The sequence below is a fragment of the Lontra canadensis genome, unplaced genomic scaffold, assembly GCF_010015895.1.
Source record: "Lontra canadensis isolate GAN:19392208 unplaced genomic scaffold, GSC_riverotter_1.0 scaffold82, whole genome shotgun sequence".
Lineage (NCBI taxonomy): Eukaryota > Metazoa > Chordata > Mammalia > Carnivora > Mustelidae > Lontra > Lontra canadensis.
In genome coordinates this window covers 768528-912706 of record NW_022631076.1, presented here as the reverse complement: position 1 = coordinate 912706, position 144179 = coordinate 768528, and the positions used below count along the sequence as shown (strand labels likewise).

Here is a 144179-nt window from a genome sequence, read left to right as displayed (position 1 = left end):
AGAGGAGAACCAGTCCCCCCCGCACCCCCGAAATAATTAGCCCACGGACGTCCTTCTGTGTGGTTTTCTGGAGAGAGAGCGCCAACTGAAGGAGCAGTGACAGAGGGCTCTGTGTAGTGCAGGTGACCCCCATGCATGCTATTGCCTCCGACCAATGCAACGCAGGGCAAAGATGACAGGTTTGGGGGTCCTTCCGCGGATGACAAAGGGAGACTGGGTATGGTCCTGGAGTTGTCTGGAAATGCAAGCACAGCTCACCGCGGTCCCCTAAAGCTGAAGGTCTGTCCTCTGCCTGTGACCTTCCTTGGCCTGGTTATTCCTCAGAACCTCCTACGTCACAGCTGTGGCTAGAGGCAAGTTGGTCCCCCCTCTCCTTTGTCAAGGGACTCTGAGGGAGGGCCTCTTCCCTTCCTTATGACGATCTTTCCTTGTGAGTGCCCATAATGCCGAGAAAGTCAAACAGTGAAACACCATTGCCATGAAGTAGAAGTGAAGGGACATCTCAACGGTCGTGTTCGGGTTAGGAAGGGGATGGCCAGACTGTCTGCAGTGACCCAGCCCCTACGGTGGCGCTCTTGGACTCAGAGCCTCAGGCTGCAAACTGTTCCCAGGCTCAGGGACAATCCCAGGATGGCCTCAGGCATTCCTCTTCCTCATTCCCACTTGCCCCGAGATTTTGTTCAGACAGAATCAGACAGGAAGCCAAAGGAAGTTTTGCTTCCATCTCTCCTGCTGCCCCTGGCATGATTCCTGCCCACGTTCTCTAATAAAGCCTTCCTGGGGAGCCCTGCAGACTCCAAATACAGGCTATAGGATGGACAGGTCCACGTGGAAGTGCAGTCAAGATCACACTGAAGGGCCCCTGGGTGGCTCAGTGGGTGAAGCCTCGGCCTTTGGCTCGGGTCATGATCTCAGGGTCCTGGGATCGAGCCCCGCATCGGGCTCTCTGCTCAGCTGGGAGCCTGCTTCCTCCTCTCTCCCTCTCTGCCTGCCTCTCTGCCTACTTGTGATCTCTGTCTGTCAAATAAATAAATAAAATATTTAAAAAAAAAAAAAGATCACACTCGAGCTGGGAGGCAGCAGAGCACCCAGGTGGCCGCCTTGAGAGGTTTTCCTCCCCAGGATACAGGCCTTATGCTGCTTTGTGAGCCATGACTGCGAGGCCCTCAGCATCCTTTCATCTCAGTACAATGTGTACCTCGAATGTGACAGCTGCCGCTTAGGGCCTGTCCAGCGTCCCAGCCATCCCCAGATGAGGTTTTGTGACATAGCATGGCAGCTGACCAGATGCAGATGGCTCTTCCACACGTTTTTTCCTGAACTTTTCTTAAATCTGTATTTTCCACTGGGGGTGTGTGTGTGTTTTTAATCTGAAGCTACTAGAATGTTAGAATTGTATGCCAGTGTAGGCTTTATTCCAACACAGAAACTGAAGCCCAGAAAAGCTAAGGGACATGCCCAAGGCCGTTCAACTGGCCTGTGGCCAAGCCGGACCCAGGCTTTGCCCCTTCTTCCCCCGAGGTCACTGCTTGCCAAGAGTAGGCACAGAGGTCAAGTAGCTCTTGCTGAATGAGGGACTGGATGCCTTGTCAGAGTCCCCTTTCCTTTTATTCCTCTGAGAACTGTCTCGTTCAGGTTTAAAGGAATGCTCCCGAAGGCGGTATTCTAGAATTTGGTGGATGGGTCCATGTGGAGGCTCCCTGTTCCTTGCATCAGGTGGCGTTCACTGGAAAGACATGGTAGTCTGGTTACTTTGTGCCTCGTATTGTACTGAGCTCTGGGGACACAAAGGAGAAGGAGGCTGGGTCCCTTCTCTGAGCTGCTCTCAGTCCAGGACATGGACAGAGGTCTAAACAAAGACACTTAGGCCTCAGGGTCCTAGATGCCCCCACAGAGCCATGGACAAGGTATTCAAAGGCTTTCATTATGGCCTTCCTCTCTTTTCAGATGAAGAAACACTGAATCTTTGACATTATCATCTTTTTTGTTACTATGGGAAAATAATCGCTTGTCTTTATTTTGATGGTCCGGCTGCCCACAGGCTCGAGGTCAAGGGCATTTTGTTGCATTGGGTAGCAATGCTGTCCATGAAGATCTAGCTGCGTTTCCTTTGCCATCTGGCAGCATAATGGGCAGCGTACGATATACCGAGGGGCCTCAGCAGGGGCTGGGGGATGGACTAGAGTACTTTTCAGTCGTGTGTGTGTGTGAAGAATTTGCAATTTCTCAGAGGACTTGGGGAAGATGCGAGCTGGCATCACAATGCCACAATGCATTCTGTAGTCTGCGTTTGTGCTCACGCCAGTGGGCCACTAGGCCCATTCCTCCCCTGCTCCCCCCTTCCCTGTCACAGGAAGCCTCATCCCAGGTGAGTGTGGAATGCCTCAGTGCCTCTTAGCTGCCCCTCCCTTGGGACAGGCTCCAGGAAGCTGCTGGGTACGAACCCATGCACCCAACATGCACCATTTCTTCTATTTGAAATCCAAGTTCCCGTCCAAGCTTTGGAAGGAAAAGGAAAGGTTCCAAAACATCCAGGTTTACCAAAAAAAGTAGATGGCCTCTGCAGATTCCCAAGGGTTTGATCATAAGATAGTCTGCTTTAGACAGCCCGGTCACCCTCTGTCTCCTGATGAAAAGATTGGTGTGACGCAAAATTATAGTGTACTTAGAATACTTAAACACTGCACGGGATACAAAGATGACTCAGTCATTCATTCAACCAACATTCAGCCGTGTGTTCCTACTATGGGTCAGGTGTTAAGCTAGAATTTAACCTCAGATTTAACAGTAAGATGCTCCCTCCAACATCTAGTGTTGGCAACCTAGTGAGGGCTCAGACAGGCAAATGAGTCACGGCAGTGCGGAGGCTCAGAGCCTCTGAAGTAGATATGGGGTGTCATGGGGACCTTTAAGAAGGAAGTGCCATCGGTGGCAGGTGAGATAGGCAGGTGCGAGAGGGAGACACGCTCTCCAGGACAGAAGCACTCTGGTGCTCCAGAACAGCTGTACAGTTAAAGAGAAATTTGTGACCTTGGCAAGTGAAGGATAGGAGTGCTCACCATGTCAAGTTTCCACCTTGAGCTACCCACAGGTTTCTAGATCATTCCCCAGGAAGCTCCTCCAGACAGCATTTGAACTATGAACCTGGAAGTCATTTGGTGGGGATTTTCCCCTCTCACAAAGGCAGCCAAACATCCACAGAAAACAATCACCCTTTTCTTTTCTTTTTTTTTTTTAAAGATTTATTTATTTATTTATTTATTTATCTGACAGACAGAGATTGCAAGTAGGCAGAGAAGCAGGTAGAGAGAGAGGGGGAAGCAGGTTCCCTGCTGAGCAGAGAGCCCGATGTGGGACTCGAAACCAGGACCCTGAGATCATGACCTGAGCCGAGGGCAGAGGCTTAACCCACTGAGCCACCCAGGTGCCCCAACAATCACCTTTTAAATAAAAGAAGCACATTGTACTATTGGGCAGGTGACTGGGGCATGTGCATGTGTGCGTAGGTATGTTTGTCGGACACATGTTTGTGAAGAATTTCAGTTTCTCAAAGGAGCCGGTAAAATGGCATTAAAGTCTCATTCAACTGGAATTTTACTTTATTTTATTTTTGTTAAATCAGGGAAAAGCCAGGGCTCTGATCTCAAACTTGGGCTGAGGTGGACATCCCCCTGTTTGCCCGCCCTCTGAGCCCGGGGCCACACTCTACTGGGGATACTGCCCCCTCGTGGTCGGATGCACCCCTGCACGTCCTTGACCAGGCTTTCGCGTTTGCTCGCTCAGTATTCCAAACCCATTGTGTTCAAGAGCTTCCCTGGTGGCACCGTTCAGCTTTAATTTTGATAAAGCACGTTTTCAAAGGCTTGAAGGGGTGGGAGAGAGCAGTGGAACTCATTGTTCTATTGTCTGTTGACCTGTTAAATACATCAGACAAGAACTAATCTTGCTAATCTTGTTCTACCTAGAGAATAAGTCCAAGTCCCTTCCTTTTCACTTTTCTGGCACACTTAGCCCAGACAAGAGCTAATTAAAGCCCTCCCCATTTCTTAAGGCTTCCTGTCTTCTGTGCGGCATGCCTTGTCTTGCTTTTCCACTTGACTTCCAAATGGCTCTGGATACAAAGAAGTCAGAGAATCGCCCACTATTTGGACAGGACAGATGCTGTGTTTATAGTCTCTCTCGATGAGCACTAACACCCTATGCCAGAGATTTTCCCGTTTTCTCCTTTATCTCTGCATGAGCTTGGGTGATCCCAGTAGGATCGCTGGCTCAGCAAATAGAGAATGCGATATGCTGACTTGGGTAAAACACGACCAGGGTCACTCTGTGTGAACCAAAGCAGGTAGCCACAGATAACCACCCTAAAATGTAGGTGGTGTATTAGGAAATTCTGACTGCAAGAAGCAATTTTTATTAAGATTATCTCAAGTAATTCATCCTACAACAATGTTTTCTTTAGCATCTGCTATGTCTAAGGCAGTGAGCTGAGGAAAGGTGTTTGGAAGGGGCCACATGGCAGTGAAGGGACAGGAATCACACAGAAGCTTCCAATCACCAGGGAAGACTCTGTGGTAACTGGCAAATTGTCTGGACTGAGGCATGAGTGCTCCAGAGACTGGGCTATCTGGTCACCCCCAAGGCTACAGACATAAATTAAGCTGCTGTCATTATGGTGATGCATTTGTTCCCTTTTTCTGCTCTTGCTGCTATCCTATCTGTGTCCATACTCACAGTTTCTGCTTCCCTATAACTATTTTCTCATGTCTTCTGCTAATTCTGGGGTCTCAGTGGCTCCCGCTACTTACTGGCCTCCCCTGCCTGCCACCTTTGGGTGTCTTTTCAGTTTCTCCGCGTGCTACCGCGTAACTTCTCCTTCCCTGTCTCTCCAGTTTGGATCCCGGGGCCACAGAACTGATTGTCTCAGTGAAGCCGTAAGTTCCCGCTGGGGCAGAGCTTTCCCTCCAAGCCATGACACAGGCTGCTGGTTGACCGTTGTGCCAGGAAAGGACAACGAGGGTATGGATGAGAAAGTCGAGTGCAGGAATTAGCATGTAGGCTTTACTCTGAGCAGGAGCTGTCAGTTCCCCAGATGAAAAGGCAGGGGATGTATTCTCAGGGAAGAGAGTTGGCATGAGTTTAAGCCCAAGCAAGACAGAGTTTGGAAGAGTCAAAAAACTTTAAGCTGACTGGTGTGGTAGGAGCGTGATGAGCAAGCAAAAGATGAGGCTGGAGGGGCGGGGGCGGGGGGGGGGTTGGCATCCTCGGCCGCAGGATGGAAGAGGGACCTATGAGGAGGGCAGGCATGATGGCCACCATTATTTTGTGGTCATGAATTTTGCTGATGGGTCATCAAGACCAGGGGTTGACAACCTATAGCCTGTGGGCCAAATTCAGATGACTACCTGCTTTTTTTTTTTAAGATTATATTTATTTATTTCACAGAGAGAGAAAGCATGAGCAGGGAGGAGGGGCAAAAGGAGAGGGAGACAGAGAATGAAGCAGACTCCCCACTGAGCGTGGAGCCAGACGCAGGGCGTGGTCATGACCTCAGCCTAAGTCAGACCCCTAACTGGCTGAACCACACAGGTGCCCCGGACTGCATGTTTTTATAGGAACTAAGCTTGGCTTTTATATTTTTAAATTACTGGGGGAAAAAAGTCAAAAGAAAAATACTAATTCACGATATGTGTAATTTATATGCAAGTCAAGTTTCAGTGTCCGTAAATAAAGTTTTATTGGAACCTACAATCATTCCCCTTCGCCCAGACTAACCCAGTTTGGCACTGAACATCTTTGATCCCTGAAACCCCCTCTGTTCCAGGCAAGTTGGGTTGGTTGTCACCTGGCACGCAGCCAGGCTCACTTCATTTGCATATTGTCTATGGCTGTTTCACACTCCCATGACAAAGTTGAGTAGTCAATGCAGAGGACATACGGCTCCAAAAGCTTAGAATCTGGCCATTTATAGAAAAAGCTTGCTGACCTCTGACCAAGACCAATGAAAAGTAATAACTTCTCTGATAAGACAAGGAAATAAAACCAATTGTTACCTTAATGAGAGTGTTAACTATGCCTATTTATTTTCTCCATCAGAAGCTTGATTCCTTTTTAAAACCTAAATTAGAGCATGTCACTCTCCTGCTCGAGATCCTTCAGTGGCTTCCCATCCTACTGGCAAGAAGATCCAAGGATCCCTTACGTCCATCTCCGACAGACCTCATCTTTTTCCTTTTCTTCCTCTTGCTCGCTCCACACCATTCCCACCCCTTGCTGTTCCTCAAACATGCCAAATGTAATCCTGCCTCAGGACCTTTGTACTTCCTGCTGTCTCTCAAGACCCTGTCTCCCAGATCTATGCACACTTCACTCCTTCGCCTCATTCTTGTTTCGATTCAAAGTTACCTTTTCAGTGAAGCCTTTCCCTCCAGCACAGCCCTCATCACCTCCTGACATGACTTATTTATTTATGTTCTGTGTCTGTACTAGAAGGTCAGGCATGTGGGGACAGGGACCTTGCTGTATCCTTGCTCCCAGAACAGTGCTGATCACATGGTGGGTGTGTGATGAATATTTGTTGGATAACTAAGTGGTTGGTGGAGTTAAGAATCTTATGCTTGTCTCCAGGGTCATGTACCCACTCACTGGGCCATATTACTACTAATCAATATTTTCTTTTAGCCAATATTGGTCCTGTTACAATTATGTAGCTGCCTGTCTCTGGCATCCACTGGCCTCTTTTCCTGCCAGACACCTTGTATTTAATCATCTGAACATCTGCTCTGTGGATATCTCATGCCAGATGCGAACCTGGGAGGCTGCCATTTCTCTTGTCCTAAGGATGGATCCAGTAATCCTAGGGCCCAGGGGTGGAATCGGGGTGATTCTTCAACCCCTGAAGCTGACAATGACATTTTATGCATAGATGCACTTTTCCAGGATGAGGGTCCAGAGCTGTTATCCAATCATCAGGAAGAAAGGTGAAGAGCTATGATTTTAAGAAACAGCAGTCCATTTGCTTAAACGTGTGCCAAGCTCTCTAGTCTGTTACTGGCCCTCCCGTGGGGTGCCCGCCACCCTCTCGTATCCTGTGTTCTTGGCGCTCAAGCTGCTTCCGCTGGGATGCTGTCTGCCTCTAGAAGGTTCCTCCCTTCTGCCACATTCTGAAACATGGTGAGCACATTACCAGGCTTCTGTGCAGCTCAAAGGCCCCCCCAAGGGACTGATCTGCAGCAGCTCTTTTCTTCAGGGCCACAGAAAGTGCTGGACCAGGCCTCCTGAGTGGCCTCAAACAGCAAAAGTCTCCCAGGAAGGGCCCCTGCCAGGTTGGCTTAAGATGCGCTTCTTGGAGTGTGAGGCCTCGTTCACATCTTCTGTCAAGTCTCTGTGCTGTGGGATCATTTCCTGCCAAGGCTCCCTGCTCATTTCCCCGAGGAATCGGGAGCCCAGCCGCAGGGTTCCTGACGGGAGGCACGACAGGAAAGCACAGTCCTTTCTGAGAGCAGCTGGCAGGAGGACACTCGGTCTCTGCCCTTTCCCCAGCTTTCAGAGGCTTTCCCTTTCCAGGAGGAGGAGGAACTTTCCAAGAAGCTCTCCTGCAACGGCGGCAGCTGTCTGTCTCTTTCTGAGGCAAGGAGGGAGGTCCCCGCTCGGCTCAGCTCTCCTCGTGTCCTTCTGGCCTGCACTCGGGTGGCCATTTGTGACTCTCACCACCAGCAGCATGTGGGGAGTTCTCAGACTTCCTGGGCCCAGCCCAGTTACAGACTGCCTAAGGCCATCGGATGCGAGCTGGCTAGCCCATCCGTGTTGGGCAAACAGCAGGGGCCCCTGCACTGTCAGCGAGGCCTTGGAAGGGAAGCGTGCCCTCGTGTTCTCTTAAACCCAATGCTCCTGACCTTGGGGCTGGAGAATTCTTTGTTGTGGGCAGCTGTCCCCAGCCCTGTAGGATGTTCTTCGACAACCCTCGCCTCTACCTGCCAGATGCTACGAGGATCTTCCCTGTTGTGACAACCCAAGACAGCCCCAGACGTTGACGAATATCCCACGGGGATTAAAGGGCACAAAAGGAAGCAGCTACCCCTTGGCTGGGAACCTCAGAACAAGAGGTAGGAATGACAGGAGGGTATATGGAAATAAAACACGTTTCCATCTTCAGGAGAACAGAGAGTTAACGAAGCAACTGCACCCAAGTACAAGGAGATAGAAGTGCCCGGGGCTCTGAGGGCATAGACTTGGGGGCTCAAAGGAAGACTTCCTGGAGGAAGTGACATCTAAGTGGAAACGTGGAAGATAAGTAGAAGTTTTTCAGACAAATGAGGGGAGGGAAGAGTATTGGCGTAAGCTTCTAGAGCGCTGTTACCACCTAAAAAAATGTTCACCTTTTAAAAGAGAACAAGCGGGATGCCTGGGTGTCAGTGGGATAAAGCCTTTGCCCTCGGCTCAGGTCATGATCCCAGGGTCCTGGGATCGAGTCCCGCATGGGAGGGGTGTCTCTGCTCAGCAGGGAACCTGCTTCCCCCTCTCTCTCTGCTTGCCTCTCTGCCTACTTGTGTTCTCTGTCAAATAAATAAGTAAAATTTAAAAAATAAAAAAAGTAAAAGAGAAAAAGTTTTTGTTCTGCTTTCAATAGAACAGGAAGAGTAAAGCAAACCAGAGAGCCCTTGGGGCCTGGTGGGGTGGCAGAACCAGAAAAGGTCACAAAAGGAAGAGGCTTTAGGGACAAAAGAAATCACACCTCACCTGTGACCCCTGACCTGTGGCATCGGCCTCACCTGGGAGTTTGCTAGAAATGCAAATTCTCTGGGCTGCTCCAGACCCCTTAAAGCAGAAACTCGGCAGGCAGGACCAACTGCCTGTGATTTAACAAACCCGCCTCCCCCCCCACACACACACTGGGATGAGTCCCTGAGCTCTGGGCAGCCAGCAGTGGTGCTTATTAGTGTTTAATGAGAGAGCAATGGAGAGAATCAACCAACCAATTACTCTTGCCTTGAAAAAGAGAACAGAGATGTTCTCAACCGGAGCTGCACATCAGAATCACCCTGAGGGTTTTAAAAACCCCCTTCCCAGAACAATTACTCAGGAGTCTCTAAGGGGGACCCAGCCATGGACGTTTTTAAATCACACTAAGGGACTCGAATGTGCTGCCCAAAGTGAGCATCATTGTTGTAAGAGAAGGTATCAACGAGATCCTCTACTTCGAATGACTTGAGAATTTATCTTTAAACAGGAACAACTTATATAACAGTATGTATCAAATAACAAGTGATTTAGACAAACTGGAACTTTATTTTTCTCTCCTTTAATAAAAAAAAAAAAAGTCAGGAAGCAAAGAGCCTAAGACTGGGACAGTGGCTCTACAATGTCTCAGCAATTTGGGTCCTCTGTCCTAGATGGCCACTCTGTCCTGTCCTCATGGTCACAGTGTGATTGCGAGAGCACCAGCTATCAACTTCATCCTCCAGGAAGGGAAACTTAAAGGCTGAAGGGCAAAAAGGGTAGTTGCTTGCTAGATCAATCCCCTATTTATTTTATTTTTAATTTTAATTCCAGTATAGTTAACAGACAGCATTATATTAGTTTCAGGTGAGCAATATATATATAGATATAGAATTCAATAACTCTATATATTACTCAGTGCTCATCATAAGTGTACTCTTAATCTTCTTCACCTACTTCATCCATCCTCCCACCGACTTCCCCTCCAGTACCCATCAGTATGTTCTCTAGAGTCAAGAGTCTGTTTCTTGGCTTGTCTCCTTTTTTCTTTGCTTTCTTTCTTAAATTCCACATATACGGTGCCTGGGTAGCTGAGTCAGTTAAGCATCTGGCTTTGGCTCAGGTCATGATCCCAGGGTCCTGGGATTGAGTCCTGTGCTGGGCTCCCTGCTCAACAGGGAGTCTGCTTCTCCTGCTCCCTCTACCCCACCCCCTGTTGGAGCTCTTTCTCACATTCTCTCTCTCTCAAATAAATAAATAAATAAAATTCTAAAAAAAAATTCCATATATAAGTAAAATCACATGGTATTCGTCGTTCTCTGACTTATTTCACTTAGCAGTATACTCTAGCTCCATCCATGTGGTTGCAAATGACAAGATTTCATTCTTTTTTTTATGCAGTAATCTTCCATTGTGTATGTATACCATATCTTCTTTAGCCATTCATCTACCACTGGATATTTGAGCTGCTTCCATGATTTGGCTATTGTAGATAATGCTGCAATAAACATAGGGGTGAGTGTGTCTGTTCAAATTAGTGTTTCATATTCTTTGGGTAAATATCCAGTAGTGGAATTACTGGATCATAGGATAGCTCCATTTTGAACTTTTTGAGGAATCTCCATACGGTCTTCCACAGTGGCTAGATGAGTTAGCCTTCCTGCCAATGGTGCACAAGGGTTCTTTTTTCCTCTACATCCTCACCAATATTTGTTGTTTCTTGTATTTTTTCTGTTGTAGCCATTTTGACAGGTGTGAAGTGTTTTCTCTCTACACCTCCTTTGTTGAGGGTTTTTATCACGATTGACAGTTGTATATTTCCTCAAATGCTTTTTCAGCATTGAAATGATTCTATGGATTTTATCCTTTCCCTTGTTGATGGGATGTCTCATGTTGACTGATTTGCAAATACTGAACCACCCTTTCATCTCAGGAATAAATCGCACTTGATCTTAGTAAATGATTTTTTTTTTAAGTATTGTTGAAGATTTTTGCATCTATGTTCATTAGAGATATTAGCTTGTAGTTGTCTTTTTTTGGTAGGGTTTTTATCTGGTTTTGTCATCAAGGTAATGCTGGCCTCGTGGAATAAAATTTGGAAGCTTTCCTTACTCTTTTATTTTTTGGAATGGTTTGAAAAGAATAGGTATATAATTCTTCTTTAAATGTTTGGTAGAATTCACCTGTGAAGCCATCTGGTCCTAGATTTTTGTTTGTTGGGAGTTTTTTGATTACTGGTTCAGTTTCATTGTTGATACTAAGCCTGTTCAAATTTTCTAATTCTTCTTGGCTCAGTTTTGGGAGGTTGTATGTTTCTAGGAATTTATCCATTTCTTTTAGTTATTCAATTTGTTGACATTACGAGTTTTCATAATATTCTCTTACAATCCTCTGTATGTCTGTGGTGTCAGTTGTTATTTCTACTCTTTCATTTCTGATTTTGAGTCTTCTCTCTCTCTCGCTCTCTCATGAGTCTGATTAAAGGTTTATCAATTTTATTGATCTTTTCAAATATCCAGCTCTTGGTTTCATTAATCTATTATATTGGGTTTTTTTTAGTTTCTCTTTTGTTTATTTCTCCTCTAATCTTTATTATTTCCTTCCTTCTACCGGTTTCAGGCTTTGCTTGTTCTTCTTTCTCTAGCTCCTTTAGTTGTAAGGTTAGGTTTGAGATTTTTCTTGCTTCTTGAGGCAAGCCTGTATTGTTATAATCTTTCCTCTTAGAACAGCTTTTGCTGCATCCCAAAGATTTTGAATTGTTGTACTTTCAATTTCATTTGTCTCCATGTGTTTTTTTATTTCCTCTGATTTCTTGGTTGACCCTTTCATTGTTTAGTAGCAGGTTATTTAACCTCCATGTATTTGTGGTCTTTCCGCGTTTTTTTTCTTGTGGTTGATTTTTCTTTTTTCTTTTTTTTTTTAATATTTTATTTATTTAGAGAGAGAGTGAGAGAAAGGGAATACAAGCAGGGGAAACAGGAGAGGGAGAAGCAGTTTTCCCACCAAGCAGGGAGCCTAATGTAGGGCTTGGTCCCAGGACCCTGGGATCCATGACCTCAGTTTAATGACTGAGCCACCCAGGTGCCATTGTGGTTAATTTCTAGTTCAGTAGTGTGGAGATCAGAAAAAAATAAATGTTATGCCTTCGATCTTTTTGAATTTGTTGAGACTTGTTTTGTGGCCTAATATGTGTTCTATTCTGGAGAATGTCCCATGTGCACTTGAAAAGAATGTTTGTTCTGCTGTTTTAGGATGGAATGTTCTGAATATATCTATTCAGTCCATCTGGGCCAATGTGTCATTCAAAGCCACTGTTACCTTGTTGATTTTCTCTTTGGATGATCTGTCCATTGTGGTAAGTGGGTGTGTTAAAGCCCCTACTATTATTGTATTATTATTATTGATTGGTTCTTTATGTTTGTTATTAGGTGCTTTATGTATTTCAGTGCTCCCATGTTTGGTGCATAAATATTTACAGTTGTTATATCTTCTTGTTGGATTATTCCCTTTATCATTTGTGTCTTTCTTTATCTCTTGTTACAGTCTTTGTCCAATGTAAGTATTGCTACCCCAGCTCTCTTTTCACTTCCATTTGCATGATAAATGCTTTTCCATTCCTTCACTTTCTTTTTTTTCTCTCTCTTTTTTAAAAAAAGATCTTATTTATTTATTTGACAGACAGAGATCACAAGAAGGCAGAGAGGCAGGCAGAGAGAGAGGGGAAAGCAGGCTCCCTGCTGAATAGAGAGCCGGATGCGGGGCTCCATCCCAGGATCCTGAGATCATGACCTGAGCTGAAGACAGAGGTTTAACCTGCTGAGCCACCCAGGCGCCCCTCATTCCTTCACTTTCAATCTGCATGTGTCTTTAGGTCCAAAATGAGTCTCCTATTGGCAGCATATAGATGGATCTTGGCTTTTTATCCATTCTGTTACCCTAGTCTTTTGACTGGAGCATGTAGTCCATTTACATTCAAAGTAATTATTAATAGGTATGTACCTACTGCCATTTTGTTACTTGTTTTGTGGTTGGTTTTTATAGTTCTTCTCTGTTCCTTTCTCCTCTTGCTCTCTCCTCTCATGGTTTGCTGGCTTTCTTTAGTGATATACTTGGATTTCTTTCTTTTTATTTTTTGCATATCCGTTACTGGTTTTTGACTTGCAGCTGCCATTAGGTTTACATATAATATCTTCTGCATGTAACAGTCTATATTAAGTTGATGGTTGCTTAAGTTTGAACCCATTTTTTACTCCTCTCACCCCACATTTTAGGTATGTGGTGTCCCACTTTACATCTTTTTCTTTTGTGAATCCCTAGACTGATTTTTATAGAAAAACGTCATCTTACTGCTTTTATGCTTCCTGCTTTTCTTACTTCTGCTTATGGTCTTTCCTTTCCACTCGAAGAGTCCCCTTTAACATTTCTTGTAGGGCTGATCTAATGGTCATGAATTCCTTTAACTTTTGTTTGTCTGGGAAACTCTTTATCTCTCCTTCTATTCTGAATGATAGCCTTGCTGGACAGAGTATTCTTGGCGGCAGGTTGTTTTCTTTCAGCACTTTGACTATGTCATGCCGCTCTCTTCCGGCCTGCAAAGTTTCTGCTGAAAAGTCAGCTGAATGCCTTACGGGGTTTCCTTTGTATGCGAGTGTTTCCTTTCCTCTTGCTGCTTTTGAAATTCTCTCTTCACTGCTTTTTGCCATTTTAATTACTATGTGTCTTGGTGTGGAACTCCTTGGGTTGATTTTATTGGAGGTCTTTTGTTCCCCTTGGATCTGGATTTCTAGTCCTTCTCCAGATTTGGGACGTTTTCAGCTATTATTGATTCAAATAAATTTTCTGACCTTTTTTTCTCTCTCCTCCTTCTGAGATGCCTATAATGTGAATGTTATTACACTTGATGGTGTCACTGAGTTCCTTCAGTCTATTTTCAATAATTATTCTTTTTTCTCTCCCTCCTGTTCAGCTTGATTGCTTTCCATTACTCTGTCCTCCAGGTTGCTGATCCATTCTGCTTCCTCTGGTCTACTATTTATTCCCTCTAGTATATATTTAATTTCAGTTATTGAGTTCTTCATCTCTGATTTTTTTTTATGTTGTCTGTCTCTTTGTTGAGGGTCTTACTGAGGACCTCCACTATTTTCTGAAGTCCAGTAAGTATTTTTATGACCATTACTTTATATTCTCTATCAGGAATATTACTTGTTTCTATTTCACTTAGGTCACTTCTGTGATTTTGGCTTGTTCTTTCATTTAGGACATATTCCTCTGTCTCATTTTTTCTGTAACTTTCTCTTTCTATGTATTAGGAAAGTCAGCTATGTCTCCTGCGCTTGAGAGTAGTGGCCTTGTGAGGAAGAAGTCCTGTAGCGCCCTGCAGTACAATATCCCCTGTTCCCAGAACCTGGCGCTTCAGGAGTGTCTCCTGTATGTGTTGTATGTGCCCTCCTGTTGTGATTGAGCCCCATGTCCTTCATTCCGGTCATTGGCAATGGCTCTCTTTGCCTGTTGTGGGGGGTGTTTAGTCCCTGTTAGAGGGCCAGTCTGGAGCTGCCTTCAGTTTGAGTTGAGTCAGATCAGGTGTTTGCCCAAGATGCAGTAGCACCAAAGTGCTGTCCCTGTGCTGTCCCCTAAGAAGCTTGCACTGGTGGGCAGGGGCTGCTGTCTGACCCAATGTCTGCCCCCAGCTCTCGCTGTGGCCTCAGTTGGACTGGTATGTGTGGTCATCTTCCCCTCTCCCCGGGGAAAGAGTCATCTCAGAGTGGAGCTGGCCCCTGTCTGGGCTGCTTGCACACTGCAAGGCTTGTGACACTGCTTTGGATGGGCTCTGGCCAAGGGTGTATTGGAGGGGATGAGTCCACAGGAGAACTTGGGGGTGGGGGACACGTCATAAGGTCTGCACTGGTCTGCTGTGGAACGGGGCCTGCAGCCACCTGGAAAAACTCCTGCCCAGGCAGGAATGGAGGCAGCGGGTCTGCAGGAGAACTCAGAGGCAGGGCACACGCTGTTAGCAAGTGAGTTGGAGTATGTTCCTGCTGATCTGGTTCCTCTGTGTGTCTGTGTGTCTGGGCTGGGGGGCAGGGAAGGGCAATGGCACCACCAGCTCTTTTGTTCTTGGAGAAGTCTCCCGAAGGGTCCCTGCATCTCCAGCACATGCTCAGAAATTAGTAAATAAATCTCCTTAGTAAGCCAGTCTCCTCCTGTATACCCAGTTTTTCAAACTGCTGCTTCTATGCTCCATCTCCATGGGGCTGTTGTGTTGTCTCTTTAAGGGCTAGGATTATTTCCTGTCACCCCCCAGCTCTCCTGGAGCTGCTGATTCTTAAAATTCTGGGTATTGGGCCCCACTGCTTATCAGGCCCCTCTGGTTTTCCCAAAGCCAAATGTTATGGGGATTTGCTTTCCCCTTGTGGGTTCCTGGGGTGCCTAGCATGGGAGTTTGCTCCTCTCCCCTCTCTGTGCCCACCACATCCCTCCCTCCTGCAGATAACTCTCTGCCCTTCCCACCCTCTTTGATGTGGCCTCTTCTCTACACTTATCTGGGGAGAGTTTGTTCTGCCAGGCCTTGGGTCATTTTCTGGGTGACTTATACTGGTACGGGTGTTGTCTAGGACAGCTTAGGGTCCTCCTACTCCATCTTCCCCAGAAGTCTAGTTCAATGCTCTTTAAAGAACATTCCTGGAAGGCCCACCTAGAGACTACTGATTAGATCTCCTTGGTCAGAACTATAGGTGGGGGTGGACCCCCAGAGCCGGAGGTAGGATATGAAAGGCAAAGCTCCCCCCCGCAACCTAGACCCCAACACAGGCTAAGTATGAGGACTGTCGGGTAGTCAGAGCCAGCACGCAGCTTTATACAAAAGGAGGGAAGTGATGACTCACCATCGTGGGAAGAAAGAAGAGTGACCTTTGAATCGCCCACTCACATACCATGCATTTAGGACCGACTGCGCATTGTGTGTGTCTCTAGTTGCTATAAATATATACATATATTTATATGTACTGTGGCAATTCTCTTGAGCTGTTATGCAATAAAGATGAAAGGATAAAAATAGAACACGAAGGTTATTTGGTGAAACATCTCATAAGCAGCCTGGAAAATGTAATGCTGACAGATGGGGTAACCCACACAGGGAGGTCTCTCTGTCTCGCCTCAGTATGAAGAGAATAAACATGTCCAAAGCCGTAAGGCCAGTGATGTCAAAGGCGAGGTAGGGACAGGGAAACCCCAGTAAAACAGAGAGGTCAACTAAGATGGTCTGGGTGCAGAGGGAGGGGCGGGTCTTTTTTGCAACCCCCCCCCCCCCAACCCTTGCTTTGATATTCTTCCTGGAAGTTCCTAGGGCTAAGATAAACTAGGGCTTCAGGCTTATCTTGGGGGTCATCACCCAAAACACCTGCTTTACCCCTTGCTTTGATATTCCTCCTGGAGGTTCTTAGGCCTAAGGTAAGCTAGGGCTTTAGGCTACATCACCAAAAACACCTACCTTGAAGGCACACTCCACACTCAGCTACCCTCTTGAGAAAGGGGGCATTCAGATGCCTAACTAATCCTCCTGAGCTGTCATCAAGCTTCTGGCATCGTCCACGTTTTCAAGAACGGACAGCTGTATAAGAATGGAGCTTGGCATTATCCCGCTTCATTACCAGGCTGCCATCTTTCCTCCAAGTGTCTGCGACCGCCAGCCTTGGGGCTGAGCTTTCTGGTAACCCACGGAAGGAGGTGACTGGAATGATCCTCTCACACGGCCTATGTGCATCATTTCTTGAGATGCAATATTTTCACCCAAAAGGTTGTCTTTCTGGGTGTGAGCCTAAAGGATGAAGAAAGTGTTTTGTGACAGGGGAGCACTTGGTCCCCTGATCTCCAGTCACACAGGCAGCGACTTACTGAGCAGGAGTCAGTAGGGCTCAAAAGCATGGAACGGGCTGCTTTCTCGATTTCTGAACATGGTGCTTAAATTTCTTGGTACCACTTGTAATTTGGTGGAACTGGAAATTTCAGAAAAATAAGCTTGAGTGTAGGCTCCTTCCTGAAAAGTTCTGCATCTAAGTGACTGTCTTCCTTTTATGGAGGAGGAGTGCCTCCTCTATGACTTGGCTGGAGATAAGTACTCAAAGGTGTCCTCTTGTGTGCCATACTGGTCACTGATGCCCCCCATCTCAGGGAAAGTCGCAGGGATGGGGACAGTACTGTTAAGCTTTGTCCATAGCTATGTGTAACTTTGCGATGCTGTGATTTATTTTTATTTTTTATGTCTTTATTTTATTTTTTATTTTATTTATTTTGTGTGTGTGACACTTTGATTTATAACAAGAAATATAGATCTGGTCTTTGTCGCCCTTTCTGGCTTAGAGCTCTCCTAAAACCCCTGGAATCTGCAAAGTGATGGGAGTAATAGAGGTGTCTTTTGTTATGTTAATGCATGATGGATAGCCCCTCCCTAATCTAAGGAAGGAGTGGTTGCCAGGGAGACCAGCCAAGTGACTAAAGGGTTGGGGTTTTTGGCTCCACCCCTTAACCTCCAGAAGGGAAAAGGGGCTGGAAGTTAAATCAGTCACTAGGGGTCAGTGATGTAATCAGTTGTGCCTATATGATGAATCCTTCAGAGAAACCAAAATGATGGGGTTCAGAGAACTTCCAGGTTGGCGAACCTGTGGAGGTGGTGGGAGAATGGCATCCTGGAGGGGTCGTGGGAGGTGCACGCCCATATCCCCCCACCTGGCTATATGCAACTCCTCCAGCTGGCTGCTCCTGAGCTATATCCTTTCATAATCAGCCGATGATCCGGCAAGTAAAATGTTTCTCTGAGTTCAGGGAGCTGCTCTAGCAAGTTAATGGAACCCTAAGGGGACTGGGATCTTTGAAATCTCTGATCTATAGCCTGTTCATGGGTCAGAAGCACAGGTGATAACCTGGACTTGTGATTGGCATCTGAAGTGGGCAGTGGGGGCGGTCTTGTGGGACCGAGCCCCGAACCTCTGGGATCTGATGCTATCTCCATGGAGATAGTGTCAGCATGTAGTGAAATTGTAGGGCACAGAGCTGGGGTTGCAGAATTGCTTGGTGGTACTGGAAGAACATGTTGGAACCTTGAATGCAAGCATGTGGGCCAATCTCCTGTGTAGGCTTGCATCAAATCCTACCCCCCAAAGTAATGAAAAGTGAGTCCCTAAATCCCACTGTGCAGGCTACACCCCAGACCAGTTCGATCAGCAGCTCTGGGGAGGGGGGGGTGCGGAACGCGTGAACCTTCCTGCTGTTGCAGTGCCCAGCCAGGACTGAGAACCGTGGTGAGCGGGTTAAGGAGGGTCCCCTGAGAAAATGCCTTTTCAGTAGAGCTCTAAAACATAAGGAGAGAGCCAAGAGAAGTTTTGGGGAAAATATCCAATGAAAGGCAAACATGGAAGGCATGTTTCCAGTAATTCAGAGAAAAATGACTTGTTTGCCTTTTAAAAAATGATTATTCTGTAGGTAACTGTGAGGGCAGGAAGAGACAAAATTCAAACCAACTAGGAGAGGGGTTTTTTTGTTTGTTTTTGTGTTTTTTAGATTTTGTTTATTTATTTACTTAGAGCATGCTGCGCATCGGGGGAGAGGCGGAGGGAGAGGGGGAGAACCTCCAACAGACTCCCCGCTGAGCATGGAGCCCAATGTGGGGCTCGATCCCACGACCCCGAGATCCCAACCTGAGCTAAAACCAAGAGTCGGACTCTCAACCTACCGAGCCACCCAGGAGCCCCAGGAGAGTTTTTATAAGGACAGAGTCCTCCACTTCCCCCAGAATCATTAAAATAGGGGACTCGATGGAAAATAATTTTGCTAGAATGAGGTTTTCAGGACTCCCCCTGCTACATACAGTAGGTGTCTGGGACCTGGCACCCCAGGAGGAGAAATGGTGAGGGGAGAGGGCCGGAGAGCAGGGGCCCTCGGGGTCCTCTCCTTCCTTCTCCAGGGTGGGTAGTTTTCCTTCCGCATCAAGCCTGTCCCAGGACGGTGGGCAGGGAGATGATTCAGAGGCACCGAACCTTGTCTGATCGGAACCCCCAGTCTGGGACAGTGAGGGGCTGGTTTGAGTTGTTGGTTTTCCACAACGCAGATGTGGAGACAATAGTGAAGTCTGTATCGACCTTCAGGACCGGATCGTGAGGCACTGTTCGCAAGACATGTAAGGACAGAATAAAGCATGACCAAACAGGACAGCCTCCTGGGAGCCAGAGCATCACGCAGGGCATCAGTTATCCGGGCTGAACTTTCCTGGGGCCTGTTGATTCCGAGAAGTAGCTGGGACTGCCTGCAAACGGTGGCCCCCGCTTCGGAAATTCGTCTGCCCAGCAGAGACTGCCAGGCGTCCCCACCTCTGCCACTTGCTACCCTTCCCGCTCTCCTTCAGGGCTCAGGGGACCCATGTGCAGGACTGGGGAAGCTGCCTGGAGAAGGAAGTTTCCAGATGCTGGAACTTAATAACCCTAGTCTGGTTTCTGCCTTGCTCTTATTTCTGAGCCCTTCTGAACACTGTGTCTTTCCGATGTCCCGGGGCCTTCTGCGTGTTGTCCCAGAGATGCTTTACGCGGTAAGGTGTCCTCCTCCCTGCTCCTCTCCTGCCTCCTTCCTGGGCAAGCTCTACAGGCTCCAAGTTCCCGCTGTTCAGGCTGTGCCCCTGGCTAAGCCTCCAGCACTTTGTGAAGCCGCAAAAACCAGCCCAGATTCCTGAGCCATCTGCGAAGACCTGGCCTCCATTCATGCCCCCAGCCTGCTCCCACTTTTTCCTTACTCAGTGCAACTCCTCCTGCCTTTCCAGGCAAGTCTGCTCATCATCACCCAAGGACGGCATTGTCCTTGCTTCTGAACCTCGGCTCTTGAGAATGTCCCCGTGGGGCCACCTTCCTTTCTCCTCTCTGCTCATCCACCACCTCCTTTCATGCCCTGCTCAAAATTCCCCTTTCCGAAAGATAAAAGATGAAAGGGAAAGTAGGAGCTGGTGCAGCTGTGAATCAAAGCTCCTCAGCTAAAAGGAGCATGAGGGTCACGCAGACGGGCTTGTCGGTGACTCCTGGCCCGTTTCCAGGGAGCCAGGGCTCCCCGACACATCAGAGTGAGTTCTAAAGAGATGTGCGGCCAAGGTATTAGAACTTCGACTGCCCAGCCCCCCTGGAGAGACGGGTGGCTAAGGTTAATGGAGGGGGCACATAGCACAGGACTGACAAAACAGTGTGAAACGACGTTTGAAGACTGAACCCTGAAAAAAATCTAGGACATAAATTCATCCTATGACAAGATTTCTTGTTTTTCCTCTTAATGTCAATAATGAGAAAAGTATACTTCCTTTCCAGTTGTAAGTCATTTTAGGTGATCTTTTGTTATACCTTTTTCCCCTAGCAAATAGCAAAATGATTTATAAAATTCATTTTCCTCTTGTGACTAAGAGATATCTATGGATTAATAGTTCTAAGCTAAAATGGATATAAAAGCTTAGTAGTTATAATAATGATTCATAGTTACTGAATGCCATTCTAGGCCAGTTATCTTTATACATAAATTAATTTTCACATCCCCAAAGGGTAGGTATCTTTATAGTCATTTATCAGATGAGGAAGTTGGGGTTCAGTGAGATGAAGTCATTCTCCAAACTCCCACGGCTGCTAAGCATTGGAACTGTGACTAGACCCCGGTCTATTTGATTCAGAGACCAGATGCTTTATGGCCCATCATGTGACCTTCTTGCTTTGGAAGGGTTTCAGCTCTGATGACCTCATGCCAAGGTAACAAAGGAAGCTAGAGTTTGGAGTCATATCAAATTGAGATAAATAAGGATTCCCAGCCTGTGTCAGAGTAGAACACCAGCGAGGATGGGTCAGAGATATTCATGCTGTGAACAAATGTTTATCACAGGGTCTTCTGTGAGCCGGCTCTCCTCTAGGTACTGGGATGCAGCAATGAATAAAAAAAATTAAAAAAAAAAAAGTGCTGCCATCTGGAAATTTGTATTCTGGTGCGAGGGAGATTGACAAGTTTAAAACAAGTACAACATATATTATGTCACATGGTAATAAAGGCTGTAGAAATACAGCCCTGGAGGGGGATAAGGGAATCAGGGAGGGGGAGCAACTTAAACTCAGGTGGTCAGGGAAGGACTCCCCGAGAAGCTGACTTTTGAGCAAAGACCTGCAGAAGGTGGTGGATATCTGGAGAGGAACATTCCAGACAGGGGACAACAAGTGCAAAGGACCGGAGGATTGCTGGACTTGCATGAACAAGTGGTGAGAGGAAGTGAGACAGGATCTGGGGGATCCTGTGGGGTCTTGTTGGCCTCTGTAACAACCTGGACCTTTCTTCTGAAGGAGATGGGAAGCCACAGGAGTGGCAGAGGGTCCTAAGACAGCATCTTAGGATATTGGTTTTAATGGGATCACTCTGCCTGCTCTCCAGGGGGGCAGCCTGAAATGGGCACAAAGACAGAATCAAGGACACAGGTTAGGAGGCCACTGCTGAAGGCCAAATGGGCAATGATGAGGCCTTGGGCCGGGGAGATAGGGATCGAGGCAGTATTGGATACAATTAAAAGGAAAGGAGGGGCATTTGGTAGTGGACGAGGTGTGGTGCACGAGGCGGGGAGGAGACAGGAATTACTGCCAGGCCCAGGGCCTGGCCAGCAGGAGGCATGGAGCTGCCATTATTCCGGCTGAAGGAGACTGGGAGCAGCAGATGCGGGAGAAAGCCAAGTGTTCAGGGCTGGAGGTCTGAGAGTTTGAGACCAGGTTTGAGACTTCAGCTGGAAATGCAGATGGAGATGTTGAATAGGCTATTGGAGAGCTGGGCCCGGAATTCGGGACTGGAATTTTGGACTAGAAAGTATAGAGTCTGCTTGCGTGTGACCGCTCTGAGGTTCACAGCCAGCCTGTGGCACAGTGCAAGGGGTCATGTTCCTGATTCTCCTGGGCGAGTAGCAGCCCCTGGGCTTGTGCACAGAGACCCCCCCACCACCCAGATTAATTCCACCTCTTCCTGCCCCAACTCCCTAGAAGTTCTGGAATCCACAGGTGAACAGGGAAATGGGATTAAGAGCGGGGTTTTGTGGGTTACTTACAGACCCACCAAAAAAGGGCAGTGGGAGAACGAGAGCTGGAAGAGGCTGTGAGCAGACCCAAGAGGGGAGGGGGTTCAGGGCGCTGCAGGGCAGAGGAGGGCGGGCAGAGGTGTTACTACACTCTTAAATGGGAGAGGGGAGAAGAGGGCTTTCACCAAGCCTCAACCTCCGATCTGCTGAAATGAACAAAAAGAATGAAGTGTTTGGAAGAATATCCGATATAGAGAGAAACCAGAGAACAGCCATAATCCAAACCACAGTCTGGAGACAGTAGCCACTACAAACACCTAGGCATTAAAGGAACGGGACGATTGCTTCACCAAGTATTTATTGAGCCTTTGCTATGTTCCGGGCACTCTGGGGTGTTAGGGATCCAGCAGTAAACGAAGGAAATGAAGATCTCTATCCTCATAGAGCTTACACTGCAGTGGGGGAGATAAACATTGAACAAAATGAATGAGTCAACCATGGAGTGTCTCAGAAGCTGGTGTGTGGGCACAGGGGCATCTAGAAGGGATGGGAATGAAAACCGCAAGGGGGGCAGTGCTTTGAAATGAGTGAGCAGCCCGGGGGCACCGAGGATGGTTTGCTCAGTCACGTCCCACCATGGGAGGGTGGGGCAAGGAGGAGGTGGCAGCTGTGGCTACTTCTCCAGCTTTTAAGAAGGGGGAAGATTTCTCTAAGACTCTAGGAGAGGAAACGGAGGAACGCAAATGAAGATCTTTCTCTGGGAATGACGAGGGCTGGAGGTGCGGGTGGTTTCCCAGTGAGCAGGGACCCTTCCTGTGGGCTGATGTCAGGGGAGGCCCTGAGGGGACACAGCAGGCACCATGTTGATATTCTCTGGCCTGGCCTCCGAGCCTGAACAAACTGCCCGCAACGTGGGTACGAAAGGCAGGGGCACTGTATGGATTGAATTGTCTCCCCCAAAACTCATACACTGAAGTCCTAACCCACAAGACCTCAGAACGTGACCTTATTTGGAGATAGGGTCTGAACCAAGTTACAATGTGGTCATCAGGGCAGGCCTTCCTCCAGTATGACTGGTGAGCTTATAAAAGGGAGAAATTCAGACACAGATGTGCACGTGGGGAGAGAGCCACGTGATGACAAGGGTCCTGCTGCCGCAGGCGAAGCCAGGAGAGAGCCTGGGGTAGAGCCTTGCTGGGCACCAGTCGGGATGGTGGCCTTGCCAACACCGTGATCTAGGACTCAGGACACAGAACTGGGAGACAATAAACTCTTGCTATTTAAGCCACCCAGTCTGTGGCCCGTGTTAGGGCAGCCCCAGGACACTGACACAGACACCAGAGAGAGCACTGTCTTCTCATTCCTCCCGGACACGGATAGAGAAAGAACAAATGATGGAATGAAGAGGAAGATGGAGGGGTCATTAGAATTGCTTCTGATATGAACGTGGAACTTCCTTCCCTAAAATAGAAGCAGACAGATGGCTTTTCTAGGTCAAATCCGATCTAGAACATGTGGTTTTGAGGGCGAAAAAAGCCTCCAAGGGCATCTGGGTGGCAAAGTCGGTTAAGCATCCAACTCTTGGTTTGGGCCCCGGTCATGATATCAGTGTCCTGAGATGGAGCCCCGTGTCGGGCTGCCCTCAGCATGGAGTTGGCTTGAGATTCTCTTTCCCTCTAAAATAAATAAATTCTAGAAAGAAAGAGCAAGAGGGAAAGGAAGGAAGGAAGGATGGAAGGAAGGAAGGAAGGAAGAAAAGAAAGGAGGGAGAGAAAACCTCTGAGCTGATTTCTCTCTGGAACCATTTGGGCTTCTGTGGAAAGCAGAACTTTAAAACATCTTGATCTGGTGCTGCGCTGAGTACTTGTTGCTGTTTGTTGAGTGTATCGCAAAGCCGAAGGCTGCCGTCCGGGGACTGCGCAGTCCCCGCAACGTTCACCGTGCCCAAGGCTTTCCCAAATCGGTTTCAGCGCCCGCAGGCCCTCAAAGGATTCCAAAGCTGCTACAGCAAAGCGTTGGAAAACATACCCTTTGCGGGGAGGCAGAGGAGGTTTGCTGTCGCTTTGATTTTCTTTTTTTTTTTTAAACTATTTAAGCCCGAGTGGCATCTGCAGATCCAAGTGGGGGAGAAATGCCAATCTGTTCGCTTTGGCACACGTGGTCCAGCGGAGCAGATCATCCCCACCACGAGCAAGCCGGTGGGGTGGGGGGGAAATGGGGGGGAGTGGCCGGCTCCTCCCACCTGCATCCAGGTGAACACGCACCCCCCACCCCCCAAACAGTTTGGATATTCAGACAGGAGAGTGCTTTACGATTAGAAAATAGTTGTTGCCTCTTTGGCATTCTTTTTAATATGAATCCATTGAAACCCCTTGCTAATACGGGGCTTCTCAAGAGCCTGGCTGGGGAGGCGCCAGTACCGTCCATGAAAATGAACTATGACCACAAGCCAGCCGTCGGCACATCCGAAATGAGACCCATGGGCAAGGAGGCATCAGCTCTCTGCCGTTGTCGTTAGTGATAAACCTGCTGTTGAAAACAGAAGCCCATTTTAATGAGACATTCATTTATTTTTGTCATCTGCCTATCACAGAGCTCCACGGTTGAGCCCTTTAAGAAACTGAGATGCTTAATGTACGCGGCTACCCCGGGGCCTCGGGTACAAAATGCCCAGCTGGACCCACAAGCCTGGCCCAGCTCAGTGCCTCGGTCTACAGACCTAACACAGCCCACTTAGGAAGATGAACAGGAAAATCAGTGGAAACAGACCAGGTTACAAACTGAGCTAAAAACAATGACAACCGGTGTGGGCATTTCCGACTGAGACCCCAGAACCGTTATCTTTGGTGTAAGGGAGCCCACTGCACACTCACTTTACTCGTGCAAGGAAAACGACTGAGCATCTCAGAATAGAAGGTCCGGTGTGGGTGGTGGACAGATGGCCACACAGCCCCCATAGGAGCCCTGGCTGGGACAAATCCCACCATGGACACCCCTTGTGGCCCCCTGGTCCTCTCAGTATTTTCAGACAAATGAAATCAGATGACAATAAACAATAAAGGCGCTTTTGGGGAAAAAAAAAATCTAAGCATCCATGAAAGGAGGCAAGAACACCTCCAACCAAGGGAACTACCCTGTGCACTGACTGTCAAATGCAAAATCTGGGAGTAGAAAAGCCTTTTCCTTCAACCGTCTCTCCAAATCAAACTTCAAAGCCAGCCAGAGGGGAAGATGGTTACAGGGTGACTTGACTTTTCACTTTGTACCTTTCTATATTTTTATTTTTAATACTTGTGTTGACATTATGTTTATAATTATAAATGATAACTAAAGAAAGTACTCTGCTCTGTTGAGAGGGCTCAACAGAACTTTCTAGAACTCTGTGGCTAAATACATTTGTAGGATCTCTGTGGGGAAGGCAGGCTGCAGGCTGCCTCATAGAAAAATGAGCATCTTATGATCTACAGCCAGGGAATCACTTCAGGAGGACGGCTGGAAGTGGCAGATTTTCTGAAAAGATGAAACGTGACTGACTGAAGGGTTTCCTCCAAATCCCTTTTCAAAGACAAAAATCCCATGTAGGTTCTTCTTCTTCTTCTTCTTTTAATCCAAAGCTGGTGCCCAAGGAGAACAATATTTTAGAGCAGAAGCCAGGCGTCTTCTGTGGAGGCACGCTGCCCCTCCAGGGAGGCCACACCAACCCATCGGGACGCTCACATGGCCTTGAGCGGGGGCCTCCTATGGTTTCACACACCCACACCGAGAAGTCACCAGGGCTTCTCTGGGGTGGGGGGGGCTGTTATGTGAATTCTACGAGGTCTAGCCACTCCCCTCAACATTTTGGGGCCCTGTGGCGTAGACACCCCGTGGTCCCTGGTCGGCATGGAGAGCCCCTGGAATGTGCTAGAAATGCACAATCTCAGGTCCCTCCCTACACGTGCTGAATGAGAACCTGCATTTTCACAGGATCCTGGGTGGCCCGTGTGCACTTCCAGTTTGAGAAAAGTGGGTCACACTGCTCAGAAGTGACCTCATGATAGGTCAGGGAGTGGTTAAAATCGTCCTCAAAACCCATCCAAGAAGGCTGTCTACTGTGGGAGTCCAGCTACTGTATAGAACATTCTGGAAAAAGCAAACCTGCAGAGACAGGCAAAGGCCAGTGGCTACCAGGAGTTGGGGGCGGGGGGACAGGAAAGATGAATTGGGGAGCATAGGGGGCCGGTAGGGTAGAGAAACCACTCTGTAGGATAGTGTCACAGAGGATTCATGTCATCACATGTGTGTCAGACCCAGGAAGGCAGAGCAGGGAGAGTGAACCCAATGTAATCTATGGATTCTGATGAGTCACGAGGTACAATATTTGCTCCTCGAGCGCGATAACCATGTCCCACGGATGCACGATGACAGTAATGGGTCAACAATGGAGCGGGGGTGAGGGAGCATATGGGGACCCTCTATACTTTCCACTCTTTTTCCCATAAGCCTTAGACTACTCTCCAAACTAGTCTGTTAATTCGACAACAACCGCAACAAACCAGTGGGGTGGGCAGATATTCTCTCCCACTTTGGGGTGTATAAAAGCATCCCCGAGCCATCTTTCTGTCATTTCTTCTTGCCTGATGTAAATGGCCACTGTCATTCTGCCCTGCAACCGGGCAGGACCCCCACTGGCTGGGAAGAAGTCCCTGCGGGCTGTGGGGAGGGCCTGGAGTCCCCAGGAGCTGGGGTGCCCCAGCCAGGCTCTGCGCCCTCTTCCTGTGGCCTCCGACGGGGTCAGCCCTGGTTTTACAAAGCGGAGCTGTGATGGGACCTTCACCAGGACGTAGGAATGAAGAGAAAACACAGATGCGTCTGTGTCGCGCTCCAGTAAGCTGAGTAGGAGGTCACCGAGTTACTAATCCGGGGGAAGGCAGAATATAGCACAGATTCTAAGCAGCAAATGTCTGTGCCAAACTTTGCATCTCACATTCTTGGTTTAAATATGAATTTAATTAAACAGAGAATTATAGTCTGATGTGTGAAGAATGAAGGAAATGGCCTTGCGTGTTTGCAACCACCTCTGGCAACAACAGCACATTCAACACTAGTGGGACAACTTGACCCAATGGAGGAATTCACGTTTTTCTGTGTATGCAGAAAGGAAGGGGGGATGGTGTGGGGATGGGCTGTGGACAGACACTCCTCAGCACCAAGTCCTTGACAACACAACCACGTGCCAACACACAAGCAGACAAATAATGTGACCTCGGTAGACATGCTAACGGTGGGCACAAGGATGGAGCGTCTTTCAGGAGGGACAGCTGATTCCGTCTCTCCGCACATCTGGTCACACGTCCTGCCCCGAAATCACTCCGGGGAGGCCAGTAGGTGGTGGGCTTGGAAGCAGGGTGGCACCGGGGCAGCCAGAAATGGGACGGTCACACCGCTGTGTGTGACGCAGGCTACACGTTCTCTCTTGAGCATCCTCAGATTTCCGCCCACGAGACTGTGTGCGGCCGCCAGGTGGCTGGCCGTTCACAGGGGACGAGAGGTTTTCTTTTCGGCTGGGGTCCCTGGTGCCACCTTCCTGACGGGGATGGAGTTGGGCTGAGTCTTGCTTCTACTGACGCTTGGCTTCTTCTGTTTCTGGCTGTTGTTGTGAAGTGACTTCAGCCCCAGCATTTTACAGTACTTGTTACACTGGTGCAACGCTTTGAACTGATCGATGAAGGTCATAGAGCAGTTGCCTTTAAATCCTTTGTACCTGTGAATTTGGGTAGAAGGACATGTATTTTTTAAAAACAGGACATCCCACCAGCTTTAACAGGGGAGACTAATGCATGTGGAAAATATACTGATTCCTGCTCTAGGCGAGCACATGCCATCGGCAGGAGAAACCAACCCTGCAGGATGGAGTAAAGGCAGAGACCCGCTGGAGTGCACAGTACAGACCCAAGGCCTGGGATTGCACAAGTGTTCTAGAAGCTTACGGTCCCACTGAAATAGCGTGCTATTGCTCCTTTTCTTTTAGTCATAGTGACGAGTGCTGGACCATCTTGCCAAAATTTAGGTGTCTTGTGGTCTAAAAGCCACCCCATCCCACCCAGAGGTTCTGAATAAAAAATTATACATGGGGCTGGAATTATATATGGGGCTGGAAGAAATTAGTTTAGACCTTTCGATTCATAGTTAAAGGAATTTAGGCCCAGAGTTTCTGGCACCAGCCAAGAAAACAAAGCAAGTTGGTACAAAAGCCAAGGTAGGGTGCCACTCTCAGTCTTCCTTCTAGAGCAGAGCTCTGTCCTGTTTCACCCCCTGCCCTGCTCCCCAGCAGGAGAAGGAAATGGACCTTTGTCACTGGTGGGTTCTAGAAGGGACTATCCTGACCTGCCTCGGAGTAGTCTCAGGGATTCCTCCTTTGGGTTGGGACATGTAATACTCAAACTATAAATGACTGTTTTTTCACACCCCAATCACAGAAGGTTAGTGTCCTCCGTGAAGGGACAAATCTCCAGGCCCCCAATCTCCCCACCCACCAAGAAAGCCGTTTGACGGGCCGTTGAGAGGATGAAATGAGAAAATCCACACAGACCACCCAGCTCAACACATGACGTGCTGTACTGATTCAGTTAATGTTGGTCGAGTTATTTGATGATCAGTATGATAACATTTCATCCTGTGGAAGGGATGTGGAAGCCAAGATTGAAGGGTGAGGGAGGTAAATGGGGGAGCAGGTATATGGTATATGGTATATGGAATGATAGACATAATTTGTAAGGCCCTATACAAAGTGAAACCATGGCACCAAGTTCAAAAATTAGGAAGACATTTGAGACAGCAGTGGAGTATGCATTCAACGAAGCCCAGGGTCCTTCCGGGCGCAGGTCCCGCCAGACCACAGAGAGCATGTCCCCAAAACCGGGCCCACTGGGTAGGAGAGAGCTCTGGCCCCACCCGATTAATAGGACAAACAAGAAATCCGCACTCTTCCATCGGCTGGTAGGAACCACAAAGGTGAGCAAACCTGGAATGAATGGGGACCAGGACGGTGCGTGTTTCCCTATGAAATCCGAGTGGGTTTGAAGCTGTTAAGGGAGTAAAGCGTTCCTTTCCTTCATCTCTGGGTCCAGAACATCAGGAAGCAGCTCTATCTTGACAAGTTTGTTACAAATCCAGCCTTCTCCCTGCCTCTCCCTGCTGCGAGGGACTGCCCTGTACCCCTCAAGCCCGCAGTCCATTTGCTTGTGAAAAAATGGCTTGGCTCCTAAAAGCCAAGCTCCCTCATTGAAGGAAAAGTCTGGAGACGGGAGTTGAATCCAGCAGGGCAGAAACAATTCCACTGCCAACCACATCATCTTTACGCCTCTATCTTCTAGAAGACCCTGCGAGAAAGGCTGAAATGTCAGCCCCTCTGCATCCCTCTGGTGCCTGAGCGCTCCCGGGCAGGACCCAGGCAGGACGTGCGTCCGCCTCTCAGCCTGTGCTTGTCAGACGTGATGGGAAGCCCAAACCTGTCCTGCTGGAGGGAGGCTTCCCTCCTCATACAAACTAGGAAGGTCATGGGCTGGGGCAGCCTCCCTAAGTGCACTTGTCACACAAGTCACGGTCATCTGTCTCAGGTGGCCTTGAGGCTTTTAAACATTCAGACATCTAGTCTCTGCGGAGAAAAATCACTAATTCACATTTGCGCCTCCCAGAAAATTTGAGAGTCACTCCTTAAGCACTGTCTGGCCGCTGAGTGTGTGATGCCGGGTAACAAGGGAGCCCCTTACATAATGGTCCCCGTGCTCTGGAATGAGAAAGGCTGAGTGTGGGCAAAGCAGCAGGACTTCCGGGCAGCCCAGCTGCCTTCGCGATCAGCCCCTAGGAGCCCAGAGCTGTTCCCGGAAATCTGGCCCCTTCTTTTGCTTTAGATCCCTCTCTCCAGTCCTCACGGAAAACCAGAGGAGCAAGGACTGAGGCTGGTTTTTACTGTAGATGGCCATGAACCTGCGGAGGTCCTAGAGAGAGAAGGCTGCTTTGCTTGGTCTAGGAGCCCCTTTCTCAGCCCCCACCTCAAGTGCATTTCAGTGGAGCCCTCCCTGACCCTATCCTCACTACGGGAAGAAACAACTCTGTCTTCCCTGTATCTTTAGGAGAATCACATCCTCTTCTCAGAAGTCAAGGAATGCCTCACATCTCTACACAGACTGTGTAGATTGGGATCTACCTGATTCCCAACATACCTGTCCGGGGGAGGCTTTTCAGTAAAGGTCAAGGAAAAAAATGGACACCCAGCCCCATCCCCAGAGCTGCCTCACCTCGGTCCAGAGGGTCTCCAGACCACATTTCTTTCTCTCTGGGTCTAATTTTGGACCTTCAACTTGGCATGTCACGCAATAATGAACTTCCATCCCTTCCCTAGCTCAGTTGTAGATCTTTTCTGGTATGTAACATCTGCAGAATTAAAAATCTTTCTCCTTTCTCAGTTTAGTTTCGGTCTCAGTAAGGATGCTGGACTTCTGCCATGACTTCCTCGTCTGTCAAACTCACAGCCATGGCCGATGCCTTAGGAAAAAACAGGGCAACATCCTTTGCGTTCCAAGATCAATTAACCCAGAGTGTTTCAAAGGACACAAAGCTCTCCTCTAGCACCAAGCAATGGGGAACACAGGTTCTCCTGCCTCTGGTCCCCCTTGCAAGCCCCACGTGCCACTCGCCACCAGCAGGAGTAGAGGAGACCCTGAATCTCAAGTAGGCTGACATCTCTCCAGCTTGACCCCCACGGCATTCACCTCTGTTCTTGTCAGATGGATGTACCAGGTTGAACTTGGTTCCTCCAAGAGGTGCATCCTTCCTGGAACCTCAGAACATGGGCTTGTTCGGAAAGAGTGTTATTACAGATGTAATCAAAATGAACTCACCCTGGAAGAGAGTCAGCCTTTAAGCCAATGTTACTGGTGTCTAAGCAAGAAGGGGACAAAAGATACAGGCACACCAGAGAAGTACCATGTGACGACAGAGGGCAGAGACTCAAGTGGGCAATATACAAGCCTGGGAAGGCTGACAATTGACAGCCAGCTTGGGAAGCCAGGAGAGAGGCGTGGGGCCCATTCTCCCTCACAAGCCCCAGAAGGAACCTACTCTGCAGACACCTGCCTGAACTTCAGACTTCTGGCTTCCAGAATGCGAGAGAATATATTTCTGTTGTTTTAAGCCACTAGTCTGTGGTCATTTGTAATGGTGTCCCCAGGAATCTAATACAATGGAATAAAGAGGATCTTGTAGAACTTTTTCACACGTTTCCACAGAAAGCTTAGCTCTGTGGAATTTTACTAACTGGATCTTTTTATCCTTAACCTCAAATTAGTATTATTTTCTAGCCCATCACTTTATGTCTATCAGTCTGTTCTCCCTCATGACCTCTGTAAATAGGACCTACATTCATTCCACCGAACATTACCCAGTGGGGACTTTGCTTAATTTATGTTTCCCCTGGGATGGGAGGGGAGCATACAAATTACCCAGGGATCTTGTTAAAATGCTGGTTTGGGTTCAGTAGGTCTGGACTGGGGTCTGGGATCTTGCATTTCTAAGGAGCTCTGGGCGGGGGCGGGGGTGGATGCTGATGCCACTGGTCCAGAAACCCCACCTGGAGGAGCCAGGAGACGAAGTGAAGTGTGATGACGTCAAGTCACCCCTACTGCACCTTGGAGACACTTTTCTATTTAGATTGGAACACAGGCATATGGTTTATTCGTGAAAGTTGTGTCCTATGACATCCTAGGAACATCCTATTTCCACAGGCCTGCCCCGACTCAGCATGGTACTCGCTACATATTGGCAGTCATGCTAGACCGATTTCTTGCTGAACAACTCTTCCTCTTTTCTCTCATCTTGCTAATCAGACTCATACGAAAATCACCAGTTGAAGGCATGGCTGGCTTCTCTCTCTCTCTCTCTCTCTCTCTCTCGGCTCATCACGACTTCCCTGTGCCATGGATGGCCTCCAAACACACCTGAAGAGGGGGAAGTGGGTGGAGACAAGTGGCAGAGACTCCCAGCTCTGGCTCTGTCGAATGAATTAAAGTTTTTGTCTGGCTTACTGAGGAGCCTGTTAAAGAAAACTTTGTGGGGCCAGAAGCAGCAATAGCGAATCCCCATACTTTGGGCAATCCTTTTAGAAGCAAGCCAGAGGCCATTTATAATGGAAGTTTTAGTTTGATATCCTTTCTGAAGAAACTTTTAATTTATAGGGAATGACTACAAGGACCCAGAATTCAGGTTGAGGATAGGGGTGAGCAATTGAAATAAACCTCTGGTTTGGGGGCATGTGTACAACAAAGCCAGGGCTGGATTTATGAGTAAATAGAACAGATCTACATGTACGAAAGGAGGGGCCCAGGCCAGCCCCTCACTCTGGGACCATCTGGTATTTCCTATAGTTCTGCCAACATCCTCTATTTCTTTGTCGGTTCCTTCATGAGGCACCAGCTAGATGGCAGACATGATGGGGGGGTTAATAAGGATTGATAAGGTGCACCGCCCTTTTCCAGAAGCTGGGCATCTTGCAGGGAAGACAAACACACAATCACATTGTATGTGATAAACAACTACAGGAACCTGGGAGACGGGGCTTTCCCTACTGCAAGGGGGGTCCTGGCAGGAGTCACACAGGAGGGACAGCTGGGGGATTATCTGGCAGAAGGAAGGGCATGGGCAAAGACTCAGAGAACGTTCTGGGCAAGCGCAGGTCTTCTGAGGAGGGATGAGGCCAGAGGACGTTCGTGGAAGGCTTCGGGACCGATGCTATGCAATTGCTCCTCAGGTCGGCATTTCCTGAAACATGTTCCAGGGAGCAACAGTCCCACAAGATGCTCTGAAGTAAAAACTCGTCCTGTGTTAAGAGCACAGCAATTAACCCTCTGTAATCTCTCTCCCTGCGCTTCTGGGCCTTGAAATCACTCACCGGCTCTTTAAACACCGTACAAAGTCTTGCACAGAAGAGACACCTACACTTATCCAACCCAGGGTTTCCCAAGATTATTTGACAACAGGAATCTTGCTTTCACGCAATCCCTTTCAGAAATGCTTCTGTAAGAGTCACCGAGCTCTTTGGGGGAGGGGATGCTGGGAGGTAACCGAATCTGTGTTTTCTACACGTTTGTTCTGAGGTTGTATGAGCTGATCTTCCTCCCTTTGGAGAGGGGACCTTTGCGCCCCACCCCACAAGCACCGTGGGAACCCTGGCCAGCACCTCACCCACACTCTGGCCGGAGCCCCCCGGGGGCTGTCCTTGCTGCCTGGCCTGTTGGGCCGTCTCCCACACCACCCCCAGGGTCAGTCAGATCACGGGCACGCAGCTGCTCAAGGGGTTCCCTGTCCCTGAGAAGCTGTCCTGGCTCCTCTGCTTGACTGACAGCCTGCCCTGCCCTCGCCTGCCCACTGTCTGCCCTGCCGCCTCCTCTCGGCTCCTCCCTCAGGCCCCAGGCTCAGTAGCAGCCTGGGAAGCCTCCATGGAAACCAGCCCTGGCGCTTTCTTCCCTGACATCCGCCCAGGCTGGGAAAAAAAAGCAGAATCGTCAAGAGAAGAGGGCAAAGGCGACCCATGAGTCTGGTTCTCTGGTCCTGCTGGCAAGGGCATCCTAGAAGCCTTGCACTCTTGCATGGTTCCTGCTCCCTTGCTGCTGGCGGACCCCCCCACCCCGCCCACCAAACCAGGAGGGGCTCTGTGCTGGGAGCCCCAGTGAGTGAGAGCAGGAGGGAGGCCCTGGGGAGGTGAAGGAGAACCAAGCATCCACCATGGTCCCCGTTCTTGTGACCACGAGTCCCGTCCCCACAGACACACCAGAAGCAGGAAGAACTCTCCTTCATATCTGAAACCCACACTCGAGTCAGGACACAGAGGGCCACGGAGGGGATCCTGGAGAGCAGACAGTTCTGATGGAGGCAGTCTGAGGGGCACCCACTGTCTTCGGCCCCAGAGCTGTGATTCCCAAAGCTCCCCTCATAACCCCAAATCTTAGCTGCAGAGGGGGAGCCCCTTTAGGGCATAGGCCCAGCAGTTGAGATGACAGGACATCAGCATTCCCACTGAGGTGTCCCCGTCAGAGAGCATCCGGGCATGGGCTGCTGGTGGAAGCCACGTTGCCTGTGTGCTCAGGGTGGGATGGCGCTGACCGCAGTCCCTTCTGTAGGTGACAAGCCCTGAAAGCCTCAGGGAGGGGTTTCAGCTCCTTTGGAACATCATTCCACAGTGAGCCCCCATTTCTTTATGGCGCACACACACACACACACACACACACACACCACTCCTTTTTCTAGCTACCTTCTAGAAATTTTCGAGTTTTCTATGGACAGACTTGAGTTGGTGGCATCTCTGCGGCACGTTCCCTCTTCCATCCCTGTAACCTGGCACTTTGCTAGGACCTTCCTGAAGGCTCTGAGAGCTTCTCTCTCCACAGTCTGATCTTCATCCAGACTCTCGTGAACCTTGACCCTTGTGGCCCTCAGTTCCTCCTCACCTGCCATTTCCCCTCTCCTGTCTTCCTGGCTGTCCTGCAGGGGACATCTCAAACCCATCCAGCTCTTCAGATGTTCTGTCTGCTCAGACTTGCCTCTGAAGCTGGGTGGCAAACGACAAGGAGCCTGGCTGTGGGTCCCTCAGTCCTGGGGATGGCCGGGCTGGGGGGTAGTGCCAACGAAGGGGGAGAACACCACAGGTCCGACTTCAGTCACTTTAACAAGCTGTCCTTTGCAAGACTTTTGGGCAAAGACCAGGAGACCGCCATGCTATCCCCACTCTGTGGAACGGTATGTCCTTGCTGACTCTTGGATCCAGGAGACCCTGAACGTACACCAACAGCATTGTTCATAGTGCCAGCCTTGCCAACATTGTGAAAAAGGTAAATGTTCTGTTCATGGGCCTCCAGGCCTCCTTGATGGCCAAGACTGGCCAAACAAACCAGCCACTGGCCAACGCGCTCTACTGGCCAAAGGCTTGATCAGATTAAAACAGGGTGCAGACAGCCCTCCAGGGTAGATGACAATGGGGGCCGTGGGGGAAAGCAGATCGTTACGGGGTAAGGTGTCTCTCTCAGGACCTGAGAGATGGTCCTCCAAAGCCTGCGTTGGCAACTCAGCTGGACTGTGTGGGTTCTGTGGGGACACAGCCCTGCTGTGAGAAGCACTTACGGGATGTCAGGAAGTTCTGTCCCCGGGTCCCTTTGTTTCCTCCCCTCCTGCAAATTCATGCATTAGTGGTCTGCCTGGAGTCACCACACACGTGTACACACACACACTCACACACACACCTCATGCACAAGCCTATCATAGAGCTGTGTCTCTCAAATACAAATCCTATTTCTTTGCACCCTCGAGCTCGTGCTGTCCTTTCTCTCCCTGGTTCTCTCCAGGGTCTCAGACTGGTGGCTGCCGGTGGGCACACGAGGCTCCACGGTGGGCTGCTCTTGGCAGTGAGGGCAGAGCCTTTTTCCTGGAGCTCAGCTGGACTAACTGTGGGAGTCTGTCTTAGTCCTTCGTCTTCTTCAGGGCTGGTAGGACGTGAGCTGGACATACCGACACCAGCAGAGTCTGCTTTCTCGGGACCATTGTCCTTATCAGGCTCCTGCCTTGACATGGGGCTCCCCATCATCTCTTGTCTGCTCTCCCGTGGGGAGCAAGCCATTTGTCATTCTGTCTGGGGTGCACTGAATTTGGTTTCTGTGGAAGGGACACTAGACATTGCCATGCATCTCATGGCTTCTTCTTTCTTTCAAGTGTAGAAATCTGAGATACTGGATGCTGGTCAGCCTGGGGACTATCCTTTGGGGCCCTTCTTATCAGACCTAAGTGGGCCAGTGCTTACTGACTGGAAAGAAATCTGCTCAGCACACTCTTCTTTGTTTTTCTTTAATCCCTCGACATAAACTCAGCTTTTTTTTTTTTTTTTTTTTTTTTGGAGACTATAAAGGGAAAACATATTGGCTCTGGTGCCCTCTGGTGGCGAATCGCCATCATGTCACCGCCCCAGAAATTCCCCCGCTCGGCGGGGGAGGGGCGCGTGTTTGCAGGACCTACTGGGACACCTCTGAGTGTGCTCCCCTGCCCGTGATTTACGCAGGTTTTGATTTGGTGAAGTTAAATGTCTCGATCTCTAGTTACAGAATTAGGCGTTTTCCCTTTTCCCCTTCCAAGAACTCTCCACCGCCAAGCAGTTTCAAATGGGGAAAATACTCAACTGTCCAGTCAGTATCTTGGGTCTGCAGAGAACATGGGTTATTAGATGTGGTGACAGTGCTGTTGGCCACGCTTTGCACTCTGAAGTTTTCACGCTCACCACTGTTGGAAGACATGGGTACTGAGGTACAGGTGACGGGTTTCCAGAAGCTTCCTCTGGCTGGCTCCCAGGAGAGACAGGACATACTTCCGCCTTAACGATCATTCTAGCAGGTAATGCGACCTCAAACAAATAAGTCATGACTGTTGCTATTCTATTTTATGAGATAGCAAATGACTGTCTTCAAAATTGTCGCATTCCCCCTGCCTTTGCTCAACAAGAGGACAAGACAGGTTGCACTTCCTGGGAGGTCAGCACCTACATACAGAGGCAGATTGAGACAGAAGGGACTATTTTCTTTAAATGACACAATGGCTTCTGTTCGTGCCAAAGATTCTAACTACTGCTGGCCAGAAAAGGGTGGGCCCTAAACTTGGGAGACCTCTTTCTTGCTCTTTTAAAAAAACCACAAGCGTATCGTTTATTATGTAAAAATTTTTTTTCCTAAGTTTATTTTTTTCAGTAATCTCTAGACCCAACCTGGGGCCCAAACTCAGGACCCCAAGATCAAAGGCCACATGCTCTTCGGACTAAGACAGCCAGATGTCCCTGTTTATTATTATGATTGTATTAATTATTAGTAAAGTAAGTTAGACTCGCCTCCCCATGCTTCTCCCATCCATGCTTTGTATCTTTCTAATGTACTTAAAAGACCGTGTGTAACGTTGCCTACAGGAACACTGCTTCTTGGGATGGCGCCCATTCCCCAGGTGCCTCCTTTTCCAGCAGGGATGAACTCAGCCCCCCAGCGTGTTTACTAAGGATCAAGAGAAAGTGCATAATGGACACTCAGCCGTCAGTCCTCTCTCCTGCTCTCCGGAGGCCGTCTGGCATCTGCAATGCCCCCCAGCTTCTTCCTGGGCTTGTGATCCTTCCCCCTGGAGTCTCCTTAGCCTGTCTTGGAGCTGCCTTTGAATGAGAACCTTCCGGGTTCTGCCCTTTGCGCTCCATGCTGCAGCTCTGGCTTTCCCTGGACAGTCTCTTCAGTCAAATCTCAGCTCCGATATTGAGGATCTGATCCTTTTCTTCAGGGTGCCTGCCAGCAGCCTGCCTTTCCCTACACCTCCTGCTCCTCAGTTGGGAAGTAAGAAGGCTGGTCCCAATTGTTGGTTCTCAGTCCAGAGCAGAGGGGTTCCCAGGGACCTCCGAAGAGATCTCCAATCGAGGGTCCCCCTTTTATCAGTTTTTTAAACTGGGCTTCTAAGAAACATTTCTTTGGGGTAAAAAAGGTTGGGACTTAGAGAAAGTTTAAGGAAAAGTTTATAAAAAACAATGGACAAGATGATCTCATATCCCTTCCAAAGCTCTCAGATGCTTCAGAACCCCCTTCTCTCCTGTCTCCTCCCTGACCACTCCTGGGGAGGAGAGGCCATAAGTAACATTTTAGAGACAACATTTTGCCCTGGGCTCCATCCATCAGCTCTTCTAATGGGTCCTGGGCACTTGTCCCAAGCCAGATAAGTCACATTAAAGCTGAGAACAAGACCAAGGGATTAGATTTCTTTTTAAATGAGGACGAAAATGTACGAGTTCCCGGAAACTGTTAAGATGCTTTTAAAAGATGTCTTAAATAATCATGCTCTTAAGCTTGTTTTAGTTTTTGAAACTTCTTGGGCAGCTTTCTGCTTTGTTTTGGTGGAAAGTTGTTCTAAAGAATGGTATGAAATTTGCCTACCCTGGCATCAGGCTGCGGCAAGAGGGAGAGAGGAGACTGATATTGATCACACTGTACTGAGCTTCTGGGCCTGGATGCAGATTAACGGGAGGGGGGGGCTCCTCGTGACAACCTTCTGTGTCCCCATTCTGTAGATCAGTGGCTTCTAGAACTTAAAGTCACATGACCAGGGACACCTGGGTGGCTCAGTCAGTTAGGCTCCCAACTCTTGGTTTCTGCTGGAGTCATGATCTCGGGTTATGGGATCAAGCCCCACGATGGGGTCTACGCTCAGTGTGAAGTTGGCTTGCCCATTTCCCTCCTCCGCCACCCCTCCCCCACCCCGCTTACACGCTTGCTCTCACAGTCTCTTTCTCAAGTAAATAAATAAATAAATAAATAAAATCTTGAAAATATTTTTTTAAAAATCACCTGACCACATAGCCAGTAAGATAAGAACCAGCATTCAAACCAGGTGTGCGTGCTGGACTGAATTTGCAGTGTCCCCCAGAGAACACGGAATCTGCTTTACTTGGGCAATGCTTCTGAGGTCCAGAGAAATCCCTTCATAAATAGGAGCACCATATGTTTTCTTCTTGAAGTGGGGGAAATTGTCCTGGACAAAGGTCTAACTTGATGGCTGTGAGGACGGCGGGCATGAGATAGCGCTGTCCCATGCACATGCAGGATGCCTGGACGCCCACACCACGGGCCAGACAGACTCCCATAACGCAAGAAGAAGCAAGATTGCCACTGGGAGAGTCACAAGTAAATGGCACGAGCACGATTTGAACCAGACTCTCTCTAAAACCTTCCTCTTCCTGACTATACTGTACCCCTCCTTCCACGCTCTCCTCACATGCACAAGGCTACGACCAAGTTTCTAGACTTGCCTGAGGTTCAGGGCTCTAGTCGGCCCTGGGAGCATGGAGAGAATCCCCACACAATGATGTCTTCTCCTGAGCCGCTCTTGGGAAGGAAATACCCAAACTGTATCTTAGTTCTAAACCCATGTCAGAAGCTCTGTGTCGTCAGTGAGAACTTAGTGAGTCAGAGTCAATGATCTGGAGGTTAAAAAAGTCTCTCTTCCACTTTTATCCCCCCATCCCTCCACTGTTCTCTGCCCTTCACTAAGGTTGAAGATGGGTTTACTCTTTGAAGCTCCACTGATGTCGATGGGCGGAAATAATCAGAAAGTTCTTCGGTTAAGTCCTTAGCAGCCTTAAGAGAGTAAGGTTTATTTGGGCCATTCTGTTTTCTCTGCTTCTGATGCTTTGACATCTGGGGTCTTGTTCACCATGGAGAGACTGCCCTTCCCAGGGCTAGCCAGTTCCTAGAGATAGTAGATAACTGGCCTTCAAGAACAACTTTCCTATGCAAACTAGCCCATCTCAAGCCCTGTTCCCACCACCTCTCTCGTGGGGTCTCACAGCTTTCTTCATGGCACCAGGGCCAGACAAGGACAGCCCCCCCATCCCAGAGCCCGCTGACATTTTTTCACCGGCCAACCCCCCATCCCAGAGCCCGCTGACATTTTTTCACCGGCCAATCCCAAGCTTACTTTCCCTGCCTCACCCATTCCTTCCCTTGGAAACCAAATCAAAGTTGTTGCTCATGCTTTCCCCACACTCCCTCTTCCTCCCAACTGAGCCTGGTGCTTTCCTGTGTGGACCCCATGGCCCAGCCCTCTTGGGGACTGTGAACAACAAACCCTCCTTGGTGGCTGTTGTCTCCTTTTCCATCCAGAAAAGGACTGGCCTCCCCATACCTGAACAGTAATAATGCAAAAGCCATCCACCTCTTCTAAAAGTCATCTGTCCCTCTATTTCGTCCTTGTAACAGACTGTCTTGGGACATGGGTCCAACTCAGAACTTCCTGTTCACTAAGAACCACAAATCATCTGCTTTCTCAATGGTGGTCCAGCAAAGCAGACAGAAGGCACAGGCGTACAAGAGATAAGCCAGTAAGATGTTACAGTGCTGTCTGGGCATAGCCCACAGGGAACCAAGCAGTACCCTACACTAAACTGGGAAACAAAGCCACGCAAACACCAGAGTAACTCATCACAGCTCTTCCCTTGCCATTTGCTCCTGAAACCGCCTCCAGGGAAGTGTGGGAGCCTCCAGAAGGACTTTTTGGGATGGGGGTGGGGAACACATTAAAAATACGCAAATTGAATTCACTGCGCTCAAATGCAAAGAAAAAATTTAAGAATTTTCTAATAGTGAAGCTATCAAAGGCAGAAAGATGGAATGTTCATGATTAAAAGAAATTCCAGTCATGTTGGCGTTGACTCCCCCCGGCCAACCCGACCCCACTCTCCTGGAAGCAATTCATCCTGCCTTGTTTTCCTAGAGTTCTTTGTTTGTTTGTTTGTTTCAAAGTTAGAAAACAAATGTGTTTCCCTGGGAGAACAAAGCCCATAAATATTTTATGTAGGTGAGAGAAGCGAATTGAATTCATCCCAGGAACATTTGTCATCCGCAGTTAGGACAAGAAATCGACTTGGCCCCGTCAGTTCCACCATGTGTGCCTGGCAGGGGTTTGCAAGCTCAGAATCGAAAGAGATGTGCTGGGGTTTTCTACTCACCCTTTAGCCAGTGTTGCTATGCCAACGTCCGTTAACTTCATTCCTACACCTACAGGAAGAGAGAGCAGAAATGGGATTTGTGTTACCCGGGGCTCCTGGGAAAGGACAGGCCATGGATTCCCGGGGAAGGGGTAGTGACAGCCCCACCTGCCTTCCTTTACTACATAAACACACGTTCCTCCTTGTTTCATCAGTAGAGGCCTCTTTCTGTCGACACTGATGGCCTTTTGGACATACATCCAGCTTGGCAGGATGATAATGGGGGACAGCAGCCCTAGGACAGCAGCTCAGGGGAGTTGTGTCTCACGGGATCCAACGGTGGGGCCTGCCACCCCCACTACCCGCTGCCCTTTGTAGCTTGGGCAGCGATGTCCCCTGTGTGCCTGGCCCATCCCTGCTGCAGGAGGAGGGAGGCCAGCAGCCCTATGCGCGGCTCTGAAGCTTGCTGCTTGCTCCGCAAGCTCTCTCCCTAGAAGAGCTCTGATGGGGGACTGGTCTGCACCACCAGGACACTGAAGTGGCAGGTGGCATGCATGTGTGCGGCGGGTGGGGGGTGAGGTCAGCCGTGAGAGAGTTCAAGATGGCACAGGTTCTGTTCTAAGCCAAACTCCAGACATGCCATTTCCCATCTCCATAAAGATGGTTTCCCAATCAAGGAGGGAAGATTCTCGGGGTTGGCTCTAGGCCCAGAGAAGCACTCCCTTGTCACCACTGGCCTGGAGATGCTGACCGCTGTGACCCATGGTCTGACCCTTTGACTCATCCTAACCTCTACCCATTAAACCATGTGGGGGCGGTTACCAACACCACAGCCATCCACACGGCTGCCAGATCATCCCACTCTGGTTCAGCAGGAAGCCACAATATCCCTGATGGGAACATAAGAACACAGAAGGCTTTTCACCTCTGCATCTCCAGCAGGAGCAGTCGAGAGAGTGGCTGAGGAACCAGGGACATAAAGAAAACAGAAAATCCTTCTGTCTTGCAGGGAGGGGAAGGGCAAGAGTCGCTGTCACCTGGGGCCACAGAGAAGAGCCAGGCTCTCACCCTGTCCCCATCTCACCCCGCATCCCTGACCTCTTCCAGATCTGGAGGAAGACAAGTCTTTCCAATGCCCAGACTGTGGATGGCCTCGGGCCTCTCCACACTCTCCTTGCCAGGCCCGGGAGCAGCTTGGCTCCTGTCTCTCTAGGGTGGTGGCCATGGGCACAGGCTCCAGCTCAGTGGGCCTCCGCCTCAAGGGCACTCCTACAATCTTGTGATAGGCCCTCCGTGGCGGAGCATGGGGTCCACGGTGCTCCCCCACCAGTCTGTCTGGCTTGCCTCCTCCTCTCTTGCCCCTACCTCTTGTCCCCCACCAGGCCTGTGGTCACTGTATTTCCCATGGCCTGCAGGTGACCCGCTCACTGAGGGGCCTGGCAGCACAGAAACCGGTCTGGGGTGTGGACCAAGGAACCAGCGTCCTCTCTCTCCCAAGTCACCCCCGAGGTCAGACGTGATGGCAGCCAAGCTCCATGAGTCTCCACTCTGGGAGCACTGCTTTCGGAGGCCCAGGAGAGGAACGCTGATGGGTTAATGCTCTGAGTCAGCAGCCTCTGCCCGGAGCACAGCAAAAACACAGGCCATGCGGCTCTTCAGGCCGGCTGGACCAATAGAAACCGCTTTGCTGTGTGCACCCGTGAGCTAAATGAGACCCGGCACTTCAGAGGGCCAGTGAGCATTTTAAAGGCCGCTTTTGCAGTGGGCGACTGATTCACCTCATTCTCCCAAAGCTAGCAACTAGAACGTATGCCGAAGTGCTTCACGTAGCCTTTATTACAGGGGCTGCGCTTTAAAAAAAAAAAAAAAAAAAAAAGGGAAAAAAAAAAAGGGCACCAAATTGTAAAAGCCCACTTCAGACATCTTGTTTTTGTGGAGGGCTGCATTTAAAAATCACAGCTCTGAGCTGCATTTTAGTCCAATTTCAAAAAGTCATTTGGCAAAAGGTCCTTGAACTTGTGGATCGCTTTTCCCACCTCTCGCAATTACCAGCTATCACTTACAGTGGAGAAAAATAGAATATAATTTTGAAAAGGAAACGTCTCAGTTCAGGGATTCGCCGGCAGTTCAATCAAAATCTCCAAAGGGTAATAATTTGAATTTTAGTGTGCAGCCATGGGGGTAGCGGGGGATAGCGGGTCGTTTCTGGTGGAAGGAAGGAAGTAGGCAGCATCAGGAATTTGTTCTCCAGAACTTGGGTTTTTGGGTCTTTGGGGTGACTGCTTCTTAGGAACCCTCGTGGTCTCAGCGACGGGCAGATCTCAGGGCCCAACCACACGCGGGGCTTTCACCCCCAAGCTTGCCGAACCCCCCTCAATCCTGTCAACAAGCTACGGCAATGAGGGAAGGGATCGCTTTTAAGAGTCTGAGAAGGTCATAGTTGAGTTTGGGTTTGTTTGTTTGTTTGTTTGTTTCATCCTAGTTCCGGCATCTCAGTCAAATTAGAAAATGTATAGGTTCTCTGGAGAGTGGATGTGCTATCTCCTCCACAACGATGATGACAGTAACAAGATTTTCCCCAGCAGCAGAGAGTAAAAACACCCCATTAGACACCGTGCCAGTGCAGTGGACCGCACACGCCGTTCACCGAGAGATGTAACATCCCATGAAACTTGTTCGCAGGTGCCTAGAAGCAAAACGAACCCTGCGCAGAGCTCCAGGGCGCTGCTTTTCAGCAGAAGAACTATACTTATTGCAAAATTAACTCTGAAGGGGAAAAGATGGAGGTGGGAATCCAGACCTACACAGCTGGAGTCTAACTAGAATAGAGAGCTGTGTATTAAGATCGTGTGCGCGCATGTGTGTACGTGTGCATAAGTGTGTGTACATGTGGCAGCGGAGTCTCCAAGGCAGCTGAGCCGGTGTGCCGCCTCCAATATGCAGATCGGCCCCACCCGCAAGGCTCTGACCTTGCAGTTCCCAGCTGGTCCTCAAGAAGGCCCTCACTGGATGCTCTAATCTCGGGAGACACTTGGAAATCTCTTGCAAATTGGTAAATTTGCGGTTTAGTGGAAAGAGTTTGGTTTTGGAGTCCGAAGCCCCAGTGTAGGGTCTCGGACTCCTCTGCTTATTAGCTGGGTGACAGCAGGCAATTAAAGCATTGTCTTTAAGCCTCTGTTTTCTCATCCGTAAAATGGGATCCTAATGTCTTCCTCTCAGACTTCTGTCTTCCGTTTGTCTTACGTCTTATGTCTTCCTTTTGTCTTATGAAGCTCAGACAGAAATCGTAGGAAAAAACGAGTACATACGCAAGGGGGGGATCTCCCTGAACCTTTTTGCAACGTCTTATGTCTGTGTTTATTTCAAAATAAAATGTTAAAAAAAATCGGGAACACTCACTCTGGCAGTGCTGTGCTACGTGACTTCCCAGCCTGTTTGAGCCCCCCAACGCCCCCCCACCTCCTCACCCCTCGGGTAAAGGACTGAGGCGCAGAGAGGGAAGTAACTTGCCCAAGGCTGACAGCTAGGAAGCCGTGGGAACAGAACCCGGAGGCCGTCTTGCTCTTTACCACCAGCTGTAACAAGAGCCGGAGATCCTCATCTGCGACAAGGTCTGACGTACAGTGGGCATACGATTATAGCTCAGATTTTTCTTCACAGTATTATTATTTGGAAAGGAAGAGGAAAAGGAAAACCTTTGTGGTAGAAACTGTTGGTGCCCCACCCACTGTCCTCACCCTAACCACTTCCGTGCGCTCTGGCTCCCCCTCCCTCCCCATGCCACCAGCATTTCTTTGCCTGAGCTCAGGGGAGCCTGCTTTGCTCAGCTTGGCTTGTCCATGAGCAGGTGGCAAGTTCAAGGGCAATAACACCCGCACCAGGAGTAGCTGCCCACTGGTAGCTAAAGACAACTGGTGTATAAATACCGCTGCTCCCTCCCTCCTTGTGTGAAGAAAATTCTGAGTGGCTGCTCTGCACAGGCTCCCAGAGTCTCCCCTGCAGGCAGGAGCTTTAGTGACCTGCAGGGAGAACTGGCTGTGTTCTAAGGTCCCCTATTGGCTGCCTTCCCACAGCCTGTCATACTCCTCTCTCCTACCAAGGTCGCCTGGGATCCCCTCCCCAATATTTGTACCTGAACTTGAGTGTGCAGGAAAGGACTAACCTTGCCCAAATAAAGGCTCAATCCCCACCTAGCTCCTGAGAGGTAACCTCCGAGCCCTGGAATGACCTGCCTGGTAAGACCGTCTTTGTCTACCTGGGGTGGTGTGTGTGACCTCTGGAGAGGCTAGAGACCAAAGTCCATCTTGGGACGAGTTATGCCTATGGCACGGATCCCCAGTGAAAACTTTGAACACCGAGGTTCAAGCAAACTTCCCCGGAAGGCAGTTAGCATGCAACGGCCACACACACCACTGCTGGGAGACGTTGGCGCTGTCTACGCGGCTCCACTGTGACAGGACACTGGAAGTTCCCCCAGGCCTCCCCCTGTCTCTGCCCCACGAGCCTCTTCCTTTTGCTAATTTGAGTCTGTATCCTTTCACTGTAAGAAATCATAACCAAGAGTGTAAAGGATTTTCTGAGTTCTGTGAGTCCTTCCAGCAAATTATTGAAACAGAAGGAGGTCTTAGGGAACCTCAAACTGCAACTTGTCTCAGGGCGTCTCTCTGGGTACCCTAATTATCATAGCCCCAGTTCATAGGAAAAATGCACTCCCATCGATTTGCATATAAATTGAAAATGTGCAAACTAGCCAGCGGGGTTTGAAAATCTAAAGCAACTGCCCTATTAAGAAAGAATGATGACGTCTTAATTTATCTTTTGTTACAGTCAGATTTTCCTCTATATTTCTGAATTGCCCCTATAGAGAACAGAATAATCAAGCCAGTCTTTGGTCACCTGTGGTAACAGGTGTTATTGGCGCGAATTATTGTAATGCACTCTATTACTCCATTTGGCTGCTCATTTCAGGCTTGTTTCTGATGAGACATTAGTAACACCTCCTGCTGGTAAAGATGCTTAAAGGCATCTGGCAGACCACTCCCTCTCCTCCCATCCACACCCCAAGAAACATTCCAGGCCCTGCGGCACCCCTGCAAGCCAGGTCAGGCTGCTTTCCTCACCCTGCATGTCCGTGACCAAGAGGCAGCCACTTGTCTTCTGGTATACCCAGTGCTGGAAGGTACAGCACTTCTGACCAGCCTCCGAGTCTCTCCTCAAGAAGTTGATCTCCTTCCCATCCCTGATGGAATACTTCACGAACTCGCCGATCAGCTCCTCCTCCACGGTTGCGTACGGGATGTTGTTGTCAGGGCGATGGATGAGGAAGATAGGAATTATCCTGGAAGGCAAGACAGCACGGCCACACATCACATTCTCACCTGGAAATGGAGACTGAGGGCATTCTGTCTTCACTTGGGGAAAGCAGGTGCAGAACAAATTCCCAGACTCCACTAGATGTAGGCAGACCCCCGACCACAATGACTGCTCAACAGGTGGGAAGATATATTTCCGTCTTTCATTTGTGCCTCGAGTTGGTCGGAAAGCCCTCCTTGGGATGGAGTTTGACTGCCCATGTAGGAATGAATGTTTGCATTGCAGTCCTATCTCAGTGACCCATCCATCAGATCTCTTTCCTTCCTTCCTTCCTTCCTTCCTTTCTTTCTTCCTTCCTTCCCTCCCTCCTTCCTTCCTTCCCTCCTTCCTCCTTCCTTCCTTCCATTCATTCAGCAAATATTCATTCAGTGGTTTCTATGTCAGATAGTCTTCTGATGCTGTTCCAGAAAACAGCAAAGAAAACAGAGGCTCTGCTCTCAAGCATCTTACATTTAAATGAGGGAGACAGGCAATAAACAAGTCAATGTATAGTGCCAGGAGCTAGGTGAAAAAATAAAGCAGTGGAAAGGTCCTACATAGCACAGGGGTCAGGGAGGGGGATGCTGTTTTACTGAGGGAGGGCAGAGGAGGCCTTGCTAAGAAAGAACATTTGAGCAAAGACCTGTAGGAAGGGAGGTAGGGAACCATGAGGGTATCTATGGGAAAAGCATTCTAAGTAGAAGGAACAACAAAGGGAAAAGGCACCAGTGCAGGAGCATTCTTGGTGGGTTCCAAGAGCAGGGAGGGGCCTATGTGGCTGGAGTAGGGTCAGCAAAGGGGAGGTGGTAGCAGGTGGGTGCGGACAGGGGGCAAATGGGAAGCCAGAACTTGTGGGGTCTGGGAGGCCATTTGAAAAACCATTCGGATGAGAAGCCACTGGAGGGTCTTGGACAGAGGAGTGCCGCAATTACACATCCTTGTGGCAGGAGGACACTGCCACTCTGCAGAGAAGGGGCCGTGCGGGAGCAAGGGCAGAACAGGGAGATCAGGAGGCACACTGCACAACAGTGACGGCGGCCCCGGGGGAGAAGGGATGCATCCCGACTGTGGTTTGCAGTACAACCCATTCGTTGTCAGCCCCTTAGATGGTATTTCACACCTGCTCCTCTCCTCCCCAGCCCCGCTCTCGCTTCCTGTTTTACTGTGAGGACTGAAACACTCAGAAGAGAGCTTCCCCCTCCCGCCCCGCACGATGGATGAAGCCTCCTCGCTCCCTCCCCCAGTGCCTCTTCTTCCACTGGTGTCTGGGTCTGGCCAACCCCTCTAATGCTCAGGGATGTTTCTCCAGCAAGTTCTCCCGCCTCCTCCACCCGCTTTTCCCTCTAAGGAGCATCCTTGCCGGGGGCCCAGCGACACGCTGGGACAGCTCTCAGCCCTCGACGACTGACTCACAGCTGACACCCAAACTCAGGTCAGTTTAGCCTCATGGTGGGCGATCCCTCCCCTCCCATTCGCCCTGGAACCCCCTCACAGAGGCGTGTCCACTAACCAAGGGCACCAGCAGCACCCGTGTGGCCGAGTCCAACGGTCTCCTCTGCACCCGTGTCTTACGGGCCCTCAGTGGCACTAGACACAGCTGAGCTCTCAAAGCACCTTCCTGCTGCTTCCAGAAACTCACTTCCTCTTGGTTCCTTCTTGCTCCACTGGCTACGTTCTTCCCGTCTCCTTCTCTGGAGCCTCATTTCTCCGCAGCCTTTAGAGAGAGCTCTTCTCTCTCTGCCCACACTGGCTAGTGACCTCCTTGCTTGAAGGACGGTCCGTACGCCGACGGTTTCCACATTTCTATCCCCAGTCCAGACCTCTCCCCTGAGTTCCTGACTCAAGTGTCCAGCCTCCTGCTCTCTTCGATCGATGTCTAAAAGGCATCTCAGATTGAACCCAGCCCAAACGGAACTTCTCACATGCCCCAGACTCCTGTCTCGGCCCCACCTCGGTGACTGGCGACTCACCCTCCCATTCTTTTCACCCAATAAACATCTCCCCAGTAGCTTGTGCCAGAATCTCGAAAACTCACCAGGAGAGCAAACACGAAAGAGACACAGCCCCTGCTTTGCAAGGACAGCCGCTGGGAGAGGTCTGTGTTTGAGTGTGTGTGTGTGTGTGTGTGTGTGTGTGTGAGTGTGTGTGTGTGTGTGTGTGTGTGTGTGTGTGTTTCCCAGTGCGCAATCCTCTGATTTTGGTCAAGTGAGCAGGGAATCAGGAGCAGATGCCTTTGTGAGGACCCCTATCCTTCCATATGTTACCATTCATACACTCACAAATTCTTCCCCCGTAAGGAAGGGACAGGTGTTTACACACCAAAGGTCCCAATCTATCTTTAGGCCAGCGGCATATATGCGGGGCTGCCGATGACACTCATCAGCCCCGTGTCCCTCACGAGCATAAGCCCTTCTCAAGTCCCTGCACCGATCTTTATATCCATAATTTTGTGTTGTTTTCTTTAGAAAGCCCCCAAACTGTGGTGTCAAGTCACACAAGACTTGGGTGTGCCCCACCCGAGGGCGCCGTGGTCTTGTGCGTTGCGCACAGCTCACACAATTGACCATCTTCCTCCTTGAGAACTGATGGGGGCAGATACTGGGAAGGGGGCCGGAGAAGAGAGAGAAAGTGTGAGTGCCCGTGACACGAAGCCGTCACTCACTCCAGACTGCGGTCTTAGGGGAGTTAACAGAAAAGCAATTGTGTATTTTCTTTGCATTATGTTAATTTTCCTTGAAGTTGCTGAGAGATGTCTGTGAACTAAATAAGTACACTAAGCATTTCCTGGCCAAGAGCAGAAAACACTGGACTTTCTATATGATAAGCCCAATATACCACCTCAGGGAGAGTATGTTTGCCCCTTTGTGAGCTGACAGGGTCGATGAAGGCAACGATTCCTTCTTCCTTCCTCTCCAAGTTTCTATGGATACACAAATGGCTGTTGTATCTGAAATCTCCAATGTGCCCTGGCATACCTCTTTCTCTTTTCACTTAACCCCCCACACACGATCTCAACCAGAAGAGCAGGCTAGCATCCACAAGTTCCAGACCCCCAAACATCTGCTTGGGTCAGTCCATATTCCGTCAATGAGTGGATGAAAATAATCAGTGGGATTCCTCTCTGCAGGGTTCCAGGAAAAGGATGGTACGTTCCTATGCTGCTGATCCCCAATTCACTCTTCTTAGACACGGCACCATACTTTATTTTCACCGTAGGGTAATTGTTTTGTGATAGTCTCGTGTTCTCTTGGGCGGGCTTATTGTTGAGACACTGTAATATCCATGAAGTAGACACTCTTTCTTTTTTGTTTCACATGATACATTTATCCCATTCATTTTCTACCCAATTCTTTTCTATTTAATACGATACACTTATTGAATTCACCTCTCCATCCATCTACCCATCCTTCATCCATCTATCCATATAAACGTACATACGTACGTGCATTGATTTAAAGAATATGTATCAAATATCTCTCTGTAAGCCTCTGGCAACCTGGTAAGGAACAGGACAGCAGCCCACATGTGTGTTTTCATAGCTCCCAGACAGAAAGACCGGGTGAAATGCTTGTCCTGCTGGTCCTTCTCACCCTCTCCTCCCTCCAGCCCCCCAAGTTCCTGACAAATCCCAAGTGAGAACACAAGAGCGGGTAAACACACTTACTCCGGCACTTCTCCAAAGCCCTCCAGAGGCTGTGCTTCAGCAGCATAGATCTGGGCATAGTGTCTGGCGGTGTTTTGGACGTAGCATTCCTACATCACCCACATGCATGGGAAAGACAAGTGATTAGAGGAAATTCAGAGCTGCGGTAAAGCCCATCAGATTTCCTGATGTGGGTCAAGCCAATGGATTCCCAAACCCAGCCCTCCCCTAGCTGGGGGCCCAGAAGTAACAGTGATTGCTACACTGCTGTATCGCTACAACCTAGAGCTGTCCACTGGAAGAGCCTCTCTGAGACCTGAAGGAACTCTCCAGGTAAAGCTCAAGCGGTCTCTGGGGCCAGGCATCCTGAGCTAAAAAAGTTCTAGAACGTGCACGGCTGAAATTCACCCTGGGCTAAGGGGACTGGCCCCAGGGCAGGATGTCAGGTAAAACTTGGGACCTGCTGGGCTGCCTGTGAGCTCTTCCATCTGAAGTCTTCCTCAGGGGTATGACGAGGGTCGTGGGCAGCGAACACCTTGACAAGACTGTTTGCCCCGGAAAAGCAAACTGGATTCTGCCTTCCACTCTGTAGGGCCTCTCCAAGAGGGAGTCTGGATGCTGGGGCTTTTCCCTGACCGGACCAGATGGTACTTGAGGCAAAAAGAGAATGAAGTGAAAGAATAGAAAAAAGAACGGTTGTTTGGGAGAAAGGAATACAACCGGCAAAATCCTATCCTCAGAAGAGGGGCCGCCTTCATGAGCTGCAAGTCCCACCCGACATCAGCACGTCTGAGACCATCCTGGGTGGCTACTGCTTGACAGTACCCAGGAGACTCATCAAAGTCTAACCTAATTGTTTTCCAGGGAACAGTGTTAGAAGGGCACCTCACTTGTGACAGAGCTAGTCCCAGCACTCCCAAAAGCTTGCTTGGCCAGTGCTGGTGTCAAGAGTGAAATACATGGGCCAAAGCAGGAGGGGGAGGCAGGGAGGGAAGCCCAGATCTCTTCTTGTCTCAAGATTCTGTGACTCAGTAACATGGGGAGGCGTGAACTTAGCTGGAGTCTTGGCTCAAACTCAGAAAGGCAGGAAACAGGACAAAGGCAGGGCCTTCTGATTATACCCCACACCCCTCCATAAACCAAACCAAAGCAAAGCGATCTAGAAACTGCTCTCTTGGGGATGCTTAGGGATCCTGGCGGCCGTGTAGCTTGCATACAGACTCAAGCCTTCAAGGACCTCATGAAGCACCCTAGGAACAGAACGGATCCCAGCCGGGGTCAGAACCAGGGAGGGACCTCCAGACTCGGGCTGAGTCCCGTCCAGCTGACCCTTCCGGGCAGGTGGACCCACCTGGGCAGCGAGTTTGTAGTTCCTCTGGATGAGCTCGTCGTTGTTTCTGGTCCCATAGGCAACAGCGTTGTGCACTTTGAGCACGCAGGCGTGGCCGGGCTGGAAGACGGGCGTGAGCCCCCGCATCACCTTGCTGCGGAAGGCCTTCCGGTGGACGCCTTCGCCGAAGTGCAGCTCCTCTGTGGCGATCTGACCGCGCAGGTGGTCCCCGAAGTAGCTGTCGCTGAGGAAGTCTTCTCGGAAGATGAGCTGGCTGAATTCGATCTCTTCACATCCTGAAACACAGCTCGCCTTAGTTAGACGCCCCCCGTGCTGCTTCTCGGCTAACGCGTGTTCCCACACAGGGCTGAGGGCAAGGCTGGCCGGTAGAGCCCGGACGGGAAACCACAGTCCCCCCGCAGGCCCAGCTCAAAGATGAGATGGTGCGGGGAGGGGGGTAGACCCGCGCGAGGCCTCCGCGGAGCCAGGGAGAGGGGAGAAGGCTGGTTGGGGCAAGGAAAAGAAGTTTAAACAGTGCAGTTTTTTTATGTTAAATTTTAAAATTGGATCACAAAAATGAAGAAGTGGTGTTTTTTTAATATAAGCCAAATCTCCATTCTAGTTACATGATTAATTTCATGTTTCCTGGGCTCCCCAGGAAAAGAAGTTTAGACAGACCTGGAAAATACGGACAGGACCGTGAAAGGTCATTAAAGGCAAGTTGAAAAGACAGGTGAAGGGTGGAGAACGGAGGAGGGACCAGTGGTTAGATGTGATAGATCAATGCTTCTCAACCTTTCTTCTCATGATTGCCCTTTGAAAGGAGTCTTTTTAGACTTTTTTCCAAATTGCCCCTACCCCGAAATTTTAATTCCACACTGTACTGTATATCTGTCTACATACTATGTGTTTATCTGTGCTGCACACACAATCGGAGTACAGGGTTTTGTTTTGTTTTGTTTTGCCTCCTTAAGAAGCAATTTTTGCCTTCTCGGGAGCAATACTGCCTCCCTGTGTTGAGAATGTCTGTGGTAGACGAAAGAAATAGGCAGACAGGGACGCCTGGGTGGCTCAGTCGGTTAAGCGCATGCCTTCAGCTTGGGTCCTAGGATCAAGCCCACACCAGGTTCCCTGCTCAGTGGGGAGCCTGTTTCTCTCTCTCTCCCTCCGCTCCCCCCTGCTTGTGCTCTCTCTCTCTGTGTCAAATAAATAAATAAAATCTTTAAAAAAAAAAAAAAAGAAAAGAAAAAGAAAGAAAGAAAGAGGCAGACAAAAACCAAACAGTAAAAGGAACTGCCTCTGAAGAAATTAAAAAAAAAAAAGTCTAATTATTTTGGATTTATTTGTAAAAAGATAAGTAGAATTATTTTTCTAGCACCAGCTTTCTTCAGATTTGATTCTCCATGTTTCAGGTGACAATGGAGGCAATCAGAAGGCTCCGTTTTAAACTAGAGGCGAGCAGTCAGCATTCTGATGGGCTGACAGAAGAAAAAAAGATGGTTTTCAGTGAAGTAAGTTTGTTTAGATTCTTTAAAATGTCCTCCAATTCTCAAAGTCGATAAAGACTAACATCTTTCTGAATGTTTAAGGAAGAAAGAAATCCTGGGTCATGTGAAAAATCTCACTTCACATTTCTACTTTGACTGCACAGAGAAACATTTTTTTCTCTGCTTTTAAAAATATTTTCAGATCATGTGTTTTAAGAACAGTCTATGCCTGAAGCTAGGTATTAAAGGCATAAGGAGATGAAAATTATTTCTTGGGACACTGGGGGGACTCAGACAGTTGGGTGTCCAACTCCTGATTTTGACTCAGGTCATGATCTCAGGGTCGTGAGATGGAGCCCCTCTTGCTGGTGTGGAGCCTACCTGGGATTCCGTCTCTCCCTCTCTGGGGATGAATGACGAGTCATAGTTATTGACAGAGAGAAAGAAGGGAGGTGGTAGGGAGGGGTTCAAATAGGAAAAGGGCTGAAGGTGCCAGTGGAGAGTGGGCAGAAAAACTATCCAAGATTTCACCAAGCCGAGTAGGAGCCTCTGACCAAGTAACTTGTCCTGGGTCTCTAGAGAGAACTGGGGTGGAAAAGTAGGGGAACAGGCAGCCCATGAGACATTGTCCCAGGCAAATATTTCTCATGACCCAGAGATCATGACCTGAGCCGAAACCAGCAGTCGGTCTCCCAAACAACTGTGCTATCCAAGTGCCTCCCAGGCAGACTTTTAAGGAGATCCTTGTACCATAGATGTTAACCTTAGTGATAGAACCAGAAAAATAAATCAATTTATGGAGAAGAGGATAGTTTTTTCTTAAGTTAAATTTTAAAATCGGATCACAAAATGAAGAAGGGTTTTATATATATATAGATATATATATATAACCCAAATCTCAATTCTAGTTACATGATTAGTTTCATGTTAACCCTTTGGGTCCTAATACCACTTAGTGAACATAGGAAGTATTTTGTGTAAACACATCAGAGCCCAATAAATATGAACTGTATTTACCCCATTCTGTTTTCTTGCATAATCCCCCCAAATTCCTGAAACTCAATTATTCTTAACAGAAATGTATATATACCCCTGTATTTACCCCATTCTGTTTTCTTGCATAATCCCCCCAAATTCCTGAAACTCAATTATTCTTAACAGAAATGTATATACCAAGTACTTAGAAATGCATCAGATTTAACACAAAAGTTGTCCAGACTATGTGCTTAGAAATAACAAGGGACATTTTCTGTATAGTATTATATTAGGTATAATTAACAATCCCATCTATAATTTCCAACAGAAATGTCTACTTAAAACAATGAAAGGGAAAAAAAAAATCTTAGGACTTTTCTTTGAAAGCCCTGTGTGCTATCATTAAATTGTGCTTGCTTGTGTTTTATTTGGACCATCTTTCATTTGGGGCCTTCCCACAAGCTTGATTTTATTAGTTTTTTAATTAGGGACCAACTTGTAAAATATTATTTGTTCCTCCTCTAGAGAACTCAATTAATAAAATGTGAGAGAGACTCCCCCAAACAAGAAAGGTGATCAAGAAGTCATTTGAGCCTTCTTCATCTGAAAGATCAAGGGGATGGGGAGGAAAGTATGGGATCCCCTCACTTTCCAGTGAGTCACTGACACTGGACCCCCCCAGTCACAGGGGGATCCGACACTGGGAGGAGGTGGTGTCATTGGGTCTAGACCCAAACCCTCTGGCTGGAGTCACAGGGCTATATCAGCACTGTTTTCATAAGGTGACCAGCAGCTCATCCCCACTGGGGTCTCTTTTACCAGTTCCTAACTGGTAAACACCTAGAAAAATGAGTTTATATGAACCTAAATGAACGAGGTTGTGGCAAGTATCTGGCATGTGAATGCCCAGCAATGCTAAGCTGATGACACAAAGAAGCCCTTCTTCTGGAAGTTATTCTGTTTTCTCAAGCATAAGGAGGAAGGACATCCTTTTGCATATTTAGACTTTTGGGGAGATGGGGGGGCAGACATGGCAAAAGGATCTGAAATCATACAAGCGTACTCCACACTAAAGACAGGTACACAGCGTTTGAATAGGTTTGCAAAGAGCCTGTTTGTTGTTGCCGATAAATATCATGATACGTGAGAGAGATCACAAGTAGGCAGAGAGGCAGGGGGAAGCAGGCTCCCCACTGAGCAGAGAGCCCGATGCGGGGCTCAATCCCAAGACCCTGAGATCATGACCTGAGCCAAAGACAGAGGCTTTTACCCACTGCACCACTCAGGTGCCCCGCTAGACCATTTCTAAGTCAAGATCCCAGCTCCTTGCCCCTTATGAACTAGGTGTTCCCCCATCATAATCGCATTTACTGTCTTGTCTCCACAAAGACTTCCCCGTCTTCGGGTGTTTTTGTTTGTCTAAAAATCAGCCCACGAGGTGAATTTCTTTACGAGGCTGAATCAACTGAGTTATCCATTTTACTCACATCTCTTCTAAAAGTCACCAAAGCTCCTACGAGATGCAAAAAGCTATGGTCAGTGACGCGGGCGTGCACGGGTGGGCGTGCACGGGTGGGCTGCAGCCAGCTCGCTCCCGCTGCTGGTGGGCATCTCTTCCTGGCTCCGTGTTTTCTCCATCTCACACGCGCAGTAAAAATTGGCCATGGTGATAGTATTTACACCACAGAAATGAGAAAACTCAACAAATCAGTGCACCCTCCCCCACACACCCTGGGCAGGTTGTTAAACATTTCCCAGCACGCTACTGGGTGGGATGGGCATGTGTGCGGGGGCAGGGAATTTTCCCTAAGAGGAAACACAGGCCAAGCATGGACTCCACCAAGCCACGCTAGGTGGCCCAGCGGCAGGTGACTGCTCAGGAGCCCCCTGTTTGGCTGTTGCCATACCAGCACCAAACGCGGAAGGAAAGCATCCAAACCCATCTCTCATTTTCATTAAGATGCAAACGAAGTTATTCCCCTCGTCACTGGGCTGTCTTTGGAATCGGATGGGCTAGTCAAATTGCCAAGCAAACTGAAGACGCAAAACAGGTTGCATCAGTGCCAGAGGCTGAAAACAGCCTGCAGAGGGGCTGGATGCCAGCCTGAGGCTTACAGGTAGGACTCTTCCCTCAAAGCCCACCAAGCTGTCCTGGAGCACCACACCTGCAGTCTGATCTTTCATAAACATTTCCGGACAGTCGTCACCTCCCGCACTTAACGGTAGGCCTGCAACCAGCTTGAAATTGTCTTTCGTGTCTCAGTCATTCCTGCGCTCTCTCCTACTTGGTTGGAAGAGTCAGCAGGAATACTGCTTCTACCCTTGATTCCAGGAGCTATTTCATGCTTTTGCGGAGGGCCCACGTCCTTGGACAACCAACGACTGGCTTACCTTTCAGATCCTGGTGACTCGTGAGTAGTTTCAGAACTAGAATAAAAGGAGAGAGAGTGCCTTCAGTGCGCATGGGCATTCTGAACTGGGGGGCAGGGGAGTTAGAGCTCACGGTTTTCGCCTGAAACCGAGCCTCCGAGGCTTACCTTCCGCCGTGAGGTTAAACTCAGTGGTCAGTTTTCCATAACTGTTCTTGATGGAGCAGTCATAGGTGCCCTGGTCCTTCTGACCAGCTTGCATGATGGCCAAGGACACAATGGAGTTGTCACCCGCCCTGCAATAGGGGACATGAGTATTTGAACGCTTCATCGTCCTGAGGTTGGAGGTTTCTAATGCACTCACGGAGAAAGAAACATGCTTCCCTGCCCTCATGTTTTGGGCCAGTCGGTTGGTTAAAGAACAAAACCTCGATGAGCTGTTGAAATCCTTCATTAATCTGAGGGGACGATCAGCACGATTTTGGCTTAACATCCTCGCTCCAACATGCAATATTAAGACAGAAACATTTGGGAGGTTTGGCTGCTGCTAGTAAAGAACCAGAAATGTGGATTCTGGGGGCTGTCATGAACATTTCTGCTCAGAATTCACCTCAATTATGTTACCAATCCAGGTGCCTGTGTTTGAAGGAGACCTGAAAATTCCAAACCCAAATCTAAACACAGATGCAATAAGGGACAAGAGAAAGGGGGTCTCTGCTGTAAATAAGGACACGTGGCTGAGGGTTTGTTTTTTTTTTAAATAGGATACCCCCGGACTGAATACCAGCCATCCATCCGCACTCCCACCCATTCAACATTGTAAGTTCCAGGCACCGTGCTGTGAACAGAAAAACCGGTGGTGACAATGATGATGATAGCTAACGTGTACTAGCACTTGGTATGCACCTGGCATCGTACTGATGACTTAAACGTCTATTTCATGTCACACACAGATCAATGTAATGAGAGAAGTGGTATTACTATCCCCACTTCACAGATGAGAGAACTGAGGCATACAGAGGTCAAGCACGTGACCTAAGTTCCCACAGCTGGGTTGGGCTGGGACTTGAACCAAGAAAGCCTGAGTCTGGAGTCCTCACCTTGATCTCATGACGCTGCCTCTTCAAGTGATTTGGATCACTCCCCTCAAACCTGGGATCATGGGAATTATGGCTAACGCTGCAGTCTTCACTCCAAAGTCTCACACTAAAAACTTACTTTGTGGCCAAAAAGTTACATTAAATATTGTTGCAGTTTTTTCCCACAATGTTGCTAAACATTCACCAGGTTTGTCTGTTTCAGTTTTGGGTCATTTCACAGTTCAAACCCAGATTCCACTTATCCTGTCTCAGTTGCTTAGTCCCTGAAGTAGAGACACTCGGTTGGTTTTTCAGCGGACATCAAGCCTCTGATTTACACATGTTTCATGCACCAATGGCTTAAAAGAAAAGCCCATGAAATGATAATACACTGTCCACCGAGAGAGCTTCTGAAGGCGTCCTGAATGCATGGTGGTGGAAAGTGGACAGTCCCAGTCACGAGCCGAAGATTTCCTGTTGGGCTGTGAAATGCTGAGTCACAGAAGGCCTGGGGCGGTGTCTTTCTCTGTGGCTTCTGACCCAAATTCCCTGATCCTCTGACACCTGACAGAGAACCTTGGAGGCCTCTTCCTGCCCTTCACATGTCAGTTTCATGGGCTCACCAAGGAGAATTTAATTATGGGAGAATGCTCCTGTGCCTGACTTTGCTGTTTTAACTAGAACCCCCAGAGACATTTTTAACTTGCAACTTACAAGCTCTGTCTAGGAGAAAAGATAACCCTCAGTGTTTATTACCTGTCAAATATTAACCAGTTTTGTACCTGTTTGCGAAAGTATTATCGATTTGCCCAACAGACTATATAAATCTCCATTCCTCAAATGTTCCTTTGAACGGCTTTATCATCTTCCTGGTTCTTCATTATTTAATGAGCTGAAAGAGGTCTTGGCTATGTGTTTATATTATACTTGCTTGAGAGATTTCAGCTTCTGGGAAATGATGTTTTGACAAGGCAGTGAGATACTTCTTGGAGGGACTGGAATTAAGGTGAAAGAAATTCGATAACATTTAAAAAGCCACTTGAACTAATGTAAATGATTTCTTGATATATAGAGGACGTAGGCCTCCCAAATATTCCCCATATACCACAGAAGAGGCAAAGGAGTGCACCTAAGTCAGTGTGGCCAAGAAGGAGTGAAGCCAGCGCCCCTAAGAACGTAAAGACTTGGCCACGTGTCACCGGTACAGGGCAAGCCTGCTGTTGCCAAATGCTCCCCAGAGGGAGGCTGGGTTTTCTAAAGACATCTCAGATGGAAAAGAGACCCAAAGGATTCCGGTGCCAATTCTGAGCTCAGAGCAAGATGGCAGAAACCCCCACTGGTTAATTATCCTTGGCTGACAACTACAGCAAGTTTTTTAAATGAATAATGAATGCTTCCTTTCTATAAAGCTCTAGGGAGTGGCTTTGATTTAAAAATCAAGTCATTTATTCTCCATTAAAATTCTTCTGAAGCCATACATAAAACAGGCGGGATGATCGCAGCGTTTTAGGCAGCAAACATGATTCCATCCATCACAACCCAGTTAGTGTTCTGGAGTGATGTCATGGCAAAGAAACTGTAGCTCAAATCTGCCGTGGTTGCATTTGGGACCTAATTTCCGGACATGGGTTCCCAGCGGACCCATTTGATTTAATTCGACAGAAAGCTCTCAGGTTGTCCTTCCTTTTTCAGGCTACTTGTGGCGAGATGAAGGGGGTAGGAACCTCCGTGACTCAGGGAGCTGAACAGGGACCTCCTTTGGCAGAAAAAGCACCTGAGAACTGTTGGAGTGACAGTGTTTCCACGGAGCCCATTGGTCTGTTTCAGAACCAGCCACGCCCCCTCAGGTGTGTCAGATGAAGCTCCAGGTGCGCAGTTCACCCGAGCGTGTATTGCCCGCACAGCGCTCTAGGAAGCCGTTCGCCAGGTTCATTCCACACCGGAATTCTCGGCAGATTCTCACTCTCCTCTCTCTCCCCTCCTCCTCTCCTCTCCATCCCAGAAATAAACAGCTTTTCCCATCTCAGAAAGGGCTGTTTATCACCCTCCAAGCTGCTACTTTCAATGACCTCAGGGTGGAGAGGTAATTTTCCTTTTCTTTTTCCTTTGGGTTCACATTTTTAGCCTTGAAATTTGCCAGGCTCATGGGAATTAAGACACAGAACACAGCCAAATTCACAGACATGCAGAAGAGAGCTCTGTACTCTTGGGACCACAGAACCTCCGACTAGAAGATGATCGGACCCGTTTCCCTGATTCTAGAAACATCATGAAAAGTTTCCTGACTTCCTGAGGCCCCCAAACTCAGGGATGGCAGAGCCCGGCTAAGAACCCTCCACGGCTTTCTCTGTCTAGACATCTGTCTTCGGTTACTTACTCGTCTTGGATACTTTGGGTGTGGGGTTTCGACTTCAGTTTCCCTTTTTACTTCCTATAATAATTTTCTTTTAGAACTAAGTTGTGAAACATGCAACAGCAGTGAAAAGTGACCGGGCAAATAGCGCACCTTCTCTGCACTTGGGCTATTGACTTTGAATCTTTTGTCCACCAGACAGTAGAATCTTCATGAATTTCTGCAAACTGGCAGCTTAATTTAATATTCCCGGAGTGGTCAGGGTACATCTCGGCTTGGATCTTTTTCAGTAATATCGGAGCTGTGAAGGAGAGATTTGCAGGTCAGTGTTCTTACAACAGTTGCAAAGAAAGACTTCATGGTGGGGAAGAGACTTTGCCATTGTATCACATGTCATTCTGACAACAATCCCCAAAATAGGGATAATAATTATTACCCTCAATTCATGGATGAGGAAGCCAAGTGTCTGAGGGGAGAAGTGGCATACTTAAACAGTCAGAAAAATGAACTAATCCACCTCATTTTTCATTACGAAACACTGCATGAGGGAGCTCTGTAATGCACAAAGTGAAATAGAATGTGAGAGACTTTTTTTTTTTTTTTAAGAGGGGGGGGGGGGGCTGGGGATACCTAGCCTATAAACCTGGGCCAAACAGAGATGCTTTTAAAGGATCACCAGATGGTCCAGGTCAAAATCAGAGCTGGGGATTAGGAGCAGAATAAAATCCAGTTGGGTGGGTTATCTGTGAATAACATTCATCCATCTTTCCCCTTGATCTGTTGTCTTCGCTGAAAATATCCTAATGGAGTGCAGTGATGTCCGACATCAATTTCATTAGCAAAAGAGAAGCATCTTCTTGAATGAAATAGGAGCGAGCAAGAAACCATTCGGGGGTTAGCCTGAGCTCTTTGAACATCACTTTTTTTATTTATTCATTTGACAGAGATCACAAGTAGGCAGAGAGGCAGGCAGAGAGAGGAGGAAGCAGGCTCCCCGCTGAGCAGAGAGCCCCATGCGGGGCTCCATCCCAGGACCCTGGGATCATGACCCGAGCCGAAGGCAGAGGCTTTAACCCACTGAGCCACCCAGGCGCCCCGAACATCGATTTTTTAATTAAATCCGGGATGAGCGCCCTGCCCGATGGGGAAATGTGTCATTACTCAGGCCAGCCACTGGGCGGCAGGACAGACATTAGAACGGGACAGGACGGCAGACCCAGCCAGGTGGGCAGAGTGATTTGGCCATAAGGTTACTGGAAACCTGGTCTCAATCTTCTGCAAACCTATTTCCCTAACCCCGCAGCTGTGATAACCCAAAACATGACGTAATCCACCGCCAAGCCAGAAGTCCTCAATGCTGACTCTTTGTTTGCCCCTTTCCCGCAAATCCCACTGTGAAGTCGCCAATGGATTAAAGGTGCCTCTCTTCCCTCCTTGACACCAACAGACATGTGGGCAACAGAACACACATTTAAAAGCTTATTCTTCCCAGAAAGTGAATGGGCTGATCAGGGAATAAGTCCCCCAACTAGGAAGTAGCTGAAGATACTGACAATATGATGGGAGAGAGAAAACATACCAAGGGCTTATCGATGGCAACATCCATTTCAGTGCAAATGGCCCGATGGGGCTAGGTGTGCTAGGTCCTGAGGCCCATGGTCTCAAACTCTTGGTCCAGAGCCAGCCTGCCTCCTCCTCTGGGACCTAATTCCTCAAGGGCCCTTCCAACTCTATGCAGTGGCAGCCTTCATGATGATTTGTGGATACCTGAATGTTCCTAAAGCAGCCAACCCTGTCCACCGCGCATTCTAAGTTCTGAACACAGGAAGTTGGGGGGACAGAGGGAAGGGCATACAGTGGGCAGCAGGATGAAATGAGGGTCCCGGAAAGCTTTCTAGTAGAAAGCTGGCTTGGACAAGAGGTCTCGGGGCTTCCGAAAGGACCTCTCTTTGGGTGGGAGAAAGGGAGGGATGGTGATGAAGGAGCTACAAGGAAGCCTGGGAGTGTGGCTAGGTTTTTCTTCTGTGCATATTTGGGCAAAGTGTTGAGTAGAAAGACTAGAATAGAAGGCTTTGAATGTCCCCAGGAAAGGTTACTCAGTTTTATTTCTTTGAGTCATTTGAGGCATTGCACCCCCCTCCCCACGTACTAACTCCTTCCCTGCACGGTCTGTGGTTTGAGAGCATAGCCTCCCTCCCAGAAGAACACTGCGCTGACCCAGGAGGTCTTGGGGACACCCAGCACAAGCTCCACCAGTCTGCGCTTACCTGCAGCGTCCTTGTTCCTACAGAAACTCGAAAAACCACGGACAAGGATTCCAAATAGACATTTCCCTTCGGGCTGAAACCACTTTAGAAATCTTATAAAATACCGCTCCATCCTCTTTAAATATGTGGTTTTTTGGATTTTTTTTTTTTTTTTTTTAGATTTTATTTATTTGAGAGAGAGAGGAGAGCCACAAGCTGGGGAGGGGCAGAGAGGGACGGGCAGACTCCCCACTGAGCAGGGATTCCCAATTTGGAACTGGATCCCAGGACCCCAGGATCATGACCTGAGCTGAAGGCAGACACTTAACCGACCGAGCCACCTGGGTGCCCCAACTTTAAATGTTTTAAAACACGTCTCCTAGAAACCTGGCTGGATGCCCCCAAACGTTCTGAAGGGAGTTTTGTATTGAATCCTGCCTGCAGCAGGCGCTGAGGGCCACGCGGTGTCCACAGGAATAAGGAGCATCAGTGTGGAGGTCTGAAAACTCCGGCAGGAGGAGCAAAGCCCCCTTAGGGTTAAGGGGGCCCCAGCATCAAGATCCTGCACGCGCAGATGGCATCACTGGCTGCGGTGTCTTCTCTTTTGACTCCTCCCACCCACGGGGAGGGAAAGAAGAGCTTTGAAATAACAGAGGCTAAAATTCGGGTTAAGGGATGGAGTTTGGGGTTGAGGCAGCACTCCCAGTGCAAAAGCAGCGGTGACGGCATTTATAGCGCTCTGAGACTCAGTTGGTTTGAAACCTGGAACGGAGCCCCCAGGGCACTTTAGACTCAGACAAAGAGAAGGGTAAGTTGGAAAGAAATTTTATGTTCACGTTTGGAAGAAAATCCAGAATTCAATTAAGCTGTTTTTAATGAAAATCACCAATTAAAGAGGAGAGTCCCAAATTGTACCTAAATGTTTATTTCTGTAAATCCTGCTTAGTATGTGGTCTATTTAATTATACTAATTAGCTACACTGATGAATGCCTCTGTTTATCTTTTAAAATATTTTTTAAAGGATAATTAAACAGAAAGTCATCTTAATCACGCTCCCTTGGTTAAATCTACCTCCAGGCAGCCTCTTCTATCGGTTCTCTCTGGAGATCACCTGGGGACCTGTTAGAAACCACTTTCTCGGGGCACCTGGGTGGCTCGGATGGTTAGCGTCTGCCTTCGTTTGGCTCAGGTCATGATCCCCAGGTCCTGGGGTGGAGCCCCGCATCGGGCTCCCAGCTCAGCGGGGAGCTTACATCTCCCTCTCCTTCCGCCTCTCCCCCTGCTTGTGTGTTCTTTCTCTAATGAATAAATAAAATCTTAAAAAAAGAAAGAAAGAAGCCACTTTCTCCAGCCCGAAACTTGAATCAGAACCTCTGGAGGTAGAGCCCGGCAATCTGCATACAGGAGCTGGGCCTCCGGCTCGCCAGCCCAAACGCTAAGAGCGACAGCCCCAGAGCCTCACCTTTTCCCTCTCTTCTGCAAGGCGGCTCCTCCGCGTCTTGTCTCTCGTCTGTGCCTGATGGAGGTGGTTCAGGTGCAGGAATCCCTCTGAGAAAGCTTGAACTCCGCCTGACATCCTCCTCCTCCAATCGCAGCCTCAGGGCGGCCACCCTGGACAGAAGTTTCTTCTTCACGCCCTCCGCTAAGGGTCCTCTCCCTGAAGCCTCTTGCTTCTTGACCTCCCCGGAGCCACTCCCTGCTGCAGGGGACTTCGGGAAGCCAAGGGTCTGGGCGGTCATGTGCCCGAGCTTCTCCTCCCTGGGTTTTCGCCCAGAGCCCAGGCTGGAGCCCTGTTGGCATGGGGACTGCAGTATCTCGGGAGCTTTCTCTGACACACATCCACCTGCAGTGGAGGCCAAGGTCACGGCGGGCAAGCCCGATGCGCCGGTGGATGTGGCTTCCCCGGTGTGGGGCTCCTCGCCTGTAGGTTCCTGGATTTTGTGTCTTTCTGAAAAGTTTGTGATGTTTCCTTCAGGACAGGCGGTAAAAGGCAACCGAGTGAGGGCACTGGGAGAGGGTGAATGTTTCCCACACTCGCTCTCAACGGCTCCTCTGTCCTTTGAGTCAGAAAATGCGTATGGGTGGTTTCTGGGCCCCACTACACCCTTCTCAGGGACGTCATGAATTTGACCCAAGGAGTCGCGAATATCTGCTCCATCACAGGCGTGAGTCATCACTGCAGGCCCATCAGAAAGAGGTAAAGTGGGGAAAACAGACTCTGCTTTGTCGTTTTTACTGCGTTCAGCCTCCCTGGAGCTTCTCTCGCTGCCCTCTTGAATTTGGACGATTCCACGTGCACGGGGACGTGCTCCCCGACCTTCGTCAGGACTCGGGACTTGCAAGACAGGGGGCTGGACAGCCGGTCTCTGGCCCATGGGCCCAGCATTCCGTTCGCTGTCCTCACTGACGACAGGCGCGGAGGACGCTGGAGGCCCCTCCGTCTTAGCCTGGGCACACACCGTCCCACCTGCCGCACCCGGGGGGTCCACAGAGGACTCCACGACCTTCGGGCGGGTCAGAAACCGTTTAAAGAAAGCAGCGTGATCCGCCTGGACTCGGTTGCCCTCTCGGTTTCGGCTCACACTGTTAACGTTTTCCCTCTTTCCAGTTTTGGAAGGCTCGCATAGCAAATCTGCGACATCTAATTCCTTTCCGTCCACAGGATCCACTGATGACTCTAGGAGTCTGGGTTGGCTCAAACACCCGGACGAAAGACTCCTCCAGGGTGCGCGGCCGGCTGGTTGTCCACGAACGTGCGCTTCTCTGTCAATGGCAAGCGCTGAGCCAGACTCAGCCTGAGGGCCGTGAGCCTTGAGAACGTCCCACACAGCCCAGACCCTGTCAGGAATCGTGGGACCCGCTTCCAGCTCCTTGTACTCGGAACCTGGCTGTTGTCTGGGTGGCCAGACTTCTGGAATGGAAGCTTCCAGAGTTATAATCTTCAGCTTGCTTCCTGTTTCCCAAAGCCCTGGTCTGCTCCCTCTGGACTCTTCCGGGGGGACATCAGAGAGAGGAGAAATGTGGCTTGGAGCCTGACCTCCAACTTCCACAGCGGCTTCAGCCGCCTCGCACACGCTAGTCCCCGCGCCTGAGCTCTGTCCTCTCTCCTCCCTGGAGTTTGCTGATAAGCAGTGCGAGGACAGTGGGACTATCTGCCCTTGGGCAACAGGCATCCTGGGCCAGCTTTCTTGGAGATCATCTTCAGGAGGAGAACTCTTCTGGGGTAAGCTCTCTTGCTGGATCCTCTGTGTCGTTTCACTTTCTTTGTCTTGGAAATGCTCCTCAAGGCTCCTCCGGCCTGCTCCGTCCACGGCCAGGCTCTTATTTCCAGAATGGTTATCAGTCTGAAGAGGGGGAGTGCGGCAGAAACCCTCTCCTGGGAGCTGAGGAACGTGGATGTGGACTCCTGGCCCCCCGGGAGCCAGGCCAAAGGGCTCTTCTAGAGATGCCCTTGTGGAATAATGAAAAATATGGCCCAACTGTGCACTGGAAGGAAGCTGGCAAATATTTCCTTCCGGAGCCTGAGGGGAACTCTCCCTGGGACCATTGGTGTGACTGTCCTCCGCGATTGAAACAGGGAGGTAGTTGGCTGGGTGGACTTTGGTGGCCATGGTAACGGTCGATGTGTCCTCACTTTCCCTGGTCACCTGAAGACACTCAAGATTAGCAGTTAAAGACACCGGCTTCTCAGGAGGAAACATCACAACCAAACCATTTCCGGCTGGTGTGTCTGCAGTGTCTGGGGCACGGGTCCTGGGGCTCTCGTCACCGCCTTCTGGAAACTGCACAGAAGAGCTGTTCTCAGAACACAACGGCTGTCTTTCCTCAAACCCTCTGGAGCTGCCAGGGCTTGGCCTTTCCCGGCCAGGCTGGACTGTGGAGACCAGCGCGGAGGGGACATTCTCCGTCTCTGCTAAATTTTCCCCTGTGCCACCTTTGCTGGCCTTCTGCGAAATGTTCCAGGTAAAAGTACTGGTAAAAAGAGGCGGCGCAGCAGAGTCCCCCCCCCTTGCTGCTCCTGCACGGGCGCTGTGGGAGCTCAGAACGCTGCGTGTGGGAGAGGATGCCCGGCGTCTCGTTATCAGGAGAACGTGAATCAGATACTTTGCTTTGAATCTCCGCCGGCTCTAAGTCCGTGTAGCAAGTTTCCGGAGGCAAATATCTATCAGCTGAGGCTCCAGCAGGAGAATCCATAGTGTCCCGTGTTCCTTGGTCTCGTGCCTCAAGACGCTCCAACACGCTTGCTGCTTCCCTGCCCCCTGGCTCATCGAATGGAGTTTCCAGGGTGAGGCTGGGCTTTTCGGGTTCAGGGGAAGCAACAGAGAGAGCCTTGGGCTCCCAGGGGTCAGCACTGCCCTCTTGGGGGAGAAGCACTGACAGCTCCCAGGGGGATGTATTTTCATTATGGGCATCTGGGATGCTCAGCTCATATCTTAGTTCTGTCCAGGAACCTCCAAGTTCATGGTCTTTTCTGTTCTGCTTTTCTCCGTGTTGTGGACATTGAGTACAGCTTCCTAGCTCCAAGTATCGGGCCAATGATGCGTCTTCCTCATCGATCCCTCCTGCATTGGGGAAGGAATTTGTTGTGGTCCCAGCAAATGCAGACTGCTCCCCAGCAGGATCTGAGAAAGCTGGCAGCTGGCTGAGAAAGTCTCTCTCCCTGACTGTTTCCTGAATTTGCACCTAGGAAGATGAAAGTGATATTAATAGACTTGTTCCTAGGAGAGCCCACAATTGGGCATTCCTGCGAGCCCAAGAATGTTAATCCTCGATGACTGTAATAATGGACAAGAGGAGTAGCAGGAATGATTGAAATCGAAACGCCGGTCCCCAGACCCTCTCTAGCTATTAGAGACTTCCTGGAGAAATGCACATTTAAGCAACTATGTTCCAGGGGACCCTTGGTCAAATTCCCCATTTTAAACAAAAAGCCTTCCGACAGTCATCAGATGATGCTTTCTTGTCTCTCAGGAGAAAAGACAGAAATAAATTGAATGTAAACTATTTTGATCAAGTTAAGCCACCAGAGCTTGTGTGTATCTCTCCAGAAAGATACATTTCACATAACCTTAACAAATGAAATATACAAGGCTTGTAAAGTAGCAATGAATAAACTTTGTCCCCAAAATAGGACAGTCTGCTGGCTAATAATGTTACTAAAGAACAGAGGAAGGCCTGTCCTTTGAACCTGCCTCTAATGAAGTAATGGGGTTATGTCTGGTCACCAGAGCTTCCAATTATTTCTGCCCCAGGAAGGTTATAGAATTCTACAATGCCTCTTCCACTTTAAAACAGATGTCCCGTGGCAGGCAGACCATGCCCATGAGAAATAGAAGATTCAGGGGAAGAGAGACAGAGAGAGAAACGGATGGAGGAAGGAAGGAAGGGATGGAGAGAGGGAGGGAGGAGGGAGGTAGGGAGGTAAGGAGGGAGGGAGAAGGAGGATGAGGGGAAGGGAAGGGAGGGGGAGGAAGGGAAGGGGAAGAAGAGAAGGATGGAGGAAGGGAGGGAGGGCAGTCAGGAGGGAGGAAAATCACTTTGTGAGGTCTAAACCCTGACTGTTGTATGATATCGGCTATTGTTGAAGGAAGCAACAAGATCTTAGACTACATTCTTACTCTTAAAACTTTAATTTCATCAATTATTTCAACACACGTCAAAATTATGCCCAGGCAACAAAAAGGGAATTGCTGCTAAATTTTGGCAAGTACCTCTGTCTTTGCCTCCAGGGCCCCTGCTTTAGAGCAACCCCTTTAGAATGTACAGAAACTGATACCTGGGCTTATAGAGGAGAGGAGACAGAGTCTCCTAGGGCATAACAAAGCCAACCTGGAATGTTTCTGGGCACAGTGTGCCTCCAAGTCCCGAGGCTCACTCCCAGAAACCACAGGGGAGAATCCTGGGTCTTCCTGCCCTGCAGTCAATCTCTTTACGTACTACTAGTGGGAGAGAGACCAGCAGAGGCACACCGCCCCCCACACTCCCCCAAGGCTGCCTGCTGTCACCAGTGATTCCCCTCTCCTCTCCTCCTTCAACCCACCCTGACGTTCATTTAATTCTGATCTTATTGGCATACAAGGGCCTCATGAACAAGAAGAAACTCAGTATCATTTCCTGTGCTATACACTCCATGAGGGCTAGGACCATCGTCGATTCAACAAATGTTTCTTGACCTCCTCCAGCATATCAGGGAGTGTCCCTGGTAGTGCGATAGAGCACAGGCAATCTGCCCGTCGGGAAGGAGCTCCCATTCTATGTGGTTAGCACCCAGCAGGTGCACCAGAAGCACTTGTTGAAAGAAGGAGTAAATGAATGAACCACTCACGATCAGGGAGCTCAAGCTAACATCACCCATGAAACCTCTACAAGCTGAAGGGCTTTGGACTTCCCGTCTACTCCTGACTTTGGGAAAACTCTATTTTTAAAAGTCTTTTAACCAGAAGCCGGAGCACTACTGAATCACATCCCGGTGTTTCTAAAAAGAAAAATGTACTTACTCTCTTTCTATATCCCCCATCACCTTAAACTGGAAAAGAGAAAACAAGGAAGATCACTTCTGGGAAACACAAAGCAAGGGTGTTTGTTTTTTTTTTTTCTTCTTAGTGTCAAGAAGTTTAAGATGCGTATGGTTTCACCTCTATACCTGAACCTCTATGCTCTTTTCATTTGCCTTTTTCATTCAGTTTTTTCATAATGAGCTGTAGTACAAATATACTGAAATATGAAGAAAGAAAGTTGGGGTAGCTTCCTGGTCATGACTTGAGAAATGAAGGCAGACTGTCCAGTTAAAAACACCATGACCCTCTCCTGAGCCTTCTTCCCTGGCCTGAATTTTTGCTACCGGTGTCAGTCCTTTATTTTAAGATCCTGTCCTCATCACATTATCCTCAGTGCCAACAGACATTTATGGAGTAGCTGCCTTGTGTAGAACTCTCTGCCAGGCATTGGACAGTTTTTTCCCAAAGGGCTCCCACTAAAAAGCCCTATGTTGCTTACTGGGATTTTAACCACCCATTATTGCTTATTACAAAAAAAAAAAAAAAAAACAAACAAACAAACAAAAAAACCAGAGTTACAGGCTGACACCTAGAAGACACTGGTGTCTGGAGTGGGTGAGTCACAGGACAAATAAGTTTTGATCAGGGAGAGTTTGGTCATTGAGATACATCAGCATAACCACGGTATCTTGCCTTGATTTCCAGAACAGTCATGTTCCTGTTAGTGTATATTCTCTCCTCCCCTCTCTTGCTTTGAAAATAAAGTCCCATTTTAAAATAGCCTAGTGAAGCCCCACATAGGTAAAGAAGTATGGCAAACCCTTGACTGTAAATTCATCTACTCGACAAACGTTTACTGGGCATCTACTATGTCCCAAGTTCTATTCTAAGCATCAGAGAAGCATCAGTGAGAATAACAAAGACTGCTGGCCTTTTGGAAATTATGTCCAGGCAACAAGCCACACAAACAGTCCACGGCTGATGTGAAATTCCATAAATGTTATTTGAAACAATGGGATTTTCTCAAAGTGGACCTTTTAACAGCCCAGTGTATGCTCGTCAAGGCTGAGACACAGTTCCAAGGGCAGGCTCCTTGGGTCTCATTCAGAGACTGACTCAGAGAAAGAGGGAAACCACAGACTCACACCTTTCAAATGAGTCAGGCCTTTCTTTTAGGAGGAGATCTCTCAGGGAGGTCATTGTGAAAGAACCCCGGCAAGTGACTCTCCTGCCACTCGGCTGTTCTCATTATAGAGTAAGTGCTGAAACTCAAGAGGTGCTGGTGGCCAGAAAGCTGTTCTCACTCAGGTGAAAAGATGGGGAGGGTCTGGGGTTCCAGGAGGACGCCCAGTGCAGTGGGAGAAGTGTGGACTCCGAGGTCTGGGTACCTGCGTTCAGCTCAGTACAGTATTGTATATATGACCCCAAGTAACCTCTCAGGCCTCTCTGACCCTCAGTCTCCTCCTCCAGGGCTAACCACACATTTGTCGGCACCATCCTGTCGAATCCCTGGCTCTGGCTGACATTAGCTTCCCTTGTTGTCTGTGAAAAGAAAGTAGTGACCAGGACCAAGAGAAAACTGAGAGACACTGGTGAGCAGAGTTGTGAGCTGTGGACTTTGCATAGGTTTTCTCATTTCAGTGGTTAAGTAAATCGGAAAGACCGATGCTATCGTGTCTTCTTCACAGATGAGGTGACTAGCCTGGGTCCAGTCAGGAGACGGCAACCACACAGTACATCCAGGAAGGGAGGTTGAAATCTACAGTTGTTAGTTGCATAAAAGAGTAACTGTCAGCTAGGGGGAGGGGAGACCCCACCGTGCTCTAAGGAGAGGAAAGCACCGAGGAAGGGCAGCTTTTAAGTTACTCAGACCCCGCTGGAGAAGGTCTGAAACAGGCGCCAGATGACAGAGAACTTCACTGGGTTAGCCAGGCCAGAGTCGGTCTGGAACTGCTGGGTGAGCCACAGACCACCCTTTCACACGTGGGCAGGGGCATGCAGTCAGCACTCAGCTCAGAGGCAGGCAGCGGTGGTCTAGGCCCTGGCAGGGGCAGGCGCTGGGGCCTTCACAGTGGGTGGGTGACATGTGGCAGGAGTAAACACAGGGAATGGTAGCCCCGTGTACTTGGGGCTGCAGGAGGCCAGATGTTGGTGCAAAGGGGGCCAGGCAGAGTTCTGGCTCCCGAGGAGAGGGGCCTGCAGGAAGATCCTCCCTAGGCCAGGGCTACAAGGTAGCAGATGGGCCATGTCCTGAGCCCCGTGCTTGGGCCGGCTCTGCGGGGTGAAAACACACACACACACACTCCATACTAAAAATGCCAAGCATCGTCTTCCTCCCGCAGTGTCCTTCCAGCGCCCTCTGCTGAGAACACTTCACACGGGGCTTCCCTGAACAGAGAAATGGTTAATGAACTTCCCTTCTCAGTAAGCACGTCAGGAAGGGCGCACGGGGAGCCGAGGGGCAGTCCGTTGAGAACCGACACACGAGGTCGCTGATATTCACGGGTTAGAAATCTCCCCAAGATCCCACTGTCCATGAGAGAACCAGGATTTAAAGCCAAGTCTGGCTGGCTGGAAAGCCCTTTCCAACTTGAGTTTTCTAACAAGAGAAGTTCATGCAAACAGCACCAAGAGGCTGGGAACTCCTGCTTAATGTGAAAGCTAGCACTCCCGGGGTCCCAAGACATTTAGGGTAGAAGACTGTAATGGTCCTTGTTATGCAACAGGACCTCTTGTTCATCTGCCAGCTTCCTCACAAGCCCTAAGGGCAGGGACTCTGTTATTCATTTCTGAATTTCCAGAACCTTAGCCCACAGTAGGGGCTCCGTTAACTTGCTGCATGAATAAACACATGAATGAAGACAAGGAAAGGAAATGGTGAACCAAATTTAGTAACACTTCCAAACGTCGTACTGAAAGCAGTATTGCCCTTGAAAACCTACCCTCTGCTCCTACCGCATTTTCCAGCCCCCTCTCTAGCAACACCCTCTCCTTCTGTAAACGCCTTGCTTCCTTCGCCGGCCTTTTCAAAACTGTGGCCTCCCGAGGAGGATCCCTTAGGAAAGCTGTGACGTCTCTTCATCTGCCCCATGATGTTCAGAGTTACACTCGTCTTCATTTACAAGAGTGTCCTCAATGTCAACAAAGTTCATGAGACTAATTTAGTCGCTAACAGTAGAAGGTGGTAAGAGATAAGATCCCTCTTCCCAAAGAGTTTATGATCCCGCTGAAGAGACAAGATGTACATGGAAAAGATAAATAACAATTATGACAAGGCTAGCCAACAGCCAAATGGATAGATTTGAGCTATCAGTGCTGCTGCAGGAGAGGAAACAAGGTCACCACCTAACTCTCCTCTTCTAACTCCACGGATACAGTCCCTGCCATGTGAAGACCAGACGTTGCACTCTTTTTTCTTTTTCTTTTCTTTTCTTTTTTTTTTTTTTGTTTTGAGAGAGAGTGTGAGAGGGGAATGGGGCAGAGGAAAAGGGAGAAAAAGAATCTCAAGCAGACTCTTTGTTGAGCACAAGCCTGATGTGGACTCGATCTCATGACCCATGAGATCATGACCCGAGCGGAAATCAAGAGTCAGACGCTTTGCCTACTGAGCCACCCAGACACCCCCTGATGTCGCACCCAGACACCCCCTGATGTTGCACCCTTACGTTACTTGTATCAACTCTCAGATAATTCTTGGACATTTCTCTGCAGTCTTGGGTATCTTCTCTACAGAGCGGTGTGTGGCAGATGCAGTAGGCATCGCGGTTGACTAACTCAACAGCATCCCCAACCCCCTTCTGCCCTGCTACCTCCAACCAAAAAAGCTGGAAAACCACATAAACAGCTAGATGCATAGCGAGATGGCGCCAAGGGGTCAGTTCTTGCTAATGAGACACAAGGGGCATTCTGCTAAGGGACTACGGAGGAGCTTTTGCTTTCTTTATAGAAGGCACAGATAGGGCAGGTGCCTTGCCTCCCCCCATCCTTCTTCCTGTCACGAAGTTGTGATGCCTGGTGCTGAGCTGTCCTCTTGCCAGGAAGAGGACAGCAGCACAAAAATGAAAGTCAACAATCTGTGGCCAGTGGAGCAGAGTGAGAGAAAAGACTTGGGAGCTCACAGGCATCCTTGAGCAACTAGGACAACAGTGAGACCTTCTACCCACACTTGTAGTGAAATGAATGGCAAAGGTCCTCGTGTCTGAGGCCAGAGTTGGCCATTCTGTTTGCTGTGGCTAAAAGTCCTCCTATAGACACAAGAGGAAAATATATTGCTGGGGGATGAAGGAAAGGGCATGTGAGGTTGGCCCTGGACACCTTCTGGAGGCATGTGGATGGCTTTGGGCAGACATTAGTATGATGGCTGATGTCACAAAGGGCAAGGGTATGGCTCCTGGAAAGGGGACTCGAAGGGCTGGTCTAAGTGCCAAGAGATCAAAAAGGCCCGAGGCAAGGTGATCTTGAAGGTGTGGGGGAGGGGAATGGGCAAATGTGAGAAGATGGACCATTAAAGGAGAGGCCAAGGTTCTAAAGGCCAAGTTCAACCCCCCAGGGCCAGGAAGGTCAAGACACTCGGATCCTTGCTTCAGCTGGGAACACTGCCAGAGGCTGATGTGTGCTGGTTGCGGGGAGCGGGGCGGGGGGGTGTATGTTGCGGGGTTGGGGGGTTGTGTTGGAGGGGTGGATAATTTTCTTTCTCTAACTCCTGCTTCTTTTTAAATGTTCTTTAAATGCCCTTTCTTTCTTATCTGGCCTAGACATAAATAGCACCATGTTCTTCCCCAGTTGTACACGCATCATCAATTTCCACCTCCTTGTGGTTCCAGGAACCATCAAACGGGCCCTTCCCCTCTCCCGGCCACCGTGGGCAGCTGCAGCCTCGCCCCGCGGCTCCCCTTTCCTCAGTGTCTGCTGAGCCCCCAATGCGGGCACAGTGTCATTCAGCCTTTCAGTCATTCGGTAGAGCGAATCCACACCACCTGGGGTGGCACCCCTGAAATAGCCCTGAGTCCAGTCCAAACAAGCTTATGGGCAAGCTAGAATATTTCAGAACTTGACTTTATTTTTAGGAGTTGCTGGGTGGCCCAGAAAGGAGCGTCACTTAAAGGCTTTGAATGGTTAAATAACACAGAAGAATGTGGAGGACACTTGTCGGAAATCCTCACCCCGAAACGTGATCCCGAACACCCCTGTCAATCGACCTGCTCCTTTGCATTCCATTCCCTCCCAGAGACCAGGAATCTGCAGCCGGCTGGCACTCCAATCCCATCCTGATTTCTTAGAAAAGCGGTAGAGTTGGTAAAATGCCAGTTGGATCTTTTTATTGGGGGGAACTGGGTTTCCATAACACATGTCCTTTCCTAGAGCCAAGGGCCTCTTGTACATTCGGTGGAATCTCTGCCTGGAAACAAGGTGTGAGCAAAGGACCATCGGCATGTGAGTCAGATCCACCTGTTCTCGTGCCTCTCAGGTGCTGGGAAGCAGGTGCTCTCATCACTACCAATCACTAAGCCCTGTGTGGCCCTTAAAATGGGGCAGATACTGTGCTAAGTGCTTTACATATGTTAATACAGGTAACATCTGTAAAATGTCATAGAAAAGTACACCTTTGGGACTTGGGGTTGTGCAAGGTTAAGGACAAGTACACCAGCTATCGCAACACACGAGAAGACCTCCATCGTATTCAACTTCCAAGCACAATGAGTCAGAAAAGCAGCCTTCATCCTTGCCCCGGAGTATCTGGAGGTTGGCGGGGAGTTATGTAATCCTAAGGGAAACAGAGCTGGGAAGGGCCGTGATTTTTCTCAAATTCCTTTTCTGAAGAGTCTCTTGGTTTTCTGCAGTCTTGGGGACACAGCAATTGGGTGAGAAGGTTAAAGGAAAGTGGAATCGGTGCGAGATGGAGGACCGAGCCTCCGGAAACCTGGCTCGGGTCCTGGATCTGCGGCGCCACGGAAAGTGGCTTTGGAGAAGTCACCGGCCCCTCGGAGGCAGCTTCTTCCACAGTGAAGTGAGAGGCTGGAGGGTATCTCTTGACCTGGACGTCCCTGGTGTTCTATGTCCCGCTGCCTTGTAAACATCACAAATGCTGAAATGGGGCTTAAACCTCACCCTCTCCTTAGAGCTGGATTTCCCTTGGACTCGTCAAGCTTCCAGATCTAATCCTCTCCGTGAGCTAGGAGAGCGCTAGCTAATGCTTTTTGGAGTTAAGAAAAGTTACGGCTTCTTCTTCTTCCCCCAAATCTTGTTTTACCTACACGGTTCTGTGTATCATTGCAGGGGTTTCCAGACCCCCTCGAGACCGTCAGTCTCCTCCCCGGGGCCCACGGGAGCCTCGGACTGAATTCCTGCTATTGGTTGTAAGCAGGGGGTGAGTTGCGTGGCACTGTTTGCGTCCCACAGCCCGAAACGTCTATGAAGATTTCAGATGGAATAACGGGGCGGTGGGGGGCAATGAACCCTTAGTCAGGTTCTAGGAGAGCATTTTCAAATCAGTCTCTCTCTTTACAGTTTTTAGAATTTGTGAGCAAAATCAAAACCGACATAGTAGCAATTACTGTTACTGCCCTGAAAATAATACACTGTACAAAGCAAGTTCTTGTAAACTTTAGAAACAGGAAATACTTGTCATGGTTATGACACTCCTACCTTGCCTGTTCAGCCTGGCTTCGTGGGGCACAGCTGAGATGGCATTGGGCACATGGAAAATCTGAATATAAATGTGAATATAGGCAGGTCACTTGTCTTGGATGGTCATTACCAAAAATCAGGAGAAAAGGTAAGCATGGGGCTTGAAGAGTCCTTTCTCTGCCATCTGTCTCTTTTAAGTAGCAGGAGAGATCTGTGCCCAGGTTTGGCTTCTGGTTAGAAAATGTCTCCCCAGAGAGTTCAGTTCTAGAAGGGCATAGATACCCAGCAAGCAGCATAGTACCCGATTAGATTCAGAGACAGCTTTGCTCAGCAGAAGCAAAATTTCCTAGGTAGGCTTACTCATCTTTGTGCGAGGCACACAGCAGGTGTGCAGAAAAGAGGTCAAATAAAAGAGGTCAAATCCATCCAGTCTGTTCTTGGGTCAGGGTGTCTTTGCCAACCCAGGAAGGTTTTGCGCCTTCGGAGTATGGGTCTCTTCTCGTTCTCTGTTGAGATGTTGATCTGCTACTTGAAAAGTTGCCAAGGGTCCTGTGCTTTGGTTAACATGTATTCTACTAAAATGTACGTCTTCATCTCTAATAATTGGTTGCTTGGTTGGGCTCAGTCTTCTTTAGATCTAAACTGAAGCCATCCGTTCTTTTTTGAGTAGAGAGAGGGAGAAGCACCTCTTGTTTTTACCGAGAGCGACTGAGGTTCCAAACAAGACTGTCCAGAAGAATCAGCATACTTGTTCCAGTGGGCACAAGGCACTGAAGGTGGCCATGTCCAAGTGACTACGGATACAGCGTTGTGCGGCTAGAACGTGCGGTGGAAGGGTTAAGCTGCAAACCCCTGCACGGTAAAGATGAAGGAAATCAAAGGCCAGGGGGAGAGCAAAGAGGAATGTGGTGATTAGGCCGGAAATTCAGGGAGCCACCAACGTCAACTCTCCCACTATAGATGGGAGGAAACAGAATGATTCAGAAAGAAGTTTCAGGAAGCTGAAGTTGTTAGGGAAATGCTGGGAGACCCAAGGAAGAAAGACAAGGTCTGGGATTCGGTGCAATGATTTGAGCCAGGAGAGCAGAAAATATTCTAAGCTGATACTTGTCCTGACGGTGGATTGAAAATTCATGTATTTCTTCCCTGAAGCATGCGTACATGGAAGCCCTGGGTTTTTGTTGTTGCTGTTGTTTTTCTAGAACTGATCTTGTCTTCCTCTGGAGCTCTCAGTCACACGTAGGAAGCTGAGGACTGTGTGGGGAGTAACAGTTTTCTCTCTGCCTAGGCCTGCCTTCGATCCAATAACTTGAACATTGTTTTAGGGGATTCCAGGGTCCTTGGTTCTGCCTAGTTCTGCTCCTGCCCCTGTGGGAGCTGGTGTCTGAGTTTTCCACACTGGTATATGGGTGCTGGGCTACTCTCCATGTCCCAAAATGGAAGTAGGGGAAAGATCTGTGCTCACGGTTTCCCTCAGCTGGTGCAGGCAGAATCCTGATACCAGGAGGTGTGAAGTCTGGGCAGACGCGTCCCTCCGGGCCCTGACTCTGTCAGCCTTTTGTCCCAGCATCTCCAAGGGCGCCTTCCAAGGGCTGTGTATGTTTGTACGTTTGTCCAAACCCTCACGCCCTCCCGCTGTGTGTACAGACATACGGCTCCCTAATCTGAGAAGAAAGGAATTTAGAAAGCTCCTCTCTCAACAAAATCCAGCTAAAAATCATTGTCCCGCCTAAACAAAAGTAAGAACAGTAGCCTTTTTCTTTCTAGCTGTTTGCTTTCCTCAGCACAACCTCTGACCATTTTCACCTCACCCTTGAGGCAACCCTTATCTCCTGAGCTACTTTGGAAGTGGGTCCTGGAGGCAGAAATGGAAAAACGGAAAGTTTTCTTTCAGACATATGCCTGGACACACCCCTGGAGACCGCTTTGGTTTCCTTGAGTTATGGGAACAAATGACCACCAAGTGGGTGACTTAGAACAACACGCATTCCTCTCTCAGATCTGGAGGCCGGAAGCCTGAAATCAAGGTGTCCCCAGGGCCATGCTCTCTCTGAAAGCTCTAGGGAAGAATCCTTCCTGTCTTTTAACCTCCTCTTAACTAATTACATCTGCAAAAGCCCCAGTTCCAAATAAGTCACATTCTGAGGTTCTGGGTGGTCATACATTTGAGAGGACAATTTTCAACCTGCTACAGCAACCCATTCCTTTCCGGGCCTGTCCTCTTGGCCTTCCCTCCCCCATAGTCTCCAGCTGGCTCAGCATTGAGGCTTTGCACCCTGACAGGTAGTGTGGACTTGAGATTTAGAATGATGTTCTAGCCACAGGATCGCTCTAGGGAGGCTGGCTCTCTTCTGGAGGGCCCACTTGCTTCCGTGGTAAGGTGTCTGTCAGGAGGGTGGAATTCAGTACAACCAAGAGTCTATCCCTGGTCGCTGCCCGGCTTCTGGACCCCTGTAATCAGTGCCAGCCACTTCAGAATGTCCTTCCAGGGACCAGGCCAGGCCTGAGCTGGACCTTCTCCGAGCTGCTGATGGACAGGCAGTGACTAGGGAGTTCCTTGCATTTACTGTCAGAGCTGGACCCTGAGCTAGGCGCGTGAACAATGAGGGAAGGAGCGGTTCTCATGATGGTTATTTTCCCACCCAACACCATCAGTTTGATGGTAAATGTGAAAGCACTTGTTTTTAAACCATCACTTAAAAAAAAAAAAAAAAGCCCGAAATCTCAAGGCAAATATCAAAATACCTGTGCTGACTCAGAAAGATAATTTTTCAAGCATCAGCAGAAAGGGGAACTTACGGAATTTGTAATTTTACCACCCGCCCGCCCCCTTCCCCCTCCTCAGCTCTGCAAATGCGGTGGGGGCAGCAGATTGGAGGGGGCGGGGGAAAATGATTGTTCATGTTTGTCTTGCCTCTCGAATGAGATTTAACTCAGCGCTGTGTTTGTCCTGGGCACTCACGGATGAATCAGACCCAGAGTCTGTCTCCACACGGCTCTGCATGGTAGCGGCCCAGTTGAACGAACACACAGCTGTACTATAAGGTAAATGCTGGCAGAGAGGAATAAAACATTATGGGGGAAATGAATTCTCCTTCAGGGAGAGGGGAAAGGACCAGCATATCAGGGAAAGACCCAGAATCCATTTATGGGCTGCCCGTGCCTTTATGTTTCTTAATTCTTTCATTCCTTTATTCAGCAAACACTTATAGAAAGCTCTCTGTGTGCCAGGCCTCATCACAGCTGCTGGAAAAAGGACATCAGCAGCCAAAGACCGTCTTCTTGGAATTTACTTTCCACTTAAGGAGGCAGAGAAGGTGAAGGGGATCAGCCAGTGTGCCCTCGGGAGAGCAGGTCAAGGAAACAGCATGAATAAGACACTGGGGCAGGGAAGCCCCCCTCCCCGCGTCATCTGGAATGACTAGGATATGGGGTTCATGGGAAGGGCAAGGTAGCCGGGAGACTTTGGCAAGAGCCTACCGCCGGGATATGGAGATCCATACGTGTCATTCAAAGCATTCAGATTTAGTCCTATAGAGAGAGGGTCCACCAAGCTTTGGCTGGAGCCAGGAAGGTGTTGTCGATTTAAACAAGGGAATGATATTCCCAGGTTCAGGTTTTAGGAAGACTGTTGCAGTAGCATGTGGGGAGGGTCTTAGAAGAGGATGGGAAGGCTATGGCTAGAGCCTGAAGAACCTTCACCCATTCACCAATGATGCCGAATGCCCAGTTTGGAGAAAGATATCTGGTGCCCTTGCCCTGGGAACCGGTCTGATACTGCCCCCCAAGTGGTTTATGTTTGTGACTATGAAGGCCACGGGCTTAGTTTTTTTCAAAGTGTTCATCACTCTATCGCAGTAGGTCTCACACACACAGTACAACATTCACAAGGTACACGGGGAACGGGCATGCGTGACCGGGAAGTGCCCTTCCTACCCCCGCTATCCACTCAGTCGCCTTCACCAGAGGCATCCGCAGTTATCAGAGTTTATTTTCATTCTAAAGACAGTTAAGGAGCTCGGACCTAACACGGAATCAGGAGGCTATGAAATGTGGTTAGGGCTGAGGGCCTGGAGTCAGCCAGACTCTGTTTAAAGCCAGGCTGCACCCTACCAGCCACCCCGCCCCCGCCACCCCCCACCTCGACCTAGAGCCCGGACAGCCCCAGGATGTATTTTGCTGGGTTGTGAGGTAATTCAGTAAGCTAACCCACCGAAGTCCTAGCACAGTGCCTGGCACATATTTGAACACAATCAGCACGAGCTAATATTAGCTATTGGGCAGTTGAGTGTGATGGCAGAGGGTGGAAGGGAAAGGCAGGACACATCGAGCACTTTCTGGGGAAAGCCTTGGTTGCTCCAAGTGCGGTCACTGGAAATCCCTTAGAACTTACTGGAAATGCAGGATCCCAGACCCCGCCCTAGACCTGGTGAATCAGAAGCTGCTTTCCAACAACTTCTCAGGTGACCTGCGTGCAGGTGAGAACGTGAGAAGCACCATTCTATATGAGCCCCAAATCCTTGAGGGAGTGGGCCACAGGTGCCCTGACTCTGGACAGATGCTCCTGCTGAACCTTGACCTTCAGATGTAAGTCCTTAGACATCTTACGATAAAAATTCACTTTCAAGGGGAAAGCAGTCGCTCCCCCCAGCCTGGCTCCAGCCCTCAATTGCACATCTGATTTCCCAAGCCCAGGAACCTGTGACCTCAAAGACAACTGGGAAGTGTCCTCTTTTGTCCTGAGTAACCTGATAGACAGCTCGGGGGCGGGCTGGCTTGTTGTTTTTAAAGTGATACAAGAGCCTGCCTGATAAGCAGCGAGGCTGCCAGGATGCCATCTGGGACACGAAGGCCCTGGCCATGGGGGGCTGTGTTGGAACTTGGTATTGAAAGTAGAGGCTCCACGGGGTTAGGGCTACGAGGCTGAAGGGGCTCACGGGGTGACAATCGCGGCTGTTTGCCGCTTGGTCCAAACTGGTAGACCATAGCTCGATATATGGGATACAGGAAACAGCCCTTTCCTTAAAAAATGGAAGCACAAGGGCACCTGGGTGGTTCAGTCGACTCTTGATTTCAACTCAGGTCATGATCTCAGGGTCGTGGGATTGAGACCCAAGTCAGGGGCTTTGTGCTGGGTGTGGAGCCTGCTTAAGGTTCTCTCCCTCTGCCTCTCCCTGCTCTCTCTCTCTCCTTCCCGCTCCCTTTCTTAAAAACAAAATAGAACCACGTACCATAATGGTGGGTGCACGTCACTATACATTTGTCCAAAGTCACAGAACGCACACCACCGAGTGTGAACGCTGTCATAAACCGTGGACTCTGGGTGATAATGGTGTGTCAGTGGAGGTTCATCAGTCATAACCAACGTCCCACGCTGGCGGGGGATGTTGCTAACGGGGGAGGCTGTGCACGTGCGGGGCAGGAAGCGTATGGGAACTGTCTGTGGCTCCTGCTCGACTTTGTCAAAAACTGTTCTGAAAAAAAAAGTCTATTTTTCAAAATAAAAAGAAAATGATAATTCGTTACTGAATCAGCTGTAGGAGAGGAAAAAAAGAAACCAAGGTTGAGGCCGGGGGCTGTATGCTTAAAAAAAAAAAAAATCACAATTATAAAGGAAATAACTCAGAACTGAGATGTCCCATCCAGAAGGTAGCTATTTGCCACCAACGAACACTTGAAATGTTTGCAGTGCAACTAAGGAACTGAACCTTTCAGTTGATATAATTTTGATTAATTGACATGTAAATCCAAAAGCTGACATGCGCGAGATCTATAGTAAAATTTTTAAGGCAGTTTGGAACAATTTGGGTATATGAATCTATTCTTTCAATTGTTAATTTTATGAAAGCTAAATACAGATCAAGTGTTTCCAGTGAATAGTTAGCATCCGAACTGAGAGACAACACAAATGTAAAATTTTGAAACCTTAATACCAGGAAAAAAAACCTAAAATATCTCATTCATTTTTGTATGGATTATATACAGAAATAATATTTCAGTTATATTTCATTAATAAAAAATTAAATTACTTAGTTAACAAAAAATTAAAGCTTACACCACCTGTCTTATAACTTTAAAATGTAGCTTCCAAAAAAATTAAATTTATGTGTGTGGCTCACTCCTCTGTACTACGGGCAGAGATGCAAATGGTACAGCTGCTTGGAAAACCAGAATGGTGGTTCCTCAAAAAGTTAGATGGAAAGTCACTTCGCAACTCCACTCCTGGGCATTTGCCCAGGGGAACTGAAAACATATGCCCACACAAAAACCTGGCACATGAATTTTCACAGCAGCATTATGCATACTAGCTACAAAGTGGAAACAGCCCAGATGTCCATCAGCTGATGAATGGATGAAGAATGGATATACCACGTTTATCCATACCGTGTGATCTTATTCAGCCGTGAAAAGGAACGAAGTGTGGGTAGATGATCCGACATGGATGACCCTGGATAATCCTATTCTAAGCTAAAGAAGGCAGACACACAAAAGTCAAATTCTGTATGATTCTGGTTCTATGAAATATCCGGAATAGGCAAATCTATAGAGACAGAAATTAATTTGGGTTTGCCAAGTGCTTGGGGGGAGAAGAGAAGAGGAAATGACTGTTAATGGGTATGGGTTTCTTTTGAGGATGATGAGAACATTCTGGAATTCAAGAGTGGTGATGGTTGCTCAACTTGGGAACAGGCAAAAAATTATGTATGTGGCTTGCATGACGTTTCTGTTGCACAGCCTGGATTTAGAGGGCCTCGCTGTCCTCTCCTGTCACCGGTGAGGGTACAGCCTTTAGCCAGAGCTAATGGACTTGGTATCATTTTTGCCCCTCCCCCAGGGGATATTCGCCAAAGTCTAGCTGGGGTGGGGGTGAGAAGTAGCCAGAGGGGTGAGGTGGGGTAAGACGGTCAGAGACACTCATACACACCCTATGATGGGCAGGACTGTTGCCCATGACAAAGAACTATCGGGACTCCAAATGGCACTGGCATCTGCTTGGAGGAGCCCAGCCCTGGAGGCTGCTCAGGGGTTCCCGGCCTCCTACACAGCCCTAAGGTCAGAAGGTGCACAGGGGCGTGGCCTTCTCTGGAGCCCAGCCCCCTCACCGGTGTGCTCAGCTCCTCTGCACACCTGAGTCAGTGCACCTGGAGATGTTCCAGGCAGAGTCCAGACAGCACCCAGGAATTCCTGAGTAAATTAGCTGTGGAGTCCATGGCTTTGTCCTTACTCTCGGAGGCTTCCTGAGTTGCCAAATGTTATACTTACTTTATTTACTTATTTTTGAAGATTTTACTTATGTACTTGAGAGAGAGTGAGAGAGAATGAGAGAGAGTTAGAGAGCACAGAGGGAGAGGGAGAAGCAGGTTCCCCGCTGAGCAAGGAGCCCGACACAGGACTCGATTCCGGGACCCTGGGATCATGACCTGAGCCGAGGGCAGATGCTTAACCAACTGGGCCACCCAGGTTTTTGTTGTTGTTGTTTTTTGTTTTTGGGGTTTGTTTGTTTGTTTGTTTTGCCTCCCATCATTCAGGCGGCCCTGTTATAGTTACTTTAAATTAAGCCGGCCTCATTCCGGGGCAAAGATGGCCATTTTTCTTGTTTTCTCTTCCACATCAGATTTTCTAAGCCAAAGACAACTGGAATTAGCAAAGTCTATGTCATGAATGGGTTCCTTCTCTGATGTCTGAAGCAAAAAACCTGAAGAAAGATATCCCTGGACGTGCTTTGAGGTACTCTGTTTTTAAATTACCCTTTCTGGGGAACCTGGGTGGCTCAGTGGGTTAAGCCTCTGCCTTCAGCTCAGGTCATGATCTCGGGGTCCTGGGATCGAGCCCCACATTGGGCTCTCTGCTCAGGGGGGAGCCTGCTCCCTCCTCTCTCTCTGTCTGCCTCTCTACCTACTTGTGATCTTTGTCTGTCAAATAAATGAATAAAAATCTTAAAAAAAAATTACCCTTTCTGTCCGTAGTAGTTTCTTGGGGCTGCTGCAACAAATTAGCACAAACTCAGTCACTCAGCAAATTTATGACCTTGCAGTTCTGCAGTCAGAAGTGCAACATGGATCTCACTGGGCTAACATCACGGTATCAGCAAAGCTGCATTCCTTCTAGAGGCTCCAGAAGAGAGCTCCTTGCCTTTTCAGGCTTTTGGAGGCTGCCTGCCATCCCAGACTCCTGGCCTCTTCCTCCAGATTCAAAGCCAGCAGCGTGGGGACTTCAAATCTTTCTCAGACTTTGACCCTCTTCTCTCCCTCCCACTTAGAAGGGCCCTTGTGATTACATCTGGGTCACTGGATCATTCAGGGTAATATCCCCAAATCGAAACCTTTGACTTCCGGCTGCGAGGTTCCTTTCACCATGTAAGGTAATATAGTCATAAGTTCTAGGAATTGGGGAGAGGGGCATAGATCTCCATCTTTAGACGCATTGTTCAGCCTCCTACAGTGTCTCACAGGCCTGGACCACCTGCTGGGGTGCCCCCCAGCCAGCGTGTGTCACCCTCATTCCATAAGATGAAACCGGGCGTGTTTGCTTTTCCAGAACGGTGGAGTTTCCTGGTCTGAGATAGTTAAGTACTGACTTTCCATATCTTCATTCCTATTGACATATGCCCTCAAAATGGTCTAGGAGAGATTTACAGACTACTCGTTAGGGGCTAAAAAGTGCCCCCTGCCCCAGTTCATATGTTGAAGTCCTAACTCCTGTACCTCAGAATGACGTGATGTTTGTAGGTAGAGCCTTTAAAGAGGTAATTAAGGTAAAATGAGGTCATTTGGGGGGGCCTGAAATGACTGATGTCCTTACAAGAAAGGAGATTAGGTCATAGACACCAGACACATGCAGTGAGAAGGTGGCCATCCTTAACCCACAGAGAGCGGCCCGAGAAGACACCTACTGGGCCAACTACCTCCTTGGCTTTGGACATCCAGCCTCCGGAACTGGGAGAAAGCAAATTTCCATTATTTCAGCCAGCCAGTCTATGGTATTTTATTACGGTAACCCTCGTAAACTAAAACACTACTTTTCCAGTCATACCGTTGTGTGGTTTGAAATGAATTATTACAATTCAAATCTTTTCCTATGACTCTGGTTTACAAAGTCCCTGAAGGTCTTGTCCCATGTGCTGAGTTGAAATCCCCTCTCATGGGCGGGCCTGTCTGATCACATGTTAGAGTTCAACTCAACATGTATTGGGCATCTCTGACTCTCAGGCCCTGTGTGTTCCAGAACGCTCGCCCCTGGCCCATAAGGAATCATGGATCAGTTTTACTGTCCATCTAATCTGGTGTCATTTGCAGTAAAGGCCATAAAGTCAGAGAAACGAAGAGCCATAGGGCTTGGGCGAAGGGAGAGCATCAGGGCAGGATGGTGAGGTGGGGCATTAGGATTCTGGAAGTGTTACAAAATGAGTGACGTTGAACACTGGGCCTTAAGGAATCAGCCAGATGCCTTCACAGTCAAGCCTTTAAAGGGAGTTCCCTCGGTGTTCTAGGGATGCCAGACGCAACCTTTAATGGGAGGCTTTAGGGAGTGTGGTCTTAATTCGAGTCCCCTCCAAAAAGCTGACCTTGATTCAACAGCAGGGATGTAGGGAGCCTATCAGGAGGTGACCTCAGGGAGCACAGGAGAGGAGGAGTGTGAGTCAGGGACGGGAGGCACCTGCATGGGACCAAACATGTGGCGGGTGTGGACACAGGAACCAGACCCTACAGAGCACCGGTCCAAAACTGTGTGGCCCCTGCCTTAGAATCATCCTACGGGGAAGTGAGGTCTCCTCCTTCCAGCTACCTTGTCCTGTGTGGCCAGAAAACCTTCCGGGCTGTGAAGAAAGGCCTCAGGCAGGGGGAGCTGGAAACGGTCTTCACCCGCACCTGCAGGGACATGTAAGTGACGGAGGAGCCTTGAAGCACAGTGCCTTGGGGACAATTCGATAATTTCATACGCCCCCTGATGCTGGGGTCCCTCAGTTGGGGTTCTCTGACCTGAACGATTCTGACTCTGCCATCTGTCAGAATGCGCTGGCCCCATAACCCTCAGGCTCCATTTGTGCCGCGCTGATCGGATTTCCTTAGTGAGTGTGAATTCCAGTTTTGTCCCTTAAAATAGATGTACCACGGGCATGTTAATTAACCTCTTTGAGCTTTGTAGTCCAGCTCACATCTTTATTACAGGGATTACTACCTACGAAGCGCATTAGCATAGTGCTGGGAACATGTGAACCCTCTATGAATGGTTACTATTTTTACGGAAGACAACACTTGTTCCTCCCTCCAGTTGGTGTAGACTGTGACAGGGACAGAACTTGAGATGACGATAGGAAAGTGCCCGCCCACCACAGCTTCTTCGTCACGCTTTCTAATGACACACCTGCCTGCTATGACTGCCTTATTGCTTGGGTTTTGGTAAATAAAAATTCCGTTTCAGAAAAATGCCTTACTAAAGCGTCCTGTAAGTGTCACGCGATGAACAGAACAATACCCAAACCATCATTTATAAGAACATCCAACCTCCCAGTGAATAACCTCTGATTTAAATTAGGTACAAATGAAAGCTCTTGGGGACTCCAGGCTTGCTTTGTAGTAATTTACTACATTAGTGCCCCGAACGGCTCCCACATTACCTGGGGCTCTGAACTCTGAGGGTGACCAGATGTCTCAGTCGGCTTGGGCTGCTCTAACAACATGCCACAGACTGGGCGGCTCAAGCAACAGAAAGGGCTTTCTCCTAGTTCTGGAGACTAGCTCGGTGAGGACTCATTCCCTGGCTTGCCCATGTCTGCCTTCCCTCTGTGTCCTCACACGGCACAAAGGGAGGGAAAGGAGGGAGAGAGAAGAAATACCTATAAATACACACACACACAGAAGGAGAGAGAGAGAAGGGGAGGGAGGGAGAGAAACATTATATATACACAGAAGGAGACAGAGAAGAGAGGAAAAGAGACAGAAGGAGGGAGAGAGACGGAGACAGGAGGAGAGGGAGGAAGAAGGGGAAGGAGGGGGAAAGAGACACGTGCACACATACGAAGTTGGGGGGAGGGCAGGAGGGAGAGAGGGGAGAGAGAGCCAGCTCTGGTCTCTCTTCCTCTTCCCATGAGGACCCGAACCCCCATCATGGGGGCTTCACCCTCATGAGCTCATCTAAAGGCCCCACTTCTAAATACCAACACTGTGGGAGCCGGGCTTTACTACATGGATGGGGGGAGGGTTTGCAAACAGTCAGGACACCTTGCTTACCATTACAGAGTAGTTTTCCTCCTAGGGAAACCTGACATCTCACATAATACAGTCTCACCATATATGATTATAGGAAAATGGTAAGAAAGGCGATTTTATTCTTATTTATCCGTTCTATTTTTAACAATATTAACTCATTTTCAGGCCCCTTGGATGCTCCTGGGGCCTCTACTCAGCATTTAACTTTCGGCATCGAAGAGAACTAATTTTCATTGATCAAAGAGGAAGGTTCTCTTGCTAGATTTGGGGCAGCGTCTTAAGGGATTAGGAAAAGTTGTAGTATTAAGTAGGCTGTTTTTCAAGAAAAATGGGATGGAGTTTATTTATACTATAAAGTAGCTGGGAGAAGAGAAAAGAGGCTATTTATTTTTCTTTTTATTTATTTTTCAGAAATAGAGCGAGTGAGCACACAGGGAGTGGGGAGGAGCCAAGGGAGAGAGAACCTCAGGCAGACACCCCGTTGAGCACAGAGCCTGACACGTCGCGATCTCAGGACCCCAGGATCATGACCTGAGACAAAATCAGGAGTCAGAGGCCTAGCCAACCACGCCACTCAGGAGCCCCCAAGGCTATTTCCTTTTAAAAGCCACCCGTCAATGAGTGATTTTGAGACTGACTCATTTATGCTAGAATTGGAGCAAGGTGTAAAGGCATTGAACAGGAGTGCCCAGGGCTTTCCATGGGACTACAGGGGAAGAGCTAGAGCTTTCTGTCACGATACCAAGTTTTTCAAGGGAAGAGAGTATGTATGTTGTTTTGTCATTTGCTGACAAATATTTTCTCATCTCCTTAAATGTTTTCAAAGCGTGATTTGTAATGGCTGCGTGGTGTTCCAAAGGATTTTGTACCACAACATTTAACCAGTCCCCTCCCATTAAAGATCTAGATTGTCCCCAAAGTTTCACGATTACAAGTCATGCTGCAATGAACGTTCTTGTCCCGCTAGGTCTTAACTGCTCTGATCACTGCATCCGGTGAGTTACTGGGCCAGAGTTTGCATCGTAAAGGTATGGAGTGAATATTGCCAATCTGCCTCCCAGAATGATGATACCCATTCACACTTCCGCCAGCAGTGAAAAAGAAAGCCTCTTTCCTCACAGTCTTATCAGCTGGAGATATTATCACTTTAAAAGCAATCATTAAAAACGGAGGGCGTGAAGGAAGTCAGCTGATAAGTTTATGATGTAATCGTACATTTTTTTTTTAATGAATTGACTATGATTCCTTTGCCTGTTTTGGATTAAGCTGTTCATCCTCTGTCTGTTTTCTTTGTCTACACTGTTTTCTTTGTCTACACATCACCAGTACGTACTTCTCTAAGTTTTCATTTGTTTTTACATTCTGTTTATAAGGTTTTTCATATGCAGAATTTACCAATTTTCCTCCTTATGCTTAGAAAGGATTTCCTCACCTTAAGGTCCACATTTTCTTCCACTCTACTTGGTATTTATTTTAGCAGCTGTTGTGGAATTAGGGATTCACAGGACTTGACCGCCTTGGAAACTTGGAGCCCCTCATGTTCAAACCTCTTCAGTTTAAGGAAAAACGGAGGGAAAAAGCCCAAAGAAGAGGAGAAATGGACTCAGGGACACGACACTGGTTAGTGGCAGAACCAGAACCAAAATCACAGATTCCTAGACCTCCATTTATTCGCCTTTTAAAAAATAGTAGTTTTCAATAATACAAGTAAGAAATGAGTGTAGTTTCCTTAAGAATTCTAACATTCCTAATCACCTATCTGAATGCAAATTTCCTGTGTCGCTCTCTGGAGTAGCCAGGGTTGTCATTTTGGTGTGGATCCTTCTACACTTAACAAAATTTTATGTACTTCCACGTGTAGGTACAAATGACGTGTATGGTTATGGGTTGGTTCGGGGGAGGGCACATGGTACCATGATATGCGGATCATTTTGTAATATACCTTTCTTGCTCTATATCATGGTACATGTCTCCTTGGGCCCGTGAAACTGCAGGATGATGGGTAATGCTCTCTTTAAGTTTAAAAGATATCACCAAATTACACGCTTGCTGACAGAGTACCCATTTCTCCACAGTCTCAACACCTTGATATTATCTCCCGTCCTGTAAATTTTTTGCCTACATGATGGGTGAGAGATATTACATGTTTAAAATTTATATTTTCCTAATTACTCATGAAGTTGAACATCTCACATGTCTAGTGACCATTTTTATATCCTCTTCTATGAGCTTCGTACTTACTTTTGCTTAAAATTCAATGGTTAGGGAAATGTTTTCTTATCTGCTTTTTATATAATTTGGAAATTAATCTTCATCTGTTACATCTGTCCTACATATTTCTTCCAGTATGTCACTTTCACTTAACTTTGTTTGTGACATTTTTTTGTTATACAGAAATTAACTTGATGTAACCAAAATGATCAATGTTTTCTTCCTTTTTTGTCCTTTGTGTCCCAAGAAGATCTTATGGCTTTCAAGTTCATAAAAACAGTTCCCAATATTTTTCTAGTAGTTTATAGTTTTGGGTTTTAAAAATATATATATTTAACTCAAAGATCCATCTGGAATTTATTTGGGGTCCACTGTAAGGCTTATTTTTTTTTTTCACCACGTAGATGGCTAATTGTGTCAGCATTGAAGACATTTCTTTCCTAAAACTTGAGGTGCTATTTCCATCATAAACCAAATTCCAATATATCCTTGGGTCTGATTCTATACTCTCTACTTGTTTTGGTTTACCTATTGATCTAGTGGGGGCTGCACCCCCCCCGTTCTGCCACAGCTTTATCATTTCTACTGATAGATGGATGGTTAGTCCAACATTTTCCCTATCCCATTATCAAGTTCATTTTCCTTTATAACCAACAAACACCAACAAGGCATGTCTCTGGCACTCAGCTCCCATCCAAGTCCATGGAGAGAGACTGGCTACAAGCAAAATCCACCCAAGCAGCCACCGACCATCCTCCCTCTGCCTCCACTGCTGCTGCCCAAATTCCTGTCCCTGAACTACTCCTTAAAATAAAGCTCAGCTGGAGACAGCACACCTGTTTTGGATTAGTTACAATGAATCAGGATCCGTATTCATTTCAGTTGCAGGGCAGGTGAGGAACAGGATGCACTCCGCCCAAGCCAACTAGAAAGCAGAGAAACATCCCAATCATGAGGGTTTTCCCCCCTCTTAGGGCAAAGGGGTTACACTTGACAAGCCCGAAACTTCCTGTTGCTTCCAAAATCCCTGATTCCTCTTGGGAATGCCCCCAGGGGTAGTAGTCCCTCGAGATCTCGGTCTAATGAAGCCCAAGGTTAGAATTTTACTGCCACGAGAACCACCCCCAGCGCTGGTTCCGAGTGCCCAGTAGGATTTAGAGATCTGAAATCACCGCGGCAGGTGACTCCGGTGCCAGTTAATCCAGGCCCTCTCAGTGGAGACGCACTGCCCTGAGCCCCGAGCAGAAGCAGGCCGTGGGCCCAGTGCGCCTCTGGGCCACACACGGGATCTGTGACGCGCCCCTCCCTCTGCTATGGGTGAGTAGGGCAATGATGTGGGTGTGACCAGATGCTGCCTTGGTTCCTAGGTGATCTCTCCTAGGCCAAGCCCCCACCCCCACCCCCACTCGCCTGAGTCAAGTAGAGAATCTAGAGCAGGAAGGGGAAGAGACTTCAGCTCAGCTTTTGCATTGGCAGCGGAGACGCTCTCTAGGCGTCTTTGAATACAATTAAAAATGAGGCCTGTCGGGGGCGCCTGGGTGGCTCAGTGGGTTCAGCCTCCGCCTTCGGCTCAGGTCATGATCCCAGCATCCTGGGATCGAGCCCCGCATCCAGCTCTCTCCTCAGCAGGGAGCCTGCTTCCCTTCCTCTCTCTCTGCCTGCCTCTCTGCCTACTTGTGATCTCTATCAAATAAATAGATAAAATCTTTAAAAAAAAAAAAAAAAGAGGCCTGTCCCGCACTCCTGTCTCCTGAGACGGGCACTCTAGGCTGGCAGGCAGCGGGGTGGGGTGTGTGTGTCCTGAGGCCAGGTGGCACTCACCCCCCAGCCACGCAGACACAGAGATCCTTTCCCGTCCCCGAGACCTCAGCACCCTCCCACCTGCCTAACCTGAGGGCTGCCAGCATGTCCACTCAGTTCTCTTGTATATCTTCCCCGGCACCACCGGCCCACCTGGGCTGCCTCCCTGCACTGTCTGAGGGAATTTCCCATGCACAATTTTTTGCTTCTGTCTCTGGTTTTCTGACGACCCGTTAGGAAATGACCTGCAGACAATGCTGTTTTCCCCCAGAAGCCCTGATCGTGGAGAGGGTGTGATTCTCACAGAATAGGAGATGCTGCAGGAATGCACATACGGCCCGAGGGCAGCAGATCTTCCGGGTGGAGAACACCCATTGCCTGTTTGGAAAGTAGTCCCGAGTAACCCGGTGCCGGACTCCTCAGCTGAGACTGGAGGGAAATCAGGGGCAAGGGGTGCCCGAATCCCTGAGACGGTGCTTTCATGGGCTGTACAACCTTCAGCTCCCTGCGGCCTCACTCTGCGGGTCTTCAATCCCGAGCCTCCCAGGGCGACCTTCCCATTCCCCTAAAGGGCTGCAGGTCTGCAAGCTTGAGTCCTAGAACCCTAGGACCACTGACCCCAGGACTTCCGGGGGTGGAGCGTAGGCATCTGTACATTTAGAGAGTAACAGGGATGGTTCTAAAGCACAGCTAAGATTCTCAGATTTGTAGGTACTGTTGGGTCCATGGGCAAAGCAGCGAGACTGATACAAAGTGAAGGTCAAGCAAAGCTTTATTTCGCGCCAAGCATTCGAGAATCAAAATGACCAGCCAGTGCCGTCCCTTGCAAAGAGGTGACCCCTCCGTGCCTCACAGACTAACTTTTATAGAGCAAAGGCCATGTGCTTGGGCCTGGCCATACACAGGTGGCCAATAAGATTGCGACACACAAAGAAAACTGCACAGTCATGCTAGGTCACACACGGGTGGCCAATTGAATTACAATTCACCCCGTAGTAGCTCTTTGAACCAGCCTATCACCTTGGTCAGAATTGGAGCCCAAAAGGCAGGGCCCATACTCCTTGGTAGCTAGGGAGACAGTATGTGCCCCACTGATTGGATGTCTCCACCCGACCCAACTCATCCCTGCATTTAGCCATTATCTCCACCTCACCTGACCGGCCCTTGTATTTGGGCTTTGTTACCTGGGACTGGTTTCCGGGACTTGTTTTTAAGTAACTTCCTTGAAGGGGGGGGGGGGTCAGGATAGAGCTGCTCTTGCTAAATAGGCCCTTACAGGTACAGAGAACCATCCGGAAGCTTTTAAAACCCCCACCACCCAAGCCACGCTCGGACCAAAGGGCATCCGAATCTCCCAGGGCCAGATTCAGGAATCAGGCTATGCTAAGGTCCCCGCCACCACCGGAACTCTGCTTTAGGATTTGTTTTTTTGTTTTTTGTTTTTGTTTTTTGTTTTTTTGTAAATTGTTTAGGGCCTATTTACTTATTTTTTAAGATTTTATTCATCTCTTTGTCAGAGAGAGCACAGCAGGGGGAGGGAGAAGCAGGCTCTCCACTGAGCAAGGAGCCTGATGTGGGACTTGACCCCAGGATCTTGGGATCGTGACCTGAGCCAAAGGCAGATGCTTAATGGAGCCACCCAGGCGTCCCTGCTTGGGTCTTTTCTAATCTGAGAACGATCTCCTGTATGTAGACAAGAGCGTTCGGAACTTCAGTATATATAGGCATCTCCCAGGAATCAGGTTAAAATGCACATTTTGCGAGGCTGGGGCCGGGTTGGAGGGTATGTACTTGGACAAGCCAGTCTGCAGACCGCGCTGGGAGTAGCAAGGCTGTAGGACTTTCTGCGGATTATTTAACAATCCTTGAGTACAATTACTTCGGGAACTAGGCCTCCACTGATCCTGCCGGTGCGGGGCAGTAATGGCGTTTGGCAGAAGTGGCACAGTAGGCTTTGTGATTAAATAACAAAACAAATATTTGTGTTACTTGCCGGTCTGTGGTGGTGTTGACAAGAGGTCTGACTGCTGCGTGCTAAGAGATGAGCGACTATAAACTTTGGCCCTTCCTATCATCAGCAGAGAGCTGGCTTATCAGCTTTCTGGAGGCCCTTTTAAACAGTTGTTATGGGGGGTGATGCATTTTATTATGCAGATGAATTCAAACCTCAGGTTGCTCTGTCCCAGAGATGAAAACTACATTACAAGGAGGTTTAGATTATCTGCTTGATATTTTCCTATGTAAAAAATATATATCTATATCTATATCTATATCTATACACATACACACACACACCGACACCGACCTACTATGTGTCCTGCCTGTCACTGGATGGCCATGCCCATTTCAAGCTGTCATAAATTGTTTTACAGTATCACCCGCCTAGCTACCAGGCTGAACTCCAATCAGCATAAAGTTTCACAATGCATTTATCACACGAGCCCACACAACTGATAGATTTTGAGAGATCTTCATGCACACACACACAAGCAAAACTGGGAAAGTCTGCATAAGATCCCTGGATGGTATCCATATCAATACCTTGGTTGTGATTTTGTGCTATAGTGTTACAAAATGTTACTGTCCGAGAAACCTGGGCTAAGTGTATGAGAGCTCTCTGTGTTGTTTCTGACACTGTGTGTGCAATTGTTATTGTGAAACAATAAAAGTTTCAATTAAAGAAGGTATAAAACCACTCACGGCCAGCCCTTGATATGCCTTTAATATGGGGGGGAAGGACATACGTATTAAGAAAGTAAACCGTAGGGAGGCCTGGCTAGCTCGGTCACTGGAGCATGCGACTCTCGATCCTGGGTTTGTGAGTTTGAAACCCATGTTCTGTATAGAGATTAAAGGTAAGTAATAAGCAAAATAAAAATGGTAACTCATTAAATGCTAACTGCATAATAGCATAATAGGTATTGTGATAAACATTTTATTAAGAATTTAATCTTCACAACACTCTGTGAGGCATTATTATTATTATGATTATTTCTGTTTTCTGTTTTAGACAAGGAAACTGGGCCTAGGAGAGCTTAAGTAGTTTTTCCCAGAGTCACAGAATCAGAAAGTAGAAAGGCAGGACCCAAACTCAGGTCCAGAGCCAGCTACCCTACCTTATACCTTATTTGCATAAGAATGCTGTGTTTTGGTGAAAAGAGAAATCATAATAAGGGAGGAGGACTGTGCTGCAGGGGTGCGGTGCAACTTGAAGTACCTTGCAGGATCTTGGCCTTGAAAGATGAGAGGAGCTGAGCTGGCAACAAGCCAAGTGAGGGCATTCCAGGCAAGAAGACAGAAGAAACACCACACGTCTGAGAGAATGCTTCATCTTCCAGATAAAGAAACCAGTGTGTTTGTCTGCTTTGCCACTCAGAGGTAGATGGAAACAGTATGGTAGAGGGTCTTGAATGCTAGGGGGATGTCGTAAGGTCCTCCTGGGTCTAGCCAGCGATCTGGGAAAGGCACTGATGAGGCCAAGGTTATATGTGAATCGCCAGCATTCACAAGGGACCCTAAGTGCAAGGTGTTTACAGTTTAGTACAAAGTAATCCATTGCCAGGCCCAAAGAGCAATGGGAAGCAGTTTGGTAATGGGAAAATTGGTATGTAAAGGGAACCAAAGAAAATATTTATGACATCAAAGGCCATAAAGTGGTTGAAACCAGTGATCATCATGGAATTAATGGAATTAAATCTCGTCCCATATGGCTACTTATTCTTTCCATTCTTGAGTGCCTACTATGTGGCCAGCATGATTCCAAGGACTTGGGATTTCTCTGTGAACGAAATACAGTGACCAAAACCCCCTGCCGTCAAGGAGCTCACTCACCTTCTTGCTTAGTGCTGACTCCTGATCAGGAAGATTCTTAACTCTCAAAACCGAAGATTGTACTTTCATACTGTACACTTGAGATCCCATGACCCCACAGAGAAATGCAAATCTCTCTGGGGTGCATCTGGGCATCGATGGAGAAGGGCAGACACAGTGCTTAAGAGTGAGGATGATCTTACCCCCGTGTGGCTAGAAGGAAACTTAAGCCGGGCAGGTCATCAGGTCTTTGCCTCTGAATTGGATCGTAAGACAAGAGCCAAACCAAGGTGAGGGATTGGCGGTGTGATCCTTGAAGATGATTCAAGTTAGCCCGGGATACCCTCTCTGTTTTCCACTCGCAAACTGGAATTAACTTTGGAATCTTCCATAAATGGAGAGAGACTGGGGGCTTTCCAATCCCAGCCTGGGTAAATACTGTTTCCACACAAATCAGCACAAGATGGCCTTACCTTGTAAAAGCAGGAGGGGAAGACAGGAAGTAAATACTCCCGGAGACCTCTGTGTAGGCTATAATATTTGGTTCTTTCCTTGTTCTTAAAATGCAGACTGAGGGGTATGGACTTTTCCTCAGAATGCTAAAAGCAATATACACATGGAGACAAACTACTAAAAGATAAGCTGATGGCCACTGTTTCTACAAAAGGGCACCTAAAGGTAAGTGCACCAGCCAAGAGTCAAGAGTGGGGAGATCCATCATTATTACCCCCGACCAAGGATTTTTAACCATTTCGAATTTTAAGTTCCCAATCCCTCAAGTGTCTGAGAATAAATATTTAAAATGTCTTTTTTACTTACTTATCAAAAAATTCACCAATTTTTTTTTCTAGCAGTATTTTTAAAAAGTCTGATTTAGCTCCCAGGGACCTTCTCATGGTTTTGTGTCACATTTATAATGGTATTTAGCCCTTTGTTGTAAATCTGGCTTCTATCTTGTATGGATGTAAGGGACTGGGGCATCTCCCACAGTTAGACAGTAACTTTCTGCATGGATAAAAGAATCTGCTCTCACTGTGCCCCTGGCCCTGGGGAAGAATTTTCCTGCTTTCGTTAAGCGAAGGGGGGGTGGTGGTAAAAAATGCCACAGATACAGAGCTCCCATCTCTAACTTCAGGCTGCATAGAACCGCCCCTGAATCTACAACTTCCATTCACGTTTCTGGTCGCCCTTGAGTGCGAGGCTGGCTCTGTTACTGAGCACAGCATAGTGAAGGACAGTCCTACCACCTGCAGAATCGGAGCTCTCAGAAGAGGTGCCTTTATGGGTCTGAGGTACTTGCTGGAGTCGAGCCAGAAAACACAAAACCCACCTCAGACCCGGAGCCGACAGCTGGAGGAGTGAGTGTGTGTGCATGTGTAAGCGAGAGCCCCACAAGAACTTTGATGGAGACAAGAATGTGCACGAGACAGACTGCAGTCCCCGAGATGCCCATTTTTTTAAGCTGCGTGGAGCTTGCTGTCACCAAGACTCCCAATCTCAGAATTCAGTTTAGGGCACAAGCAGAGGATGACAAAGGGGGCTCCTTCCTTTAGTTCCTCTCTTTGTCTGCAGCTGAGGAAGCCTGAAATTGCCTCCCGCCATGGTGGGTCTAACACTAACATTGTCACCAGCTGCCTCCTCTCCAAGTGTCGCTTTACCCGCTCACCCCCGTCACCTTTCATCATGAAGATAATCTGCCCAATGAAATGCTCAATGTGGAGAAACAACGGAAACAAGGTACTTAGTTGAGCCAGGAAGAGCATTTTATGAATAGAAAAGAAAATGCTATGCCTACTGACATGAAAAAATTAACACTGCAACTTCATTTTGTATTAATCTTTGGCTAAACCATCTCCATAAACTTATCCTGGACATCCCCATCTGTGGGCCTTGGCATGTGATCACCCCAGTGGTAGGTGTTAAACAACCAAATAGCATAAAGTTGGTTCTCTTGCAAAAAATAAAGTATAAGTGTGACTTTTATGTGGCAAGTTTGGCCGGTGGAGCAGACAATTTGATCAGGAAAAAGTCACCTCAGATCTGGAGATTTTTAGTTCGGTTATCTCCGGACTGGGTCTTTAGAAACCAATGTAGTACATGTTTACATTTTCATAGCTAGAGTTCAGTAACTATGAATGGATTTGAGAATATTTAATTTTTTTTAGAGTCTGTCTCATCTGCAAAAACAGCACGAGGTTCCTACTAATAATTTGGGGGGAGGGAGAACAAAGGTCTGGTAAAAACAATTGAGTAACTTTTCTTAGGTGGTTAGTTACAAATACAAAATTGTGGCCACACAACACAACATCAGTCCAAAGCCCATTTGGGACCCTTTGACATGAAAGAAATTCACATGTGAAACACAATATCTTTTGTGCATTATTCCCATTAATTTAATTCCATCTCTTTCAAATATACCCCCCAATCAGTAATAGGGTGAAACAAATTTATTCCCTGGCAGTATTTTCTTAGCCTCTCTAATACTTTGTGATCTAAGAAAAACAAAACAAACATTCATTCGTTCAAAAATCTACTATGATTTTGGGGCACAGAAAACCGACTCTGTCCACTTTCCCCAGCTCCATGAAACAGATTCCACACATCAATGAGACACACCGAAATCTTTCATTTTACTATAAATTCTGATGAAAACCAATGCTTACCGTTTTCAAAGCGCTCTTGAAAAATGACTAAAGAGAATTGTTTTTTCTTTTAAACTCTTCCCAAAACATTTGCTTGAAAAACGTTCTGAATAGGGACATTGCCTGGTAAAACACATGCAGTCGACAAAATATCAAATTTCTCTTTCCAGCTGTCCAGAATCCCATTAGTGCCTCTTACTCCTATCTGTCTTTTGCTATAATTAGGATGGCTTAGGGTTTATCTGGGCCTTTTTTCAAAACCAGATTTCCTTCCCACCAGCAGCAGCTGTCATTCACAAGTACCCTCACGGTACTGGGAGACTTCTTTTGATTTGCACAGTGGCACAGTGATCATGACTACGAAGGGAAGGGAAACACACACATACACAATCACACACACACACAAATACCTTTCATCTAGTAATTTTTTAAAAAAGGAGTCTTACCCGAGGATGAGCACTCCAGTCTGGAACTCCACCTGTTTCAAACAGGTTCTGGACGGGCATCCCTTCTCCCGCGAAGTCTGAGTAACCTCCTTGGGGGAGTGAGCCCGGGGGAGTTTGCGGGGTTTTTCCTTCTCGCTCTGCTTGGACTGGACTAGCACATTGTCCTGCAGGGAACTGGGAATTGCAGTCAGCTTCTGCTCTGGCCCAAGAACCGTCTCTTTTATCACTCTGGGTTCGTGGGTGCTTAACGGGTTCTTTGGGATAGAAGAGATTAAAGGTGCTTTCTGTTGTACTCGCTTTCAGGTTGGGGCTCAGTTTCTTGGGTTTTCCTCTCATGCTGGGCCGCCTCAGCCTGGCAGGTTTCTCCGAGCCTCTCTCGGTCAACGAACCCTCATCCCCTACTCTTCCCTCGGCTGCGATCTCCAACCACTGGCTCGCCCCTGGCTTTTCTAACTCACCAGACAAGCGCTGCATCGCCGTCTCGATCACTGCTTTATCTGTGTTTAGCAGATTGTCACTGGTGAATTCCTCTCCTGCCTGATGGCTGTCTCTGGTTTCTCTTCGAATTCCTGGATAATCATTTTCAGCGGCCTCGGAAGCAGTGGGTGGTTTATATCTCCCCGGGTCTGTCACCGCAGACGTCGCGTCCCAGTGAGGTCCCAAAGTCAGAATCATCCCCGTTTGCAGGGATGAGGGACTGTGGGTGGAGGCTTGGCCGCTCCTCACCCCCACTTCTGGGGGTTGTGAGTGATAACCGCAGAGGCCAGTGGTGGCCTCCATAGGCCTGATGTCATCCGACACCCAAGATCCACAACCCATTTCACCGAGGAGATGCTCACACCCACCCAGGCAACACGCACGGAATTCCATCTCTTCGTCATCGCTTTCTAATAAAAAAACATGCTCAGTCCCCTGCAGTTTCCTTTGCCAAGCTGCATTAGAGTAATCCGTCATAACGTCGGAACATTCCAGATACTCTAGGTCATCATCTGAAAACTCCTCGGTGCAGGTTAGGCTTATCTCTGGGCAAAGTTCATAGTCACTGTCAGAGTCTTCGCTGGACACCTGTGGGTTGACTTGCTGCTTGATCGCGGCCCTGTCACCTGGGCAGACGGATGCAGTCCCCTCGGACAGCGGCAGGCTGAAGCTGATGTATTTCTGTCCTGTGGGGTCTGCTTGGCCAGAGTCCGAGACTCTCTCCTGAGCGCCATCACTGTGTAAGGCATCCGTCAGCCTCGATCCTTTGGAATGGACTGTCCTGTGGCAATACACATTGCGGTTGGTGGGAATACGACTTAAATTAGAAAAAAGCAGCCCGTCTGCAGCTTCCTCGGCGCCACCCAGATCACGAGCCTCTTCGGTTGGCCTCGTTTCTTTAACATCCAAGGGATTTTCCGAGCTGGAGGCATGAGGGTCACTTCTGGCCTGCAGTGAGCAGGAACAGCTGAATTTGGAGGAGGGGGAATCAGCTGACATGGCAGTACCTGTGGAGACATTTTCCTCCCCCTCACGAGGATGTTCTTTCTCATCAAGCTGATCTGTTTTCTCCTGTGCACATGCCTCTGTTGCATGTCTCCATCCCGTGCCCCGGCCATCTTTCGGGTCAGGAGAGAGCTGTGGGTTCTCTGCTGAGCACTTGACCTCAACAGAAGCAGAGCAGCAAATCATTCCAGAAGAATTTTTAGCTGAGATTTGGTAAACAGCAGCATCATCTGGGCTACAGCTGGGATGAAGAGAATACACAGGTAAGTTTGCCGCATTTGGATGGATATGCCAACCTTCCTCACGTCATGGCACACAGAAAACCCCCATGATTGTTGCTGCACCCTCAAGGGGATCTGTGGTCTCCCCGCAAAGGGGCTTGTGAGCTCCCTGCAAACCAGCTTCTGAGTTCCAGCTGCGCTCACGCTGAGAATCCAGGAAGCTCTGCTCTTTCCCGTAACTTTCCACATGCTTGCCCCAACTTGAAAAATGCTGAGAATTATTCAGATGAATGGGGAAGCATCTGATAGTCTAGTTTTCCTCTTCTCTCCTTTTATTTTAAGTCTTTTTTATGCTATGGGAATTTGAAAAAAATATTATCTGGAGGGAGACCTTGTACACAAACAGCTGAAGAATTCGACCTCATGCAGTGGAACAGCATAAGCAATAGCCCTTCTTAAGCCTGTGCTGAGAAGGCAAGGTTCCTGCCAGGAAGCTGTAAAGGTATCAGGCTGGGATTATGTGTATGAAGAATGGTGCCATTTCTCTACATTTTACATGACTGTGAAGTCCAAGCCCCACCCCACGAGACCCTCTGGCTGGAAACTCATGTCCACATGCCATCCTGACTTCCCTAGATCAAGCCAGGCGTTCGGCTTGGGTCCAGCAGGGAAGAAACTGGATCCTAGATCATGCTGAGCCTGCTCTCCCTGCTCCAGGAGAGACGGTGCTCCTGTGGCCCCTCCCTTTATTGACTCCAGCCTAACAGGCTTTGGTGACCTTTCCCACGAGGGCCTCCCTTCAGGCTCCGCAGTCCCGATAAACACTTGTTACACTTGTTCTAATTTGCACTCATTTATCTCATTGGACCTCAGTGTAGCTATAACATTGCTGGTCTCACTCCACTCATTATCCAGCTCAGAAGTCAATCAGCATTTTTGGAAGGCGGAAGCTATGAGTCTGGCCAGATTTAGAGGTCATATTTAGATATTTATTGACTGGTCTGTGTAAAATGTGCACCAGTATCTAAGCCAGAAGGGTCAGTGTTAGAGACTCAATGGCACAGAGTCTTACTCTCTGTCTTCTCCCTGAAGGCCTCCCTGTGTATCCCCAAGCTCCTATGTGCTCGTAAGCCCTCAATAGTTGGGTGCCTGCTCGCACATGCCTCATTTTTCAAAAATCATAGATTAATTGCAATTTTGTTAATATCTTGGTCTTTAATAATTTGGTTCCCAAGTAGAAGCCAGTCAGGGGTGGCTGAGGCTGACCACCGCTGATCTTTGCGTGTGCCTTGGCCAACAGCATGGGGAGAGCGGAATTCAGGGTCACTTTCTAGAGGAAATAGTACCTGCCCCTCCTGTCGACTTCACAAGGTTATGCTGAAGTTCAAATGAGAAAAATCAATGTGAAGGGGCGTGGCAAAGCAGAAAGTTTATGCCACATATATTCTATAAGAATGTGGAAGTGATAAGTGATATTTACACGATGGGATAGAGACAGGAGCTGACACTGCTATGGCAATCGTAAATGCATCAAATCAATATGTTGTACACCTTAAAACATACGTAATGTTGTATGTCAACTATAACTCAAAACAAAAAAAAAAGATGTGAGAGTGCTAAAACCAGATTACCTCAGGTTCTCAAGAAGTGTGCAGAAGAATCATCAGGAAAATGCTTAAAATTTTTGAAACAGAAACCCATGGGTAAAAGGCCTAAGAATCTGCTTTTAAAAACCCTAAGCAGGAGTGCCAGCGTGGCTCAGTCAACTGAGCATCCGACTCGATTTCAGCTTGGGTTGTGATCTCAGGGTCATGGGATCGAGCCCCATGTTAGGCTCCGTGCTCAGCAGGGAGTCTGCTTCTCCCTGTCCCTCTGTGCCTCCCCCACTCAAATAAATAAATAAATATTTTAAAAAAATATTTTTATTTATTTATTTGACAGAGATCACAAGTAGGCAGAGAGGCAGGCAGAGAGAGAGGAGGAAGCAGGCTCCCCAAGGAGCAGAGAGCCCAACATGGGGTTCGATCCCAGGACCCGAGGATCATGACCTGAGCCGAAGGCAGAGGCTTTAACCCACTGGGCCACCCAGGGGCCCCAAATAAATGAATCTTAAAAAAAAAAAAAAAAGATCCCAAACACATTCTGCTACAAATTGTCCTGGGCCTGCCCTCATCCTCATCCTCATTACTTACACACAGATCTCCTCAATCGAGCTGAATTAAACCTGAATAAAGAGAAAGGGGCCTCTGTTTGATATTCACATGGCCCACACCACTGCCAACTTGCCTCTTCTCCCTTAGCTCTTGGAGACCTGTCCTCAGTTTTGGACTTAAAAGGAGCATAGGACAGTACCATGGTCTAATGGGACATCCCAAGTAATTCTGATTTCCTGATTTATCCAGACCATGATCCCAGTGCCAGAGAAACCACCCACCCTGAAAGCACCAAGACTTATGGAAAAAAACAGAAGGGAAGAGAAGAAAATAAGACAGAGAGACCAAAGGACGAGGTAAGAAAGCATTAAAGGTGGGGAACAGAGATGGTTCTCAAGATCCAAGGAGAGAAAACCAAAGAAATTTTAGGAAAAAATGTGGAGAAAATGATTGAGTTAAATATATTTCACTTCTGAATGACTAAATAAGCGAAGGGGAGAATGTTCGGATTTAGTAACGTACGATTTTATGGAGTATGTGTTTTAGCCGATAAAAGATTTACAAACCATCTTACGTTTACTTAAGAGGAAAAATACAACTGACCTCTCAGAAGTTGATTAGGTAGAATTCTTCTCACTGGCTAATGACCTCTTTTCAGAGACTTATGATTTGTGGTTGACATGTCCTTGATCATTATCTCTAAGCATCTTAAAGAAGAGAGGGAGAAAATTCAGCCACGAGCATGGCATTTGTTGAATGTCCCCGCTAGTGAACAATGTGCGTGCCACTCGCCTGCGTGCAAAACAGAGGGTCGGAGTGGGGGGTGAGTAATTTCCCCGAAGTGACCAAGTTGGTCAGTGGTGGAGGGGGCTAGGAAACCGGAGCCTTCTACTCTGAAGCCAGGCTCGGTATGTCACATTAGAAAACTCACATTCAGAAAAGGGAAGTGGCCAATGTAGAGAGATCATTTTTGCAAATAAAGCATTTCTGTCCTAAGTTTTCATCTTCATTGGCCAACTGACAACATTTGTGACAAGTTCATTCTGGTGCCCAGTATTACGTTGAGTGCCGAGCCAGAGTCAAGGAGACGCGTACCACATCATGTCCAGCCCTAAAATGACTAAAAATTTCCTGGGGGAGACAATCTGAATTTCTGTGAGAACCTTGTGGGTCAGTTCTGTGCTGGGTTGTCCGGTGGCAACTGGAAGAGAAGAGAAGCTCAAAGAGGGGACTCCGGTGGGGGCAGCTGGAAGGGTGTGAGTAGGGTTGGGCTTTAGAATCTGCAAGATGCTGGCAGAGCGAACTGTGTGCCCCACAGTGATTTGACAGGAATGCAAAAGCATCCCGGAAGAAATTCCCCAAATAATTAGTTGCATCCCTCCTTGTGGATCTTTCCTTTTGGCTGAAGGAAACAGCAGCATTCCTCCACCTTGCTGTGAAAGTCTTGCTGGAATCCTCTACGTTCTTTCTAGATTAATCATTTCCATATTAAAGAAAAAGAGCTACATGTGACCTTAAGTGGATAGGGCTTCTTCTGGGCTTGAACCCCCTGGGTTGGTCTAAACCAGAGGTTCTTAAATATTTGAGCAGCAAGAACTCTTTATAGACTCTCAAAAACAACAGAGGACTCGCAAGAATGCTTGTTTACGGGTTATATCTATCAATATTTACCATATTGAAATTAAAACAGAAAAATTGAAAATGTTTATTCATTTAAAAATAACACAAATAAGCTCATTAACATTAGCATAAATAGCATATATGATATATAATAGCATATATATAGGAAAATACCTGTATTTTTCCTAGACAAAGTAAAATTTCCTAAGAGTGGCATTGTTTTATATTTTTTCACACATCTAATATCTGACTTAATAAATGATAGCTTTTTTTAAAAAAATCTGCTTCTGCATTGTGATGTAATAATACATTGTTTTGGTTGAAGTATATGGAGAAAATCTGGCCTTGCACAAATATGTAGTTGGAAAAGGAAAAGTATTTTAATAGTCTTTTCATATGATTGTGGAAAATCTTTGATACTATACCAAGAGTGGTTGCAATGTCGGATTGGAAACCCTATCAGCAAGTTACATAAAGTCCATTGGCTTTGACTGCATTTTACATGCATCTTTACTCAGACGTGATTTTGTAACGTCATATATTGTTCAATTGGAGGAACTTGGTTCATGAGATCTCCTAAACATTAACACACTTCGTTATACATTTTTTTAAAGATTTTATTTATTTATTTGACAGACAAAGATTACAAGTAGGCAGAGAGGCAGGAGAGAGAGAGAGAGGAGGAAGCAGGCTCCCTGCTGAGCAGAGAGCCCAATGTGGGGGCTTGATCCCTGGACCCCGGGATCATGACCTGAGCCGAAGGCAGAGACTTTAACCCACTGAGCCACCCAGGTGCCCCATTATATATTTTTTAAAATCACATTAATTAATATTCCTACTGATAATTTGGAAGTATTGGGAAACTGTCAAGCTTCTGATGAAGGATATAAGTTTTTGAAATTTCTAGTTAGGGAAATAATACAAATATTAATTGATCATAACAATATAAGTTAATTCTGTGCTAAGTTGCTTGGCAGAGCAACTTAAGTGGAAGGGCTGAGGACCTCAGTAAAAGGGCAGAGTAAAGAACTTCTGAAGATTTCTCCTCCATAAAAGCAATAAGAATGCTGGCAAAGTGTATCTGAATCGGCTTTTTCAGGATTCTGAAAGTCAATTGGAAAATCTGAGGAGGGTTTATTCAAGAAAAATGGCTGCATCTCAGGAAAAATAGCAAATTTTCTGGTGGTGTCACTTTCCCTGTCGTACCCCTCATCCTCATCTCCATGGAGTCCGGTAAACCAAGTGTTGACAATCTTGGTGAAAATCAGCAGTCTGGCAGCCACGAGAAGGGGCAGAACTGCAAAGCCCCATTCCCGGGGAATTGTCATCAGACCTGTCCGGTGGCTCCCTGAACAATCACACTCACAGGACTGTCTTTATGTGTTCAGACTCAGAGTTCAACTAGCAGGAACAACCTTCTCCCTGAGACATTTGTTCGGAAAATATTCAGAGCCAACTATTTAACATCATGGCTGCCTGAGGCACTAGATAACTGGTGAGACAAACAACAGGCTAACCAAAAAGATTAAAAGGGAAGGCTAGGGAATGAGATGTCCATAGGGGGCATTGAAAATCTCCAGCATGTTTCTGGGAATCCATGCACAGGTGTATGGCTGTGAGCTTGTCCAGGGATGTATGCATGCTCAGGAAAGACCTGAGAAGACATTAAGCTCTCAACTCTAACTGACCTGAAGGCTCTGTGCTAGCAGGAAGTGAAGGCTAAGATAGAGTTTTCCACTGCTTGGCTAAGTGTTGAAGGCATGCCCCACCATGTGCACAGAGCTCCTCAACAAAAAGTGGGAGACTTACTGGTTCCAGGCATCTAAGGACATCTCCTTCGAAGTTAACCGAGCAGAGACTTCAGTGATCACAAACAACAAAGAATACGGATTTAAAGAATTAGCTCAGAAAAGTCACTAAATGAACAACAACAAATGGTGGGAAAGGGGGAGATCTGCTTTCCAGGGTGGCCACATTATATTGTTTAGAATGTCCAGTCTTTGCAAAACAATTAGAGACATGCAAAGAAAGAATAAAGCATGGCCCATATGGGGCTGGGGGGCAGGGAAGAAGCAAACAATAGAAACCATCTGTGGACATGCTAGATAGAGATTTTAATTAACTATTTTAAGTATGTTCAAAGAACTAAAAGAAGCTATGTCTAAACAATGAAAGGAAAATGTGAGAACAATGTCTCAGTAAAGAGACAGAAATTGTAAATAAGAACTACATGGAAATTTCGAAGCTGAAAAGTATAATGACTGACATGAAAAATTCACTAGAGGGCTCAAGAGCAGAGGTGAGTCTATGAACTTGAAGATGATAGATTGAGATTACCCAGTTTTCAGAGCAGAAAGGAAAAAGAATGGAAAAAAAGTGGACAGAATCTCAGAGACAACATATGTATAAAGGGAGTCCCAGAAGGAGATGAAAGAAGCAGAAAGAATATCTGAAGAAAGTGGAAGTTCATAGTTCAGAGAAGGGACTGCAGTGATAGCTTGAACGCTTGGATTTTTTTTTTTTAATTGAGGTATAACTGACATATAACACCACATTAGTTCCAGGTGTACAACATAATGATTCAAGGTTTGCATACGTTGTGAAATGATCAGCGCCGGAAATCTAGTTCATGTCAATTACCACACATAGCTACAAATTTCTTTTTCTTGTCATGAGAACTTTAAAGATCTACTCTTTTAGCAACTTCCAAATACACAATGCAGCATTATTAACTATAGTCACCATGCCTCAGGACTTACTTATTTTATAATTGGAAGTTTGTATCTTTTTAAAAACTTTGGATTTTTATCACTAGCAACAAATACTTTCAGTTTTCCTTGAAGTGGCAGGTCTACTTTGTTTTCAAGACGATGTTCACCACATATCTGAGGCTTGAGAATCATTTGTCCATTGTTCTTTCAAGCAAAAATTATACTCCATGAAAAAGCGGCTAGTTCAGCTTGCAACTTAAAACAATCATACAGGTGCTTTCCCTTGAGATGACTATCCTCTCAAGGAAATCCAGCAGAGATGTTTTGAGCATATTTCTCATTTCCTTACAGGGCAGTTAAAGGCTTTGTCAAGATTTAATGAAACTGGGGCTCCTGGGTGGCTCAGTGGGTTAAAGCCTCTGCCTTCGGCTCAGGTCATGGTCCCGGGATCCTGGGATCGAGCCCTACATCGGGCTTTCTGCTCAGTGGGGAGCCCGCTTCCTCCTCTCTCTCTGCCTGCCTCTCTGCCTACTTGTGATCTCTGTCAAGTAAATAAATAAAATCTTTTAAAAAAAGATTTAATAAAATTAACAATTTTTACTGATGCGTCAGAAACATATCAAGTGAAATGTTTTGGGTTTTGGTTTGTTTTTAACCGCAGCTGTATGGCAGTGAAGAATTCTACGACAACTAGTATAACTTGGAACCACTGCCTAGATTCACGCTAAGCTACCAACAGTTTTCCCATCCTTTGCTTTTTATCATCACTCCATATGTCAACACAGTGAAAAAGACAAATAATGTTTCAGTATTTTTGTGATAATAGTTTTGATCTGCCGGATTCTCTGAAAGGTCATTGGGACCCCTAGACCACACTTTGAAAAGCACTAATTAAAGCTATTCACCAAGGGAAGCTTTAAAATGCTCTCAGCAATTTTCTCACAGCAAATAGCTGGCAGAGAAGGGCTCTTGAACTCTGGCAGTGGGCAGCAGCATGGAGGGCTGACATTTTGCTCACTGTAATCACTTAGGGGCTCTCTTAGGCAGATGACTTCCTCTCTTTGGGCCTCAATTTCCTGATTTAGTAAGAGGAAGAAGACCTATGTCTGGGTCCCACTACCCCTTAGAGATTCTGATTTAATGCTCAGTACATGGGGCTCCATGATTTAATTTGGGGCAGGAGAAGGCTGGGTCCATCAATCCAGGAGTGGAAGGGAGGATGCCAACCTTAGAAGTTCCTTGGGATCTCGCCAACTTAGGATGGTTTGTTTTGTGCTTTGGGAACAAGGACTATAAATGTGAGTGAGAACTGAGAGCACAGGGCAAGCAAGAATATGAAAATAAGGGGTTGGGAAATAGAATGTAACAAGTGCAAAAAGAAGAGAAAGAATCATTTTTTTTTTTCTCTAGCTACCAGCATGACAGACCTATCAGTCCAGATTGTCTTTGAAATCCCTACATTCCAATCCCCACCCTTACTGCCCCCCTGGGGGGTTGGGTTTTCACACACACTCCGTCATCTACCTCTTCATTCCCCACTCCACTGACACATATAAAACAGAAAGACTTACTCCCATGTGGACTGAAAAGTGGATTTCCCCGGCTCAGGTTGCTTCTCTTCTCCCTTTTGTCTCCTGGAAGTCATTCCTCTGGTCCCCAGAAAACTCTCCCAACAAGATTAAAATTGCTGGAACAAACCCTGCATCTGACCAGACGCCCCAAGGACAGAGTTTGTGGGAGCCAGAGCTCAAGCCATTGGCTGGAGGTAAGACACGAAATCCTTTCTGGGCTTCAGGTGTTGTTCTGTTTTACTATGTGCCACTTTCCAGGGGAGGAAAACAATATCTGGGAACAAAATGTCAGCAGTGTCTTCACTGGGGCAGCCAGGAATGTGGGGGGCGGGGGGACTTTGGAGGCCTCCCACCCCCTCTGCACCCTGTGGGTTTTCTGAGCCTTGCCTGCCCGTGCAGCAGGGAGCAGGAAGAGCGTCTGGCTCAGTAAATACATGATGACATCCATGTCCTTGCCGCCATCACAGCGCCAGGTGAAGGTCAAAATATTCTCTTACACAGACTGTATCTTATTACTTGCCTAACTGCTACTATCAATTTGATGGATTGAATTATTCAGAATGACTAAAGGAATAAGAAAGCCTTGGGTTTTTTCATGCCCTCAAGCTAAGTTTGTTGTAGAGAAAGGAGAATTCTAATACTAGCAACACACACAACTTCTTGATCGTATTTTCTATAAGCAGCGAGATACATTTCAACACCGATAAGGAGTTTCCATATACATTTACCAATTTACTCATTTATCCAATGGATTTATTGAACCACGAGTGTGAGGACTTGGAACTGTGCGGCTCCTGGGTCCACCTGCCTCCCTATCCCAACCTCTGCTCCCTTCCCTGCTCTGTTCTGTCTCCTGGTGCTGACCCTTTAGGCCCAGACTCCCCGGTTCCCAGGGCCACTGGCGTCCTTCTGCATTGGACCACAGGGAGGCAGGAGATTGGAGAGTGGGGAGAAGGGAAAAGTCACCCACAGGTGGGATTTCTAGGAGGACATTCCTTCTGTCCTCTTCAGCAGCTCCAGGTCCCACAGGACAGGCCCACAGGGTTCCAGCTTCTGCCTTGTAACCCAGAACTAGTTGCCTTACCGCCTCCCCTCACCTGAGCAGCCTAGGGAATGGTGGCTTCCTACTGGTGCTCATTTCTGGGTGACCCGCATTGGGATCACTCACCTGTACAACCCCACATTGAATGTTCGAAAATAGTTGGTTTGGTTTTTTTTTTTTTAAGATTTTATTTATTTATTTGACAGAGAGAGAGAATGAGTGGGGAGAGGGACAGAGGGAGAGGAAGCAGGCTCCTGGCTGAACAGGGAGCCCAACGCGGGGCTCCATCCCAGGACCCTCGGATCATGACCTAAGCTAAAGGCAGATGCTTAACTGACTGAGCCACACAGGTGCCCCGAAGAGAGTTTTTGTCTTCCTGGTTAGACCCTGACAGATAGAGAGATGATTTAGTTCATGGATGTTGGAACTGAGGCCCTGGGAAGATGTGAGCGTCTTATGTAACACAGTTAAAAAATTATAAGAAACGACTACAACGTGTAAGGCACTATATTAGGCTCTATGTAGACAATAAAGATGGTAAATTCCTAGGCCCTTTCTAGGAGCTTTTCAGCCAATAAGAGAAATGATGTAGATATACCAACGGTTACAATACAGGACGGTACGTGGTAAGGGCAATTAAAAATCCAATCAGTTATGGAGATTCGGGTCGGGGGTGCAAGATAATGAGGGAAGGTTTCCTGGATATTCAAAAGCTGAAGCAGGGGCACCTGGATGGCTCAGTGGGTTAAGCCAGTGCCTTTGGCTCATGTCATGATCCCAGAGTCCTAAGATTGAGTCTCGAATCAGGCGGGAGTGTGCCTCTCTGCCCCTCCCCTGGCTTGTTCTCTCTCTCTTTTGCTCACTCTCTCTCTCAAATAAATACATAAAATCTTAAAAAAAAAAAAAAGCTGAAGCAAGCGTATGAAATACACAGTAGGATTTGGCAAGAAAGTCGGTATATGGCTGGGGTTGGGGAGGGAGCTGATCACTCCAGGCAGAAGAAACAGCCTCAAGGTGAGACTGAGGGCACAGTGGGCTAAAAGGCAGGGCCACTTTCATTATTTATTATTTAAACACAATAGTTTTGAGGATGAAAAGGGACACTATTAATACTTACACCGAGACCACAGGCAGAAACCAGGGGAGAGAAATTGAGAGCATAACACTTGTCTCCTTCCCCAGGGGAGCTGTCAATTTTGCAGAGAGATAAGACTTTCAGGTGTTATATGGGGAGCAATACACAATTTGCAAACTCTAGTGTCATTGAATCCCAAAAGGCACAGTTGAGGCAGGGAGCATTTCTGGTGCTAGGAGGGGAGAGGTCAGGGTGGCCCAGATCTTCAGACAACGTGCCAGGAGCATGGAACTTGAGCGTAGTAGGAAGGATTAAATTTTGGCTGGTGGGGAAGTGGGGAGGGCATTCCTGGCAGACGTACCAGAGCTGGAATGAGCAGATCGTGTGTAAGGGACAGTGAAGGAATGAGCTGGTGGGGAGAGGGCCCTAAAGGACAGGAGCTGGGGGCTGAAAGGCACAGAGTTCTGCTCGGGGGCATGGCGCATGAATGAACGGCAGTGGAAATTCTACTTTTCGCCTTCCGAGTGTAATTCTGAGCAGAGAAGAGAGGCAGATTGCAAAGCCAGTACAGCACAAGGGTGAAGGGGCAGACTTAGGGGCAAGACTGCCTGGGTCCACATGCTGCCCACTCACTGTGCAACGTGGACAAGCTAGGAAAGTACTGTAACTGGACCCACACCAGAGGACGACATGAGGACGACGGGAGGTTATTCCTAGAAGGGCTTACAGTAGGGCCCCGTGCACAGGAAGCCGGGAATTGGGAGCTCTCAGGGCTGGCTGGACGTTAGAGTCACTAGGGGTGCTTTCTAAAAGTACCAGGGCCAGAGGACTTTTTAGGGCAGTGAAGCACTCCGTAGGTTACTATAATGTTGAATACGTGTCATTATGTGGTCATCGAAAAGCAGGGGCTGTGCGACACCAACAGTGAGTCCTAACATAAGACACGGACTCTGGGTGATGATGGTGGCTGCTGTAGGCTCACTGATTAGTAACTGCGCTACTACCCCAGTGGGGGTTGTTGACGGTGGGGGAGGCTGCGCATGGGGATGGGTCAAGGGCGGCTATGGAAACTGTGCTTTCTGCTCAGCTTTGCACTGGACCTAAAACTGCTCTAAAGAGTGAAATATTTAAAAGGGGGAGAAATACCAGGGTCAGGGCTCTACCAAAAAAGGCAATTAAGCAGCATCTCAAGGGTGACCAGTTTCACCACGGGTGGTTTTGAAGCTTCCTTGGTGATTCTAAAGGGGAGCCAGAGCTCAGAGGCATTGAGCTAAAAAGGATGTTAGCCCGTGTGTGGTCGTGAAAGAGGTAGGGGAGCTGGTAAATTGATGGAAGAGGAGGGATCTTTGCTTGGCGTGTATCAGGAGTGATTTCTTGGCTCTTTTTTGGCACAAAAGCACTAAGCTTTTGACAGCGTTTTGAGCCTTTGGGTGTAGTGGTGGCTGATCAGATAGTCTTTAAATAAGAAAGAAGCCAACTGACTTCAGAAAGGAGAAAAAACAAACAAACAATTATAGCATTACTACCATCAGGCTTAGTTAATAGACAACAGAACCCTCTTATCAAAAGAAAACTCAAAGGTGGTTGGAAACAGTCCCTACCCCACACCCAGGCTAGTGTAATGCCCAGAATGTGTCCAAAAATCTCAAGGTACATTGTGACAATAGAAAAACTCCTATGTTAAGTTGTAAATCCATCTATGAAAGACATGGCATCTTGAGCGCAGGACCAAGAACACACCCCTTAACACTGCAGGACCCAGAGCTCTTTTGTAAGAGCAAGCTAACTTCACATCCTGCAAGACCAGTGCTGCTAACTCATCAAACACCCAGCATGCCCCAAATCACATTCTGGAATTTCCTTTCCAAACCTGCTTCTTGTCTCAAAAAAATTCATCATTCCATTCTACTAATCATTCATGGGGCACACATCAGAGTCCCATTTTTTCACTCCTCTTCTGCATCCAATCCAGCAGGAACTCCTGGCAGATAAATCCAGAACCTGTGGCTTCCTGCCACCTGCTCCAGGACAGTCCTGGACTGGGCCATTTCCTCTCTTGTCTGGATCATGGCATTGCTGCCTGTGAGTCTTCCTCACTCTGCCCTGTCTTCTCTGCAGCCACAGTGACCTTGAATGCTCCCACCTCCAGCTTCCTTCTGCCCCTTCTGGTCCTTCTGAAGGGAACACTCTGCCACAGGATAATCTCCCCACTGTCCCACTCTTACCCTTCCCACCTGTGCTATGGCACCTCAGCAGAAAACACCTTCTTTCCTGAGACTCCATCCCTTCCCTGCCCTCCTCTACTCTTTGTCACCTGACACTACTGGTTTTGCTGGTGCAACTAATGTACGACTCCTTCTCTATCCCTGTCCCCATTAGGGACAGGGATAGAGATCATAGAGCATGTTCTCTTTTGTATCTGGCTGCTTTACAGGACTTCACTGTGCTCCCTCCTAGGTCCCCAGGGTCTTGAATGGCTCTGGCATACAGGAGGCCCTCCATGAATCTTGATCTTTGAAGGCAGTTCTCAAGATCACTTCTTTTTGAGTTATACTGCAGCACACATGTTAGTAGATTTTGTTTTTGGAGGACAGCTCTGGTAGAGGGAAATGCAGTGAGTAATATAATAGGACCTGTGGGTGCTGGGAGACAGAACTTTTGGCTTCTGATCCTGGCTTTGTTCCTAACCAGTTGTTAAGAACTTGGATGAGTCCCATGACCTCTCTGGGCCTTAGGTGATCTATAAAGTAAAAAATCAATGGGATTTGACCAATCACCTCAGCCCTTCTTAGGTGCTGGACCTGAGTGTCATATTTTTTAGAGTTCTTCATGTGTAACAGAGAGCCAGGAGCGGGACAATCCTTAGAGCTGGGCTTCCTTGTGTCACTGTGCACAGAATCCCTTGGGACCTTGTTAAAATGCAGAATCCGATTGGCGGGGGTGGGGGCTAGGACTTGGGCATTCTAATGAGCTCTGGGGGCAGTGGCTGCTGCTTCTGCTCTGAAATAAATTTTGAGGAGCAAGGTCTTAGGTTCACTTCCAGCTTTAGGACCCCAGTGTTTCTAAAAAGTGAAAGTCCCTTTACTGAATTCTTAGAAAAATATCAGCTGTCACTTGACTCACTGCTCACTTTGAGCTGAGTTCCCAATAAGTGCCTGACAGGCTGCCCTCGTAGGCAGCTCTGTGGGTGCTGGAGCTAGTTTTGCTTTTTTAGAAAACCAACCACTGCACCCTAGGAAGGGGGAGTGCACAAAACCAGACCTGAGAACTTCTCTCTCAAAAGCTTCCTGGGAGGCAAGAAACCAGGACAATTGGGTCACTTCTCTGCTGCTGCACTGCAGCCTTGGTGCTGGTGATGTCCCTCTCTGTCATTCTTTGGGGCCATCTCAGTGCGCCTCTGCCTCACTCTTATGTCCTGGGACCTTGTGGGTGAGTAGGTGAGGCCCCTGGCAGCCAGCATGAAAGAAGGGAGCCACAGGGTACCTGGGAGGAGTAGCCCAGGTTGTAGGAAAGCTGGTCTAGGCTGGGAGGAGGAAGAACCCCTGCCCCACTGGCATGGCAATCCAGGGAGTGGGAAATGACAAGGACAGAGAGTGGGGGGGCCACATAATGACCAGAAGCTCAGACTCATTGGAGCTTAAATGGCCCCAGGAGTTGTTGACTTAGTTGCCTGCTCCAACAGCTATTGGGGGCGTGGGGGAGGACTTTTATAATTATATAACGATCCCCTTAGACTGCACAGTCTCTAAAGTCATAGTCAGCTGACCACCAAGACACAGTAATTCAAATCAGGCCCCCATGTTCATGGGGAAGAACCATGGAATGGTTCTGCAGGGGAGGAAAAAATTTCCTCAACCCTGTTAGGGTCCCTGGATGGGTTTGAAAATTCAACTGACGAGGACAGATTTGCAGGAGAAAAGCATACACATTTTATTGAATTTTTACACATATAAGAGAGCCTTCACAAGAGAATGAAGACCCAAAGAAGTGACAAGAACAGAAAGCTTTCATACCTTTTAGGCAAAGAAATAGTAACTTTGTGAAGAATTGATAAGACAAAGGGGTTTGGGCTAGAGGTAGCAAATGATGAAATAACTAGAAGGTAAGAATGAGTTTGCCAAGGTTGTTTGTACAGATCTCTCGCCCCCAATTCCCTGTATCTGGTGATAAAAATGGCTTCCCTCCTCCTGGCACAGGGAATGTACCTTTCACATAGGAGTTTTATGACCTGTTTCAGAGAAACAGGGAGAGGACTGTTGGTGGGGGGGTGGAGGGCTCAGACCTTCCTCCTCTTGCCATTTTAAATAATTCCTTCAGCTTAAATTATTTAGTATGCCAAGGTGACATATTTTGAGGAAGTGTGCCTGAACCCTATCAGCATTTCCCACTCTCTTGGCAAAACTGTGGAGACTACAACAAAAGCACTTGAATCCATTATGTAATTTATCCCATAAATCCTTCCTGAACGTCTGATGACAGCCAGGCACAGAGCAGGCCCTGGAGACACAGCAGGGAATACTGGACGCATTTCTGCTCCTGTGGAATTTACATTCCAGCTGGGGGATGCTCACAATAAACACAAATACAAATAAATATGCATCATGACTGGCAACAACCGAAGTGTCCATCCACAGGTAAACAGAATAACAACTTCTGGTGGATCCAAACAATGAAACACTGAACACTGTTCAATGACAAAAGGAAGGAACTACTGACACAGGAAAGGATGCAGATGATTCTGAAGATAACAATGGTGAGCAAAAGCAGCCAGATACAAAAGAGAACATGCTCTATGATCTCATCTATATAAAATTATAGAAAAGACAAACCCGTCTCCGGGGATAGAAGGCAGATGGGTTGCTGTGTAAAGACGCATGGGAGAGAGGGGAGGAGGGCTGGACTACAAAGGGGCACTGAGAAATCATTTGGATTTAGTCTTAGGAACTGAGAGGTTGAGGTGCTGGGACTGACCCGAACTTATAGGACTCAGGAGAATGGAGAGGGCAGACCAGGCACTCAGAAGTGATGCAGTCTGGAGGCAGGCAGAGAGAAGGCTCAGGGTCCAAGGCTCACAAGGAACTAAAAGTAAGGGGAGGAGGGGGATAGAGTCAGAAATATGGAAAGCTCCTAGGCATGATGGGGCAAAGATAGAGGCAAATTTCATGGGAGGCCCTTGGCTGAGGGCACGAGAGGGAGAAAATAAGGCTGTGCTGGCCAGGACAAGGACACATGTTCCTAAACCAAATTTGTTCTTAGTCCTACCCCCCCACCCCAAACCCCCTGCCCTGAGCCCCTCCCTACAGGGTTGGAGCAAAGCCCATCCTGGGACTCACAGGGCCTGATTTGGTTCTAGCTCTTCCCCCAAGTAGAGGTCTGCCCTCATCAAATACCTTCTTTATGATGCTCACCTTTAAAACAGAAGTCAGTTAAATGATCGCTAGGACTAATGCTGTGATTGCGACAGCAGTGAGACTCCCCATCTTGTCAATCATCAGAAGTTCTGGACCAAGGTTCTGTGATTACAAATTAAGACTGAACCCAAACTGGCCCAGAACTTCCCTAATGTTACCATCTGCTCTAAGTTCACCTCAGAGGTGATGATGGAGTGGCATTTACAAAGACATGGAGCCCATGTCCAATTTCCAGGCATTACTGCACCTCTCTCCATCCCCGCATCTTGGGAGGGGCTCCTGGATCAACCTGTCACCTGTTCCCATATTAGCATAATATGCCCTGAGAGCCAACACCATAGTGAGACCAACCACCCAAGTCAAGCCCTCAGCCAAAGAGGAGGGTCCCATTCACTCCGCCGACACACCTAACCAAAGTCAAAACCAGAATGTGAGGATAGGCAGCGGATTCTCAGCACAGACCTATTACCTGGGGTCTAAATGGGAGTTTCTCATCAGACCCTCAGGACTCATTCAAGAAATACTCTAGGCGTGGTCTGAGGAATGACCACGATGCTGAATTCATTCAGGAGGGATGCTGACCTGGGAACACAGAGGCCTTCAGGGTGCCAAAAGTTCGACCAGTCATCCTTAAGACTTGTTACACCTACTTAAGCTCACAGGAACACGAAGTTCACAAAATGCTTTCCAACCGCAGATGAAATGACTTTTCTGTCTTAGTCAAGACATAGCAAGATTCAGTCATCCCTATTTCTATCCAGTGGTTCCTTTTTTTTTTTTAAGATTTTATTTATTCACTTGAGAGTGAGAGAGAGACAGACAGACAGAGAACACGAGCAAGGGGGAGGGGCAGAGGGAGAAGCAGGCTCCCTGCTGAGCTGGGAGCCCTATGTGAGGCTCCATCCCAGGACCCTGGGATCATGACCTGAGCCAAAGGCAGACGCTTCACCGACTGAGCCACCCAGGCACCCTCTACCTGATTGTTCCTTGATGAAACACGTTAATTATATCTTATCCTCTAAGAGGGAAATAGCAGAGGGAAAATGCTGCCAAGCTGTGTTACCTTTCCTATCTCCAAGTTGCCCTATTTTTAATCAGTTCCAAAATCACAGTTCAGTGTGGGGACATGTTGAGATAGCATAAGATAACTATTATTTATATAGAGTATCCTAAATTCATCGCACATCTTGATTTAATCCCCATACCGATCCCATAAAGCGGTACTATCCTTCTTGCAGATGAGAAAACTGAGTCTCAGAGAGGCTACATAACTTGCTGAAGATGATACAATGCAGAAGATCTGGGATTTACATTAGACAACCCAGGGACACCTGGGAGACTCAGTCAGTTAAGTGTCTGCTTTCAGTTCATGTCATGATCCCAGGGTCCTGGGATCAAGCCCTGAGTCAGGCTCCCTGCTCAGCAGGAAGCCTGCTTCTCCCTCTCCCCCCAGTCACTGTCTCTTTCTCTCTCTCTCGGATAAATAAATAAAATCTTTTAAAAAAAATAATCCATCAGTCAATCCAGACAAACCAGCTTCAGATCCTTGCTTTACACGGTGGAAATAACCTCCTGTCCTTTGTAAGTAAAGTTGATGGTGACAATTCTACTGTTAGCAGGATGTGTGCCTGAAGGTTTTCTTGCCAGAATAGAGAGGTTTTAAACCAATTCCCCAATACTCACTTGCCCAGACTCACTCTCGACCAACAACTCAAGTTTCTTCAATATTTGGAAGGACTTTGAGTTTCCCTGGGTGATCATGTCCAGCAAGAGCCCTCCAGAAACCAAAGTCTTTAACTCAGACAACAAAAACTTGTAAACAGCTTTTTGTTACAAACTGGAATGGCTTTGAGAATATAACAGTATCCCAAAGCTCCTGGCATCCATCTGTCTACCTAGGTGTACGGAAGAACTAGAAAGTCCAAGGTATCACTAAAATCACAGAATGCACCATCTAAAAACCATCCAAACAGGGTTTTAAGCACGAACATGGATGAGAAAAGCAGCTTCAACCAGGATCTGGGTACCAGCTCCCCTGTTAAATGTCCAGTTGTTTCCGGTCTTTGAAAATGCTCCACTGGGGGCGCCTGGGTGGCTCAGTGGGTTAAAGTCTCTGCCTTCAGCTCAGGTCATGATCTCAGGGTCCTGGGATCAAGCCCCACATCGGGCTCTCTGCTCAGCAGGAAGCCTGCTTCCTTCTCTCTCTCTCTCTCTGCCTGCCTCTCTGCCTACTTGTGATCTCTGTCTGTCAAACAAATAAATAAAATCTTTAAAAATAAAAAAATAAAAAGAAAGAAAATGCTCCACTGATTCTAACACTTTTCAAAACTATTCACATCAAAGTATCCTGTCTCTAAATACAGCCACTATAAGCTAGGGCAGAGTGATACAGAGTAACTCTGGAACCACATTGCTTTTAGGGAGTGAACAGTAAAATGATACTAGTTACTAACTAATAATTAATAGCTAATTAACTAATAGTTAATAACTAATATTTGTTGCATGCGTAATACACGCTTTGCTGACCATTTTGCATGGATAATCTCAAAAAATCATTTTATGAATACACCAAAGCACAGAGAAGTTAATTGACTTGCTCCAGGCCACACCGCTAATAAGCAGCAGAGTACAGCAACAGCAAAAGTGTGGACTTTGGGGAAGGACCTGGAGAATTTTGTCATCATTTGCAAACACACGAGGCTATAGGGATAAGGGATAACAGAAATCCCAGTCCCTGCCCTCCAACAAAGAGTGGAAGCCAGGCTCGATCTCACAACCCTGAGATCATGACCTGAGGTGAAATCAAGGGTCAGTTGCTTAACCGACTGACCTCAGGTGTCCCAGTCAGAGGGAGATTTTTAAAAATGCAAATGTTCCCATGACCCTCTGCTGCCACAAACTCCTTCCTAGTCTGAGCATCATTTTCAGGACAAGGGTGCGAACCCCTTAGCTAGGACACATAGGTTCAGTCCAGCACCTGCCCACCCTCCTGGCTGTTCTTCCCTACATGCTGCCCCCCCACCAGGCCCTACCAGTACCGCAGCCAGAGACTGAATATACCCCGGTCACTCCAGGAGGCAGTGCCCTCATGCCTTTGCTCATGCTTTTCTCATCCCAGGGCTCGCATGGTCCTCCCCTCCCTCCCATCCACTTTTCCAGGCCCTTCAGGGCTTCATGCTGGGGAACCTTGGAGAAACCTTCCCAGTGCATTCGTACTGGGCCCTCACCTACCCCTACCAGGGAGAGGCTGACTTCACTGCCTTGACTCTGGTCTCCCAGGATGCTTTCATCTTCCCCTCCATCTTAGCACATGCTTGGTGTGGTATAATAAAGATGAATATTCAGTCTTTGTCCAGGTTCCTGGAACATGGCTCCAAAAACCCTTGACATCTCTGGAGTGATGTCTTTTGCATGGTAATGAGATGACTGGTGGCTGGGAACCCCTAAGTAGCTTCAGGAGGGGGCTGGTCCCAGAAAGACCAAGGCATGATTACAGGGTTGAAACCTCCAGCCCCAACTGCAAACCTCCAAGGAGGGAGAGGAGCTCGTGACTGTGTTCATCCCAAGGGCCAATGATGCAATCAGTCATATCTACATAATGGAAGGCCCATAAAAACCCCTAAAGGATGGGGTTCAGAAAGGGTCCAGGTCAGTGAATGTATCAAGGTTCTGGGACAGTGACATAGCTGGAGAGGTCACCAAGACTGGCAACCCTGACCCCACACCCTGCCCTACGTAGTGATTCTATTCGGCTGCTCCTGAATTGTACCCTTTCTAACAAAACGGTAATTGTAAGTCAAGTGTTTTCCCTGAGTCCTGAGTTGGTCAGGCAAACCGTGGAACCTGAAGGAGGGAGAGGGGATCGTGGGAACCCCCCAACTTTGTAGCCAGTCAGAGAGAAATGTGGGTAATCTGGTGTCTGAAGTGGGGGTAGGAGGGCAGTCTTTAGGGAGTGAGGTCTTACACCAATGGGGTCAGATGTTCCCTCTGAGTATTTGGTGTCCGAACAGAACAGGATTGTACAATAGGCAGCTGGTGTCAGAACTGGTCAGGATCAGGAGGCAAAACCCCAATTCATTCTGTTGATTGTCCTCTTATGTGTCTGCTTCCCCCTTTGGACTGTGAGATCACAGAAGACAGGGGCGAGACATTTTCTTACCACCAGGCTTCCTCCTACCTTGGGCTGGGATGAGAACCGACAAGTTACCCTTGATGTTTGAAGAATCAATAAATGTATTAAGGGGCTCCTGGGTGGCTCAGTGGGTTAAGCCTCTGCCTTCGGCTCAGGTCGTGATCCCAGGGTCCTGGGATCGAGCCCCGCATCGGGCTCTCTGCTCAGCGGGGAGCCTGCTTCCTCCTCTCTCTCTCTCTCTGCCTGCCTCTCAGCCTCCTTGTGATCGGTCTGTCAAATAAATAAATAAAATCTTAAAAAAAAAAAAGAATGAAAACAATTGTTCTATAGGCAAAAAGGGAGGCTTAGAAAGTTGTTTTCAAGCAGGTTAAAGAGGCCTGCAAGTAGGTGATTTAAAAAGATTAATTAGGTAGGTGCTCGATGGATAGAGAGGGTAGTAGATTGTGCAGTTTGCCATGAATTCCTCCCATCCACTACCCGTGCCCTACTGCATTGTGACTTCACCACTCCATTCTTAAAGGGGTGGCCCCTACTTTCGTGATGTTGAAATTGGATCCGGTGTCTTGCTCTGACTGGGGGATGTGGTGGGATTGGCGTTACAGTGGAGCTCAAGAGGTTCTAGCCTACTGGAGGACAGGAGCCCACATGGAGGAGAGTTGAGGTGGCCCAGTCAACAGCGAGCGTCAATGGCCAGACCTGTTGGTGAAGCCGTCTTGGACCTTCCAGCCCAACCAATCCTCCAACCGACTCAAGTGGTCGGAGGGAGCATTGGGTGAGCTGGGCCAAGCCGGCAGAAGAACCATAGCCAGCCCACTGAACCATGAGAAATAATAAGCCAGTGCTGATTCAAGGCCCTCTGTTTTGTGGTGGCTTATCACATAGCTTCTCAGCCTCAACACCATTGACATTGTAGACTGGATAGTTCTGTTGTGGGGGTTTGCCCCAGGCAATGTGTAATGTCTAGCAACACCCTTAGCCTCTCCTCACTGGATCCCAGGAGCATCCCTTTCCAGCGGTAACAATCAAAAATATCTCCAGACATGGCCGAATGTCCCCTGGGAGAAAAAACACAAGTGACCCAGGAAACCTTCATACTGATTTTTCCTTCAAGTTCTTGAGGAATCAATATCCAAGATGAGGCATAACTGGAAAAATGTTCCTTGCTCCAGACCCATAGATGCTTCCCAGGAGGTCCAGATGGACCCAGCTGGTACTAGGTGGAACGAGTACTACATTGTCAGATAAGGTCAGCCCTAAGTCAAGGTAGGCAAATGGCAGCACTGTTTTTTCTAGAATGTCCAGATACACCATGTCCTCATTTCCTAGAGCTGCCATAACACAGTACTACAAAGAGGGTAGCAAGAAAACAACAAAAATGTATTCTTTCACAGTTCTGGAGGTTAGAAGACCCAAATCAAGGTGTGGGCAAGGCTCTCTCTCTGAAGGTTCTAGGGAAGATTCTTTCCTTGCCCCTTCCTGGCTTCTGGTAGTGAGGAGGGAGTCCTCAGCACTTCCTGACTTGTAGCTGAGTCCCTGTGGTCTCTGCTTATCTTCACATGGCTATGTCCCCTCTGCATCTGCTTTTTCCTTTTTATGAAAACACCAGTTATTGAATTAACACTCACATTAATCCACCATATCTCACTTTCATTTAAATAATTACAGCTGAAAACATCTTTTTTCCAAATAAGGTCACATCCTGACTTCCCAGGTGAACATGAATTTTGGGGGGAACACCATTCAACCCGCACACATCATAAGTAGACTGGCTCATGGTGACTGTGTAGGCCTCGTGGCCATGGTCCCCACCAGGTCCTCTGCAGGGGCCGGGGCTGAGCTGAGGAGGGGCAGGTGGAGCAGCCTCACCCCTCCTTCTGCTCCAGGCTTTCGGGGAGCCCAGTCCACCCTCCTGACCATCCCCCTCCCTTCTGCTTCTCTTGTAATTGTGCTCAACACCGCGGGACACGATCATGACCGCTAAGAGGCCTCCTTGCTGAGAAGAGGGGTGTCTCTCTCTAGGTGTGGGTTCCTGGACAGATTTTTATCTCTTGTTCAGCTGCCTTTCTTTACATCATGTTCAGAAGAGACCACAATTCCTCGTTTGTGTATGCACTCTTTGCAACTTGCTTTCTATGAGGTAGAAAACCTCTAGGTGCATTTTCCTCCCCTCCTCCCAACCTCCATATCTTCTGAAAAAAAAAAAAAATTATCATCCTACAGTGAAAACCATGCTGTTATTGATGTCGCTTGCCCTTGGAATGCTCTCCCGGCTTTCCACTCCTCTGCCTGCCAAGCACACTTGACCTGTGGTATGCAAAGGTCCAACAGCACTGACCAGTCTCCCCCGAGCTGTCTCACTTGTCCGAAGTATGTGGTGTGACAAGATTAGAGGGGCATGTGGAGGAGGACCCAGGGAGGATGGAGAAGGACCATGCCAGGTGAGGAAAGAGGGAAGATCGGGAGGTCAACTAATAAGCTCGTGACCCCACAGTGGAAATGCAGACCAGGTCTATCAAACCAGAAAACAAACAAACAAACAAAAAACCCTGGGAAACACAGGAACAGGAGCTTTGGAACATCCGAGAGTGGAGATGTAATGACCCAAAGACTAAACTCAGGGAGGTTAAAAACAAAAGTACTTTTCTTTAGGGGAATGATGACTAAATCTTGTGGTTTATGGTGATTTGATGATGGCAAAAAAATTTGAGAATAATATTATAATGAACAACCAGCGTTTAATCTTTGAAAGGCATTGGCACAAAATACCGTTCATTTGCCTAACCACTCATAGAAGTCAAACGACTTGGCAGGTATTTTAGGATGTAAAGAATTTTTCATCTCGGGGGAACCTGGCTGGTTCAGTTGGAAGAACATGCAACTCTTGATCTTGGGGTTGTGAGTTCAAGCCCCACATTGGATATAGAGATTAAATAAATAAATAAGTAAATACATAAATACATAAATAAATAAACAAGAATTTTTCACCTTGGGCAATTACACTGGAATCACCTGGGGTCCGGACTGAATTAGTCAAGGTTGAAGGCCAAGCATTAGCGGGTTTTAAAATTTCCCTGGGAGATGCATATGGGCAGCTATGGTTCAGAACTTTACAGGTATAAAAAGTCAGAACTTTCAAAAGATGATTAGTACCCAGCACACTGACTACTAAGCAGAAAAAGTACAACCACATCTATTATCATATTGTCCCACCAATACTCCTTGCACCATGACTGAATGCTTTTTCTACTAAGTGGGCTACTTTTCAAAATGGCAAAACAGGAGTTTGGAAAGAGTACATTCTGTCTTCTCAAGTCTTTTGCTGTTACCGTAAACCAATGCCCTGTTGCACTTCCAGGATGAGAATTAGGACTCCATGCCCCGTTTGCAGCTCAAGTTCTCTTCCTAAATTTCTCTTCCCATTTTAACCTGCCCACCTGCCCCTGGGCTTCGTCATGGCCTTCTCATTCCTTCATCCCTTAGCTCCCTTACCCCACAAACTGGTTTTGCCTACATTTCCGGTCCCGTATAAACAGCAAATAACATAAATAACAAACCTCAATTCTTAAATGGCATTCTGTCAGCAAAAGGATACTCACCCATTAGGCCTCTTTTCTTGCTAAAAAAAAATGATTATAATATTTTAGCTTAGTGTGAGACTAAAATTAACCAAGAAATATGGACTGAGTGCTTAGAGGGACAAAGGCAAGAATGGAAAACATACAAAGAAGTACAGTATGTAGCTACTCAAGGATCTTATATCTAGACCAGGGACTGACAAACTATAGTCCACAGACCAAATCTGGTCCCCTCCCTGTTTTTGTAAATAGAGTTTTATTAGAACACAACCATGCTTTAAAAAAAAATATATATATATATATATGGCCTATGGCTGCTTTTACACAACAATGGTGGAGTTGAGTAGTTGTGACAGAGACCATTTGGCCTTCGAAGCCTAAAATATTTACTATCTGGCCCTTAATAGAAAAAGTTTGCCCACGCTGATCTAAATTAACATCATGTCTATTTATGGTATATTTAAAGCATCCACCCACCCATCCTCTTACTAAATATGTATGTTGCACTGTACTAAGCCCTGGGCGATGCATTAGTGTGAAACAGAGAAGGTTCCTGCCCTAAAGCCCAGAGTCTACTGAACTATGTCAATCTGAAGCAATAAATAAGCACCAAGGGGAGGGCCCGTGCAAAAGAGAAGAGAATGTCTGAGGCTGGACAGAGCCGTGGTAACTAGAATTACTGTGAACCACAGAGATGGATTCTGAGTCAAACAGGATGAAGAGGAGGGAGGGGAAGGTCTTGGCAAAATTGGACTGAAGAGGCAGGAAAGTCTGCTCCATGGATGGGGGGCAGCAAGAGGCAACTGGTCTGGATCCCAGTATACTGGGGAGCAACGGGGAAAACGGCATGTGATTTGTTCACCCTGGGTCTTCTATACTGGACTTGAGGTTTCAGGAAGGCAGAGACAACATCTGTGTTGTCCATTTCTAGCCCTAGCGTTATGTAACATGCCTGCCAGGTAATAGTTGTTTGATGAATATTGTTTAAAGAATTAAGTAGTAGATGGGGGCACCTGGGTGGCTCAGTCGGTTCAACTCCTGACTCTGGGTTTTGACTCAAGTTGCGATCTCAGGGTCGTAAGATCAAGCTCGGCAATGGGCTCCGAGCTCAGAGCAGAGTCCACTTGAGACTCTGCTTCTCTCTCCGCCTTTCTCTGCACACACACACTCTCTCTCTCCCCCTCATATATAAATAAATAAATACTTTTTTTTTTAAAGGATTGAATAGTAGATGAATAAATGAATGTCTTGAATATCAGGTTAGATATTCTGTAAGCCAGCTGAGTCAAGCGCTTCAACTACGATAAAATGATCTCTGATCATACTTTGATACAAAAGTGTGGGTGAGAAGATAAAAAAGTGGTCGTTTACTGAACAACCACTACATAGCAAGAACTTTGCTTTGACTCAGCAATCCTTTTATTTTACAGATAAAGAAATTCCATTTTGGAGAGGTTCAAAGGCTGGCTACAGCCACTGACCAGAAAATACTAGAGCCAGAATTCACACCCGCGTCTTAACCTTTGTTATTCTCAGATCCAAGGCTATCAGCACATGAGTGTGCCTACCAGTCACTTTTGTACTACACTCTGCAGACCTCGGGCTCCTCAGAGTCCCCTTAAGGAACATCGCGACCAATTCAGAAGCACTGGGGCCCTAGAGCACAGACTCTCCACCCAGCTTCAATCAAAGCTGTTCTCATCTTCTCTACTTCCACGCGGAGCTTCCTGATTTCATCCGAACAAATAATTCTTGGGGAAACGAAAAAGAATAGAAACCACTGTACTGAACCAGACCACTTCCTAAAATAAAGCCAGAAGGCTTGCTTTCCAGCCCTCCACCATCACCAGAGTGCTGTGGGATTGCCGCCAGCCACGCCTCCTTCCTACCGTTTCGAAAGAAAGGTCGGATGACAGTGCCCAAACCCTGTTGAATTTCTTGACTTGCCGGAGAGAACAAAATTAAATGAAAAGCTCATTTAATGAATGAAAAAGGCTGGGCACCTTGAATACAATTCTAGATAAAGTTGTAATTCCATCAACGGCAGCAACTTACAGATGTGGGAACAGTTGCCAGACAGAGCTCAGCTGGGTGCCCCGGCTGACACCTGCTCACAGCATCATACATTAGGATTTAAAAAGCAAACAGTGGGTATTTACCCTAAAGATAAAAATGTAGTGATCCGAAGGGGCACGTGCACCCGAATGTTTATAGCAGCAATGTCCACAATAGCCGAACTATGGAAAGAACCTAGATGTCCATCAACAGATGAATGGATAAAGAAGATGTGGTATATATATATACAATGGAATACCATGCAGCCATCAAAAGAAATGAAATCTTGCCATTTGTGACGATGTGGATGGAACTAGAGGGTATTATGCTTAGCGAAATAAGTCAATCGGAGAAAGACAACTATCATATGATCTTCCCGATATGAGGAAGTAGAGATGCAACGTGGGGGGTTTGGAGGGTAGGAGAAGAATAAATGAAACAAGATGGTATCAGGAGGGAGACAAACCATAAGTGACTCTTAATCTCACAAAACAAACTGAGGGTTGATGGGGGGAGGGGGGTCGGGGTAGGGGGGTGGGGTTATGGACACTGGAGAGGGTATGTGCTGTGGTGAGTGCTGTGATGTGTAAACCCGGCGATTCACAGACCTGTACCCCCGGGGCTAATAATACATTATATGTTAAAAAAAAAAAAAAAGGCAAACAGGAGCCAATCTTTTGGCCTCACCTGATAGCACCCAGAATAACAATGACAGAATGCAGGGACCTTTGCAAATGGTCCCCAGAGGCACGCTGACTCACCGATGGAGTTGTAACATGTGAATATACTGATTCTGGAAGAATTCGTAGCTGGAAACAATGCCACAGTCCTCAATGGCTCGGCCATTCTTATACCAAGTTACCTCCGGCTTGGGCTGACCTGATAATGAAGAAAATAAGAAATTCTTATTACATTAAGTATTTTTAGGAAAGAAAATCATAAAGCCACTAACGAGAATGGGTGAGCATGATAAAGTATGTCAGCTGGGGAACCGGAAAATCTCCCTTCCCTTGACTCGAATGCATCATTCGCTAAGCAATGACTGATTAAATTCCCAGATTTAGTAAAGTTACATGTAAACTGGTCGATTTTTATCCAACGGAGATCTAAGTAATCTTTGCCTGGCAGAAAAAAATTACTCTGTAAGTCATGACTTATTGACCTACAGGACATTACCCAGGGGTTTACCTAGGTCAGCAATCTTCTAACATTGTTTTATTAAATTGTCTATAAATAACTAATTCCTCAAATGTCCTCTGACCAGGACTTCCCACTGTGCAGTTTCCTCTTTACTCAAAGAACTGAACAAAACCATTGAAATGTTTGTTTCGTATTTGCATGGAAGTCCCTCGACCTTTGGAAAATTATACTTTAGCAGTGCTCAGAGCGGAGCATATGTTATGGTACGGTGGAGGGAAGAACGGATGGGAGGAGCCCATGAGGCCTCCCAAGGGTGAAGGAGTCCGGGGTGTATGTGTCCCAGGCTGGGACTGTGCGTACCTGAGTGAGGTCGTCACAGGAACTGCCCTATGCCTTCTCCCTCCAAAGCAGCTTGCCTGGCCCTTGTGATGCTCATGGACTCATCTGGTGAAACCCCCAGGAATTCCAGTCACCTCTTGGAATTCCCCCCGCCTTGTGATAGGCGGAGGAAGGTTTCCAGTGTGTCTCAAGGAGCTACCCCCCAAGCCTCTGTATCATTGAAAACGTATCAAAATGTGCCATATGTGTAGGAGGAAAGCCCAGTATTGGGAAACAAGACACTTTCTAGATCCAGCCTTCCTGTGTTTCAGTCTGATTTATCTCAGCGTATTTGGTGAGCAGCCCCCAAGACCACTGAGAGAACTCCATGTGCTTCTTTTGTTTTTTGGGTTTTTTTTTTTTTACTATTTTATTTATTTATTTGACAGAGAGAGATCACAAGTAGGCAGAGAGGCAGGCAGAGAGAGAGGAGGAAGCAGGCTCCCTGCCAAGCAGAGAGCCCGATGAGGGGCTCAATCCCAGGACCCTGAGATCATGACCTGAGCTGAAGGCAGGGGCTTAACCCACTGAGCCACCCAGGTGCCCCTCCACGTGCTTCTGAGACCTGTGCCGTGGACAGGAGCTGAGTGTGCTCAGAGCCCTGCCTCCCTCTCTGTGTCTCGTCTGATTCGGGGTCTCCCAGCTAGGCTACTTCTGTGCTAACACCACAAATGTGCTTGGTGGCATCTGTGGTTTTTACTCCTTGCCCCCACCCATTTAGGTAGGTGCCACATCAGTCCCCGGAACCGGGAACAGACAGATCTGCGTGCAAGGACACATTCTTCTTTACCTGTGGCTTGGCTGAGTCCCTTCCAGGCAAATGACTAAACCTCCAAAAATGAGCTTCCTTGAAAAACCATCAAGGACGTTGCTGATCATAATTCATTTCCGCCCGTTCTTATCAGCCTCGTGTCCCCCCCTTTCAATCAGTTTTATTAGGTTCCTCCTTAGGAAGCATCTAATTGCTCCTTTTTTGTGTATAATTGACTCTTTTTTTTTTTTTTTTTTTTAAGAAGGTATATAGGGGCACCTGGGTGGCTCAGTCGGTTAAACTTCTGCCTTCGGCTCAGGTCATGATCCCAGGGTCCTGGAATCGAGTCCCTCATTGGGATCCTTGCTCACTGGGGAGCCCACTTCTCCCTCTGCCTGTCCCTCCCCATCCTTGTGCTCTCTCTCTCTTTCTGACAAATAAAATCTTTAAAAAGAAGAAGAAGAAGAAGAAGAAGAAGAAGAAGAAGAAGAAGAAGAGGAGGAGGAAGAAGAAGAAGGAGAAGGAGGTAAATAAAGTACGCATGTAACTGGGACTGAGAAACTCATTCTAATCACTTGCACTCCCATTTTTTTTTTTTTTTAATTCAGACTGATCAGGACTGGTTGATGCCCCTAGTTTCTTCATGGCTGACTGGTATTTTCCTTTTGTTCAGTATAGATCTGAATAATCAGCCATAAATGAGACCTGCACAGGGAAGTGGTATCTTAGACCTTGTGGGCGGTTCTCTTCTCTCCCTCCTCTTGCTGGAAACCTCACCCAAAAATCCTACCCTTGTTTTCTTATGCTCACCTGCAGGTCATATACTAAGAGCCACCTCCAGAATGTTTCACAAGCACCTGGCTAATGTGTGTGGGGACTGGTGGCCAAGTTTGGGGCATGTCCAAGCAGTGGGGCTTCCTGAGGAGCCACGGAGGCCCGAGTATGAAGGCCCAGTGGTGGACTTGTGCCTGTCCCTCCTACGATAATCTGTGGACAAACACCAAGAGGGGTCGGGGCTTGGCTCTGCCTTCATTGAAGAGCCTGAGCACACAGTTGTGTACCCCAGCCCCCAGACCAGAGATGAGATTTTATCATGACTTTGGCTAAGGAAGCCTGGCCATTTCTGAAGCTGGCTCTTTTCTTCTTCTCTAGAAAAAGGGATCTCAGGGGAGAAGAGTTTTCTGTGAACCCTCAGGAAAGACCACTGGCGCCTCTACGTTTCGGAAAGTAGAGACAGAATCCAAGAAGGAAAACAGCTCACAAGGTACAAGAGACCACTTCGCTACCCTTTTATTTTGCTTCTACTATTTCCTTTTAATACTAAATCCTTCTTACCACTGGGGGGCCCCTATCTGGGCTCGGGTCTGGGTTATGCAGGCTCCAGTCCGGGGAGAGTTCCGGTTCCAGGTCCCTGCTTTTCCTCCACTGGGCACCCTCTGCCTTGGTTGTGGCCTCTGTACTGCTAACTGGGCCACCTGAAGATGGCAAGCAGCCTGAGATGCATCTAGCCAGCTTGGGGATATCAAGGAACGAGCGATGGAAGAATTCAGTAAGTTGTCTGAAGCAAGGTTATTCTTGCCATTCCTATGCACACAGGAAATGAAGAGTGTATTATTTGAAAAAATAACCGGTATGGGAGTCGTCTCACCAAGAACCACAATGTGAAGTGAAAAAGATCACTAAAACGTGTCCAGGAAGTTACTCGAAGAAACCCTCCAGAAAAGAAAAGAAAAGGAAAGTCATCATAGAAGGTTTAGTTGTTCTGCCTGCCACTCAGGCCAAACTTCCCAGATCCTTCCCACAAATGATGTTCTAATAATGCCCTCTTTGTGACCCTAAAACCCTAGTCCACAGGGAGATTTCAGAGGGTAATTAGCCGCTGATGGTTACCAGATAAAATGCAGCGAAGCACGGCATCTGACTTCTCAGGAACTTTCTGGGAAAGCAATGTAGATAGAAAACAAAGTGTGTGCCTCTGGGGCTCTCCCGAGTCTGTCATCCTTTCATGCCACGTGAATCTGAAAAACAAAAATCCCTGACATCACACCAGTGGTTCCGGGACCCCTCCGACTTTCCCAGTGGCTCTTTGGGAGGGAAGGAGCCAGCAGCACTCCCTGGCTTGGAGAAGGCTGGACCTTGGCACTCAGGCAGATGGGCTGGTTTTCTCAGGACCAGATGCTTCACTGCAGGGGGCTGTCCTGGGCCCTCTCGAATGCTCAGCAGCACCCCTGGCTTCCACCCAGCAGATGCCACCCGCACCCCTCCCCCAAGTTGTACCATTGAAAATGTCTGCAGACATCTCCGGTTTCCCTGGGGAGGACAGCCCCAGTGGAGAACCATGGATCCTCGAGGAGGGTCAGGCAGCCTGAGCCCAGACTAAGAGAGAATCACATAAGCCCGCAGCCACTGCCATGTCTCCTTTCTCTTTTCTTCCTGTCCTCAAAGTCTTTTCACTGGACTCAAAAAGGACATAGCCACACTTGCCTCCAAAATAGAGGAGCTGATGGCGTGCAGATGAACCTCCAGGAGGGGGTACTTTGAAACTGGGAAAGTACCGTTCCTTTGCCTAGCATTTTTGGGCAAGTCTGGGCTCCCGGATACAAGAAGGCATTTAACACCTGATTAGTCACCATGTGTGTTAGTTCATTTCATGTCTTTTAAATTCCCTGAATAGTGATTAGCACCTCCCGCCCCTTACCAAGGAGGAAGCGGAGGCCCAGAGAGATGTGACAACTTGCTCAAGATCACACAGCTCAAGTGACTGCTGCCCTCGAGCATCCTTCGCAGCGGTGCCGGCTGACACTGTCAGCGTGCAGGGTCAGAGTTGCCAGAGTTGCACAGTGCACAACTTACACCTCCTAAGAAGGCAGGTCTGTCCAAACCCAGAGGACCCTTTCCACAATATCCTCTGGGTACAGTGCTAGCACCGCTCTGCCCAAATCATCCTCTGGAGAGACCCACGCTTGTAAATAACATTTCACACCGTCCAAATGGGAGGCTCCCACTTCTCCTTACCTTGGTGAGCAAGTGTCATGTGCCACCAAGCTAAGGAGAAGGACAGCCCCCTTTACAGTAGGATCCATTTGGCGTGGACGGGAGAGGGGCACTTAGACCTGCAAATGATGATTCCGGGAATGCTGAAGGTCCTACAGCAGGAGCAAGTGGAGCTCTGGGTGGAGGAGGCTGGATCTTCCCGGTTACAACTGTATTCTAGGAGGGGAAACCTCTCTCCGTATGGGTGGACCAGTTTCTTAACTGTTTAGGAATTGGTTCTAAGTTGCAGGGCCTGGTTCAAGATGAAAAGGAGGGGTTCCCTGTTCAAAAATGATTAAGCTATTTGTGATGGCAACAACTGGGCACCGGGGCCCTTCGGGGGGCAGGTTTCAGTGTGTGAGGCCCACATTGTGGGATCCCAAGGCCGGCCCTGCCTGGTTGACACAGCCCCAGGAACATTCAGCTCATGAATGGCCCCTAGCTCTTTCTTCCCCTTTAGGCCTGTCCTGCAGCTTCTGACGTTCCCACAGCATTTCCTTAATATCTAGGTATTTTGTTTAGAAATCAGGTTATTCCTTGAAAACAAACAAACAAAAAAACATTCCCAAACTGAAACACTGAATATCAGGGTAAACATAATTTAGGAGAATACACCCCCTTCCCTTTCTCCTTCCTTTCCTTTCTTCCTGTACAGGAAGCAACCTTGCGCTTTGACCTAAGGTTCAGCTAATGGGGAGAAAGAGCCAGAAAGCTGAAGAAGCAGTATGTTAGCATCAAAAAGGAAGACAACTGCTTGGGTTTGGAACAGAGCACAAGGGCAGGGAGAGAAGCCTGAGGAGCTGCGGGAATGTAGTAGGGAGGAGTGTGGGAGATTGAGCCAGAGAGGCAGAAGGGAGGATTGTGAGAAGTTTTGTTCTGTGGTTGTTAACTGGACCCTCTCGACACTCTTTAATAAAGACTTGAATTGCATTTCCAGTGGGTTTTGGTTATAGAGCATTTTAATTCAGCTGTGCAGAGACTGGACCTGAGGGGACTATGGTTAACAGGGGTTATATTTTAAAGCATCATAAGCCCCTCTCGATCTAGATGGTAATTTAGTGGGACACCTGGGTGGCTCAGCTGGTTAAGCAGCTGCCCTGGGCTCAGGTCATGATCCCAGTATCCTGGGATCAAGTCCCACATCGGGTTCCTTGCTCCGCAGTGACCCTGTTTCTCCCTCTGCCTCTGCCTGCCACTCTGCCTGCCTGTACTCTCTCTATTTCTCTGACAAATAAATAAATAAAATCTTAAAAAAAAAAAAAGATGGTAATCTAGTTGAACAGAACAGAAAGAAACTCCATCTGCAAGACGGCAAAGAGACACCTGCACTCCAGATTATGTGATAAGTACATTTGATGGTTGATGGTTCCGATCTGTATAAAAAGGCCAGATTTGACATGTCTTACTTACTCAGCAATCACAGAAATGCCTAATGGAAAAACTCTCTCACCTAGGTTGAAAGAAGCCTCAAAACCAAATAACTCCAAAGGACAACTGTCATGGCAGCCACCTTGCGCAAGGATGACACTGTTTAGGAAGACGTGGTGAGTGTGGCTGAATTACTGTATGACTAGATGGCTAAGCCAGAATGAGCGCGGGTCCCGCAGTGCAGAAAGAACCCAGAAAATGAATGGAAACATGCTATCCTTTCACTGCCCAGGAAATGCTGCCCCTCCACCCCACCCCCACAAACATGCGCAGAAAGCAGCAGCTTTTCGCTTAATGGCCGTGTGTCTGTTTATCCGTTTCAGAGGTTTGAGCAGGTGATGGAAGCTAGAGCTGGGGGTTTGACTTGAGAAAAGTTAATATTTCTCAGTATTATTGAACAAACAATGTTAGGGCTAAATGTAAGCATAAGGCAGTAAGAATGGAACCCAAGACCAATTTTAAATTTTTTATGGTATTTTACAACTGAAAGTGCAAGTTGTATTCATGACCTCCTTTACTGGTTTAACTCAGTATAAAATACAGAACAAGGGTTGGTAAACACATAAAAGTATAGCTTCAGAAAGAGAGAGAAAGAAGAAAAGATAAGGAAAGGAAAGGAAAGGAAAAGAAAAGAAAAGAAAAGAAAAGAAAAGAAAAGAAAAGAAAAGAAAAGAAAAGGGGTGCCTGGGTGGCTCAGTGGGTTAAACCTCTGCCTTCAGCTCAGGTCATGATCTCAGGGTCCTGGGATTGAGCCCCGCATCGGGCTCTCTGCTCGGTAGGGAGCCTGCTTCCCCCTCTCTCTCTGTCTGATTCTCTGCCTACTTGTGATCTCTCTCTCTGTCAAATAAATAAATAAAATCTTAAAAAAAAAAAAGAAAGAAAGGAAAGGAAAGGAGGGCAAGGGAAGGGAAGAGAGAGAAGGAAAAGAAACAAGGAAAGAGGGGAAGGCAGAAGGAAGGAAGAAAGAAAGGCAAGAGAAAGAGGCGTAGAGAGTCAGATTTAGAACCGTCCTCCAAATAAGGATATTTGGGATATTTATTGTTGGTCTGGTAAATTTCCCAAAGATGGTAAGCATGCAATTTACATATCTTATATCCCCAGTTAGTATATTGATTGGACATGGCACATAGGTAGGTTTTCCTACCCAAGAAAAGCAGTGGAGTAAGAGTCAGAAGTTTTGGTTCCAACACAACCATTTATCGTATTTGAGAGGCAACATCGCACAGGGTTAGGTTAAGAGCTCCAGAGCCAGATACCCTGGGTTCACACTCCAGCTGCACTCCTTACTAGCCTTGTCAATAAGCGTGTCAGAGCCCCTCCATGCCTCAGCTTCCTCATCTGTAAAATGGTCTATACGTCATAGGTTGTTATAAAGATCAAATGAGTTATTGCCTGTAGAGCTCTTAGTACAGCACTAGGCACAAATGTAAGTGCTCAGGTGATTATTGGAAAAAAAAAAAAAACTAGCCCATACAACTGGCAGCGAGGCTGAGAGCTCTACGACACTTTTTTTTTTATCAGCTTTAATGAGATGTAATTCACATGCCATATAATTCGGTCATTTGCAGTATGCAATTCAGTGGCTTTCAACATATTCAGAGTTGTGCGACCATCACCACAATCAATTTTAGAACATTCTCGTTTCCCAGAAAGAATCCCCCACTCTTTCGTTTTCGAGTCCTGATCCTCCCGTCCCTCCACCCAAACACACACACAGCCCCAAGCAACCACTAATCTACTTTCTGTCTCTGTGGATTTGCCTATTCTGGACATTTCGGGTAAATCGAACCACACGCTACGTGGTCCTTTGTGACTGGCTCCTTTCTCTTCGTACCTTTCCAAGGTTCTTCCGTGTTGTAGCACAGGTCAGTATTCAGTCCTTTTTACGCCATTCTGCAACCCTTCTTCAGAGCAGCTGTCGGTGCAGAAGTGTGTGACTCCGCTGGCTCTCCACATTCCTAGGACACTTACCCAGACAACCAGGAAGGTAGCAGAGGGAGGGCTCCAGAGTCCAGAAAACTCTCCTCATCAGTAAGCATCATAGGACTGAGGACCCACCCAACCCAGGCTTTGTCACTTGTCAGGGACAAATCTACATCTAGCTCTGCCACTTACCTGGTCAAAGTTCTTCATCTGTAAAAGGAGATAATGCTAATATTCTAAGGATTACAATAATCCTTATGGAAATGGCCCAGGGAGAATCTGCTACATAATTGGTTTCTGAGGTAATAATCAGTAGGCTTTAGGGAAAGACGTCACTTGGTTTCATCAATTTCCTTTCCTGCTGTGGGTTGCCACAATAATTTTTTTAAGTGATATACCAATTAAATGTCTAAAAATCTCTCCTGTAATAATAATCTCAAGACATGGCTCCTCCCATTTCCATGCCCAGGGTCCACTGCTATGGATGGAAAGGGAAGAAAGGACAAGTCAAACTGCCAAGAGCTGGGGTGACACTGGGAACCTTATGTGTCATCTCTGACTCCTCCCCAGGTGACTGCTTCTTGACAGTGAAGTCCCACAGGTTACAACACTGACAAACAGGCTATTTGACTCATAGAGACGGTTCAGTCATCAGCGCGGTGCTGACTATAAAGGAGAGAGGACAGTTAAGTCAGGCTGTGGTTCATGTTTCGTGGCTTCTCTGAAGGTTAGAACCCCTGAAGACAGATTTATCATTCTCAGCTAGATGTGGACAACCAATATTGAATTACTGATATGACCAGAGGGAGCCGTGGTGGTGTTCACAGACACTATGGAGAGGTAACATGCTAACTGGAAAGAACGCAAGATTTGAATGATTTTATTTGTGTGTGTGTGTGGTTTTTTGTTTGATTTTTTTTTTTTTTAAGCTATGGGGTCCAGAACGAGCTGCTTCTTTTTTCTTTCTTTTTACTTATTTATTTTACTTACTTATTTATTTGACAGAGAGGAGGCGAGCACAAGCGGGGGGAGCAGTAGAGGGAGAGAGAGAAGCAGGCTCCCCCACTGAGCAGGGATCCCAATGTTGGGCTCGATCCCAAGACCCTGGGATCATGACCTGAGCCAAAGGCAGTTGCTTAACCAACTGAGCCACCCAGGTGCCCCAAACCTGCTTCATTTAAAAAAAAAAAATTGGTTTACTTTTAATTGTACAGATTCTAAATGCATACATTTGTATTTGTAAAAATACATACAAAGGCAAAGCCTCCCTCCATCTCAGTACCTTCTCAAAAGGAAGGGTCACCTAGACTTTCAGGCATTTTTCTATCGATGTATGTATATCATCGTCTAAGTATATATATATGTGTGTGTGTGTGTGTGTGTGTGTGTGTGTGTGTGTGTATTTACATTTATATTCTATTATATTTATATATGTATCCACAAATATATCTATACAATTTCCTCCCATGCATGTGTATAGTCATCTAAATATACATATATAATTTTGTTGCATGCATGGCATTAAATTGTGTATACTTCCCAGGCAGTTGGCTTATCTTACTTAGTAATAAGTGTAGACAGTATTCCAATGTCAATCCAATCCATAAAGGGCCGCACCATGTTGTAAACACTGCTCAATGACATCAGTATTGCCTAGCACGGCAACTCCAGGCGTAATCTCTGTGTTCTTGTATTGAGGACATAGAACCAGGCTAGAGATTTTCACACTTACAAAATGTGTTTCAAAAAAACCTCAAAAAACAAAACAAAACAAAAAACCCAAAACCTAGGGGTGCCTGGGTGGCTCAGTGGGTTAAGCCTCTGCCTTCGGTTCAGGTCATGGTCTTAGGGTCCTGGGATCGAGACCCGCATTGGGCTCTCTGCTCAGCAGGGAGCCTGCTTCCCACACCCCCCTCTGCCTGCATCTCTGCCTACTTGTGATCTCTTGTTCTCTCTCTCTGTCAAATAACTAACTAAATAAATAAAATCTTTAAAACAAAAGCAAAAACAAAACCCATCCTGCTACATGCTTCCTTGGGCACATAAGTGTTTCACTATTAAATACCATGAAATGAAGCTGCGGAATCAGCGAGCCCTCCCCGATTCCCTTTTGATAGATACTCCCAAATGGACTGAGCCCTTTACAGAGCAGTAGAAGGATGTGGTGATGAAAGGCCAGATTCCTGAGTTCAAATCTTAGCTCTGCCCCTTCCTAGCTCACCTTTGCTCTGCCGACATTGTTCATCCGTAAAACTAAGATAATTGCAGTATCGACCTCATTGTTAGGAAAATGACTTGAGTATGTATAAAGCTCTTCTAAATGGCAGAGTAAGAACTCTGTGTTAGTTGCTCTTAGGAGCTTTGGGGTTAAGATCAGTAAAATTACTCAAATATCTTCCTCTTCAATTAAAGAACAGACCAAAAGTTACAGGCGAATTCTTTGAATATTTAGAGCCCTTGACTGTCGCCAAGTTTTCTTCTGGCCAGTCTGCCGCGTTCAGATAGCTGGTGGCGTGGCCGCTGTCAGCAGGAAAGCTGCTGTCAGTTGACAGGGTCAGGGAAGCAATCTCAGTCCACGTGCAGATAACGGGGAACCAGGTCCTCGGGAGCTGGCAGGAAAGCCAGCTGTCACAGTGCTTTCTCACTGGGGACAGCAGGGATTAGTTCTGATTACCCAGCCTAATCCAATGGCCACTGGGTTCCTGCACGCGCTGTCTGAGTAACTATGCCTACTATCCCATGTTAGTTAGGGAAGAGTACCCTCCCCAAAGATGGGTTCTGGGAATCTGGGGAGGTTGGTGGGGAGGAGGCAAACAGGCAGGGAGAGAGACAATGAACATGTCTTGCGTCCCTTGTATGGGTCAGCCCCCAGGCTGGACGCTTCAGGGACATGATCACATCTAACGCTCACAGCAAAACTATCAAGGTAGGTGTTTTTGCCCACTTCACAGATAATGACTTGAAAGCTTAAGGTAACTTTAAAAGCGTTGATGTAACAAACTTAATTCCTCACTGCCTGTGAATGACAGGGTGGGGATAGGAGTTCAGGTTTGTTGTAGTTCAAGCATTGCTGTCTTTCTTGGGTATGATCTTAGGGTTGTGTGTGGGAAGTAGAGGCAAGAAAAGAAGCCCCGGAAAAGATGCTCAATATCATTAGTCATTAGGGAAATTCAAATTAAAACCGTAATGAATGAGATAGCGTTTCACAATCACTGGAATGGTTATATAACACGATGGGCAGCCAAATGTGGGCAAGGATGTGGAGAAAATCCTCAAGCACGGCTGGTTGGAATATAAAACAGGACAGACACTTTGGAAGACGGTTTGGCATTTCCTGAAAACGTTAAACAGGAATTGAACAAAAGACTCAGAAATTCCATTCCTGGGTGTCTACCCAAGAGAAATGAAAACATATACCCACCCGAAGACTTGCACACAAATGTTCCTAACAGGATTATTCATAATAACCCAAAATTGGAAATAACCATTGGAAAGAATGTCCATTGGAAACAACCTAAATGTTCAACTAGTGAATAGATAGATAAATGGGGTAAAGCCAACCATAGGAGACTGTGGAGCAACAAAAAGAAGCAAACTTGGATACCGGGTACAAATAGATGAACCTCAAAAACATTCCAGTGAAAGAAGCCAGACACAAGAGACCACATATTGTAAGTTTCCACTTATATGAGATATCAAAAAGAAGCCATAAAGACCAAAAGTAGATTCGTGATTGCTGGAGATGGAGGCTGAGGGAAAAACACTGATTAATAATAAATGTGCATGAAGGCACCTGGGTGGCTTAGTTGGTTAAGCATCCAACACCTGATCGCAGCTCAGGTCTTGATCTCACAGTCTTGAGTTTGAGCTGGGCTCCATGCTGGATGCGGAGGCTACTTTAAAAAAATAATAAATGTGCACAAGGTTTCTTTTTGGGGTGATGAAAATGTTCCAAAACTGATTGATGGTGATGGTTGTACCACTAGGTAAATTTACTAAAAACATCATTGAAGTAAACACTTAGAAAAGATGAATTATAGGGGTGTTGGGTGGGTGAGAAAAAAAAGATGAATTATACGGTATATGCCTCAATAAAGTTAATTTTTAAAATAGAGGCAAGAAGGAGACGAACATTTCATAAGCATATACTACATTCATGGCAGACTTACTTGTGATAGCAAAAAGTTGCAAGCAACGAAAATGTCCATCAGTAGGAATATGGTTACAGTTTATCTGTTGAACGGGATTTTCTATTAACTGCAGTGGGCATTAAAAATGAGTAAGGCAGTTCTGTATGCATTGATATGAAATGATCTCGAAGATATATTGTTCAGTAAAATAAAATATAGAATTGAGTGTAGAGTATGCTATCACTTGTAGAGGCAAAGCAAGAAGAATATGCTAATATGCGTATTTATACATATAAGGATTCTAAAAACAGACAAGAAACCAGTAACATGGTTGCTGCTGGGAGAAGGTCCAAGAATCCAAGGAAAGAGGGGTGGGGAATCTGTTAAGGACAGCGATTGTCTCTACAGATCCTTTTGGATAATTTAAATTTATACATGTTACCTAAAAAACACAATTTAACTTTTAAATATTAATATTGAGCAACTCCATGTGCCTACGGCATGCCTGGCACATACCTGTGCAGACCACGGAGCCCCAGCTGCCACCTGCTCTGCGTGCGGAAGTTGCTTGAATTTTTTTTAAGGTAGAATAGAGCCTTTCCACTAGTACTCCTCTCCTCTGCTACTTAAAATCTATGACAGTTTCCAATTCTTTAAGGGAGGGCTAAAACAGAGAGCTCAAGGTTCAGTGAACCCTGTGAGAGAGTCTAGTATCTCCTTGATTTTACAACTGAAAAACTCCCCTGGGACAGGCAGCTCAAGTGACTTTTCCAAGGTCACACCGCTTGTTTGTGGCAGAGTCTCTGATTCTTGATTCTGATTTTCAACTCACTCTCTTCAGAGGACATATTCCTCTGCTGGGGTTATCCTTGTCCTCTCTCAGGGTAATGGAAAGGAGAGATCACGATGCTGGCAACATACAGAGCATGACAGTGCTGCTAATGAGACCAGCTGCTGTGGATTAACTGGTTAACATCACTTTGGTTCGAGGCTGAAGGTGGTGGGCTGAAGGCGGTGTCCCATCCAGGCATGTGTCATCAGAGTCCTCACTGTGTCATGAAAACACCCTCTCTCTGGTCCCCTCTCCTCTTGTCCTCTGCTTTCTCTAGGCTCCCTGTGTCCCTCTTTGGAGAGAATGTCTGTTTTAAAGTGGACCAAGAGGTGTGCAATTTCAGGCCTCTGCAGAAAGGGGAGCACCCGGGAAAAGTTATCTTCCCTTCTGTCCCCTTCCTGCCTGGGTCGGGGAAGGGGAGCTGTGGGGAGGGCCAAGCGTCACCTCGGCCACCTTCATCCACCGCCCTTCCCCCAGCCAGTCAGACGGTCTCAGGAGAAGACTTTGTGTTTTTGCCTCCATTTGTCTTGTTTCCTGAAAAATTATTTTTATCGTTCATTATCGAATTGTTTTTGGTAAAGGGTGCCTTAGAGGTAAGGAGCACCACCGCCCCTTAGGAAAGCAGGGGAGTCGTACTGCATCCGTGAGTGCACAGCATTCAAACACGGGACTCTCCTACGGGAGATTCTTTTCATTTGTTTCGGCTGGAGTTTAAAGCAGGCCCATCCTAAGCTGTGAAGTATCCTCGTGACTAAGGGAAGAGATGGTTTGACTTTAGAGTATATCCCAAACCTCCTGGCCATCGCCTTGACCTCACTGCCTTCCCCTACGCCTCTCCCATCACTCAAGCCCGGGAACCGAAGTGCGGGACCTCGCCCTTCCCGCTTCGTGGGCCCTGATTGGTCCAAATTGGTCCCGTACTCTTGCTCCGTGATTGGCTTGTGAACCTAGTTCTAAGCCAATCAGCACGCGGCTCTCTCCAGAAAGTGGTTCAAGAGTCACCCAATCAGCGCAAAGCTTAGGTTCGTAAACAGGGAAAAGAACGCGTGCGGAGCCCATGGGAGGGTACCATTTGAGACCGTGGAAAGCCAGCTGGAGGGTGAAAGCAAAGCACAGAAAGAGCAGAGTCTCCAGAGATGCAGAGAACCAGAACCGAGGTCCTGACCGAACCCCTGAACTTTTCTGTTGTGTGAGCAGTACACTCCCGCGGTTGCTGCTGTTTAAGCTAGTTCAAGTTGATTTTGGATTGTTCCTTCTCGAAAGCATACTGAAGCATCCCTACCTTCCCCTCCCTGGCCCATGGCGCCTGAAATTCCTACCACGGGCCCTCCATTCCACATCTCCTCGTGCAACGTCCCTTTGCCAAGCTACCGGCAGAAGGGAAGCATTTAAGATTAGACAGATTAATCAAGGAATGCTTCTCCAAGAAAGCTCTGGGGACGCCTAATATAACCACATGAATGTCTGAGCTCCCTTTGCATTTGCCTCCTCTTTCTGGCCTTTGTGTTTTGTTTCGCTTTTTGTTATTGTTTCCACAGAAAGACCACCTTCCATCTGGTTCTTATTACGATCAGTCCCACCAGTTTTCAAACCCCAGCTCAAGTGCTAGCTTGTCCTTGAAGCCTCCCCTGACAGCCTCAGCTAGGGAAAAAAAAAAACCAAAAAAACAAAAAACCAGCCCTTTCCCAAATGGTGGACCACTCATCTCCGTGTGCCCGGCCCACAGTCAGTATCCCCCACAAACACACTCACTGTGAAATGTTTGCCTGCAAGACAACTCCTGGGCTTATCTTTTGTAGTCACCCCAGCTCTAGCATACTGGGGCTGGGTCTTCCACATCTCCTGAGAAGGAGGCAAGGTTAGTGACTGAAAAGAATAGGTGTTTTCCTCAGGAATTACAGGCCAAAGAACCGGCTAAAGCAATGGTTCTCAGATGTGGTCCCTGGACCGTGCCATTGGCATCACCTGGGGACTTGCCAGCACTGCAAAATCTTGGGACCTTCAGAACCAGAAACTCTAGAGGAGGGACCCAGTAACCTGCATTGTAACAAGCTCTCTGGATACTGTTGCACTTTATAGTTTGAGAACCAGTGGAGTAGAGGAAAATCTTAAACTACCAGCTGAGGAGCAAATGAGCCTGTTTATCCAAGAGCAGGACTGAAGTGAAGATCGAGGTGAGTTGTGGGTTCTTTTCTCTCCTGAAGGTTGGGCATTTATTCTTTCCTTTTTGCCAACCCTAAGATGACATGCTTACTTTCTCCCAAGTTTCTTTACATTTCTGAATTTCTAGATTTCCTTTTTTGGTAGAATTAAACCCAGAATAACAGGATTCCTTGGGGATCTGTCAGTAGCTCAAACAAAGAATTTATCAGGCTACTCTGGTGTGCCAGGGCAGAAGCTGTGGCATAGCTCAGTAAAGACAGTGCAGTGATAAAGATGTGGATAGCTTTCTTTGGAGCTGTCCCATGAGGCCTGCTTGTGACCCTTGTCTGCTCCATCCCTCTGTGCCTGACTCGCCCTCACTCCAGAACCAGGAAGTATCCTGTTCATTATGCACTTTCATGACTGACCTCGAAATTCCATGGCTCCTGAAATGTCCACCCAGTCACTGTCTCCACTCAGCCGCTATGGCCAGCCCATTTCAGTCTCACGTGCCCTCACTCCACTCTGCCTCTGTCCAAGCAAAAAGGGATCAGTGAAAGGCACAGCTAGAACCTTTGACAAAAGACTGGATTTGTGCCTTGATTTTCATAATCATCACAGAGATATCACCTTGTATGCATGGATTTAACTTGACCCTCCATTCCTATGAATTATGAGAACTCATTTAAATACGGTACTGATATATACTAAAAAGTATCAGGCCAGATGATATTGAGAAATCTATGCCTCTCCTTTTAGATAATATATGCCCCATCAACCATTTCCAAACAAAAAATAGTTTCTCTTATTTATCATAGATGTGTTCTCAAATATAGTCCCTTTTGTTTTGGTCTCAAACACACTGTTTTTAAGGTCAGAAGATTCCTCGAAAAATCTAATTTCCTATGTTATTTTTGTTTAATCATGGCATCAAAAATGTGTTGCTCCTACTGCTTTAATAGTTTGTATTATGAAAGCATTTGGAAGTTTTAGCAAAAAAAAAAAAAAGAGAGAGAGAGAAAGAGAGGTTTTTTTAAATTGACCAAGAAGAACTGGCCTTTGGGGAGAAGCTAGGATGTAACACATACCTTAAGTACATTTACTCATGTCCCCATCACTCCTGTCAGTGTGGATGTTGCTATCATCATTTTATAGATGAGAAGTTCAGACAAGCTGGAAACTGGGCTAGAGTCAGGATTTGATTGGAAATCTGACTCTAGAGCCTGGACTTTACTCAGCACCCCTGCTTCCCCCACACATCCACCCAGGTGACAGCACCCACTGTTTCCTCCTTGCATAGGCTCATATCTACATGTAGGTGTCCATGGGGTGCTTAAAAATGAATTAGATGGGGCCAGGGGAGGAAAATTTTTGCAGTTGACAAAAACAGGAATTCCACCCAACCCAAAAGTCTGCCCCAAATTGTGACCGTTTTTGCAAAACTTCAAAATAACTTTGGCACTAGACTTGTTTTAAATCCTGATTTCCCAGATCTGAACATGCTTATTGACCATCAGTGCCTGTTAATACAGGATTTGTCAGTTTGTTGATTGAGGTCACTCCCAGCATCCTGGATTTTGGTTCCAAAGCCTCACAGCAATTTACCCTTAGCTGGTGTGCTGTAAAAAAAAAAAAATCATCTCTTACCATTCCTGTTTACTTAAGCTTCAAAAATGAAGGATACCTTTGCTTCAGGAAAAGGTTGGCAAAGGGAAATATTAGAGCAGAAGCAGCTCTAAATGCTGTTCTTGCTTTTATCTATTTTTAAATGATTGCCAGATGTCTATAACTGACACCCTTCATCAGTGGTTTTCAATTTGAGATGTGTTCATCAAAATGCAATGTGACAGTGGTGCCATTTTATTGATGGATTTGTTGATTGACTTTTTGCCTTAGATTTTTAAAGATTCCGTTTAACAACTGGAGTACAAGGTCATGCCTATAGTTAACAATACCGTATTGTACACTTTAAAATTCATCGGGATAGTAGATGTCATGCTAAGTGTCCTTCAATTCAAAAAAAAAGTGGGGGGAGAGAGGAAAGCAAATCTACCTAATGACTCAATGAGTGTCTGCGTCAGCCATCTTGAAATGCCTGATAGCTTTTCAGCAATTTGCATTCTGGGTGTCACTGTGAGTCCACCCAGAGAGTAGGGATTTTTGATTATTCATATAATTCAAGCAATAACTTTTGACTAAAATCTTCAAATATTCCAGGCAAAAGGATCTGGGGCCTGAGTTACCTGGATAATTACTTCAGTTTTTCAGGTTACTTTGCAAAGCCTTTGCAGATCACTCCTGTGAGTCATCCTCTATGTTTGTTTTCTCTGCGTGTTGAGAGAGCCCTGATGTGAGAAAGTCCATTTTAATTGCTGCCAGGCCAAAATAAACAGACAAGAAAAATAACCATTTCCAAAAAAGGGTCTCAATGGACCTAAAGTACAAATGATAATTCGACCACTTTAAAACCCTAGATAGCCAAATGTGCCAGACAGCCCCTCCTCGTTCCCTCCTGTTCTAGGTCATAAGGAAACCATCGGCTTTGTTCCTTACGGCAGATGATGCAAACAACTACATATTTAAAGCGCAGCCATTCCTTATGTAAAAACCAAAGGCTAGATACTTACTTTTCAATACCTTTTATCCAAGAGACGTGATAAGAGGACTGGCTCGGCTGTGGGCTCCCCAGGCTGTGTGGGAGGTATTGACTGGGTGTCCCTGCTCCTGGGACAGGGGATTCAGAGAAGTTACAAGGTTCAGGGTCTTTTCCACATTCGGGTCAAAGCACGGTTGGGTCTGTTTCCAGAAAAGCTCCTATCTTCCTAAGAGGGAAAATTCTGTTCCCCAGGGAACGTCTGGAAGAAGACATTTTTTTTCCCTGCCCTTGAATGAACTAGGTCATTTCTGAAGCTGGAGAATATTTTTTAGCATCCCTGTGATGAAACTTGAGGGCTGTTGCTGCAGGAGGTGTGACACTTGTTGACGCCGCCGGGGAGGCCCTGGCAGAGGGGGCTGGTGAAATGCAGCTCCAGTGAGCTGACGAAACAACGCAGACGAGCTGTCCCAGAGGCTCTGTCTCCGAGGCTTGGGACACTGAGCACCGCTCTCAGGGCTGTGCAGGACCTCAGGTTTAGTGGCTTGCCTCTTAGAAAAGCAGAATCTTGCTGTCTGATAAAGTCTGTGAGGCCAGAGTAACACGGGCAGTTCTCATACCAAGAATACAAGGCATTTGAAGCACACATAGGAAACCCGTGCAGGGGGTGGAAGGGGGTGGAGGGGAGGGGAAAGAAGAGGCACGATGTTGTTCGTTTACAACTGGCATTACAGTCGTTCTCTGAAGTTCTCTGAAAAATGCAGAAACCACCGCAAGGCGGGATCTGCCCTCCTCCCTCCCCCTGTCATGGTCCTCCCCCCACACCCCTCCCTCCCTTCCTCTCTCTCTCTGTCTCTCTCTCTCTCTCTCTCTCACACACACACACACACACACACACACACACACATTTTCTCTTCCTATTTTGACCATAGTAGTAAGAAGAGAGGAAGCACACCGTAGAAGAACACCCCCAAATCCGTCAAACTGTCAAGAATTGTTCATGTTACATACCAAAGTAGAATTTGTCACGCGGGCATTTCTTTTATTGAATTTTGTCCAAATCCAAGACAGAAGGTTAAAAAAAAAAATCCAGAAGTGTTCTTCTGTAACTACTTTGCTTCTCTGGAAAAGTGTGTGCCACACCTGGAAACGGACAGCTTGGAAAGAAATGTCTCAGGACACTCACAGAGATGGCTAAAATTAGCAGCTCTGAGTGGGTGACTTTGAAAGGGACATAACTGGATATATTCACTCTGTACCGGGCAGCGGAATCCTCAAAAGCAGACTGTTCTTACACAGTGCAACGTCTGCATCGCTACGCCAGGATGTAATGAAATTTTCACAAGAGGAGAAGTCATCATCTAAAGTTATTAAATATCAAGAAGTATACGGCTGATGTGTTCTGTTTCTCAGTTTTCTGAAAGCCGAGAGACTCTAAAGTAATGACTGTCTCGTTGGGAACACATCTATGAAATGCAACCACGTGTAGAAATTACCACCCCTTGGTGACGGTGGCCATCGGCTGGTTTTATTTAAAGCTGGATCCTCTTCACAGAGGCTCTTTCCAAGTAAAAGGAGAGAACATTAAGTTAAGAGAGCAGATAAGAGGAAAGTGTGATGATAAAAAATAAACAAAAGTTATCACACAGCAACAGGATAGGATAAAGACAAAAGGGATCCAACGTCCCAGTGTGGTAGACAGACGCATGCGGTCATGAGAGAATTGTTGCCTGGGAGTTCTTAAATGGAAAAGTTGACACTCATTATGAAACTTGTTTTTGTTCCTGACAAACAGTCAGTGCCTAGCATTTATCTTCTATAAAATAAGTTTAAGGAGCAGAGGATTAAAATATACATTTATATTTATATTTATATACGTTATATATAGTAGATTTGCCTACATATGTTTTATTGCTTATCTCATTCACCTGCAGCCATAGAATTTCTGTTTTAATCTTAGGGTTGGGGGGCAGGAACAGAAGACAATCAGAAACTGACCTTGGGATTAAACTCAATGAGGCCAGGACACTGAATTTTCTGTGATTATTCAAAAGAGGGGATGGAAGGCTTAAAGTGCTAAAGAGGAAAAGGAGGACATGTATTTGTGCCCCTTTAACAGCATCCCCAAAATACCTGAGTTTGTGATTAAAAATGAAGACCTAACGATGTGTAGCATCATTCCAGGTCAAGTATTATGGCATAGAAGAAAATACATGTAAGTTACCCCTTTTTCTGAAACTAGAGGAGGAAAAACAAAACCCTCCTTTTGTAAGGGGACTGTCCATCCGAAGAGCAGAGTTGGAAATGTATTTCTTATCAGGTGTCTTTTAACGGCTTCTCTCAAAGGCCTTTGGGGCTTGGTTATTTTCTTGGCTTTGCAAACGAATGGGCGCCTCGCAATTCCTCAGCTA

General features: G+C 47.5%; 1 protein-coding gene and 1 long non-coding RNA gene across 2 annotated transcripts; one reads left to right on the top strand and one right to left on the bottom strand.

The window, feature by feature from the left end:
* Positions 1 to 26447: 26447 nt before the first annotated feature.
* ALPK2 (alpha kinase 2) lies at positions 26448 to 142463 on the bottom strand. Its single transcript, XM_032882406.1, is given in 14 exon segments — positions 26448 to 27515; positions 40314 to 40362; positions 45413 to 45630; positions 49309 to 49397; positions 50639 to 50913; positions 55471 to 55506; positions 55617 to 55744; positions 59034 to 59181; positions 62590 to 65134; positions 65136 to 65810; positions 96371 to 98093; positions 124180 to 124297; positions 127578 to 127705; positions 141803 to 142463. Coding segments are annotated over 13 exon segments (6342 nt in total). The 5' UTR covers positions 127687 to 127705; positions 141803 to 142463; the 3' UTR covers positions 26448 to 27286.
* LOC116882184 lies at positions 106256 to 120226 on the top strand. Its single transcript, XR_004385574.1, has 2 exons — positions 106256 to 106322; positions 120009 to 120226. It is a non-coding gene; the product is annotated as an uncharacterized LOC116882184 (long non-coding RNA).
* Positions 142464 to 144179: the final 1716 nt, after the last annotated feature.